General features: G+C 34.8%; 1 protein-coding gene and 1 pseudogene across 1 annotated transcript; one reads left to right on the forward strand and one right to left on the reverse strand.

Annotated features, from left to right (window-relative positions):
• Positions 1-8,905: 8,905 nt before the first annotated feature.
• Positions 8,906-78,553, reverse strand: Srfbp1 (serum response factor binding protein 1). Its single transcript, XM_026396195.2, has 8 exons — positions 78,407-78,553; positions 57,636-57,724; positions 56,819-56,891; positions 26,635-26,706; positions 19,702-19,783; positions 18,291-19,002; positions 10,024-10,064; positions 8,906-9,548 (listed from the first exon to the last, which is right to left on the reverse strand). Exons 1-8 carry the CDS (start codon positions 78,467-78,469, stop codon positions 9,364-9,366), a joined length of 1,317 nt encoding a protein of 438 aa, XP_026251980.1. The 5' UTR covers positions 78,470-78,553; the 3' UTR covers positions 8,906-9,363.
• A 56,498-nt stretch (positions 78,554-135,051) lies between these two features.
• LOC113188049 (phospholipase DDHD1 pseudogene) lies at positions 135,052-137,776 on the forward strand (annotated as a pseudogene).
• Positions 137,777-144,179: the final 6,403 nt, after the last annotated feature.

The raw sequence follows: 144,179 nt of genomic DNA on the forward strand, positions 1-144,179 counted from the left end.
CAGTTTGAAGTTCTATGATCTAGAAATGAGAGCATTCCTTTTATTTCAGTTTTGCTACTGGAAAAGAGTTACTTGTTCATTGTTCTTTGTAGTGTTGGATCCATTCTCTTCGGTTCCCATTATCACCCTAAGCCACATCTGAAATGAATGATGTGGAGAGCAATGTCTTTTGGTAGGCCTTTATAATTTTCATTACCAACTTCACTATTGAGCAAGTTTAGGAGCCCCAAATATATATTTTTTTATTTCTATGTGACGGCGGAATGCATTACAATTCTTGTTACACATATAGAGCACAAATTTTCCTATTTCTGGTTGTATACATAGTATATTCACACCAATTCATGTCTTCATACAGGTACTTTGGATAATAATGATCATCACATTCCACCATCATTTCTAACTCCATGCCCCCTTCCCTTCCCCTCCAACCCCTCTGCTCTACCTAGAGTTTATTTATTCCTCCCATGCTCCCTTTCCCTACTCCACTATGAATCAGCCTCCTTATACCAGAGAAAACATTCAGCATTTGGTTTTTGGGGATTGGCTAACTTCACTTAACATTATCTTCTCTAATTCCATCCATTTACCTGCAAATGCCATGTTCTTATTCTTTTTTATTGCTGAGATAATCCATGTGTATATATGCCACATTTTTTAATCCATTCAACTATTGAAGGGCATCTAGGTTGGATCCAGTTTAGCTATTGTGAATTGTGCTGGTATATGATGGAAAATTCAAAGGCTTCTGAAGTTCAGTCCTGCAGTTTCTTTGGTGTTACAAATAAGCAGATTGTTGTTGTTTGAGAGGCATCCTGTCAATTACATACACTTGTAGCAGCTCCCAAGGTTCTTTCCTAAATATCATTCTCAAGCTTGCCTTATTTCTTTCCTCTTTTTCCTCCACACCTTAAGGCTATTATATTTATGAGGAAATTTACATCCTTACTCCTATCTATACTGGCTGTAGGAGTCCTTTTTTGGAGAAGGGGAAAGTGATTTATTGAAGATGGGAACAGACTGAGAGAGGGAGAGAAAGAGGCAGAAAAGGAGGAAGAGCTGAAGCTGGAAGCCTTCAGGAAACTTTATGTACAATTTTTTATCATTTGGAACTATAGACGATAGGTTTTCCATCCTTTTGCTTTTTGTTTTACTTGTAGACCAGCAAATGATTGCCACAGTTCACCTCCTTTTAAAAAAAAAAATGATAAATGCAAACAATACAACCAATATCCCAATTTTTAATCTTTTCCCCTAGAGCTATTGGGTCAGGAGTTATGTGGTTCACTTCCCAAGTAATTACAAATGACCCCTTTGTTGTTTTGTCCCTGTATGACATGAATCTCCAGTTTCTAGCCCTGTATATTAACTTTCATTTGGACCCTAAATTATTTATGAGGTCTTCCTCCACCCCAAGCAGCATCATTCTTCCGGTGACAATTTCTGTATCAAAATGATTCTACTTGTGCTGCTTCCTAAAAATCTAAAAATTTCAGTGTCTTAATACAACAGATGTTCCTTTGATGGTCACTTAAGTCCACATTGCTTAAATGGAGAAAAGCATCTCACAGTTCTTCAGGCCGAGAGTTGTTCCTCCATTTTAAAAGTGGGGAGTGGCATCTACTGTCTTGCTGGGAGTTGGCACTCAGTTGAGGAATTGAAAAGATGTTATGGGCTAGACATGGAAGTGGTTTACTTAGATTTCTCCCACATTCTACTTGAGACCTATACAATTCTCGAGTCCCACGACCCAAACCTAATTTCAAGAGAGAATGGAAACAGATTAGTTGAGAATTAATTGGTTTGCCCATCTCTGCCAGGATGCACAAGAAGAAATAAATTCCACATGAATTAAAGACTTAAATGTAAACATAAACCTAGAGGAAAACACAGCATTGGAGGAAAATATAGTAGGATTATTTGGGCATGTCATGAATTTTACAGGGCATAAGAGTTTTCATAGATGCTGGCAGGAGACATGAGGTCCTGGATCAGAGACGAGGGATATTACTACGTATGGCAAAGACAATATCCAGAGTGTGATGCTTGTGCTAGTTCCTTATTGGATGGGGGATGGTAGTGGGTAAGACCACTCTAAGACTTAATGATTCACTAGAAACACTCAGAGGACTCAGAAAATGCTATTGTACTCACAGAATGGTTTCTACAGTGAACGGATATAGATTAAAATCACCATATGGAAAAGGTGCATGGAATGAATAGCAGGTGCAAGTTTCCATGTGTCCTCTCCCAGTGGAGTCCAATACACACATTCCCAGTTATGATGTAACAGTATGCATGAAATGTTGCTGATCTGGGAAACTCAGCTGAACTTTAATGCCCAGGGGGTCAATTACTTGAGTTTCCACTGCACAGACAGGGACTTATCATAAATTATGTTGTCAGATAAACCATCTCATGAAATTAGTATCAGATGAACCAAGGCCAACTTATACATACAAAAACATTTTTTATCAGGCAGAACAACAAGGGCTAGTCTGAAAGGTAGGCAAATCTTGGGAATGTGAACACTGAGTAAGCCTGATGGGTTAACCCTATATGCCCACATTCTCCAGTGTCCTTTCTCCAGAGGAAACCACAAAGGACCACAGTTGGATACCTGCATATGAAGTAGATTGCAGTGTAGAAATACCAAGTTTGACTGATTTTTGTCCTAGGGAGGTGTTACTCATCCCTCAAGGTTGGTCAGTACAAACACAACCCTGAGAAATAACCCAGATGAAGAGCTAACAGGGCTTTGCATTCTTGGCAGATTTAGGAAGAACAGAGGATGTTCAAGGCTATGGCAGAGTGCCTTTTCCAGGAAAGATACTCCCTTAAGAAGACATAAAGCACAGATGATAACACTGAAGTGAATTATGAATTTGATTATGTAAAACACTTTTAGAGCATAAAGGATAGTATAAAGATGAAAGCAGGTCAAGCAACATAGGAAGTTGGAAAGATTATTACTCCTACTCTAAAAACTCTAACTGGATAAATTACAAAATCATAATTTGTCTTTAATCCGAAGAGATGAGGTGGTGTTCACATTCCCAAGATTTGCCTACCTTTCAGACTAGCCCTTGTTGTTCTGCCTGATAAAAAATGTTTTTGTATGTATAAGTTGGCCTTGGTTCATCTGATACTAATTTCATGAGATGGTTTATCTGACAAAACAAAACAACAACAACAAAAAAAACACAGCAATCTAATGAAGTACAGATACCTCCAGTAAGTGACAAGATAATAACTGGCTCACACGTTAAAGAACACAGAAGGAAGATAGGATAGCCCTACGGCTAAACTTTTTGGTGAATTGCTACAGTTGAGTGTGAGCTAATTTGAGACTATAAAATCCTTATAATAAGGGAAGTTTCACATTCACTCCTAAGCTAATGGAGATAAGCCTATAGTGGACACTCAGGAGAAAGAAGACAGAGTTAAGGGAAAGTGTATTGGATAGTTTGTCTCTTAGATGTGTTCTATTGAGGAAATCTGGCTACTTCTACTAAAACACACTAAAACCAAAAATCAAAACATCAGATTATTAAGAAGAAATTGTTCTGGTACATGCAGTGAAGGGGAATTGAAAGCATTAATTCCTAATTGACCATATCACATAAATCCAGCCAAATATGGGTCTAACATATAACAAACTCCACTCCTGGTTCTGCACTTTGCTTTCTTTGTTCAATGAGACTTGAGGTTTGGGGTATATGAGTAACCAAAATACCTAAATAAGATCTACTTAGAGAAGGAAAAGTTTACTTTGGGCTCATGGTTTCAGAGATTCAGTACATGGTTGGCTGTCTCCATTTCTTTGGGCCCAAGGTGAGGCAGAACATCATGGTGGAAGTGGGTGGTGGAGGAAAACTCCTCAGTTCAAGGCAGTCAGGAAAGCTGAGAGCAAGGTGCTGGGGACAATATGTAAACCCCACAGGCATACCTCCAATGACCACTCCAGCTACACCCTACTTGCTCAAAGTTACCACCCAGTATAGCTGAACTTTAAAATCATTAGTCCATCAAATAGATTAACCCACTGCATAGGCTATAGCTCTCATAATCTAAACCTGATCTTTCTGGTGACACTTCGTATCTTAGCCATAGAGTATGCATGATGGCAAGAGGTGATACAAAATGTAAGCTGGGATAATTACAGTTAATCTGAGAAAATTGAAAACCAAGAAGAGGCCGAAAGTTGTATAACCACCCATGATTTAGAAGATATTGTAGAATCAGAATGAAATATGCACTGTAAAATAGACAGCAAAAAGTTTGGGCAGAATGGTGCTAATGACTTCCAAATAACCAATAGCTAGTTGATTGGTAGTGTATAATACAAAAAAACCCTAGAATTTGACCTGCTGGGACAAAAAGTTTAACTGATCCAATAGAACTTCCCTTGATGGTGCAGGCCTAAGAGAGGAGGGGGATGTTTTGCAAAATATACAAATTCCTCCGGAATCTACCCACTGAAAATAACCTTACGTCACAGGAAGGAAATCAAACACCATCACCCAGGAAGCAGGTGAAGATTCACTGTGCCCAGAGTATTAGTTAGGTTTTGTAACTGGAAGAGGAGTAAGAAACTTCTGAAAAAAAGACTCAAGGGAGGTTTAGCTGCCACAAAGAAAAGGGGCAGAATCGGTGAGAAGCTATGATCCAAAGATCCAGCCACAATTCTATATGTTTCAAAACTACAGAGAATGTTTTAAACACCAAGAGCTCAAAAAATTTTTAACATGAGTTCATTTCTGAGAAATCTGTTAGAAAACTAACTTCATCCAAACAAGACCAGGGATACTTTTCAGAAATTTAGAATTTAACACTCTCAATCACAAATCTAATATTAAAACCAAGGTGGTGACAGGGTAGAATAATATGTGATAATGTTCTGTCATGTTAAATTATTATGATGAAGTAAAAATAATGCAACTAAAAATTGGAAAATGGAGGTGTTAAAAGGAAAGCTGACAAAATACATTAACTAATATTTAGGCGACTAATAAAAAATGTCATTAAAAGTAGATAATTCAGATGCCAAATTTTGAAAAGAGGGGACTAAGGGCATTAAAAAAGGTACAAGCACAAAAACAACCATGAGAACAGAAATAGAAATCTTCCTATATACCAAATTAAAGATAAAATTTCAAAAAGGAAGCCCAACAAACACTTAGCCAGGAAGATAACAACTTCCCCTTAGCCTTCACATGTTGCTTGTGAAGCACCTTAAAGTCAGACAGCATCTGCTGAGCTCTTTCATGAGTTCAGCATCTTCTCAGCTCTTTCCTGAGTCTGTGCACAGTCCTATGAGTCTGCAGTCATCTCTCTGATTCCAAGGACTATGTCTGAATTGTCAAAGTACCAATAGATATTAATTTCCCAGATTTTTATACACACACATATAAATATATATGTGTATATATTTAGTTGTTGATAGACCTCTATTTTTTATTTATTTATATGCAGTGCTGAGAAACGAACCCAGTGCCTCACACATGCCAGGCAAATGTGCCACCGCCAAGCCACAGCCTCAGCACCCCCAGATTTCCTTTTAAGCTTTTTGGTTAACTTAGGTTTTACCTCAATTATTATCTACTGAGACAGAAGTTGATGTTGCACAATTGCCTCTAATTGTTTCTGAAAAGCTGTCTTAAGGAAAAGGGTTATCAATCTGAGCAAGCTTTGACTACTTCAAATAAGACAGCCTTGCAAGTGGTAGTCTTCCAGGACACAACCAAGCAGGTCAAAATAATGATAATTCTTAAGGAATGTGTCTTTGGAGAAATTCCAACTGTTTCTTCCCCTCTGGTATCTGCCTTTTTTTTTTTTTTTTTAAACTGATTCTGGGCTTTTATTTTCAAGGCCATAATGGAAGAAAGTAGGAAATAGAAATGTGACAAGGTAAGATACGGTTACAATCATTGTTTTTATAGAGAGATTCAGTCATTTTCCTGAATAAATACTCCTTGAATTGATGCAAGCCTTGGATTAATTTCTGAGTTCTGATCAAATAGTTTGGACAGTTTTCTTATTGCTTTTAAAGTGAGAAGAATTTTTGGATGTTCTTATTCTGCTATTCTGGCTGTTAATACTCCAGGTAACTGTCAAAAAGAGTTTTAAGATCAAGCTAGATGTGGCAGTACATGCCTGTAATCCCAGCTACTGGGGAGGTTAAGGAGGATAGATTGCAAATTTGAAGTAAATCTGGGTAATTTAGTAAGATTTTGTCTCAAAAATAAATAAAACTGGCTGAGGATGTAGCTAGTAGTATTATAGTGACCGACTAGCATGTATGAGGCCCTGGGTTCAATTTCCCAGGACCAAAAACCAAAACAAAACAAAACACCAATATGTTTTCAGGTTAAAGGAAAAACTCTAAATTCTGAACTTTGGCTAGTTGATTTCTCTTTTAAAGAGGAATCTGCTAGCAAGCAATTCTGAGATGGACTACTGTGTATTCAAGGGTTGAGTAAATATGTAAATATATTGCAGAAAATGAGAACTGGCTTTCTCACTGTGAGAGAAAGGACTTACATGTCAAAAGGACAGAGGTGATAGTTGACAAAACTCCCGTTAGCCAAATTAAGTACAATATGAGTAACAAAATAAATAATGAAGGACTTCTATTTCTTATTAACTATGGAAAAACACCAAATTAAAGATAAAATTTCAAAAAGGAAGCCCAACAAACACTTAGCCAGGAAGGTGACAACTTCCCCTTAGCCTTTCTATATTAAACTAGAAAACTATAAAATATACGAAAAAAATGTGTTTTAGACAATGGACAATGGGCAGCACGAGATAGCAGTTCTGAGAAGGAAAACAAATGAAACCAGTGCCACAAGTATATCAGCTCACTGTTTGAAGAGTTTCCAAACTACAGAGAAAAAAGAAAGAAACCCCAAAGAACTTGATGGCTTCACAGAATTGAAAAGAAGAGTTCAGGGTTTAGGTAGAACAATGTAATTGAAATTTATGAAGGCAAAGTATATTGCAGAAGAAGAAGATGCCAAGAAAGAGAGGATGTGCTCCTGATATCTCTAGAAGGGTCCCCTCAAGTAAGTGGTAGAAAACTGATTTGTGCAATGAATGTGAAGAATCCACCAAAGTCAGAAGAAAACAAACAAATAAACAAAGACATTAGAAGGAAGTGAGGAGAACAATCCCAGGAGCTTATAAAAAGCTAGGAATAGTTTTCTGTGTACTTATTAAACACAACAGAAACATTTCTTAATATACAAATTACCAGGGTAGAATTATTGAAAGGTAATGTCCCAAAATAAGTGGGGTCAAATGTGCCCCAGATTAGGGCTTCTCAACCTCAGCACTGCTAAAATTTTGAGCTGGAAAGTTCTACCTTTTATGTACTGTAGAAAGTTTAGCAGCATACGTGGCCTGTATCTATTAGATGTGGTATGTTCTCTTGCATCCCTACCCTCTGGTGACAACACAAACTATTTTCAGATGCTGCCAGATGTCCCCTAATGTCTGTTCTAGACCTACTCAAAAAGGACAAATGTGATTTTAAGTAACTTCACCACATTCCAGAAGAAAGATCCACAGTATTTTCCATGTAACAAAATCTAGCAGCCAACAAATGGAAAACTCTTCCCTCCAACTTTTCAGTTGGACCCTAATTCTTAGCTCCTTCCAATGGGGTAAGAAGTTTTGGGCAGACTTGGCAGTCTGGAAGATAGTGCTCTCAACCTCACAGTTTATAAAAACTACAGTAGGCAGGCACAAAGACATTTTTCTTTTACTTATTTTTTGTCATTCTAAAATTAAAATAAAAATTTAAAAGAAGTGAAATAATTTTTACACTCAATAAAGTAAAAAAAAAATTCTTACATGATGTCTTAAATTCCATTGTTCTAGTTACCTAAATTCTTAAGCTTTTAAAATTGGAAGACATTACTCTTGAGACAAATAATTCAGGCTAACCAGATGATCTTCCCTGTCATTAACAGCATTAACATGCAGGCAACATGGAATTTAGGCTTCAAGAAAATCTACCAAGCCAGGTGAGGTGGCACAAGCCTGTAATCCCAGTGACTTGGGAGGCTGAAACAAAAGGATTATAAGTTTGAGCACAACCTCAGCAACTTGGCAAGACCCTTAGCAATTTAACTTAGTGAGACCCTGCCTCTAAATAAAAAGGGCTAAGGATGTGGCTCAGTGGTAAAGTGCCCTTGGATTATATCCCCAGTACCAAAAAACCAAACTAAAACATTGAAGCATTGTTTAGTTAAATAATAACCTTTTATTTCTTTCAGAGTAGCAAAAAATGAAACATTTGAAGGAATATTTTAAACTATTTTCTTTTAAAATATCAGTACTGTAATGTACAAATTAGCCACTCTTAACTCTGCTCAGCCATAAGAAGAAATGCTCTTCCTTCTAGAATTTATTCTTATAAATTATAATCTACACCAGGTGGACGGAGCATGCTTATAATTCCAGCAGCTCGGGAGGCTGAGACAGAAGGACTGAGTTCAAAGCCAGCCTCAGCAATGATAGGCACTAAGCAACCCTGTGAGACCCTGTCTGTAAATAAAATACAAAATAGGACTGGGGATGTGGCTCAGTGGTTGACTGCCCCTGACTTCAATCTCTGGTACCAAAAAAGAAGAAGAAAAAAAAAAGCTTTTATAAAAGAGTAAATAAATAAATAGTATACATTCTTGATTTAATAGAAATATTTATATGAATATAAAAATGACCTTTGGTTTTGTTGCTACATTTAAACAATTTGCCTTAGTAACTAAAATATAACTTAAAAACCCCAAATTAATTCTGAAGAACTATTTTAGAACAGAAGTACATGACAAGTCATTAGTAATAAGTATAATAAAAAATTAATGTTTATTTATATAATTTATTTTTTGTACATCCATAATAAAGTAACTACTTTTGTTTTGCTCAAAAGAATAACTTCTAACAAAGGTAATCTATTTTAAATAACTAAGAGGTTCTCAAATTTTTCCATTACTATTTTAAATATACCCTGACATTTATTTTCATGACAAAAAAAACAAACAAAAAAAAGCTGAACCAGGGCAACATACTTCATGATATGAACAAATGAGAATCCTAACATTACTATAATTTCCAAATTCTTTTACAGAATAATCCAAGGAGTATTATTAAAAATTAATTTAAGTGTGCACTTGATTTCTGAAAGATATATATAAACATAAGTTGAACTCTCACTTAGCATTCTATGACCCCTTCAATAAGACTCACTTAGATATAATGTAAAATAAGTTATATTATTAAATTAAAAAAAAATTCCCCCCAGGGGGTGGGAAAGACAGGATAAAACTTTTAGATGGAAATTCCAAAAAGAAGCACCGATCAATCATCAAATGTAATTTTTTTCCCCTGAAACACAGCAATTTTAGACTGTTGTTCTTTACGCCTCCTGCTTGCTTCCCAAGAAGGATGAAGAGGCAGGTGTAACTGTTGTTTTGTATTTGAAGGTCCTTTTGGTACATTCTTTTTAAATAGATTCTCAGTCTGAGGTTTGTTTTCCAGAAAATCTTGGAAAAGAAAGCAAAAATAATAAAAAAAAATTATTTTTAAATAGCATACAGAAGAAACAGATTTTTTTCCTTTATTAAACCAATTTTTAAAGGAGAAATTTTGCTTTATTTGAAGACAATATTTCAAAATTAACTGAAGTCCAATTTGAAGTTAAAAATTTTCATATGAACAATTAATTTTGGAACATGGTTTCTAATCTTTGTAGATTGCTGTTTATTGAGTGTCTCCCAATAAATGCTGTGCTGTCTTATTTAAATAGAAACACAGTCTTGCTAACATGGAAGGCTAAAACATAACAACAACAAAAACCCAATAAAATTAAAAATTATATAATTATAAGATGTTCGGTTTCCATTTATGTGGGTGCATAAATTCATTGAGGCTAGTAAGCAATTATAATTTTTCATTCTTCAACTTTGGTAAAGCACTGCTCATTTCCATTTTGGAAGTCAAGTAGACATTGATACATACCTGGGGTGGTTTTGCTCTTTGGAGCTTGTTCTCTATAATCCCTAAAAAAAGAAACACATCATTATGATTTTTAAAAGATTTATTTAAAGGATTTATTTAAATCCTCATGAGGACAACATAGTAAAATGGATGATAAAACTTATGCATGGGATTATCATATTCAATCATCCCACAACAATCAATAAAAGAACCCAGGTTTTAGGTACATCAAAGGTTCGCAAGATTCCAACATAAATACAGATACATAAGGGATTTTTATGCTCTCTATCCTTATAGGCCCTTCAGTTTATAACTGAAAAATATTCTAGTCTGGTTATCTTGCCTCTACTCTTGGGGCTATTTAAAGAATTCCAAGTCTTATTACAGGGAGAAATAAAACAAATATAACAAAAATTAAGATTTATATTTTGGGGGAAGAGAGTGATATGTTATTTTCAAACAAGAAAAAAATATACATTTTTGAGGCAGGACTGGGGTGTAAGTAAATATTTTAATTATTTTCAAGGGTCCAAAAGTGGTTGTGTGTCTGTTCAATATTCTTACTTCTTTGTAAAATTTTTATATCACATTTTCCTAATCTATTAAAGAATAATCTCTAACCTATAAATATACAAAAATAGTTTACTGAAGATAATAGTTACTGAACAAAGTAGCTATTATTGAAGCTAACTGAACTTTAAAATGTGAAGATATACTCTATCAGGTTAGAAAGATAAATGAATTTATTGATTTTTAACAGAACAGTTGTGAAAAGCAGGGATGAAGAAGATCATCAAACAGAAAGCAGCTGGGGGCAACTGGTAGGGCAAGTGTTTCCCAACAGCACTACACAGTAAAATGAGTTTACAACGGCAGTCCTAGGCCTTCAAGAAAATCCACCAAGCCAGGTGAGGTGGCACATGCCTGTAATCCCAGTGACTTGGGAGGCTGAAACAAGAAGATTGCAAGTTTGAGCACAGCCTCAGCAACTTGGCAATGCCCTTAGCAACTTATTGAGACCCTGCCTCTAAATAAAAAATGAAAAGAGTTAAGGATGTGCCTCAGTGGTAAAGTACTCCTGAGTTAAATCTCCAGTACCAAAAAAAAAAAAAAAAAAAAAAAAAAAAACCCAGCAACAAACAACCCTCACCAAAAAAACCCCACAAACAACAAACCCCCCCCCCATATTCTTTTCAGAAAGTTCTATTTAAATAGAGAGAGAGATGTGCAACATTTTCAAAAGTTTTTCATGAAAGACTAACTTCAAGTTTCAAAATTTTGATAACTGAATGAATAACAAGTTAGGTAGGCATATTATTTGGCTATAATATCTCATTTAATTTTAATGATGAAGCTGGACAAATGTGGCATTGCCATGAGTGTATCTGTTTGTTACCCTATTATAAAAGCGAATCAAGTCTAAAAACAGGATGGATTGAACAAACTAAAATTATTCGTGGGAGGTGGTCTCTTCCCTCACTGTTATTTGATATTCATTATTATTTTTTAAGGTAAGGATTGGAATCCAGAAGATGGTGAAATAAAGGAAGATGTATCCCATGTTATGTCATGGCAGTAGATGTACAGCCTCTCAGCAAGGTCGCTGAAAGTGGGATTTCACTAAATTTTAATATTGTACACTCAAAGCCATTTAAAGGACTTATAAATTTGGGTACAATAAATAAAGAAGAAAGAGTTCATCAAAGATAACCAGCAGCTGCTAGTGCAATTTCCCAAGACTAGCAGGGGGGAATCAAAGTCTTGGTACAGAGAAACCTGAGATAAAAAATGTTGCCTAGTCTTAACTGATCCAGAGGCTGCACTGTACATTGATACTCGAAAAGCACGTTATGTATCTTAACTGGCCACAGTGAGATGAGGCAGAAGCCATCTGGGGTAAGTGTGGGGCTGCCATGACTACTGGACCAGGGAGATCAGGAAAAAAAACAAAAAAACTGCAGCCAGAATATCCTGGGAGGTGCCTATGGAGGGGCCTAGGCTGGGTGTAATAGAACATGAAACAGGCACAGAGTAGACTATATCTCGGGGGGATTCCATGTGGAAGGGCAAAAGGGAATCCAACTTGCTTTTCCTTTGTGTTGCTTAAGCAGGCTGATGCATTTGAGGGGTGATGGGGTGGGGTGGAGGGTCCTGTGGGCGGTGATGAATACATTCAAGGTCTAAGCCCAGGAAGACCATGCTCCTGGGAAGCAGTGAGTGAAGCATTGGCCCTCTGCCCCACGAGTGGATTTCTTGGGAGGCTTCTGAGAACCAGACCCAAAGAAGAGATCAGCTACTATCTAGCCCTAGGAGTAGGTTGGTTCAGTCTCTCTAAAGCAGGGACCACCCAACAAAGTCCTGAGGCCTGATTAGACCTCAGCCCCACCTGCTGGAACTCTTCTCACAGAATGCTGCAGAAGCAGAACCCTGGGAGTGCACCACTGTGAACTGGTCCAAATGGATAAAACTCCAAGTGTTAATACTTCCTAATCCATCCCACCTTAAACTGGTGAGAAGGGAAACTGAGTCTTGTATCAAACAGCTTCAATCTTTGTCCATTCCAACTAGCAGCAGCTCAAAGAGCAATGCAAAAACAGGAAGGGATTAAAATCCCCTAATCCTTGCTCTATCAGTACATAACTCAAGAAGAATTAGAAAGACTGGTGGATGTATGCAGTGACCACCCAGTCTGGTCAACTATATTGTCCACCTCAGTTGAGAAGGTTCCTTCATTTTAAAACATAAATAAAAAATTTCATATTATTTTTTAAATTCTTTCTGTGTATGTGTGAGTATATATGTGTGGGGAATTCTGGCTGTGCTGACTGCATAAGGAATATATAAACATACACTTATTTCTTTTTCTCTCATTTTTAAATGTAATTATTTTTCCTAGCATTATATTTTGAGGGTTTGGGTTTATTGGATTGTATATTTTTATTTGGTTTTGTATTATTTGCATTTGTTTATTTCTCTTTCTTCTCCTGTTAACTGCCAAATTCTTTTGTTCTCTCTTTCCCAATACACTGCTGCCTCTATTTTTCCCTTCCTTCCGTATAAACGTCAGTTCCTACATTTCTGAATTCTCTGTTCACTTTTGAAAATGTAGTCTTTACTAACTTCCTGACACATTTCCTTTTCCCCTAAATAACTATTATTTCTGCCATCTTTCAGAACTAATTGGTTTATTTAATTCCTGTGCCTATCATTAATGGTCATATAATCATTACTACTGTGAATGATATAGTTGATACCTGCTATTTGCTGTAAAGCCAGTTCTAGTTCATGGTTGTTACCATTATTCTTTAATGGTGGCAAATTTAACAATGTATTGTTTGTTGTTTGCAATGATTGGTACTACTGTTTATTTTGCCCCGCTCTTAGGTGTTGGGAACCTAATGGGACATTTAAAGTTCAAAGGTATAAAGACTGCTGTTGAACTAAACATTCTCTCACATTACCCCAATTCAAGTGAGGAGACAAAAAGCCTCAAACCAACAACAAAGATCCAAGGAGGAACAATCAGAGAGGAAACTCAGGTCCCAGCATTTGGAATCTATGCATACATCAAAAACACAGATAAATCTCAGAACAAATAAAATAATTACACACTGAAGAACATGCCCAAAGGAAGAGGTAAAGAAATTGCCTCAATCAATGCACCAGTCCAAGACTTCTGAAAACCTAAGAAAACAGGGAAACAAATCTTCCCTCAAATTTCATAATGCCCCAACAAAGGATCCCACTGATAATGAGGCAGACAAAGCCTACAGGCAGATTATAAAAAACTGATTATTGAAATGTTCAACAAATAAAAGAAGATCTAAGAAAGGAATTAGGAGAACAATTACAGAATATGAAAGACCATTTTAAAAAAGAAACAGAAACAGTAAAAAGAAACCAAGCAGAACTTCTAGAAATGAAAGTAAAAATTTGATTGAAGGCATCACTAACAGATGAGAAAACAGAACCTCAGCCCTTCTGAAGACAGAACTTCAAGACAGGGTATATGGTTTTGAGTAAAACAAAGGGAAAAAAGTTATAGAACATGACTAGAATATACAAGAACTTTGGGACAACTTTAAAAGACCAAACCTGAGACTCACTGGGATAGAAAAGAATATGGAGACAGAAACTGAAGGCACAAAGAACATTTTCAATGAGATAGTTACAGAAAATTTTTCCCATATCAGAAATAAGATAAACATTCACATAAAGGAGGCTTACAGGACTCCAAATAAGAAGCTTACCAAGACATATCATAATCAAAATGCCTAATACAGAAAATAAGGAAAGAATATTAAAAGCTGCAAGAGAGAAACACCAGGCCACATTTAGAGGCAAACCAATAAGCCTCACTTCCAATTTCATAGCTCAGATGCTAAAATCAAGGAGGGCATGGAATGAGATATTTCAAACCCTAAAAGGAAACAACTGCCAGCAAAGTTACTATACCAAGCAAAGCTCAGTTTCAAATTAAAAGGGGGAAATAAAAACTTTCCATGACAAGAATAAACTAAAAGAATTCATGAGTACCAATCCAACACTACAAAGAATACTTAGACAAACTGCAAAAAAGGACCTGAAAATCAATTTCCAAAGCTCCAAAACACAGAAAGTTCAATAGACAAATAATCCACTAAATGAGAATTAAAACAGGATAAAATATAGCAAAAAACCAACCAAACAAACAAACAAACAAAATGAAATAAAATCACAAACACAAATCTACACTAATGCTGAAAGTTCATGATTGCAACTCTCCAAATAAAAGACACAGGTAGGAGAATGGATCAGAAAACAAGATCTAACAATAACAATATGCTGTCTATAAGAGGCTCATCTTATAGGCAAAGACATCCATTTGCCTATAAGATGGCAAGGTACTAGGATGGCAACATATATTTCTTACATAAGGACCAAGAAAATAAGCAGGAATAGCTAGTCTCATAGGTGACAAAGTAGATTTCAGGCAAATATTAATTAGAAGAGACAAGAAGGCCTATATCCTAGTCCTAATCAAGAGAATAATCCAACAAGAAGATAATAGTACACATTTATGTCCCAAATGTCAACATACTCAATTACATGACATTAAATCTACAAAGACCCCAATACAATATTGGGTGATTTCAACACACCCATCACCAACAGACAGGTCATTAAAACATAAAAATAAATACAGATATCTCCAACCTAAACAATATAAATCAAATGGACCTAATGAACAGCTACATAATATACTACCCCAAAACAGCTGAATTCACCTTCTCAGCTGTACATGAAACTTTCTCCAAAATAGGTCACATCCTAGACCACAAAGCAAATCTTAGCAAAACAACAATAATCCCACGTATCCTATCAGATCATAATGAAATGAAGCAAGAGATCAACAGCAAGAAAAATAATAGAAACCACTTGGACACATGGAGATCAAACAACACTTATTTAAATGAAGACTAGATCAAAGAAGAAAGGAGACTAGAAATCAAAAATTCTCAGAAATGAATAAGTACATAGATACAATGTATCAAGATCTCTGGGACAGTAATGAAAGCAGCTCTAGGAGGAAAATTGATAGCACTGAGTGCTTACATTAAAAAAATTAGATCCCAAATAAGTAAGTTTATGGTCCACTTCAAGTCCTTAGAAAAGGAAGAACAAAGTAATTTCCAAACCAGGAAAAGGCAGGAAATAATTAAAACCAGAGTCAAAAATCAAATGAGTTGGTTCCTTAAAAATATAAATAAGATTGAGAAACTCTTAACCAAACTAACCTAAAGAAAGAGTGAGAAGAAGCAAATCAACAAAATCAGAGATGAAAACAGACTGTTTATCACCATAGACCCTTCTGAAATCCAAAGGATTATAAAAACCTATTTTGAAAATTTATACTACAATAAACTGGAAAATCTGGAAAGCACTGCCCAATTTCGAGACACATATGACCAGCCCAAATTGAATCAGAAGATATAGAAAATCTAAACAGACCAATATTAAATAATAAAATTCAAAGAGAAATTAAAAGCCTTCCAAAAAAGCAAAGCCCAGGACCTGATGGATTCTCAGCTCAGTTCTACCAAACCTTTACAGAAGACCTAACACAAGTCTTTCTCAAATTATTCCATGAAAATGGGAGAGAACACTCCCAAATACATTTAATGAAGCCATTATAACCCTGATACCAAAACTATACAAGATGCAACAGGAAAGAAAATTACAGATCAATGATGAACATAGATGCAAAATACTTAATAAAATATTAGCAAACTATATTCAAAAACACATCAAAAAGATAATACATCATGATCAAGTTGTTTTCATTCCAGGGATGCAAGGTTGGTTCAATATATGCAAATTAATAAATGTAATTCATCACTTAAACAAATTATGGACAAAAATCACATGATCATCTCAATAGAGGCAGAAAAAGGCCTCTGTATGGTCAAAGAGGTCATACTACCAAAAGCAATACACAGATTCACTGCAATCCCCATAATATTCTTCATGGGATTAGAACAAACAATTCTTAATTGGAAGAGTAAGAGAATCAGAGAAGCCTAAGCAATAATAAGCAAAAAAGCGAAGCAAGAGGCATCACAGTACTTGATGTGAAATTATACTACATAGCTGTTGTAACAAAAATCAGCATTGTAGTGGCATCAAAATAGACATGAAGAACAATGGAATAGAATAGAAGACAAAGAGACAAATACACATACTTTTAGCCATCTTTTAAAAAATGGTGCTGGGAAAACAGGATAGATGTATGTATAAAAATGAAAACAGACCCTCCCTCCCAAAAAACTCAAACTGAAATGGATGAAAAACTTAGGAATTCCACCAGAAACTTCACAACTGCTAGAAGAAAACAGAGTGATCAACACTTCATCATGTAGGTGCTGGTACTAACTTCCTTAAGATCTCCAAAGTGCAAGAAATAAAACCAAGAATCACTAAATGGGATGCCTTCAAATTAAAACATATTTGTACAGCAAAGGAAATGATTAAAAGAGCATGAGCGTGAAAAAAGAGCCTAGAGAATGGGGGAAAAAATCTTGGCCAGCTACCACTCCCATAGGGGACTAATAACCAGAATATACAGAACTCAGAAAAGTTAATGCCAAAAACCCAAATAACTCAACCAATAAATGGACAAAGAATTGAACAGAAACTTCTCAAAAGAAACACAAATGGACAACAAAATAAATGAAAAAATGTTTAACATCTACAGCAATCAGGAGAATGCAAATCAAAACTAATAAAATTTCATCTTATTGCAGTTCAGAATGTCAATGATCAAGAATAATAAGTGCTAGTGAGGTTGTGGGAAAAAGAAACATTTGTACATAGTTGGTGCAGATTAGCCTAACCACTCTGGAAAGCAGTATAGAGATTCCTCGAAAAACTAGGAACAGAATTACCATAAGGCCCAACTATCACACTTGGTATATTCCTAAAAGATCTAAAGTCAGCATACTACAGCTATACAGCCACCTCAATGTTTACAGATGCACAATAGCTAAATTATGGAATCAAACCAAATGCCCATTAATAGATGAATGAATTAAGAAATTGGGATATATGTGTACACAAACACACACACACACACACACACACACACACACACACACACACACACTATGGAGTTATACTTAGCCATCAAAAAGAATGAAATTACAGGGGCTTGTGGCTCAGAGGCAGAGTGCTTGCCTAGCATCCATGAGGCACTGGGCTCAATCCTCAGCACCACATAAAAATAAAATAATTTATTGGTGCACTAATCTGTGTCCACCTATAATTAAAAAATAAATATTAAAAAAAGAATGAAATTACAGTATTTGCTGGTAAATGGATAGAAGCAGAAAATATCATGCCAAGTGAAATAAGCCAAACTCAGAAACTCAACTGAATGTTTTCTCTCACATACGGAAGTTATGGCAAAACAAAGAGAAGGAGGAAGGAAGGATAGGCTAATACAAAGAACCAATCAAATACACTAATGGATGAGTGAAAGGAAGTCAAGTAGAGGAAGGAAAATGGGAGAGGGAAGGAGGGACAGGACAGAAAAGGGCGGTGGCTGGGTGTGTGTGTGTGTGCATGGCGGTGGCTGGGTGTGTGTGTGTGTGTGTGTGTGTGTGCATGCGTGTGCCATAAACTGATATCAATTTCCATGCATGTGTGAGTTTGTCAGGATGAACCCAACTACAATGTATAACTATAAAGTTCTAATTAAAAAATAAAAAATAAGTACTAATAATTATTTCAGAATAAAAAAATAACCTTACCTTCTAGAGCTTTTAGATTCAGACAAAGAATGAAAAAACACTGATTCTAACTTCCTGGCTTCTGTACTTGGCTTGTTTTTGTCATTTCTTACATTCAAATGGGTTTCATGAGTCTCTTCCTTGGGTAAAAATTGGAGGGGTTTTTGTTCCTTAGCTGAAGAATGGCAACTACTTTCTTTCCTTCGTGTCCGCCTGGCTTTCCCAATGAAAAAGTCATCACCGCTATCACTATCCTCGGACATGGAAGACTGTTTGTAGAACCTTTCTTCTGTGCTGTCATCAAAATAGACCTTTTCCTCTTCATGTAATTCTTCTTCGCTATCACTGTTACCATCAACTGAGCGATCAGGCACCTTCATTATTTTTGTTTGACTTAATGTTTTCATTTTTGTTTCAGCAGGTGTGTGCTCAGGTTGACAAAGGACTACAGAATCCTCTCCCAAAGGCTTTGACAGAGACTCTGTAATGTTTACTGCTTTGGATCCATGTTCTACCTTGGCTATTTTTTCCTTTGAATTATTTGTTGGTTTCTTTGCCTGTATTTTGGCTTCTTTCACTTTCTGCTCACTGGTGATAGTTTCTTCAGGCTGTAATTTCCTTGCATCATCATTTGAACACAAAGTGTCTTTATAATGATTTTCTTCTGAAGTATTCTTTGATGAGTCAACTTTGGTAGCATTTTGTCTTGCATCTTTAAAGGCTTGGACAGCAGCTGCAAGAAAAACAGTACATGACTTATTTCAGCATTGAAACATATAAAACATCACTGTTTTAGGACAGAAATTCTTAAATTATTTGGAAACATTTAAGAGGAAAACTTGAATTTATAATGAAATATTTAAAATGAGATAATTAACAAAAAAATCTTTTGATTTCTTAAAAATCTAACTCATGACAGGCTCAGATGCATCCATTTCTAAGCTGCCAAATAAAAGAAGAATCACCCTTTCTTCATATTTTGGAGTTACAAAGAACAGTAAAAATGTCACTGAATATAAATAAAGGAAAACGGCGACTTTAATTTCTGTGTTCATAATGCATTAAATACTTTCAACTGTGCTTTCAAACAAAAATAAATCTCATTTAACCTGTGGCAAAAGTATTTAATTCTCTATATTTTATAATGCATTTAAATATTATGTGAAATGGCTAAATCAAAAATATTATGAGTTTAATCAGCATTTAAAACAGCAAATATATTCAACTTGATCATGTATGTTATATTTAAATGCACTGAATATAATATACATAATATGTATATTATATTAAAATTTAAGAAAAAATAGATTTAGTTTTTCTTCAGAATCAGATACTTTTAATATTTGCAGGAACCTTCCACATTTTTAAATATTTGAAAGAAACTCATGCTTATATTATAAAATACTCAAGAGTTAAATCATTTCATTCATACCTTTAAGCACATCTATTTTTTTCTTCAGAAGAGGGTGTACTGCTAGTCTGGCAACTGCTCTTTCAGATGCTGTAGAATCTGGCTGCAAATTGAAAAAAAAACATATATGGGAATAAAATCACTGGCACCACTCAATATGAATAAAATCAAATCTTTTAAAATTAGGAAACAATTTAGTTAATAATCAATAGATAAGTTACCTATGCTAAAGGTACACATCATGCTGACAAAAAATGTTATTACTTTGGAACAATTAAAATAATAATGTAATCAATAGAAAGTACTATTTACTTATTATAATTATTATTTTTGGAACATGGACTATTCCAGATAAATATCTGGAAATGTAGATAACGCAACAAATATCTGAAAATTGAATAAATTTTGGAAACAATGTTTTCAGAATTATACTCCTCCATCAAATGTGAAATAGACACCTAGGAATTACCAAATATTATATATTCATATTTTGAAAGTCAGTATCACCACTGTATTCTTAGAATTTAAAACATTGCCTAATTTAAAGTCAACCTTGATAAAAATCTGATGATGACTGAATTTAAAAAGATCATATATATATTGTTGTTTTATTAATTTAGAAAATTCATACTATTGGTTAATTGCTTTAAATATCTTACGTGAACCAACAACTTCCAAATTTCTACCTCCAACTCTAACATGAGCTCAGATTCATATATTTAACTACCTACTTGATACATTTACTTGACATATCAAGACAAAACTCTTTGATTTTCTTTTCCAAATAAACCCCTTCTCCTATCGTTTCTGCCATCTTATTGAACTTTCTATTTTTCTGAGTGCTCAGCCCTAAAACTAAGGATTCTTTCACCATATTTCTTCTTCCCTCACATCTCACAATAAATTCTTTAGCAAATCTTGTGGCTCTATCTGCAAAATATATCCAGAACCAATCACCTCTCAACATTTTTGCTCTTTCTGCCTTTGACAGAATCACCAATATCTCAAGTGAACCAAGTTAATAAGCCCATATTGAATTGGTCTCCTTTGGATTTCGCTCTCATAGATAATGCTTAAGCCATTTCATTGCAAACTTCTCTACCTAGAATGTTCTACTCACAAATACATAAATGGCTGTTCATTTCATTGTATTCAGGTTCACGTTCCAAAGCCATCTCAACTAGCAAAATATTTTCCATCACTATTTACTTCACAGCACTTAACACTGTATGCCATTGCAAATATATTCATACCTACGAAACATGGTGTAGATCTGGTGACTTAACAGTGTCTACAAGAGCAGGTACTAAATAAACAATAAAGCCAGTGATTAAATTTCATCATTATGTGAAACTAGAGCTACAAGCCTCAAATGTCTTTGTCCTAAAGTTATCCTTCATTGTTTTAGCCAAATATGCTGGCTTTTCTCCCCCAGTGATATAAATATATGAACACCTAAACAAAAGCAGGATAATGGCAGTTTAAAGTTATGTTCTCTTTGGAGTACTTAGCTGAATAATGTTAAGTCAAAAAATAAGTTATTTAAATTTTATCTGGTGTCAATCCTGTGCTACGACAACCTGCTAATTGTCTCCTTGACTGAGGCTGAAGTGTCCCCACAAAATTCATGTCGACCTGGAAACTCAAAATGTGACCTTATTTGGTAAAAATATTTGCAAAGAAAATTAAAATGAGACTATAGTATAAAAAAACAGCTTTAGTGACAGCTGCTCTAAATCCAAGAAAGTTGAATCTTGTGTATCAAGGAAAAAAGGAAAAAACTTTTTAGCTTTTCAGTAAACATTAAGGTTTAAAATAAAAGCTCTGCTATAATAGACCTTTGTTGCCAAAGCCAATCAACATGTTAGAGAACTAAATGTGCATTCAGAATGGTGGCATTCTTTGAGATTTTTGCATTATAGAAACAGAAGAAGTGATATTCTGAGTAGAAGAAGTAAATTTAATCTCAGGATTAATCCCAGAAGATTTAAACATAAAAACAAGAACAACAACAACAACAACAAAAAACAATTAATGCTGATAAATGTTATACATTTCCCAGGAAATTACCCTTCACATTATAAGGGAAAAGAGGACACTCCAGGAAAAGCTTTTACATTTGACTGCTTATTTCAATGTATTTTCCCATTGAAACTAAGTTCACTTCAAAGATAATCTGTAATATTTGAATATCAGTGTCTTTAAAAAACAAGTAAGTTAGAAAGCACCTGTTCTCATTATGTAAATTAATCTCATACATTTTATATAAGAAATTCTAAGAATCCTAAAGAAATCTTAATTAAAATGTATTCATACCCAATTGTTCAAAAACTATTGCCACTCTCAAATCCCTGCTTTAACAAAGTGCTAACATCTTTGCTGAGCTGGGTATTTTTCTTTCTAGAGATAGCTATATCTTTTCATGGTAGTTATAAAAGCTATAGAATTGATTGTCTAGTGTAAACTTGGGGTATTATTTATTAATTATATTATTTTTAAATTTATTCAATTTTATTTCTCTGCCCCAGAAAATTGTCCCAGATGATAACTGTGATTTAGTAATATGATTTCAGTAAATTCTTTTTTTAAAACTGTCTCTACAGTAATATTTACAATTATATAATTATGTAAATGAAGGAGGGTTTTCTTCTAATTTCTTTTAAATGTTTCCCTCTATTATAGAATTATAATAATAATAGCATTAAAGTTAATACTCAAACATAATTTGTTTTCAGGATGCAACTTTGTGCAGGGGCTTATTTTGGGGAGAATATCAAATTAATAAAAAGGTAGAATGATTTGAAAAGAGGCATTGTGTTGTGTAATTCCAGAACTGCTACTCATGCTGTAGTCATCAAATTGGAACTGCACAGTCAAATGCAGCAGCAGTGAGTTCAGCGAACTAAGAACTTTGGGTCTGCAACTTCTGTTTGCATATAAAATTGAGCAGTTAAGAAGAACTCTGAATACCACAACCTATGTTGTACAGTCACGTGTAATTTTTGTTTTAAAAGCAAAAGAATAGTTCATAACCGCAAAGTTGTTGAAAGCCACAGCCGAAGGGGCCCCAGCAAACTTCCAGCTGCCGGCTGATGATTGGCTCACAGCGGCCCCAGCAACATCTAGCTGATTGGCTCCTCTGCGGTGATGCTCATTGAGCTGTTTCCCCGCCCTTTCAGACTGCCAGCTGATGATTGGCTCACAGCGGCCCCAGCAACATCTAGCTGATTGGCTCCTCTCCATCACTGGGCTGTTTCCCTGCCCTTTCAGACCACGGAGCTGCTCATTGGGGGACTTTTTTGGCTCCGCCCACATGACTCAGCCAATTGGCCTCAAGAGCAGGAGGATTGTGGGAGGTGGAGAGAGGCTTGTGGGGACCCGGTGGTGGGAGGTGGGGACCCGGTGGTGGGAGTTGGGCTCTGAGGGTTTTTCCTGAGGAGCTGTTTTGTTTGGGGTGTGTGGTTCTAAAAATAAAGTTAGTTTCTTTTGACAAGTGGCTCCTGATTGTGCCCAGCCAGACTGCGGCACAAAGCACTTATTATTGTAATAATAAGTACTTTAAATGAGGACATAAAACATTCTGATGCTGTATGTATTTTAGCTCATTAGCTAATAATTGAGGAAAATGTGGCTGCTACAGGAAAAGAAAAAGGTGTTAGCATAAGACTTCTTGTAATAACTCTAAACCTGAGAAAACATTTTGTGTCTCTGGTCTATAAATGGACAATCCATTTTACAATATGCGGTAGTACCCATGTCCTTAACATTGGCTAAAATTTCACTATTGCAAAGGTAGGAATATAATACTGCTTAAGAACAATGGGTTGAAAGTAAATGGCTTCTAGAGTTCTTTTAAGTTGTCAGCCTAGAAGGAAAAGGTCAAATTATGTTTGGGTATTAATTTATAATTATTTATTATATAAATTTATAATTAATATATATTATTATAACAAATTAAAACAATTAAAAATTATATAATAAATTAAAATAATGATAATTGAAGTTTTCACTGAATTGAAAATATTTAATCAAGGCATTCAGAAAAAACATCAGAATTCATTGTAGAGGATCAATCTATGTATCTATCTCTCCTCTGTATATATATTTAACTACTAGTTATTTTTATTTATTCATATTTGTATTTTTGGGAGCAGGAAAAACAGTGCAATTGGAAAAATTTCTTGACTTAAACATTAGTTTTTATAGATAGGAATGATTAAATTTTCTGTTATTAAAAGACCAATAAAATATTATATTATACACTTTCTAAAATGTTTTTATGTCTTAGAAATGTCAATTTCATAAATTATATAAATTATTTAGATAACCTTAAATTATTTCTAAGTAAAAAAGGTACAATTTTATATGTTTCTTAAATTTTATTCTTTTTTAAAAATATTTATTTTTTAGTTGTAGTTAGACACAATACCTTTATTTTATTTACTTTTTTGTGGTGCAGAGGATCAAACCCAGGGCCTCACATGTGCTAGGCTAGCACTCTAGGCTGAGTGAGCCACAACCCCAGCCCCTTTAATTTTATTTTTAAAAACTTGTTTTTAGAAAGCCCTTCATTGAAATTTTTGAAGCTCAAATTCTAACAAGAGCTAAAGGTCAAACATTTTATTCATCAATTGACTAACAATCCAGAACTCAAAATCTCAGGCTTCTTAATTCAGTCTAATATTCCTAACAATTTTATTTTTTTCTAAAAAGACTGAAGATAACTTTCATTTGTGACTCAATCCAAATGCTTTTTAACACTAAATTGTGTGTCAAGAATCTTTCAAATCTTTCTGGAAAGAAATGAAATATAAATATTTAAAAAAAAAACTAGTGAAGCAAGTAGATACATATTTCTTCTTTTGGCAGAGTTTTGTGTCTGCTGTATTGAGATAATGTCTGCCTGCATCTTGATTGCCACCAGGAACTCACAAGAATGAGTAGGGCAATCCATCTTCTTTCCTTTCTCACTACTTCCTTCTTTAGTTTTACTGAGCCATTATTACGTAAAGGCATTATCCTACATGTGAAGACACAAAATCCATCTTTTCAGGCTCACAATGTTGCTCTAATCTAAAAAGCTAAGAAAAATACCCAAATGTCTTACCCAAGGCAGAATATGATAAATTTCATTTGAGAGAGAGAAATGTTGTGGAAATAAATAAAAGGAACATAAATAAGAGTGATACACATTAAGTTTAAAAAAAAAATTTTTGAAACTTAGCAGGCTACTGAGTAGACTCTAAGAACAAAAAGTTTTTACACCTGCATGAAAGAAAACTTCATAATATTTGGAAGATGAAGGAAATCAGAGTTTTCCTTATTTAAAATGGACACAATGTTTGCTATGGAAAATTCTCAGGAAATTGTGGTTTTTACACACCTCCACAGTTTCTTCCATTTCAAATAAATTACATAAAAAAGTGGAAAACACCTCATTTTTTTAATGGAAAAATTTTATTTTGGCACATGGGTATTTATTGTGAGCACAAAAAGTATTTGGTATGCAACTTTGAAAATGTACCTCTGAATGTAAACAACAGTCTAAAAATATCTCCTATGTGTAAAATTAATCCTTGGAAATGTTGCAAACAACAAAGTGACTGCGGATTAACTGGCAGAGGTAAAACGCTAGTAAGAGTGCTTTTAATAATAAGGCAGGTCTATTTCAATTCCAGGTTTTATTTAAAGATATAAACAACAAATTAATGGTGAAAATATATTAAGTGCTAATTCATCTTCCTTGGATCCTATTTCCTGGAGTGGACTAATCTCTAAATTTAAAGATTTCACATCACAGAATGTATATGTCCTATAGACAACTAAGGAAGAACAATCACCTTAAAAGAAAGTAAAACAACAATGAAAAAACTTGAAAATGATGTTGAACTCATGTACTTATGAAGAATTCTAGATAAGCAGAGGCCAAGATGAGCCTTCCTCTAATAAGAAAAGAGCTTAAAAAAAAAAGGCTCTTTTAATAACCATAGGGAGACAATAATATGACAGGAAGAAATGAAGAAAATCAAGAGTACAAAGTATTGAAATGGAAAAGATTATTACTATGGATCTTGTCTTAGGAGATAGTGTTCTCTTTTAATTAAACATATGGTTGTATTTAAAACTAAGGCAGTAAATGAATTGGCTTAAAATACTGATGAACTGTAAGTAAAGTTTAAACCATCCAAATACATCTAGATTTTACTTAGTTTTAAGCTAAATATTTAATTCTTGGCATTACTTATTGTACATGGTGTTTATACAAATAATATAGTATAACTGATTAATTTATAATGTAAAATCAATAGGAGATAAAACGAAGTGTAGGTTAGAGCAAAAATCAAATTAAAAAATGAAAAGCAGAGAGAAAAAAATTCAATTAATACAAAATCTGTTCTCAAGGTGAACTGTCTAGTATAGGTATTTGCAAAGTTGGTAGAAAAAAAAGGAGAAATAGTAAGGAAGAAGCAAGAGTGACAAATCTAAACAGTAGTGACAAATCCAAATGGACAAAAGCACTGACTGTGCCACGTAATAGAGGAATAACCTTAATCAGCTCATTTAACTCGTTTTTGAGCTCCACTGTCCTCATTTGTAAAAAGAGGGAAAAATAAAAGCTTTACAAGGTGGGTGCAGAAATTACATAAGATATTCATGAAAATGATTTATAAATTTAAAAAAATAGATTCTTACTTGTAACTAATAGGTTAATAGAGTAATTATTCTACAAAACATGAAATGCTGTATTAAGGACTTTGCAAGTATGACATTACAGCAAAGTGAAACAGTTAAATTCCCTTAAAAATCCTTTCAGTGGTGATACTGAAACTCAGTGAGAAAGTCATCATATACTAATAGTTGATAGATCTTCTATTCAATGAATACATGACATGCGAAAGTAAGCATAAAATAAAAGAGCTTTTCATAAACAAATGCCATCCACTACAGATATACCTTCTTGCAGATTTTTTCAAAGTCAATATCATCGCCAAGAGCAGATTTAGTTACCATATCAGGTTTTAATTCCTGTTGAAGAATAAAAAAACAAAAATTTCAGTTAGGAGTTTACATTTAAACGACCATTGTTATGATTTAAATTTCTTCCCATGTCTTGATTTAAGAAAGTTGACATTAATTAAAATCTTAATTTTTAGAAAAGAATAACTTTTACCACAGTAAGAAATTATCTTGCTACTAAGGAAGTCACAAGAAAACAATTTTAAGAGTTAATTTTCTTAAGAACAATATGCAAAGCAAATAAGAATAGTATTTTAACTTCAGAAAATGTTACGTATTCCCTCAGTGACCTACTTCTTCCAGCTATATCCTACCTACCAAGAGTTACCACCCATTTCAATCATGCAAGTGAATTAATGAGCTGACTAGGATAAGGCTCTCATTAACCCAATCATTTTACCTCTAAAGTTTCTTTGTCTCATACATGAGCTTCTGAGGGACACCTCATATGTAAACCATAAAAGATGGGTTTAGAAAATACAAAATATATCATGCAATTAGGAACAATCAGGAAGCAAGTATTGAGAAGTTGTTCCAAAAAATTTAGACAAAGAAGAAAACAAGAAAAGAACACAAGACATGACTATATTATCTAGTACCAGATAAATACAGCAACTATTTATATAAAGGAAAAACTATAGGAAATCAAGAAATAGAAATACTACTAACAAGAGACTTTGATACATCACTTGTAGTTCAAGAAAGGTCATAATATAAAAAAAATCAATAACTTGACAGTTATGTTACATAATAATGTTTCCATCAATGATGGACTACACACATAATAATGATCCCAAAAGATTTTACTACTTAGCAGTGTCCCAACTATCTTTGTTTGTTTGCATTAAGTACATTCTAAGATGCTCTCATGATGACAAAATTTCCTAATGACCCACTTCTTGAACCATGTCCTCATAGTTAAGTACACATGACCATAATTAATAAGGTAGATCTGCATTATAAGGTAGATCTGACTTATGAATTTATTTAGAATATACTCTAATAACACAAATTAAATCTTCAAACGCATATGGAATATTCATAAAACTTTCAGTTAAAAAAACAAAAAACTAATAAAAAAATGGACAAGTGATCTGAATAGACATTTTTAAATAGAAGAGTTAACAAATGGCCAAACTTTAGGATTTGCAAATCAAAACCATAATGAGATATTACTGTCTCCCTAGTTAGGTCTGTTATGACTTAGATAGGAGGTGTCCCCCAAGAGCGAAAGTGTGAGACAGTCCAAGAAAGTTTAAAGGTGAAACTTTAAATGACTGAGTTATGAGAGCCTTAATGTAATGAGTACATTAATCCACTGATATGGATTAACTGGGCAGTTATTGTGGGCAATTAGCATGTGACTAGAAGAAGTAGGTCAATGGGAGCATGCCTGTGGGGTTTACATTTTATTCCTCATGAGCAAAACTCTCTCTTCCTGGTCATTATGTCCTGAGCTGCTTTCTTCTCCACATATTTTCACCCATGATGCTCTGCCTCACCTCAAACAGATCAGTCAAATCAGCCATCTATGGACTGAGACCTCTGAAAGTATGAGCACCAAATAACTATTCTCTCCTCTAAAATTGTTCTGAACAGGTCTTTTGGTCACAGCAATGAAAAAGTTGACTTTTATAGAATAAGGTTTATCATTAAGAAGGAAAAATATAATAAATGGTGGTGAAGATGTGGAGATGGGGGACTCTTATACAACCTTGGTGGAGACAAATTAGTACAGCTAATGAGTAAAACAGTTTGGAGATTCCTCAAAAAAAACAAACAGAACTATCATATAATCAAATAATCCAGTAATCCCATTACTGGGAATATCTCCAAAGGAAAAGCAATTGATATACTGAAGAGATGCCTATTCACCTACGTTTATTTCAACACTATGCACAATGACCAAACCCTGGAATCAACTAAGGTGTTCATCTACAGAAGAACAGATAGAAAATATGGCATTTTCTTTATGGAATATATTGCAGCAATAAAAAAAGAAATCTTATCATTTGTGGCAATAAGGATGAAACTAGAAGACATTAAATGAAACAGGCCAACCACAAAAAGTCAAATGCTGCATATACTCACCCACTCATGTATAAAAGTCAAAAAAGTTTATCTCAAAGAAGTTGAGAATAGAACAATGGTTACTAGAGACTGAGAAGAACAGTAAGAAGGGAGAATAGAATGAGGTTGGATAACAAGTACCAAAATATATTTAAAGACAGGAGGAATTAGCTCTAGTGTTCCATAGCACATCAGACAGAAGAAGCTTTTTAACAATTTATTCTATATTTTAAAATAATGAGTAGAGCTCAAAGGGGCCCAACATAGGGAAATCATAAAAATTTAAGAAGGAAATGCTAACTAACCTGATTTTATCATTAACATTATATGCATGTTACATTGACAAAGTCCTCCATAAATATGTCCAATAAAACAAAATAATTTTGAATTCATTGGACTAATTATTGGTAATACACAATGTCACAAGACCTGTGAAGGGTCTAAAACTTTACCAAATTTGCAATCTAACATGTTATCCTGGTAGTATCATGGATGTTGGTAGAAGACACACGATTTGTGGGTTAGAGACGAAAAGGCAGTTTAGTATTCATAGCAAATACATTTAAAATACATAGCAGGACCCAGAGTATCAGTGTATTTTAAAATCTCAATCCGTTCTTCTTTTTGTAAACACCTAAGCCCCCAGATACATGGTAGACATTAATTGCAACAAATTAACTCCATGCAATCAAAACTAAAGCAGCACTTTAGGAATATATTATTTCTATGATAGAATGTTAAGTGGAAAATATCTTCTTAGATTGAGGAAGGGAAAATTATCCTCTGTAGACATTAGTTTTGAGGCTTTCACAAACCAACATGAACTAATTACAAAAACTCTAAATACTTTTAGAACATAAATAACAATGTATTGGGCTGAACTGCTCCCCAGGATGCCTGCATCCGCATTCCAGAATCTGTGAAGAAATTACCTTAAATGGAGAAAGGGACTTTGTGATATAACTAAATTAAGAGATAATCAGATTATTATCCAGGTAAACCCAATATAGTCAAAAGTTTCCTTAAAAGAGGGAAATAGTAAGGTCAGAGAGAAAATACAAAATCAAAAGCAGAAATCTTGACAGGAGAGGGAAGGAAAAAAAGATATATCTGAAAATGTTGAGTTGCTGGTCTTAAAAAAATGGGTGAAGGAGACATGAGTCAAGAAATGCTTATGATCTTTAGAATCTGAAAAGGCAGGAAACAGATTCTCCCATACAGCCTACAGAAGAAATACATTCCAAAGTCACCTTGATTTCAAGACTTCTGACCTGTAGAACTATATGATAATAAACCTGTGTTGTTTTAAGCCATGAAATTTGTTTCTGCGGCACTAGTAAACTACTATGCATTATTCTACCAATCTTTATGTGATAAAATAAGTAATTTATCCTATACTTTTTGGATATGCACATCTACTACAAATCACAACAAAAAGTAGAAATCTAGTTTCATTCTTCTACATATGGATATCCAGTTTTCTCAGCACCATTTGTTAAAAAGGCTATCTTTTCGTGAATTTAAGCACCACTATAGAGTGTCAAATGACTGTATCTATATGGATTTGTCTGTTTCTTCTATTTTATTCCATAGGTCTTCATGTCTGTCTTGATGCCAATACCATGCTGTTTTTGTTACTACAGCTCTGTAGTATAATTGGAGACCAGTTACTGTTCTGCTATCATAATCATTATTTTTTGTTCAATATTGCCTTGGCTATTCTGGGTCTTTCATTTTTTTCATATAAAGCTTAGAACTGTTTTTTCTAGTTTCATGAAGAATGCTTTTGGTATTCTGATGGGTATTACACCGACTATGTGGATTGCTTTTAATAATATGGCAATTTTGACAATATTAATTCTGCCTTGAGATGTGACTTTAGTTATTTGGGATCTTTTATTTATTTATTTTTGTTAAGCATTAAACGCTATAAACTTTACTCTCAGAACTATCTTCATAGTGTCCTATAGATTTTGATATGTTGTCTCACTCATTTGTTTCTAGCAATTTTAAAAATTCTTTCCTGATTCCTTCTATGAACCATTCCTCATTCAAAAGTGTATTTTTCAATCGCTTGTATTAAAATGGTTTGATTTTTTATCTTATTAATTTCAAGTTTTATTCTATTATGAACTGAGAAGATGCAAGGGATTATAATGATTTCTTTGTATTTGCTAAGATTTGACTTCTATTCTAAGTAAAGGCCTGTTTTGGAGAAGGTTTCATATGCAGCTCAGAAGAATATGAATTTGATGATTGATTGACAAAACATATTGTAGATTTCTATTAGGTCCATTTCTATTTAGGTCTATAGTATTTTTTAAGTTTGAAAGTCTATTAGGTTTATGCCTGGATCACCCATCTGTTGGTGAGAGAGGTGAGCTCAAATCAGCCAGTATTATTGTATTGGGGTCTCAGTGTTTATACTAAGCAGGGTTTGTTTTATTTAAGTAGGTATTCAGCCATTTGGGGGATAAATATTTGCAATCCCTGTATCTTCTTGTTAGACAGTTCCCTTTACAAGTATAAAATGACTTTCTTTGTCTCTTATAATCAATTTTGGTTTAAAGTCTACTTTGTCATATATGAGAGTAGTTATTCCTTGTTTTTGTTTTCCATATGCATGGTGTATTTTTTTTTCCCATTCTTTCACCTTCAGCCTGTGAATGTCTTGGGGCTTGTAAGTATCTTATGAACAACGTTTATTTTTCAGTCCACTCTCTGAGTCTGTCTTTTAAATGAATAGTTGGGATCATTTGCATTCAGTGTTATTATAGAGGTGATTTTTATTTCCTGCCATTTTGACTTATTTCTAATGTTTAATTCAGACTTGATTCTTCCTTGCTCACTACTTTTTTAGTGAGTTCAAACATTCACTGGCTCTAATGTTTGTTTTTCATGTATTGTACATGTAATTTTAAGTATTTTTGGTAATGCATTCTGTATTTAGATTTTCATTTGATTTCCAAGGTTTGGATAATTTTCTGGTATTTCACTGCAAAGACCGTGCATTCCTTTTATTTGTACCTTGCTAACTTCTTCTAAGCCAATGATTCATAATTTCTTCATGTTGTCCCAGACTTCTTGAATATTTTGGTCAAGGTCTCTAATTTTTTTATTGTTGACTTTGTTTACAAGATTATATATCTGTTTCAAGCTTGAAATTCTGTCTTTTATGTGGTCTAATCTATTGGTGATGCTTTCAATTGAGTTTTTATTTTGATTTATTGAGTCTTTCATTTCCTGTATTTCTCTTTGGTTGTTTTTCAGAATCTCTATCACTTTCTCAAAGCATTCTTTCACTTCCTGTATTTTTCTCTGGTTTGTTTTTAAGATCCACTTTTAGTTCACTGATCATTTCAACTCTCAATAAAGTCTTTACCCAGCATTTCCTCTACTCAGGTGTCAATAGAGTCCGCTGTTGAAGTGGTCTGAGCTATTTGGGGTATTTTGTTCCTTGCTTTTCCATAATGTTTGTATTTATAGCCATCTGCTGGGAGGATCATCTCTCCTTTTACAAGGGACTTTTTAGTGAGTTACTTTCTTTTTTAAAGTACCCCAGGCTGAGCAAATAGGTACATGTCAAAACTCCCACTCATCTTGTACCTGCTGCACCACTTTGAGAGATTATATTAATCCCCATGAACTATACTCACATTATAACAAGGCCCAATATTAATAAGCCTTTGAAAAACCTTATAATGTTCTCCACAATTTCTTTAACAAAAGTATAAAATGGAAGTAATGTTCTCGTACAGACTGAGCAATTATGTATTAAGGTAGTAAAATTACTATTTAACTACATATAAGTTGAGGATGAAAAAAGAAGGAATAGACCAAAAGAATAAAAAGAGACAGAGACAGAGACAGAGAGAGAGAGAGAGAGAGAGAGAGAAGAAAAAATTATGCAAATCTGAAATAAGAAGGAGTAAGGAATGCAAATGGAAACTAGAAACAAGGAGAGCTAGTATAAACCTGGTCTAGGAAAGGAATGATTTAAATAAATGCTTTAAAATATTGTAAGAAATATTCAATCGGGTTGAGGATTACTATAGCAAATAAAAATACACTGATTTGATACGAAAGATAATATCTGTGAGATCAAAACTGACATTAAGGTTATTTATGATATTCCATGATGGGCGATTTGAAGTGGGGAAATTTTTTACTGGGTTTTCCCGGTTTGGATTTCATCAGGATTAAGAATCTTTAGAGGATGCCCATTGCTCCTCAGCTGTACATCAGCACTCTTCTGATACATTTTAAGGCAGCCCATCCACTCTTTGCTGTCTTTAGGCACCTATGAGATTTCTGGTAGGTCATAGTAGTTATAGGCCTAATTGCCTATAACTTACAGGTTTCTCCTTGTGACAAGCTAAAAGTCTTGTCTACCTTTCTGAAGAAAAGCTCTATGAACTCAGGGTTGTCAAATTCAGTGTGGGCTCCCCTGTGTATATTTCAGAGTGTGAGGGGTGTGGTAGTCAAAGGCAGAAATGTGGTGAGGCTGAAGGGACACTGGGTGGTCAGTGACAGGTGCAGTGCTGCTTGCATTGATTTGTAGTACACAGGCTGGTGGGCTTGAATCTGGGTATGTGGAATGGTGGCTGGTGTCTGTTGTGGTCACTAAGGTTCCCGAGAAAGCCACTGAAGTTGATAGCCAGCCCAAAGGCCTAAGTCTGCATGGTCAGTGGCCACAGTAACTGCTGCTCATTTTCTGTTGGATGTAGGGGCACAGGGTTCATGTCTGTTGCTGGCTGCTGTGAAATACAGATTACCAAGTTCCTTCTACTGGGCCTAGTTGGCAAGAGCCCATGTCTAAATGGTTGGCAGCTATCTGCAATTGTAAGGACTGTGTGTACAAGCCATCTATGGGTGGTCTGGTCACTATTGTGGCACTGAAGTCTCCACCCTGGCGGTTGCAGATACCAGCAATTTTATATTTGGCGGGTGGGTGGGTGTATGGCAGGTTGTCAGCCTATTTTTGCCTGCTCAGTCAGCCAACAACACTCCCTGGAAATGACTTGTTCTCATATCAGCTCCATTCCACTCCCAGTGTCTCTGGCTTGGCAAGGGGATTTCTTTAACTTCAGCCAGCAGATCCCTCTATAAGGGCTACTGGAATATCCCCTTTCAGAGGCATTCCATATGGCTTTGTTTCTAATCTGTAGATGGGTAGAAGCAGGACAGATTTAATTTCTTCTAGATAAGGCTAGCAAAGTGTGGTCTCAAATGGATTCCCTGCCTGGCACAATTTCTGGCAACAATTTGGGCTGAAACGTGCAATCTTCTTCATTGTATTTGTTTCTGCTATCCTGTTCTAACTTGTTTTTGTTTTTTTTTTTTTTTTCTTTCTAACTGATGTTAAAGAAGTAAGCTTCTGGGCTTTGCCTATCCCTCTTTCTTTCTGTTATCCCCCAACCTTGTCAAGGTTCAGGAAATTATTTTTTTTTATTTTGTGCTCCAATAACCAAATTCAATCTTCTTCATTGTATTTGTTTCTGCTATCCTGTTCTAACTTGTTGTTTTTTTTTTTTTTTTCTTTCTAACTGATGTTAAAGAAGTAAGCTTCTGGGCTTTGCCTATCCCTCTTTCTTTCTGTTATCCCCCAACCTTGTCAAGGTTCAAGAAATTATTTTTTTTTATTTTGTGCTCCAATAACCAAATTCCCAGGTCCTCAAAGTCTCAAGCTGTCCAATATGGAGTTTTAGGGCATTTACTCTGTAATCCTCCTCTCTGGTCAGCAGTTCTTTCACTGCTTTGACTCCAGGCTGTGGAGGAGTCAAGAATTGCTGCTAAGTTAGTTTCCTAAGGATAGTTTTAAAGTGAGAAGTTTTAAAACGACTATCTTTATTATTCTAGGCTTCAAGATGTTTCAATAGGTTATAATTTGGGCTAGAAATTTTATTTCATTCACATTAGAAGAACACAAATGCTCTTCAAATTGTTTATGAAGGTTGGTCATTACAGGAAAATTTAACAGGCTCTACCATATTATTGATATAAACTGTAGGGAATATCATGGGAATTGATTTTCTAAGATTTGAGGAAATTTTCAATTTTAAAAGAATGCCTGGGATGAAGAACAATTTCCTCTGACTGAGGCTATAGTACTTTACCTGACAATGTATCAACTCCCTTCGTTATAAATGAAGGGTTTCCTACAAAAGTATTGGAAAGCAGGTAAAATCTCAAGTTTTGTAGATAAAACTAAAAAAGCCCTAATTATTTAAAAAATAGACTCTGAAAGACGTGGTAGTTAGTTAGAGGCTTCTAGCATCTGTCTAATTTGTTTCTATTAGTTAAGCTTTTAAATTAGGATTACCTAATTTAAAAGTTAAAATAAACAACAATATTTTTTCTTTAAAGTTAACATGCTTAGAGTTAATATTCTGTTCACAAAACTGTAACAGGCTTTAGCTATCACATAATTCCAAGCAGGCCTGGGTTGTTCAAATTCTGTGCAAATTCTCTCTTCAGGATTGGCCTTTAGCCAGCTCCTGACAACTCATCTCTGAGTCCATGGGTTACAGGAGGCCTATCTGACTGAAGGAGTTTAATTAACAATGCATTTTAGGGGTGAATATGTCTTTGTTTTGGGAGGCTAGAGTATGACTGGCTGAGATCAATTGTATAGGAAATTAATTCATGCTTATGGGACTGGTTCCCAGTAAAAATCTTGGGCATGATGGCAACACATTGCACACATTGTCACATCACTGATGGGATTATGTCCACTTTGAGTCCACTGGGAGAAACCTCTGGTTTTTCATGGACTTTGCTCACATACTTTCCCCTTTTGCTGATTTTAATTTGTATCCTTTGCACAGTAATAAACTATGAGTATAAGAGTCTTTGCTGAGTCCTCTGAATACTAATGAATTACCAAATCTCAGAGTGATCTGTGAACTCACCACCCACACATTTTATACAAAAGAAAATCATGACGACAGAAAGTTGAAGAGATTCATTCAGATCATCACAGCAGGGGTAGGATAAGAATTTTGGTTTTTGCCATATCCTGTTGCCAGTGATAATCAGAAATTGCTTTAATTCCTTCTATTAATCTAATGTTATTCAAGTAATTTAATTCCTTCTTAATTAATCTAATGTTATTCAAGTTTCCCACACTAAAGATTGTCATCTACTAATAGCAAGATCCATCAGAATTTCAGTTCCCAATTCTACTATGTGCTAGATGCTAGTTTATTAATGTATAAAACAATCAATTTAATTAAAATTAAGTAGTCCATTTTTTTTGTTATTTGTTTATATCCATGTCTTCCTTCTGTCGACAGACATTTGTTTGAACATTCTAAAATACTCACTCAAAAATATATAACGGCCAGCGGCCTGCTGAGGGGTGGAGCTGCCCCAGCCCTCCATGCCTACAAGTTAGGCGGAACTCTGACCAGGGGCACATCAGGCCCAGCGGCCTGATGAGGGGCGGAGCTGCGACCTCCCTCCGTGACTGCAAGTTAGGCGGAACTCTGACCACCAGCACATCAGGCCCAGCAGCCTGCTGAGGGGCGGAGCCGCCCCCTCATTCCGTGACTGCAAGTTAGGCGGAACTCTGATCACTGGCACATCAGGCCCAGCAGCCTGCTGAGGAGCAGAGCCGCCCCCTCCCCCTGCACCTGCGAGGTATGCGGACCTGCAACCCACCGGCAGGTCAGGCCCAGCAACCTGCGGAGTGACAGAGCTGCCCCACGTGCCTGCAGGGTAGGCGGACCTGCGACCCATGAGCAGCGCAGGTCCAGCGGCCTGCTGAGGGGTAGGCCCACCCCCTCCCCCCGTGCCTGCAAGGTAGGCGGAACTGCGATCCACCAGCAGGTCAGGCCCAGGAACCTGTGGAGGGACAGAGCTGCCCCACACGCCTGCAGGATAGGCGGACCTGCGACCCACCAGCAGAACAGGTCCAACGGCCTGCTGAGGGGCAGGCTCACCCCCTCCCCCAGTGCATGCAAGGTAGGCGGAACTGTGACCAACAGCAGATCAGGCCAATTGGCCCTCTGAGGGGCGGAGCCGCCCCCTCCCCCCGCACCTGCAAGGTAGGCGGACCTGCGACCCACCGGCAGGTCAGGCCCAGCAACCTGCGGAAAGACAGATCTACCCCACATGCCTGCAAGGTAGGCGGATCTGCAACCCACCGGCAGGTCAGGCCCAGCAACCTGCGGAAAGACAGATCTACCCCACGTGCCTGCAAGGTAGGCGGACCTGCGACCCACCAGCAGAGCAGACCTAGCGGCCTGCCAGCGTGGTAGACAGATCACCCCAAATGGAGGAGGATCACAGCCACTACCTGCCCTGCAAGGGAGTTTTTTCAACTATACAAGAGCAATATAAATAAATAGAGGGAAAATTTCAAAAACACAACAGTTTTACCAAGCAGAAAAAAACGCGAGCAGTATGAAAAGACAAGGAAAGAAAGGACCACAAGCAATGCAGGTCAACTCAACTCTAGAAGACGTAATAGCTGCAACAGATGGAATGTCAGACAAAGAATTCAGGATATACATACTTCAGATGATCTGGAGTCTCAAGGAAGACATGAGACAGCAAAATCAGACAATGAAAGATCACTTTGACAATGAATTACATAAACAAATCCAAGAAACAAAAGATCAATTACACAGGGAGATAGAGGTAATAAAAAACATACAAATAGAAATCCTAGAAATGCAGGAAGCAATAAACCAACTTAAAAATTCAATTGAGAATACTACCAGCAGAGTAGAACACTTAGAAGATAGAACATCGCACAATGAAGACAAAGTATTTCAACTTGAAAACAACATAGACAGCTCAGCAAGACTGTTAAGAAACCACGAGCAGAACATCCAAGAAATATGGGATATCATAAAAAGACCAAACTTAAGGGTCATTGGGATACGGGAAGGCATAGAGGTCCAAATCAAAGGAATAAACAATCTATTCAATGAAATAATACGAGAAAACTTCCCAGACTTGAAGAATGAGACAGAATCCCAAATCCTAGAAGCCTACAGGACGCCGAACGTGCAAAACCATAAGAGATCCACACCTAGACACATTATAATGAAGATGCCCAACATACAGAATAAGGAGAGAATTTTAAAAGCTACAAGAGAAAGGAAGCAGATTACATTTAGGGGTAAACCAATCAGGATAACAGCTGATCTTTCAACACAGACTCTGAAAGCTAGAAGATCCTGGAATAACATATTTCAAACACTGAAAGAAAACGGGTTCCAACCAAGAATCGTGTATCCAGCGAAACTAAGCTTCAGGACGGAAGATGAAATTAAAACCTTCCACGATAAACAAAAGTTAAAAGAATTTACAGCTAGAAAACCATCTCTTCAAAAAATCCTTGGCAAAACATTAAAGGAAGAGGAAATGGAAAATAACAATGAAAACCAACAGTGGGAGGTAGGACAGTAAAGGGGGGAAAATAATCAAAGAGGAAAATAAATCAGATTTAGTAACATTAATAAAAAATATGGCTGGAAGAACAAACCATATCTCAATAATAACCCTAAATGTTAATGGCTTAAACTCACCAATTAAGAGACACAGGCTAGTTGAATGGATCACAAAACAAGACCCAACAATATGCTGCCTACAGGAGTCGCATTTGATAGGAAAAGATATACATAGACTGAAGGTGAAAGGTTGGGAAAAATCATATCACTCACATGGACTGTGGAAACAAGCAGGAGTGTCCATACTCATATCAAATAAAATAGATCTCAAGCCAAAGTTAAATAAAAAGGGATAAAGAGGGACAGTACATACTACTCAAGGGAACAATACACGAACAAGACATAACAATCATAAATATATATGCGCAAAACAATGGTGCTTCTATGTTCATCAAGCAAACTCTTCTCAAGTTCAAGAGTCTAATAGACCACCATACAATAATCATGGGAGACTTCAACATACCTCTCTCACCACAGGACAGATCTTCCAAACAAAAGTTGAATAAGGAAACTATAGAACTCAATAACACAATTAACAACCTAGCCTTAACTGACATATATAGAATATACCACCCAACATCAAGCAGTTACACTTTTTTCTCAGCAGCACATGGATCCTTCTCAAAAACAGATCATATATTATGTCACAGGGAAACTCTTAAACAATATAAAGGAGTAGAGATAATACCATGCATCTTATCTGATCATAATGGAATGAAACTGAAAATCAACGATAAAAGAAGGAAGGAAAAATCATGCATCACTTGGAGAATGAACAATAGGTTACTAAATGATCAATGGGTTTTAGAAGACATCAAGGAGGAAATTAAAAAATTCTTAGAGTTAAATGAGAACACAGACACAACATATCGGAATCTATGGGACACATTGAAAGCAGTTCTAAGAGGAAAATTCATTGCTTGGAATTCATTCCTTAAAAAAAGAAAAAAACAACAAATAAATGATCTCATACTTCATCTCAAAATCCTAGAAAAAGAAGAGCAAAACAACAGCAAAAGAAGTAGAAGGCAAGAAATAATTAAAATCAGAGCTGAAATTTACGAAATCGAAACAAAAGAAACAATTGAAAAAATTGACAAAACTAAAAGTTGGTTCTTTGAAAAAATAAATAAAATTGACAGACCCTTAGCCATGTTAACGAAGAGAAGAAGAGAGAGAACTCAAATTACTAGCATACAGGATGAAAGAGGCAATATCACAACAGACACTTCAGAAATACAGAACATAATCAGAAATTATTTTGAAGCCTTATACTCCAATAAAATAGAAGATAGTGAAGGCATCGATAAATTTCTTAAGTCATATAATCTGCCCAGATTGAGTCAGGAGGATATAGACAACCTAAATAGACCAATATCAATTGAGGAAATAGAAGAAACCATCAAAAGATTACCATCTAAGAAAAGCCCAGGACAGGATGGGTATACAGCAGAGTTTTACAAAACCTTTAAAGAGGAACTAATACCAATACTTTTCAAGCTATTTCAGGAAATAGAAAAAGAGGGAGAACTTCCAAATTCATTCTACGAGGCCAACATCACCCTGATTCCGAAACCAGACAAAGACACTTCAAAGAAAGAAAACTACAGACCAATATCTCTAATGAACCTAGATGCAAAAATCCTCAATAAAATTCTGGTGAATCGGATACAAAAACATATCAAAAAAATTGTGCACCATGATCAAGTAGGATTCATACCTGGTATGCAAGGCTGGTTCAATATACAGAAATCAATAAATGTTATTCACCACATCAATAGACTTAAAAATAAGAACCATATGATCATCTCGATAGATGCAGAAAAAGCATTCGACAAAGTACAGCATCCCTTTATGTTCAAAACTCTCGAAAAACTAGGGATAACAGGAGCATACCTCAACATTGTAAAAGCAATCTATGCTAAGCCTCAGGCTAGCATCATTCTGAATGGAGAAAAATTGAAGGCATTCCCTCTAAAATCTGGAACAAGACAGGGATGCCCTCTCTCACCGCTTCTGTTCAACATAGTTCTCGAAACACTGGCCAGAGCAATTAGACAGAGGAAAGAAATTAAAGGCATAAAAATAGGAAAAGAAGAACTTAAATTATCACTATTTGCAGATGACATGATTCTATACCTAGCAGACCCAAAAGGGTCTACAAAGAAACTATTAGAGCTAATAAATGAATTCAGCAAAGTGGCAGGATATAAAATCAACACGCATGAATCAAAGGCATTCCTGTATATCAGGGACAAATCCTCTGAAATGGAAATGAGGACAACTACTCCATTCACAATATCCTCAAAAAAAAATAAAATACTTGGGAATCAACCTAACAAAAGAGGTGAAAGACTTATTCAATGAAAACTACAGAACCCTAAAGAGAGATATAGAAGAAGACCTTAGAAGATGGAAAAATATACCCTGTTCATGGATAGGCAGAACTAACATCATCAAAATGGCGATATTACCAAAAGTTCTCTATAAGTTCAATGCAATGCCAATCAAAATCCCAACAGCATTTCTTGTAGAAATAGATAAAACAATCATGAAATTCATATGGAAAAATAAAAGACCCAGAATAGCAAAAACAATGCTAAGCAGGAAGTGTGAATCAGGCGGGATAGCGATACCAGACTTCAAACTATACTATAGAGCAACAGTAACAAAAACAGCATGGTACTGGTACCAAAACAGGCGGGTGGACCAATGGTACAGAATACAGGACACAGAAACCAATCCACAAAATTACAACTATCTTATATTTGATAAAGGGGCTAAAAGCATGCAATGGAGGAAGGATAGCATCTTCAACAAATGGTGCTGGGAAAACTGGAAATCCATATGCAACAAAATGAAATTGAATCCCTTTCTCTCACCATGCACAAAAGTTAACTCAAAATGGATCAAGGAGCTTGATATTAAATCAGAGACGCGGCATCTGATAGAAGAAAAAGTTGGCTATGAACTACATACTGTGGGGTCGGGCTCCAAATTCCTCAATAGGACACCCATAGCACAAGAGTTAACAACTAGAATCAACAAATGGGACTTACTCAAATTAAAAAGTTTTTTCTCAGCAAAAGAAACAATAAGAGAGGTAAACAGGGAGCCTACATCCTGGGAACAAATCTTACTCCTCACACTTCAGATAGAGCCCTAATATCCAGAGTATACAAAGAACTCAAAAAATTAGACAATAAGATAACAAATATCCCCATCAACAAATGGGCTAAGGACCTGAACAGACACGTCTCAGAGGAGGACATACAATCAATCAATAAGTACATGAAAAAATGCTCACCATCGCTAGCAGTCAGAGAAATGCAAATCAAAACCACCCTAAGATACCATCTCACTCCAGTAAGATTGGAAGCCATTAGGAAGTCCAACAACAACAAGTGCTGGAGAGGATGTGGGGAAAAGAGTACACTTGTTCATTGTTGGTGGGACTGCAAATTGGTGCAGCCAATTTGGAAAGCAGTATGGAGATTTCTTGGAAAGTTGGGAATGGAACCACCATTTGACCCAGCTATTCCCCTTCTTGGTCTATTCCCTAAAGACCTAATAAGAGCATGTTATAGGGACACTGCTACATCGATGTTCATAGCAGCACAATTCATGATAGCAAGATTGTGGAACCAGCCTAGATGCCCTTCAATAGATGAATGGATAAAAAAAAATGTGGCATTTATACACAATGAAGTATTACTCTGCATTAGGAAACGACAAAATCATAGAATTTGGAGGGAAATGGATGGCATTGGAGCAGATTATGCTAAGTGAAGCTAGCCAATATTTAAAAAACAAATGCCAAATGACTTCATTGATATAAGGGATGAGAGGTGGGAGGGAAAGGGAGAGAGAAGGGGAAATTGCATGAAAATGGAAGTTGATCCTCAGGGTTATACAAAATTACATATAAGAGGAAAGGAGGGTAAGAGAAGAATAATACAAGTGGAAGAAATGATTTACAGTAGAGGGGGTAGAGAGAGAAGAGAGGAGGGGAGGGGGGATAGTAGAGAATAGGATAGACAGCTGAATACATCAGACACTAGAATGGCAATATGTAAATCAATGGAAGGGTAACTGATGTGATACAGCAATTTGTATATGGGGTAAAAATGGGAGTTCATAACCCACTTGAATCAAACTGTGAAATATGATATATTAAGAACTGTGTAATGTTTTGAACTATCAACAATTAAAAAAAAAAAAAGAAGATTAAAGCTAGTCAACTTGCTCAAGGCCACTGGCCTAGTAAGTGCCAGAACCTGGATTCGAGCCCAGGTCTGTCTCACCCACAAGCCTGAAATCTTCCTCCTGAAGCAACATCCATAACCAAGAACTATTCATAAGTTCATCTAATACTCCTCAGCCCCTCATAGGTAATAGATGTTGGAGTAACAACACTGAGAAATCTGAACATCCAGTGCTCAGAAAAATTCACTACTGCATTTAGCATTCAAAACTTTCACTCTTCTACTCAGCTTACCAGAACTATTTAAAAGCTAGGACAAATAGCACCATGACCATTTAACTTGGAGTAAAAAGTTCTGAGAGACACTTAAAATAGTTCTCAGTATTGCAATAGCAACAGGAAGGCATTGGATACCCAGGAGAAACAGAAAATGACCTCAGCCTCAAAGATCAACCCAATTGTAGTACCTAGGCACTCCAACTTCAGCCTGTAGTTGGGCCACCTTGAAGATTTGTTAAAGCTTGGACTACTGGACTCCAATCACAGAGCACTGGATTCAGTCCTTCTACAGTGGAGCCTGAGAATTTGCATTCTTACAAATTCTCTGGTGCTCCTGGTCTTTGGACTGCACTTTGAAAATTCCTGTTATTTCCAAAACTCATCCCCAGGGTCCTTCCTCTCCAGAAGCAGGAGACAGGTTCCAAGAAAGAGGGCTTCTACACAGGACAAGCACAAGTAGCCAATACCTCCTTTTGCCAGCATCTTTCTTAGGACTTCTTAGGGCTTGCAAAGATCCAGGGGCCTCTTCCAATTGACAAGCTAACTTGAGCCTTTCTCATTGTACCAGCCATATGGGGAAGGAAAAGAAAAAAAAATGGAAAGAATATTCCAAAGAGAAAAACAAGTTCCAATCCCCTCCAAAGCACATTCCAAGCAGTAGAAATAAATGTTGACCTTCCTGCTCTTCCCCCCCGCCCCCCCCAAAAAAAGACTTCAAGAAGTAAAATTAGTAAGTAAAAGAAGAGGAGCTCTAGGAGGATCATGATCTAGAGGGAAGAATGGGGATCTTTGAAGATTCCTCATTACATCTTTTTGCTTGGTCAGTTGCTTTAAAATGATGTGCATAAACACACACAATCACATTACATATACTTTTAAATAAACAAAGAATTAAATTATTAAATTAAATAAACAGATTAAATCTGTCTGCAATCAAAAAAAATATATAACAGTATGGTGATTTTTCTGGTTCAGTGGGGAAGTATATGTTTCCAATTAAAACTATTTTGTACCATACTGTGGGACACATTGGACATTAAAAAAAGTAATAATGTTAACATTTTTAATTTCAAGGAGATCTTCAGGGTCTGGCTTTTAACTTAATAAAACATAAGAGATTTTTGTGTTTACAGCTAAATGCGATGTTTAGATTATGAGAAGTTAACTCCCACCACAAGAAAAAAGATGCTAAGTATGTATTGTACGTTTTTGGTATATTTGGAAATGAGTTAAATAATTTTTCTGAAATGACATGTGAGACAGATATTGACATCCCAATCTTTATGCTTTTCAAAAGACAGGCATTTCATTAAGGTTATTCTTCACTGACAACAAAAACCTTATTTACTAAATATTGTTCTACTCTTTGTTAAATCAGCTCTATTAGATGAAACTTTAAGTTATACTCTATTATCATACCACCAAGGGATTTTTCCATATAAGTATCTGTTTTCTTCTTACCCATTTCTGGGTATGCTCTCCTGTGGACAATGGCATCTCCACCTGTAATGGTTTGGATATAAGGTGTCCCCCAAAAGAATGAATATTCAGAGATGAAATGACTAGATCATGAAACTATAACTTAATCAGTTCACCTTAGCTGAATGGACTACAGGGATGGAAACTGCACAATGATGGGGCATTGCTACAGAAAGTAAGTCAATGGGGTCATGTCCAGGAAGGGCTTATTTCCCAGTGGCCCCTTTCCCTTGCCTTCTTTGCCTCCTGGCTGCCTTGAGTAGAACTCAGCTCCTTCTCCACATTCTTTTGTTATGAAGTTCTACCTCACCATGGGCCCATATTGACTAGGGGAATGAACCACAGAAACCATAAGCTAAAATAACTTTTTCCTTCTCTAAATTGTTCTTGTCAGGTGTTTTGGTCAATGATGAAAAGAAGAGTAACATACCACTGTCTGCAGCTCAGATTAGAGAACTCAGAATCATCTGATACTATAAGCCTCTTTATTATGATTCTGTAATACTCCCATTTCTTTTCTGTTTTGTTCAATTTGTTTCTTCCTTTAAATTTATCCTACTCCTACATTCAGAACTTATATTATGAATTGTATGGATTATAATAATTTAACTGGTTTTCTGTCTCCAGAACCAGGAACTTTAAATAAGTCAAAAACCTTCAGATTGACATTCAAAATCTTTCATTACTGGCCAAATGTATCTTTCTTTTTTTTTTTTAAATGTTATACTTGTTCTAGGAAACTTGTACTCCATGCATTCACAATTTTATGCAGAATCATATACTTTGTCATACAAAACCTAAGACATTTTTCTTGAGCCAAAACAAGGTGTTCTAGTCATGAGGTTGGCTCTGAGATGACTAAAAGTGTGTGACCATTTCTGGCAAAGTACAAGATTAAATTATACCAGGTAAAAATGTGTTTTTCTTTTAAGACTATAACACTCTAACTAAAATAATAATTTCAGTTTCTGGTCTAAAGTCACCATGAAATCTGGACAAGTAAGGATGAATAATAATACAGTGAATCTCCGAAAGATCTCTGTTCTGGATCTCTCTATGTTATCGAATAGTTTTGGAATAACTTTTCATAATGGCATTGAGGACAATGGCCATCTTAATATTTTTACCAATGCATTTAAATCTATTAAAAGAGTACAGAAATTCAAATTCTTAAAAAATGTATTCAAAGAGTGCTAATGCTAGGAATACTGATATTACATATTTTGTTTAATCACCACAGCAGAGAAATCAAAGCAAAGCTGGCACATGCCTGTAATTCCAGCGGCTCAGGAGTCTGAGGCAGAAGGATCACAAGGAATACTGGCAAATTCAAAGCTAGCCTCAGCAATTTAGCAAGGGCCTCAGCAACTTAGTAAGACCTTGTCTGAAAAATAAAAAAGAGCTGGGGATATGGCTCAGTGGGTAAGCACCACTGGGTTCAATTCCAGGTTTCTAACAAATCAACACACACACACACACAAACACACACACACACTGTTAATAATAGACTTAGTGCTACATATAAAGTAACTAGGGTAATCCGTGTTTAGTATTCTAATTTCTGTTTAGTTCTCAATGGAGGAAACAATTAAAAGATTTCCAATTTATTAGATGAGTTTTCTTAATTTGCATGAAATTCCCATTATGATATATACCCCTACACATGAATTCTCATTCCTATATCCCCCATATTACAACAGAATTACTACTTAGAGATTGGTGAAAATTATTATAATGATTCATTGTAGTTTTGAAGAATATGTGTGAGGGGACAGTAAGTGTTGCCTTTTTATCACATAAAGCTAAAGAAACTTAAAAACAAGAAGGCACAAGGTGTGTTGACTATCATAGGTGGGCAGAAATGAGGTTAAGAAATAGTTAGTCAGAATGAAAGCAGTCAACTGATGAAAGAGCCATTAATATTCATGAAGAACTAGACCCAGGTTGGCAAACAAAAGGGACTTAATTTAAGTTCTTGAACAGGAGAGTGATATAATAAAACAAAGTAAGTTTACTACTACGAAATTTTTACTGATGTCAAGTTTTTGCTGGCAGCCAGTTAAAGAATTACTAAATGTCTACAAATAGTACTGTCTCACTTTACTTCCAAGTTGAATTTCATGTCAGAAGTTGAGTCTTTATATTTTAAAAACTACACTTAATAATTTAAGTATAATTTATTTTCATCAATTTATGGAAATTACTATTTTGGTGGGCAAACCTAAAGGAATACTAGCATAATTCAATAGCACAAAAATTTGCTTTTCATTTAAAAATGGCAATTAATCAAGTATATACATAGCAAATAATTCTGTCAAGTCAAGCTTCAAAACCTTTTGGCTATGTAGTCCTCTCTCAACAGTAGAGATACCTTTTAGAAAACATGGGGAAATAATTTGTTTAATGCAAATGTTCAAACACGATAACACTTTCTTATGTCAAATAAAAAAATCGAAACCATTCTTGGCACAGAAAATTACTTATTTCTATAGTCGTTTTCAAAGAGATAGGTAGAGAAAATCAGATCTAGCCATTATATTAGTCTGAAGACTACACAGAGAACACCTGTGTATTCTAAAGAATAAACCATAATATACAGAGTCCCCCTACCCCTCAACTTTTATTCTGGAGAAACCCTTCTAACAAAATGGCTGGTATTGGGGAGAATAAGTTATTATTTTTGAAATAGAATCTAATTATTTTAAAGGGGTATAATTCTGTGGCAAATTTATAAAGAGTAAATAAAATACCTGAAACCCCTTTATTTTCACATGTCTTCTCAGGATAACATGTTAAGAATAAAAATAACAGGGGTCAAAAGAAAATATATATTATTTGGTATCATGCATTGTATCAACTGCAGGGAGGATAAAATTATAGCTTGATACAAACTTATAGCAGCCACATTTCTCCTAAAAAATTTTAACTACATATTTGCAAGCTTAGTTTTCCTTGTCCAACCCCAAAGATTTTAAAGAAAAAAGAAAACTCAACATCTTAAGTTTAATAATTACATAAGCTTATAGCACGTTTCTCCCTCCTCATTAAATCATCTAGAAACCCCATCAAAGGGCTAAAGAGAAATTACATTAGGTTACTGAGATAGTGTTTCTTTTTCTTTTTTTTTTTTAAATTTTAGTTGTCAATGGACCTTTATTTTATTTATTTATATGCGGTGCTGAGAATCGAACCCAATGCCTCACATATACTACGTAAGTGTCTGCCACTAAGCCATAACCCCAGTCTAATAGTGTTTCTTTATAATTTTGAATTCCAGGCTAAGATGCAGGAATATACTAAAAAGGATATAAAGATGTATTAAAAGTAGTAGTATTTAAGTGAAAGAACAAGAGACAGTTTTATAAAATCCACAAGAGCTCAGTCTGTTATTAATATAGAAATATTAATACATGAATGTTAATTAATTTTAATTAAAAATATTAATTAATATTTATATAGAAATTATATTGTTATTTAATATTTTTTTAAGAGAGAGGGGAGAGAATTTTTTTATATTTATTTTTTTTTTAGTTATTGGAGGACACAACATTTTTTTTTGTTTGTATGTGGTGCTGAGGATCGAACCTGGGCCGCACGCATGCCAGGCGAGCGCACTACCACTTGAGCCACATCCCCAGCCCTTTATTTAATATTATTATGTAAAATTATATATAAATTTTTTTAAATCCCATTTCCCCCTCAATACAATGGGGCCAATAGGAAACTTAAACTACCATGAAAATTAAGAGTTAATATATACAGTTCTAGTAAAGAGCTGGCATAGGAAAGAGGCTCAATAATTAATAATTAGAGCTCCTATTATGTTATTTATAGATGGTGCTCTAGATAAGACTAAGCTTCCTAGTATAATGAATAATAGAGAAGTCTGATATGTGAAGCCTTGTATAAAACAGTATCCTATCCTTGCTAACAAGCTGGAATCAAAGATCAAGGAAGTTCTCTTGACTAGGAATATTGTATCTGATTTGTGGTTAAACTGTCAAAACTTTTCTATGAAGGTTTCCTTGATTATTATTGGAAACATTCTCTTGCTCTTTTAAAAATTTCATAGCACCTATCATAACTTATGCTGGTCTAAAATTATGCAAACCAGACATCCCTTCTGTGATACAGTGAGCTTTTGCAGAGTAGGTATAATGAATCATATGACACACAGCTATAAAAAAAGAAAGGTTTAATAAATGTCTGCTCAGCATATGAAAAACATTTAAGTCAGAAGGTGGATCTATAGGCTATGGCTTCTTCTACTTATTTCACCTCCAAACTCTTTTCCTTTTAACCAGTCCTTCTACTCTGTCTTCAGCAGATAACACCAGATGATTACTTAAAATTCTTTTGTGTGTCCATATTCTCTAAATAGCTTTTAAAATGTAACTCCACCTACTATTTTCAGCTAATACTTCAGCTTTTTACTTCTTTCACTCCATATTCTAGCTATGCCATTAACAAAATGAAGAAATACATGCTCAGCACTTGCTTTAGGCTACAACTAGTACACTAAGCATTGAAATAAAAGATATTTTAAAGATTTGATGTTTTAAAAAATTTACAATGTGCTACATACTATAATGGAAATACAAGACACCAAATGACCTTCCAAATCAGGCCATGTACTTACAGATCTGTATGCCTTGTTTATGAAGTGTTCTGTTTAATCAGAAAGCACATTCCTAGGAACTTCATATTTATTCCAGTTCTGACTTGGTGCCCTCCAGCTCTGTGCAGTCCACCCAAAGGTGTAAGAAATAAAATCAACTGATCCCTTCTCTAGGTTCCAACATAGTAAAAAAATATTATTTTTTTGAATGCTTGTTTTTAATACAACAGTATGTTCTTTGAAAGAATAAATAGTTTAGAAGCATTTTTTAAAAGCTGTAGTTGGATTTTATTTATTGTAGTTGTATTTTATTTATTGATTTTTATGTGGTGCTGAGGCTCGAACCCAATGCCTCACACATGCTAGGTCAGCACTCTATCGCTAAGCCACAGCCCCTGCCCCTGAAAAAATAAATAGAAATGCACTCACCAATACAGTAGGCTTTAAATTAAAATGTACTGAACCTGTGTATATGATATGGAATTTATAATAAATGTTCTGTAAATTCCTAATCTTTCATTTGTACTTTTTATTTTTCTATTTTCAAATTCCATGACTAAATAGAAAATACATATAATCATTAATAAACTGTGATGCTATCTTAGATTATAATGAGCAGAACAACTATTATTCAATATGACCCACACTTCCAATTTCTATTTTAATATACTCAGTATCAAAAGAAATCAGGAAATTTGAAGTGAGGATTTCTCTTCCTATTCTACCCATATATAAAATGGATATACCATGTAGAGTCTGGCTAGATTATACAGAGGAAAAGGGGAGAATAAAAAAGACATGCAATTTTATTGGAAGTTGCTAAGAAGCATTAATCCTGAAAGCAATCATTTTCTTTTGAGTTATTTTTATTTTATAATTAGTACCAATCAGAGAAACAGAAAAACCAAAACTTCATATTAAAGAAAAAGTGAAATACTGAGTTTCTCTTGTTATCACAAATATTAATTTTAATACTGATATTATTTCTCACATATAGAAAAAACAAAAATACATGATTTTTTCCATTACAATAAAAATATAACAATGTGGGCTGGGGTTGTAGTTCAGTGGCTGAGCACTTGCCTAGCATGTGTGAGACACTGGGTTTGATTCTCAGCACTGCATATAAATAAATAAAAATAAAGTTCTATCAACAACTAAAAAAAAAATGTAAGATGTATTCAAGTTAATGAGTGTAAATGTTTGAAAATAATTTTCTACAATTAACCCAGAGTTGAGGTGACAAACAAAAATAAAACCCAGAACATTTTGTAAGACTTGATCTTATTCCTGCTTTTCTTTCCTTTAGAGCCCTTTGTCTCCCATTGTGTGTTTCCAACAAAATATGTTGTAATATTTACCTCTTTTTTCAAGCACCACATTATTTCATACTGGAATTATGATAGTAGTATTGGTTGTCCAAAAATTTTGAATAGTTAAGAACTGCCTTGGATACTTTCACAGTTATTAGGAAATATCCTGCCAAGGTTGCAAGTTCAAATTTCCAGAATTACAAAATTTAGAAAATCAAATCAAAACAACAAAAAAATTAAATACATTAAATAATAAAACTCATGTGACACTCCTTTCTTTTTTCCCTACTCTTAAATCATGCTTACATATTCAGTAGTTTTTGAATTAGGGTTTATCCAAATGAAGCAATTCAAGATTCAGTTCTTTGTTCAAAAAGTAGATGTGTTATCACTCAGTAAATGGTACCAGCATTCTCATCAGTTCTGCAAATAAATGCCTGAAACTTGTCCTTTGTTTTCAAGTAGGAGTAATGAGGTTCAAAACAGGATGGATAGCGTTTATCTTTGCCACATCTTCTCTTATTAACACAGAAGAGTATTTTAAGGCCACCACAGATTTATCTTTATATAAACTTGACCTACAACAAAAATCATGACTCTTTTAATATATTAAAAATGCAACACAAGGGTTTAAGGAATATGACCTATTCAAAACACTTAAACCTGTAGGAACCACATGCTAGACAGCAAACTGGGATTTCAATGTGATGATCTGTTTTTGAATGTTGTTGCATGAGTGTGAGAACAGTATACACTGATCTTTTAAAACACCACTAAGATTTCCTGTTTATCCTTTCAAAGGTCACAAGTAGAGTACAGAGGGCTATTAAACCAGAGCATCTTGCTCTACTTTAAGAAGCAAGGAAAAGTTCGGCCTTGTAAAAAATTAAATTAGAAATTACTTGCCTTAGGGCACTGGCTTAGGTGACTATAAAATGTAGAGAATTTTTAGTGTGCTGTTTCTGGTAGTTAACATTAAAAATATGAAAACAAAACCTTTCTTATGTACCATTAGTAACAGTTCAACAATATTCTACTTAAGTCTAGAGATGGAAAATAACCTCACCATTATAAAAATACCAACACAGTTAAAAAAATTTTGCATAAAAAGTCACTCAGTCAGCTAGACATGTAGCATCCACCATGTATCAGACACATTACCAGGTACTGGGACAATAAACTTGAGTAAAATAATTCATTATCTTAATAAGTTATAAGTTGTAGGAATGGCATGAAAGGAGACCACATAGCAGAAATATGAAGGGTTATGTAGAGTGGATGGTTAATAGTTCTTTTGGAGAGAGAGTGGAGGTGGAGAGAGAGTGGAGGTGCTGGAGAAAGTTTCCTAGAGCTAGATATGTGAAGAACTAGGTATTGAAGGATGAGTAAGTATTGTTTCTGGTGGGAGAGAAATATTATGTTTAAAAAAATCTGATAACGGTCAAGGAGACATGAAAGAGATTCCTATGACTGAGATTCCACATAGCTGGTATAAAAAGTATAGAGTAGGTAGAGGACAGAAAAGCAGCAGAGAGATAGCTAAAGCAGAGATTACAAAGGGCCTTGTATGCAAGGTGGGGGAAAACCCCATTTAGATTTGCATTTTAAGTAGAGTCACTGATTTTAGTACAGAACATGATTTGAAGAGGTGAGATGGGGCAGGAAGTTAAGAGTAAGAACCTGAATTAAGAAGCATTTTGTAGTATATATTTGTAAAAGTGGAAATGTTCAGTCAATAATTTTAACATATGTTGTTCTGTCTGAAAAAGGGTATATCCCTTTTAAAGCCCAGAAATGGTGAATAAGACTGCCTGTCCACACACCAACGTTTGTCCCAATAATAGGTATTCTGATTCATATGGATACAACAGTCATTAAATTTCATGATGTACATTCTTACAAATTATCCATAATCTAAGTTATCTACTTAGCAAGTGTCCCACAAAAAAGATAATCAGTAACTGTATCAAGACAAAAGCAAACAAAGGGAGAAAAAGGAAGTTAGAGAAAATGTGATGGATAAGGAGAACTAAATGAAAAGATTAAATAATCAAGCAGATGGAGACATTCTTACTGGAAACTATACTACCTTACCTTCATTATTTGTTACCTCTCAGTAAAACACTATCCTGAGCTGAAAATATTTATTCGGACCTTTAAAGTGACCAGTAGGTTTCAAGAAATTATTTATTACTAGTTTCCATAAAGAATTAGAGGGAAATGATCTAAGTAAAAAGGGCATAATTATGAAAGAAACTTAGGGGTCATACTACTGACTGTTATAGATCCTGTGGCTAGAAAGGGCCCTGATGTGGGTATGCTTGAAGAGTACAGAAAGTAAATGAAAAGCAAAAAAAAATATATATATATTAGTTTTCAGGTTACAGACCTGAAGGAAGAAAATATGACTCAGGAAACAACTTAAGGTTTAATTAAATTGTTTTACAGATAAGAAACAGGATTTGGGGGCTAAAAGGAAGAAAAGCATGCCTGACCTACTTAGAACATAGGAGCAACAATAAAAAGCACTTTAGTTATGTAAGCACAGTTCTGTAAAGCAACTCAGACCATACAGAAACTTCTACCTAACAAACTTATCAATCACCACAATCTAATAATAAGTAAATATTTTGAATAAAATGATAGTGTTAATTTTGAAAATACACCTAATTCATCACTCCCTTCCTGAAAGTTTCTTCACTGGTTTTCTAAATACCATACCCTTTTGGGTTCTTTGTCCTTCTCTGGCTACACTTTCTTAAGTTTCTTTTACTTAAACAACTTCATCTTCCTAAATATAAAATTTTAAATTGTTATGTCAGAACAAGAGACTAACAGATAATATGGTTAATTGCCCCCTACCTCCAATCCTGAAAACAACCATAAAACCTGGGCTTACAAAAACAAAGCTCTGCATGAAGGTACTAGAAAGTTAATGAAAGTAGACAGACTGATGAGAAATCCAAACTTAGCATGAAGTAGGTAGCAAGCTATGCATAACCCCAATCACTCTTTGCTTCACTTGTAACTTTTGATTGTTTATATCCTTGAAACTTTTAGTAAAGTTGAATTCTAAGTAAGATTTCTAACAAGTCTGATTTAATAACAGAATTCTTTGTAATGTCTAACAAATAAAAGATAAAAATGTCAAAATTAATGATACTTTTAATATGATTACTTTAGTAGTGCAAGTGAACTAAATGGTAATTGATACATATAATTAACAAAATACTTAAAAAAATGTATCTTTTACCCTATGAAGAATTTCATTTTAAGCACAGTGCGGGGGAAAAAAAACACCAAAAACAGAGTATATAAAATTACAGAAAGCAAAAAGAAAAAGGTCACTGATTTTTAAAAATGCATAACTTGAAATATCAGAAAAATCTAAATAATATGATTTTACATAAAACTTCTACCAATCACAACCTAAGGTATTTTTCTTATTTGTGATCCACTAATTACACCCCCTCAAAAAAGAAGCATGAGGCAGATTGATCTGAAAAGCTGATGGAAGTATAAAAGGAGGTTTTAATAATCAAGCTGAGCACATAAGATTAAAACAAAGGGAAAATAGTTTTAAAATAGAGACGTTAGGCAGCAGGCAGAACAGTCTCACAGAAGAATACACAAGTTCTCAATGTACAAGAATTCTCAACATAGGGAGAAGGAACAGACTCAGAATCTTAAAAAAAAAAAAAGATAAAGGTAACTGTGTAAGCTTAGTTATGAAGAATTAAAGGATCTGAAACATAATTCACATCTTTGGGCCTTTTTTTTTTTTTTTAAAGAAGGTATCATATCATGTCATTAAATTATCTCATCCAATCTTTAGGAGAGTGAGTCTAGATATTTTTCAGGAAATTCCCATCTTACTGATGCAGTAAGGTGGTTAACTCCCATTTGATCCTGGGAGAGTTACTTACTTTTTCTAAGCTTCGAATTCTTATTCTGTAAGAATAGTATAATAATGATATCTAACTCATGAGACAGAGAATGTAAAACACAATGTCATGTTAGACACATAATAAAAGCTTCGTAAATGCTACTTATTGCCTTTATTATTGAATAAGTGACTTCTTACACTGTTTGAAATGTCATTTTATGTTTTAATTTCAGCATCTACTTTTTCAACTAAATAACTTAGGGATTTGTAAGTGTTGATAAGCTAACTTTAGCTCTCAAAGAAAAAGAAACTGTTTCAGATGTCAGTTTTTATGTTGGTAACAAAGTTAAAAGTATGCATAATATTAGGCATCAAAGACTTGGGATTCATACATGATAGTCTATAAAATTAGAACCTATGATTTTATAGCATCATAAAGATCAGGTCATTCATTTTTTTCTTGGCTAGAAAAAACAAACTCCCATTTCTAAAAATATATTGGGTTTTCTTCATGAGGATGTCATCTTGTAACAAAATACCCTGTTATCATAGAAAGCAAGTATAGGACAGTATGTCATGAATAAGACTATAAAAATCTAGCCGTGTATAAGCCAAGAAAAAAATTTCTCTGGAAAAATGAGTAAGCAGAGGTTTTCCTGCAAATTTAATAGAGACTGTGAATTTAATGTTTTGTGACTATTTCTGTGATATTCACATAGAAAAACACTTCCTTAGAAAATTAAGAAGTGCCTTTCAATTAAGAAAAATTCTAAATGTATTTGCTTCTTTTAAAAAGACCAATTTTCTAAATGTACCATTCAGAATGAAATTTGACAAGAAAAGCAAACCTATAGTCTTTCTGGTGCTACTTTTATTCTGCTTTTTATATTTAAATTTAATTCAGTGTTCAGAGAGCATTACAAAATAAGCTGAAGTCAGATTAGCAAACCCAGACCACCCAACCCCCTGCCACAAGCTCAAGGAGTATACATACTATACATTTTATGTCTTTAAAGAACATACTGGCTATGAATTTAGCTTTCTATAGGGTCAACAAGTTCAGAGTGGTCTTACATCTGAGGGCAAAACAGAAAAACAACCTAAGATAGTGACATAAAAACCTTGTAAATAAATGAACTTTTAACACTGGGTGTGATTTCCTCTGCTGATGAAACTTAAGAATAACAAAAAACAAGCTTTACATAAAGATCAAGTAGGACAACTTTCCTTTCTAATAAACTAAATCAAATTAATTATTGAGACTTATAAAAGGGAAGTATTCTAATGATTAATGAGAAATCTTTTGTTCTCAAACTCTTCACACTCTGCATATAAACTTAATATTTATTGTTTTCTACCACAAAATAAAATCATATAGTAGATTAAAAACTGAGTAATTTAGGACTACAAAATGAAAGATACTACAGGGAAAAACTTAGGTAGGCAATATAATTTAGTAGCACCTTGTTTAAGAGAAAGTGGAAGACAGAGCTACTTTATCACATCCTATCTTAGCATTATCCTCAAAGTTAAAAATCTCCAAATATTTTTTTGTTTTAGGAGTACAAAAAAAAGGAAAAAAAAAAAAGGTGTACCAAAAAAAAAAAAAAAAAGGCTGAATGATTCACAAAGTGAAAATAAATAATTAGAAGTCAAATACAGTATCCCCCTGCCCCCAAATGACTACATAAAAGGGAATTATTACTTTGAGAAAGAAAAAAATATATCAAATGAATTACATGAATTTCCTGTAGGGAGTAAGGGGTAAATAATAGAAATAACCACATTCACACTGAAAAATACTTCCAAAACCTGTTTTTATTCAGATTAACTGGATAACTTTATCCTACGCAATACTTTACCATCCTTTTAAAAGGAAGAAAGGGTGAGAAGCTTTGATAATCTAGCTCAATTAAAATACTGTTAGAGAATTCTCTTGCTTTTATCTAACTCAAACTTGGAAGTCATACCAAATTATAACAGTAACATACATACAAAATTACCCTGTAATTAAGATAATTGCTAGTACCAAATGTTGTTTTTTAAGTTCTGCAATAAAACAGTCTCCCAGACATTTAATGGTATGTCATTTGGGAAATGAAAGTTTCTATAAATTAAGAGCATGAAGAAGACCTAAAAATTATTCTAGTGAAGAGTCTGGCTGAAAAAAAAAAAAGGAATCACGTTGGACTAACAGTAATTTTATTTTAAGTTACTACAGAACTGAATAAAATGCTGACAGTACCACATAAAAAATTTATTGAGTTGGCAAAAGGCAAGGCATTATGTCAGCCACCAATATCTCCATCCGCATTCCCAAAGACCATGAACATTTTTTTATATATATTTTTAAATATTTATTATTTATTTATTTATTTTTAGGTAAACACAAGATCTTTATTTTATTTTTATGTGGTGTTGAGGATTGAACCCAGTGCCTCGTGCATGCCAGGCGGGCACGCTACCACTTGAGCCACATCCCCAGCCCAGACCATGAACATTTTAATTCTAGAACTCAATTTAGATTATGTGCTTTAAGTGACACTAAAAATTAAGCCCTCACTCATGAGACATTATTAAGCATACATTAGTTTAGTTTGGTAGTTTTGACTTATATTAATCTAGCACTTTAAAAATTCAGGAAAAAAAACTTAGAAAACACAAGATTAAACATATAATTTTCTAAATGTTCTCACAAACAGACCCATATAAATAAGCCCTGAGGAATATTCAAATAAATTAATACTACACATATAGAAAATGTAGGTTGATAGGAGACACAGAAAAACACTTATATCCACAAGTCCTTACCTTCATGGCATGGATTTCTTCTAGTAATCGCTGTGCCCGTCTTTGGTTTTTTAATAGCGCATCTTCAGTACCCCTGCAAAAAATATAACTTGTAACCAGGGGAAGTATAAATTTTCATGATGTACCATAATGGAAAGTATTTTAATTTCTTTAAGAAAAGCATATTAAATCTCTAAATGACAAACACTCTATCATCTATTCTGCTACCTCTTCTTTCTCCCAACATATACCTGAATATTATAAACAAACTAAAGTATTTAAAACAGGCAAAAGAAGCATTGTCCTTGTGTTACATTAATGTTTGCCCATAAAATACTTTGTAACTAACATTAGTGATACAGAAAATACAAAATAGTCTCTTTTTAAAAAAAATTACATGGTATAACAGTAAGATAATAAATACTTCCAAGAGGAACAAAGGATTCCAAATTACTTAACATTCAAGAAAAAAGTGATATACAATCTTCATAACTACGGTATTTCTAGATTTTTAAAACTTTTTCAACTTCTTAAAATGACTTCTAATAACATAAAACACATAATAACTCTAAAGAATTCCATTCTGAAGTCTAAAAGGAGAATTAAAAAAAAATCAGAAGAATTCATCCTATGTCTTAAGCAAATATGGTCCAAATCACAGAAGGACATGCTGACACAACACATTCTATCTCAGTCATATCTCTACAAATAAAACAGTGATAAATGAGTAAGATATTGAATTATTTCTCTAGGTTTCACCCTCAAGTTTTGTAAACATCAAATAAAAACAAATTTTGACATTTTATTAGGCATAAGATCATCATTTCAAATGACTAACTTTTTTGATTTCAGTCTGCCAACACTCCTGACAAGTTTTCGGATAACCAAAACTCGGATTCTCTTCACTTCTTTTCTCATCTTCACAACCTTTGAGAAATAAAGTAAAAAAATTAAAAAGACCCTTAATCTGGAACAAACATACTTTAAATCTTAATATTATAAACTTTACCACTTTAACCAAATTTTTATCTAATTATATTCAAAGTTTGATAAATTCACATTTCTTCCATAAATAGTGAAGGAATAAATAAACAGTCTAAAAATGTGTGTGAGGGCTTAAGAGAACACAAGGTATGAATTTTTAAGAAGGCAGAATATTCTCAGAAATTACAATTTTAATATCATACTTATATCTTCTAGGGCTTGGAACAAAATAGATCATGAGTTCTCTGAGATCAGAGACTGTCATATTAATCATCTTTATATTCTTGTGGTTTAAAGCAAAACTAGAGAAAATCACATGTGAAATAAGCCAGACTCAGAAAGTGAAGGGTTGAGTATTTTCTCTCATAAAAAGAAACAACAACAACAACAAAAAAGAGATCTCATAAAAGCAGAAGGAAGACCAAAAGAGTAGAGTAAAAGTATTAAGCGGGAGGGAGGGAGGAGGATTACACAGGATAATACTGAGAAATCAAATCTACTAAATTATGAACTGTCCATGTATGAAAATATTGCCATGAATTCCATTTATATAGATATAATTATAATGCACTAATTAAAATCATGATAATAAGAATAAAAATAGAAGGGAGATTAGTAGATTAAACAGATCAGGGAGAGGAAATAGGAGAAGGAAAGGGAAACTATCAGGGGACAAGGCTGATCAAACTATGTGTATGTACAAATATGGCATAATGAATCCCACTACTGGGTATAATTATAATAAACCAATAAAAAAAATTTTAAATATGTAATACATAAAAAAATTAATGGTAGGAAATTGATTTAATAACTTTGAATTAGCAAAAGCAAACATGAAAATAATTTTATTTTAATATTTAGAAGGTATCTTTTGTTCTTATTCTTTAGTAATACATTATTTCAAACATAATTCTAAAAGAAATCCCCTAAACACAAAGGTATGTTTTGAGTAGGAAAATACATACACATAGAGATACATACTTTAAGTCATCCCAATAGAGCATGATAACAGAATGATAGTTCAAAGACATGAAATATTCTAGTCATGAAGAACGTTTTATAATAGTACAATATTCAGTATAGTAGCATGTTATTACTGAGTTTAAGAGTCACATCTATCCAGGGGGGTGGCGTATGCCTGTAATCCCAGCAGCTCAGGAGGCTGAGCAGCAAGAAAACTGGGAGTTCAAAGGCAGCCTCAACATCTTAGTGAGGTCCTTAGCAAGACCCTGTCTCAAAATAAAAAAGAAAAAGGGGATGATGCAGCTCAGTGAAGCACCCTCAGTTAAGCATACCCTAATACAAAAAAAAAAAAAAAGAGAGAGAGACAGAGACAGATACACAGAGAGAGAGAGAGAGTGTGTGTGTGTGTGACACACCCACACATCTTATAATTTCTCCTGAAATGGTCTTCCCTTTTTAAATTTTAGAACTACATAAAATTCAACTCCAGTATAGTCTTTGCTGTGATTCTTTTAATGACTTCTTCAGTTAAGCGATTACGTTCCCATCCCTAGGGTCCTTGTATACTTTATAGGTTCTGTTTATTAAATCATCCATCTCACTGTACTGTCAATATTTGCTCAGACAGATGTCTTTTTTCTAGACTATAAGTTCCCATTAGGCAGAAACCTTGCAATATAATATTTAAATACTGTTTTCTACCCCTTGCAAGAGTGCCTAAAATATTCAACTCCTCAAATTCTTCTTACAAAAATAACAAGATCAACATCACCCTGTTTTTTCAAGGCACTTGAATTTAGCTATGACACCTTTTCTTACTCTTCCAATTAATATCACCCCAGCTTTGGCCCCACTCCTTATCTTTGAAGATAATTGTAACCAACTCACAACTTCTTTCCATACTTTTTTGCCATTATTCCAAGTAACATACCAGATATTTTTCCTATCAGTATCACATCCTCATTTTTTGACCTTTCCTTTTCTCATGACCTAATCTATTCCACCTCAGCCACCTACTTGCATGGCCACTTCCAAAATCACTAATTCAGGTCACAATGTGATCAGAACTTTTGCTATTACTTTGTTTGTTCAACTCCACCTACCAGAACCATCTTGAATTTATTAGTACCACTGGTTCACAAACCCTTAAACTTTCTTTTCAATGATTAATCCTTTTTAATTTTTCTCCTTTATTATCCAATCTAGGTAAATGATCTACATACATTTGTCAATACCTTAAACTTTTGTTTCCCTGGCAAATAAATCTTGAATGAAAACAACATTCTGAGTTCTTCATGACCTCACATACACCATTCTATCTACCACAAATTTATCATAACTAACTTCAAATTGACCTTTATCTTTCCTACATAGGAAAGATACTATCTTTCCTAAGTAGGAAAGATCTCACTGATTTTTTTTTTCTGGTCAGTTCACTATAAAACTATTTTAAATATTTTCTATTTTAAACCTCTCTCCTAAAACCTCTGGTCTCTTTGCTCTCCTCTTTCAGAGAAAATAAACATCATTTGGAAATCATCATCTTTCTATTACTATGAATAAGCACTTACTTACATTACCACTCTCCTTTATTAGTCAAGTTACAATATAAGCCCAAAACATATCTGAGGTTAAACTTTTAGCTACTTCTGGAGACTATCCTCTTCTGTCCTCCTAGAACCTTTATACTAGGGATTATTGATCTACTCTAGCACTGCCATTCTTCTCCTCTCAGTGGATTTATATTCTAATGTTTTTTTTAAAGTTGACTGCATCATTTTCATCAAAAAAGAACTACTGAAGAACTGCCCCTTTAATAAGACAAAGAATTCTCAGTGCCTAGTTCACCAGGACCACCCTTTCTCTAATTGCTAGTAGAGTTAAGCTTCTAGGAAATGTCCAAACTCACCAACTCCATTTCTGAAAGCCACACAAGTTCAGTATGATATTTATTCTCCTCAGTCCGTTTAGGACACTTTCAAAAATCCTAAAATCCAACAGGAATTTTTTAGACTCCATTTCTCTTGAAATCTCAAAAGCATTTAATATTCTTGGCCACTTCCTCCTTCTTTGGAATATTCTCCTCTTGGTTTCCATGACAGAAATCTCTTCTGGTTTTCCTCCTTCCTGTCTAGCCATACCACCTTGGTCTTCTTTGAAGACTTAATCAGTTCTACCTAACTATGAAATGTTAATAACTTCAAGGGACAGTTCTAGACCAATTCTTTTTTTTTCATGCCATTAACATGTGATTCTACGTCTGAATATTGGTTTAATTTGCTACAAAGGTGATGCCAAAATCTTTATCTTCAGATATAATCTCCCCATTTAGCTCCAGACCCAAATGTGCAACTGGCTTGCTTGATACTTCTTTTTTGAGCATTCCCAAATCAGCTGAAATTCACAATGAAGCCCATGTCTTTATCCTTAACTGGATCCTTTCATGGTCTTTCATTATTTCAGAGATAGAAATCTCCCCTGCTTTTTTTTCCGGTACCAGGGATTGAACTCAGGGGCGCTCAACCACTGAGCCATATCCCTAGCCCTATTTTGTATTTTATTTAGAGACAGGGTCTCACTGAGTTACTTAATGACTCCCTTTTACTGAGGATGGCTTTGAACTCATGATCTTCCTGCCTTAGCCTTTCAAGCTGCTGGGATTATAGGCATGTACCATGGAGCCCAGCCAGGAAACCCTTTTAATGATAAACCTAAGGTTCATTATAGGTATCCTTCCCAAACTCTGCACAAAGAATCTACAATTAAGTCCTATTTATTTTATCTCCTAATGATCTTCCAAATTGTACCACCTTTTTGGTTTTTTCCATATTTGGCCTCTTGGCAATCTTATCTGAGTTACTGTACACCAATTCTTGCCCTTCTCCGGTCACTTATACATAATGTAGCCAGAATAAAATTAATTAACATAGATATGTCACACTTGAAATTCTCTTCAGTAGTTTCCAATTGATCTTAGCATGGACATAAGGGTATTCTTTTAGTTCCTTGTCCACATCATGCTCACATTACCACAAAGCTTTTACATCTACCCTTTCCTCAAGAGGAGGAAAGATCTCTTTCTAGATTAGTTTAACATCTGTTTATCATGATCTGTCCTAACATGTCATTTTTGAGGGCACTTTTCTGGCTCCCCTGAGAGGGTAAAAAATTCCCTATAACAGAACTTAGGAATACCCAGACCCCTAGAACTTATCATGACCCTTAATATTTTTCTTTTAATCTTATTATGTTTAATGTGTCTTCACCTCTCAGGTTATATATTCCATGAAAGTCAAGTATCTGGTTTAATTCAACAATGCATCTTAATACTTAAAATAGCGTGTGGCATATAATGTATGTTCAATAATATTTATTAAATAAAATACTCATCTGTCATTTACTGTTTCAAATACAAAATATATTAAAAGAACACAGTGTTAATCAGGCTTGCTTTCCCCTAAATATATGTGGGAAATGTTTTTTTCAAAGTTAGATCTATTTAGTTAAAAAAAAATCACATTTTACATAAATGAAAAGCATTTTAGACAAGGTTTAAATGAATCAGAGAAATGCTGCATTTCCTAAGGTGAACTACAAGAGTTTTTAATATTCTTTTTAAAAAATGTCATCTATAAAATAAATTAATAAGTGATAGTTATGTGTTAAAACATAGTAAAAAATGTTTCAAACTGCTGAATTTTGGAGGTGGTTAAGATGATGATATATCGTTTACTAACTACTGTTAACCAAACTCAGAAAACTGCAGTTGCAGAGTTGATCCTTGGTTACATTCCAGTCATGGGAAAGCTAGTCTCCAATTTTAAAATTCCAATTTAAGAAGTACTATGTTTGTCATTTCTAGATAAGGAAATTCTAAAAGCAATGAGAATGCTTAATATACGTAGTTTCATGCCAATACATCACAAAAAAATGTTTCCTAACCTCACTTTCTCAGTACTTGTATACTTGTAGAGAAATTTGCAAAGTTTAGTGTATAAGAAATAAGTATATTTACTTTATATAAAAAATGGAATCAAAGTTATTTCTTTCACAAGTGCCCACTCCAAATGCAGCTTTACTTTAGCAAAACTGATGAGTAATGGCCTTTTGAGTTAGGCTTTTAAAGCTTGCCAATTTATTTATCACCCAGGAACTATGAAGTTGGTTGACAGAACCCAGAAGTCAGCAGGCAGGCCTAGAACACCCAACCATGCCAGAAGGCCAGTACACTGCTTAAAAGCAGCACACTTGGCAAATTCTCTAGCCAAAAGCAAGCAGAGGTATCTGTTAGAATGATGAAAAAAATTATGGTGTTGTTTGGAAAGGAAAAAGGAATAAAATGAGCAAGGAGAAAATAGAGACATAGTGATGGAAGTGAAATATGCTGTAAAGAAAAAAAACAAAATCAAAGAAAAATGAAAGGTATTTAGAGAGAGACAAGGAAGAAAAAACCTGTAGGCTATCACCAAGACTGATAAATTGCACTGAGGAATGTCCAACAACAAGAGCATGCACTTTAGATAATCTATCAGATCAGAAGAAAATTACTTAAAACTTTCATTACAGAATGTACATTGCTAATGACGATATAGCACTTGGAACTTACGCATATAGATGCCCTGAGAGTTAACCTGGTAAAACCTAAAATTAGGGTAGCCTGGATCAATTTTTGGTTAAACAGTACAAAAATATGATCATAAACAAAGTGGAAACTTAATATGCCTGCTGGGAAATGACCACATGAGCAGAATAAAAAATCAATTAATCCAAGATGGCGGGCCAGAGGGAGGCAGTCGCTCCATGACCTGGGTCTCAACTAGTGGGAATACTACTGCTCTGAGAGTGATAGAGGACCCCTACACAGCTGCTCTCGCGCAGAAATCACCAGTGCTGTGCCCCCATGCAGGGCTCCAGATCTCAGCATTACAGCATGACTTAGGCTACAACGTCCACCTCCCGACTATTAGCCCACATAGGGCTGGCAAGGGCCTTAGCAGGATCACTGCATCAGCACCTGCACAGAACTCCCAGAGGCTGCTCCACTCCCTCACAGGACACACAGCCCCTACCCACTCACAGGAACGTTGCCACTCCCCTGTGGACCCCCATCTACAAACGTGGGACTCCTCTGGTTGCCTCCATCTTGTAATTCGGCAGCTCCTGCCATATTCCCCTATTGTATGGTAGTAGTCTGCCTGCACCTGGGGACATCCTACAAGCTCTGAAGATAGCCCAAAGCAGTAACACTGCACACAACAAAGCTCATGTCTGAACACACTGGACAATGCCATCAACTGACTCCCCACATCCAAACTGATACCCTGGCACTGGAAATGGCTCACCTCCATCTTTGGTCACCTTCCTCACCATCTTTGGTGGGGGCAGCTCCCAAGTTGAAACTCCAGCTGGCCAGGTTTCCAAATCCCCCTCTTCCCAAATACCCAGCACAGTGACTGCCCAAAACAAAACAGCTCTCGGTGGGACTGGTGCATAGTGCTACCAGGGTGCCACCCACGAGAGCCAGGTGAGAGAGGTCCTTTAATTGGGAACTAGCAAGGGAAAGGGAGAGGGTGCAACAGTTTGGAGGTAAGAGAGATACCAGGAACTGGGAAATATTCAGGCAAGATAAGGAGATAAGACTGGGCACTCAAGTCATATGAGCAGACCCAAAAAGTGACACTTGAGGTGCAGTCTCCCTACAGGGACTGGCAGGTGCTACACCTTACTTCCAGGTGCCCTGCACCAGGACTAATCTTCCCACCCTTGTTACCTTTACTAACCTTGAGGGTAGAGATAACAATAGACAATACACCTATTGGATAAGAAGGGAAGCAGGACAGATACTGATCTCCAATGCAAACAGTAACAATCCTGTTTTCTTCCTTTGAAATTTTTTTCCTTCTCTTTTTCTTCTCCCCTCTATTTTCCCTCCATCACATCTCCAACATAGGTGAAACCAAGTACTTTGCATGAATTAGGATTTGAGGACTGGGACATCTGAATAGCATATTATAGTTGTGTTGTATATGCTGTTTTTTTTTTCCTCTTCTTTCATTTTCCCTCTAATTTTTACTATTTTAACATCTTTTATTTCTTATTACATATATGTGTTTGTTTTATTTACTCTACTGTCTTCCAACATACTTGTCTACTCAAAATTACATCCTGTCTATTCTCCTGCTACTAACTCTCTTCATTAGATTTCTCTTTCACACTTCCTAAGATATACTAACTCTATATCTCACATCCTGCCTCCTCAGCATATCATCCTATACCTCACTCCCAGATATTATCCACCTTCAGAAACTGTAAACCCTTTTACAAACCTACTGATTATATTATAGATAATAATCAAATTCAACATTTCTGTACACTGTGACCAAATTGTAAATGTCTAAATAGCAATGAATTGTTTATAGGTGGCAATTGTTTATATTGGATCTGTTAACATTGTCCTTCCCCACAAAAGAGAGGTATTGGAACCCTACAGGAGCACTATAAGCCTATAGGGTAAAAATGATAATGCCTTGGATCCACAGCACTAGAAGGAAAGACATATGAGCAACATGAAAAGACAAGTGAAGAAAGTGCCCCAAACAAATCAAGATACCACATTATTAGAATCCATGGTTATCACAGCAAAAGAGATGATAGAGGAGTTCAGGATGTACATGATTAAAATGTTCTGTGAATTAAAGGATGATATAAGAGAGCAAATACAGGCAGCAAAAAATCATTTCAACAAAGAGCAACATAAACAAATACAAGAAGCAAAAGATTACTTCAGTAGGGAGATAGAGGTTCTTAAACAAACAAAAAATAAAAATCCTTGAAATGAAAGAAACAATTGAAGGCATCACCAATAGAGTAGACCACTCAGAAGACAGGACCTCAGACAATGAAGACAAAATATATAATCTTGAAAAGAATGTAGACCACACAGTGAAAACGGTAAAAAAAACCATGAGCAGAACATTCAAGAAATATGGGATAGCATAAAAAGACCACATTTAAGAGTTACTGGACTAGAGGAAAGGCATAGAGTTCCAAACCAAAAGAATGAACAGTCTATTAAAAAGAAAAAAATATCAGAAAACTTTCCAAACATAAAGAATGAATTGGAAAACCAAATTCAAGCACCTTTACAGGACACCAAATGTACAAAATCCCAACAGATCCACACCGAGGCACATTATAATGAAGCAGGAGGAAAATAATAACATTAAACAGAAACATGAGGTGGGAGGGAAAGGGAGAGAAAAGGGAAATTGCATGGAAATGGAAGGAGACCCTCATTGGTATACAAAATTACACATAAGAGATTGTGAGGGGAATGGGAAAAAAAAAAAAAAACAAGGAGAGAAATGAATTACAGTAGATGGGGTAGAGAGAGAAGATGGGAGGGGAGGGGGGATAGTAGAGGATAGGAAAGGTAGCAGAATACAACAGTTACTAATATGGCATTATGTAAAAATGTGGATGTGTAACCCCAATCTGTATTTGGGGTAAAAATGGGAATTCATAACCCATTTAAATTTAATGTATGAAATATGACATGTCAAGAGCTTTGTAATGTTTTGAACAACCAATAAAAAAAAAATTAAAAAAAAGAGAGAATATTAAAAGCCACAAGAAAAAGGAATCAGATTACATACAGGGGGAAACCAATTAGGGTAACTGCAGATCTTTTAACCCAGACCCTGAAAGCCAGAAGATCCTGGAACAACATCTATCAAGCTCTGAAAGAAAATGGATGCCAACTAACCATCTTCATCCAGCAAAATTAAACTTTAGATTTGATGATGAAATAAAAACCTTCCATGATAAACAAAAATTAAAAGAATTTACAGCTAGAAAACCAGCACTACAAAATACCCTTTGCAAAATATCCCATGAAGAGGAAATGAAAAACAACAATGAAAATCAGCAGAGGAAGGTATTATACTTAAAAAATAATAATAATAAAAGGAGAAACCAAGTCAAGTTAAATAACAAGAGTAAACAAAAATAGTGGGGAATACTAATCATGTCTCAATAATAACCTCGAATGTCAATGGCTTACACTCACCAATCAAAAGACATAGGTTAGCACGCTGGATTTAAAAAAAAAAGAACCAACAATATGATGCCTCCAGGAGACTCATGTGATAGGAAAACACATCCACTGACTGAAGGTGAAAGGCTGGGAAAAATCATAACACTCACATGCTGTGCAGAAGCAAACAGGGTTTTCATCCTCATATGAAATAAAGTAGACTTCAAGCTAAATTTAATCAAAAGGGATAAAGAAGGATATTTCATACTGCTCAAGGAAATCATACACCAACAAGACATAACAATTATAAATATTTATGCCCCAAAGAATGGAGCATCTATGTTCATCAAACAAATTCTACTCAAGTTCAACAGTCAAACTGACCACAACACAATATTCTTGGGTGACTTTAACACACCTCTCTCACTACTGGATGGATCTTCCAAACAAAAGCTGAACAAAGAAACTATAGGACTAAACAATACAATCAATAACTTAGACTTCAATGACATAGATAGAATATTTCATCCTTCAACAAGAAAATATGTTTTCTTCTCAGCAGCACATGGATTCTTCTCCAAAATAGACCATATGCCACAAAGAACTCTTAGCAAATATAAAAAAGTAGAGATACTACCCTGCATTTTAACAGATCATAATGGAATAAAATTAGAAATCAATGATAAATAAAAAAATAAAAGCTACTTAACACCTGCAGACTAAATAATATGCTACTGAATGAACAATGAGTTGCAAAAGACATCTAGGAGGAGATTTAAAAATTTTTAGAGGTGAATGAGAACACAGATACAACATATTGAAATCTCTGGGACACTATGAAGGTAGTACTAACAGGAGAGTTCATTGCATGGAGTTCATTTCTTAAAATAAGAAAAAGTCAACAAATTAATTACTTAACATTACATCTCAAAGTCCTAGAAAAAGAAAACAACATCAAAAGGAGTAGAAGGCGGAAAATAATTAAAATTGGAGCTAAAAATCAATGAAATTGAAACAAATGAAAAAATTGACAAAAAGTTGGTTCTTTGAAAACAATAAATAAGTTTGACAGGCCCTTACCTACGCTAACGAAGATAAGGAGAGATAAAACTCAAATTACTGACATGTGATGAAAAAGGTAATATCATGACAGACACTTCAGAAATACAGAAGATAATTAGAAATAATTCTGAAAACTTGTACTCCAATAAAATATTGAAGGCATTGACAAATTTCTTAAGTCATATGATTTGCCCAAATTGAATCAGTATGATATACACAATTTAAACAGACCAATATCAAGTGATGATATAGAAACCACCATCAGAAGCCTGCCAACCAAGAAAAGCCGTGGACTGGATGGATACACAACCAAGTTCTACAAGACCTTTAAAGAAGAACTAACACCAATACTCTTCAATTTAATTTCAGGAAATAGAAAAAGAGGGAGCACTTCCAAATCCATACCATGAGGCCAATATCACTATGATTCCAAAACCAGGCAAAAATACTTCAAAGAATGAAAACTTCAACCCTGAAAGCTAAAAGATGCTGGAAGAAGATCCATATCTCTAAAGAACATTCTCAGTAAAATTCTGGCAAATCAAATATAAAACATTATCAAAAAGATAGTGTACCATTATCAAGTAGTATTCATCTCAGGGATGCAAGGTTGGTTCAACACATGGAAATCAATAAATGTAATTTATCACATCAATAAACTCAAGGATAAGAATCATATGATCATCAAAAAGCATCCAACCAAATAAAGTACCCCTTCATGTTCAAAACACTAGAAAAATTAGGCATAACAGAAACATACTTCAACATAGTAAAGGTTATCTGTGCTAAGCCCCAGGCCAACATTCCCATTTTAAATGGAGAAAAATTGAAGGCACTCCTTCTAAAAACTGGAACAAGACAGGGATGCCCTCTTTTACCACTTCTATTTAACATAGTTCTTGAAACATTGCCAAGAGCAATTAGACAAAAGAAATTACAGGGACACAGATAGGAAAAGAATAACTCAAATTGGCACTATTTGTAGATGATATGATTCTATACCTAGAGGAACCAAAAAGTGCCACCAGAAAACTTCTAGAACTAGTAAATGAATTCAGCAAATTAGCAGGATATAAAATCAACACCATAAATCAAAGGCATTTCTGTATATCAGTGACAAATCCTCTGAGAGGGAAATGAGGAAAACTACCCCACAATAGCCTCAAAAAAATAAATAAATAAATAAATAAAATACTTGGGAATCAATTTAATGAAAGAGGTGAAAGACCTATACAATGAAAATTACAAAACCCTAAAGAAATTAAAGAAGACCTTAGAAGATGGAAAGATCTACCTTGCTCTTACATAGGCAGAATTAATATTGTCAAAATGACCATATTACAGCACTATACAGATTTAATGCACTATACAAATTTAATGAAAGTCCACTCAAAATCCCAATGACATTCCTCATAGAAATAGAAAAAGCAATCATAAAATTCATCTGGAAAAATAAGAGACAGAGAACAGCTAAAGCAATCTTTAGCAAAGAGAGTGAAGCAGATGGCATCTCAGTATAGCAAATCTTAAACTATACTACAGAGCAATATCAAAAACAGTATTGGCACCAAAACAAACTGGTAGACCAATGGTACAGAAAAGAGAACACAGAGATTAACCCACATAATTACAATCATCTTATACTAGATAAAGGAACCAAAAATATACATTGGAAAAAAGACACCCTCTTCAACAAATGGCGCTGGGAAAATTACAAATCCATATGCAACACAATGAAATTAAACCCCTATCTCTCACCATGCACAAAACTCAACCCAAAGTGGATCAAGGACCTAGGAATTAAACCAGAAAACCTGTGTGTAATAGAAGAAAAAGTAGGCCCCAATCTCCATCATGTGGGATTAGGCCCCAAGTTCCTTAAAAAGACTCTTCTGCCGCAAGAATTAAAATCAAGAATCAATAAATGGGATGGATTCAAACTCAAAAGATTCTTCTCAGAAAAAGAAACAATCAGTGAGGTGAACAGAGCGCATACATCTTGGGAGCAAATTTTTACCCCTCACACATCAGATAGAGCACTAACCTCTAGAAATATAAAAAAAATTAAAAGCTAAATATCAAAAACCCAAATAATCCAATCAATAAATAGGCCAGGGACCTGAGCAGACACTTCTCAGAAGATAATATACAGTCAATTAACAAATATAGCAAAAAAATGTTCATCATCTCTAGCAATTAGAGAAATGCAAATCAAAACTACTCTAAGATTTCATTTCACTCCATTCAGAATGGCAGCTATTAAGAATATAAACAATAAGTGTTATGGAGGATGTGGGGGAAAAGGCACACCATACATTGCTGGTGGGACTGTAAATTGGTGCAGTCAATATGGAAAGCAATATGGAGATTCGTTGGAAAACTGGAAATGGAACCACGGTTTGATCCAGCTATCCCTCTCCTTATTCTATACCCCAAAGACTTAAAAACAGCATACTACAGGGACACAATCAAGACATCAATGTTTATAGCAGAACAATTCACAATAGCTAAACAATGGAACCAACCTAGATGCCCTTAAGTAGATTAATGGATTAAAAAATGTGGTATATGTACACAATGGAGTATTACTGAGCAAAAAAAGAGAATATAATCATGGCATTTGCAGGTAAATGGATGGAGTTGGATAAGATAATACTAAGAGACCTTAGCCAATCCCAAAAACCCAAATGCCAAATGTTTTCTCTGATATTAGGAGGCTGATTCATAGTGGGGTAGGGAGGAGGACCATGAGAAGAATAAACAAACTCTAGATAGGGCAAAGGAGTTTGGGGGAAGGCAGGGGGCATGGGGTTAGAAATGATGGTGGGATGAGATGGACATCATTATCCAAAGTACATGTATGAAGACACAAATGGTGTGAATATACTGTACACAACCAGAGATATGAAAAATTGTGCTCTAATATGAACTGTAATATGAACTGTAATGCATTCTGCTGTCATATAACAAATTAGAATTAAAAATTAATTAATTTTTAATTAATTGACTTTTTAATTTAAAAAGTCAATTCAAAGTTGGGCATGGTGGTGCTTGCCTGTGATCCCAGTGATTTGGGAGGCTGACACATTAGGATTAAGATCCAAAGTTTGAGGTCTGCCTCACCAATTTAGGGAGATTCTGAATCATTAAAAAATAAATTAATTAATTAAAAGTCTGGGGATGTAGCTCAGAACCTGTGAGTTCAATCCCTGATACTAAAAGCAAAAATAAAAAGTCAATTGAAATGCAAGAAAAGGAACTATGAAGAGTCAAAACATGGCAATGCCGAACTCAAGGAAATTCCAAAGAATTCTTTGTTATGAGGCCTAAAAAAATACAATATGTCATGTAGTAACTCAATTAGTAGAATAGTTGCATCATGGCTTAACAATGAATCATGCACCAAAACCCCCTTCTGTAGTGTAGTTCTACACTTCAACAAGCACATCCAGCTGATGATGTTCTGTAGTCAGGAAAATAATGTTTTACAATGTATTACTATTTTCATTACATATTTTTTAAAAATAAATTAGCTTTCTCATTTACAGAGTCTCATAAGCTTAAGTTTACTGTAAATATGCTTTTGAGAGAATAAGTTTTAATTTTGGAGTGACAATGATATTGAGTTTCTAACATATGAAGTTGTCAGCAGATTGGTCCATATGCAAATTTAAGTCCTTTGCACTGTCTCTAGGCTTGCCATCTGCTAGCCAATCAACCGGTAAGTTTCTACTGGTGATATACTGACTACATTATGTATTTGGTTAACCTGTAATTTAACAAAATCTGAGTATAGCTATGTGTATTAGAATGCATTAAAATTTCTGGTTACCCATTACTCATGTATCAGACTGGCATTTTTTTTTAAATGGCAATGCATATTGTTTATGAGGTTGTGAGGAAATAGTCATTGTCATGCATTGCTGGTAGAAATGCAAACTATATTTTCCTCCTAATGGAAAATTTGGCAATACTTAGCAAAAATCCTACTTCTTTTAATCTATCTAGAAGACATACATCCAACTATAGGAAAAGGTTAGCAAGAGTTTTCACTGTGATATTCTTAAAAATGTTGCCCTAAGAGATAAAATATTATATAAAAGCATACAGCAAAATAGTATTTTAAGTTAATGCTAGAAATCTGCATGTATTGTCATGTAAAAACCATAAAAATAATGTGTTTTGTGAAAAAAGAAACTTACAGAATAATATACATGATACCAAATTTATGTAGTACAATTATCACATAAAGTTTGAAAGTACACAGTACTGTATACTAAGTACAGGTAACTGTTACAAAATTATAAAATGTATAGATCAAAACATACACCAAAAGAATAATAATTATTTCTCAAGTATAAAAGGTGAGTGGAATTAAACATTAAGACAGCTTAATACTAATAACTACTAAATTCAGCAATTGGATTATAAGGACATTTATTTTATTATTTTTCATGTTTAAAGTATTTCATGGTTAACACAATTTATTATAGTTTTAGGAAGAGGATTTTAATCTGGCCATTTGGACTGATAACATTGTTGAATTATACTTTTTATTTCTGATAAGCAAATATATATATATATATATATATATAAACTTAGTAATTGTAACTTAACCATTATTGAGCATGTACTGCCACCTAGCCAAATTTACCAGAATCATTTAACAATCAAGCACAATCTGATTCTCTTCTTATGGATAGACTCTCATTTACTATTTTAGAATAAATTTTTTAAAAGTACTATGTATCCAATTACAACATATGAGTTTTGTAACTTTAGAAAAACATATAAACAGGGTTCTTTAAATTTTTTCACAAACATTTTCTTTTTTGTCATTTTAATTTCTAAGTTCATATGCCTCCACTCACATTAAAGGGGTATATGTTCCAAGACCTGCAAAGGATTTGTGAAACTGTGGACAATATTTCTTCTACATGTAGCTACCTATGATAAGTTTGTATTCATTTTGATTTATAAATCAGACCCAGTAAGAGAATATGAAAATAACTAATAATAAAGTAGAACAATTATAACAACATGTAAAAATGTTGAACTTTATGGCTATTACTTAGTAAAACAAGGGTTATTTGAACACACCCAGTGTGATACTGTAACAATCTAATGACCAAAAGGGACACATGGGGTAGTATGTAGCCTAGGCAATTCAGCACAAAATTTCATCACTCTACTCATAACAGTTTGCAACTTTTTAAAACTTAGAAAGTATTTATTTCACGAATTTTACATTTAATATTTTCTGGTGTACGGTTGACCTCAGGCAATTTAAATCACAGCAAATAAAATCATTAATAAAAGTAAAATTACTATATGAAATGGCAAGGAATTTTCTAATGAGTATATTGGTAATTTTCTATCGAAGAATAAAATAATGACAGTTTTCTACAAAGGCCAGTGATACTCCTATGAAATTAAAATACTACACCAAATCATTTCACTGCCTAATTCTGAGATGGGCCAAAGAAACAGATGAATAGAATTAATCCCATCTAGCTTGCAAATTCTTTACTCATTAAATGCTATAGCACTGTTGTTTTCGATTGTGTATCCTTCCTTCTCTAGTTCTTAAGGGGAAAAAAAAGTCAACATTTAGAGTATTTTCCCCTCATTTGAACATTAAGTCGATATTAATTGTGCTGACGTGTTTTAATTTTTCCAACATATACTACCTGTAGATTAGTCCTATACTAGATGTTAGGGAAGTTGGTATAACAAAACAGTTAAATATTCTTTTTTTTAAATATATTTTTTAGTTGTCCATGGACCTTTATTTTATTTATTTATATGTGGTGCTGAAAATCGAACTCAGTGCCTCACACATGCTAGGCAAATGCTTTACCACTGAGCTACAACCACATCCCCATATATTCTCTTTTTGAAATCCATATAAAGTACTGAGGAAGATAAAACATTCAATAAATAATCATATTATACAGTACAAAGTGATGCTACAAAGTGATATAAAAAGATAAAAGTAAATTTTTACTTTTCCAGAATAAATGTATTTTAAGAATCTAGAGTGAATTATAAATTCAATTTTGTCCTTGAAATTTTTCATAACAATATAATTATTAAGAGTAGTTGACACTAGAAGTTAAAATATAATTAGTGCCTTTGCAGTAGGCTTTAATTTACATAAAAGACACTTGGGAAATTTAATGTATTATAAAATTAGTCTGTCACATAACTTTTTAAAAGAAAAAAATAGATTAAAAATTATGAAACAAGGATTCCTAAAAAACAAATCACAGCTATGATTACTAGTATATCCAAGATAAGAGATTTATAAGCCTTTCAACATTTGATAAAACCTTTGGATTCTTTTTCCCATAGAAACAACAAATTTACATATAGTTTCAGGTAGTTATAGACCCTTGGAAATACATCATAAAATTCCCAAGAGATATTAAGACTAATTCAACAAAATAGGCACTGGGGATATGATGATGACTAAGAATTTAAAGCCAGGTGGAAGGGATACAAAATCTTTAATAAAGACACACACACACACAAAGTATTGCACACACTGCAAAGAAATGGTGGTATGAGAAATTATAAAAGGGGTAAATGAAAACCAAGAACAATTTCCCTGCAAAAGAAATAAATGAAATAAGACTAATGAGAAGAAAAACAGTTTCAGATAAGACGATCAGCATGTGCAGAGAACCTGTAGAGGGGTATAAGAGGTAGCACAGAAAAGTCTGTGCAGTTAAAGTACAGATACTTCAAGGAAGAGGTATATAAGAGAAAGTGAATAGATTGCCTTTATTAAAAGCAACCTAGTGAGTTTTAAGCAAGGGAGTGGATGTGATGTGTTCTAAAGACAGCACTCAAACTGCAGTACGAGATCAGGCTATAAAGTCTGACAAGAGTCAAGTTAACTAGCTGTGGAAATAGTACAGTAATTCTGGTTGTAGACATAATCTGGATAAGGACAGCAGTTGTGATGGAAAAAAAATGAAAAGATTAGAATTAGTGAATTTGAGCTTTTTTTCCAAGTATATTTTGTTTCTTCTTCTTTTTGGTTTTTGCTTTGATGGGATACTGTTATAGCAAGAATTGCTTTGCCCCATTGATAGATATCCCCTGTCCAAATGGAGTGTCCTGTCAGATCTTAAAAAAGGAGACTATTCCTGTCCCCAAGTCATAAATTAACATTACTGGAACCTAATGCCACATCCTTTGTGACCAGCAGCCTCCATCCTCCGTGGGCAAAAGGGGATGAATAGCAGGATAGAGGCCAAGTTCTCTTTGCCCATTTTTCTACAGCCCAGATAGTTTTGGGGGGATATTTTTTCACCCCATCTTAGGGTTAGGGTCCTTGAACAAACAATTAGATGATCTGCAGTCGCAAATCTGCCTGGGACCAGCTGAAAAAAACAGTGCTAGCAGTGTTGCTTTAACCTTCTCTTCTGGTATCCTGCTATCCTCACACACCCACACACCGTCTGGCATCTTCAACTTAGTTCCTGATTGTTCAGATCCCTTATCATGCAACTGCATAAATGACTGTACATACAGAATCTCTTCCATATACTTTACCCCTGACAGACCAGCTTCAACTGCAAAATTATATAATAATCCAGAAAAAACATTCAAAATTTAGATTGTATTACAGTTAAACTTCTTTCTCTTAGATAGGCTTATACCTATAAGTGGCCCATTCAGCCAAGATCTCTTTTCTCTCTAGAGACTACTGGTAAGATCAACCCAGCATGGCCCATGTCTTAAAGGGCCAGCAGCAGATACAAAAAAACAAAAACAAAGACAAAAACAGAGAGACAGACAACTAGACAGGCTCTTCAAAATTTTAAATTGACCAGCCAAGATATTTCCCAAGAGACTACCTATAGAATCAATGAAGTATTGGGCATGTCTTAAAAGGGCCAGGAACATACCAACAACAACAACAACAACAACAAAAACAAACAACAACAACAAAAAAACCACCACCAAAACACAGACAACCAAAGGGAATTCCCAAACCCAAGGCCAAGAACCTAGGAGACATCAGAAGGGAGAAAATATCCCTAGGTTCTTGATTCCTGCTTAACCATGATCCCTAACATGAAATGGCATCACAGATGTTCCCACAAAGAGGAAGCAGAGGTGTGAAATCAAGGGTCTCTGCATGCATGGTGAGGGATTTACCAGATGGCCAAGGATGTCACAACTTTACTGAGTTCAGGTTACATTTTCTCAAAATGAACCAGGATGGAACAACCTGTACCATTCAGGGAGAGAAGGTGGGAGTTCCCTGAAACTCTTTTTTGCTTCAGAAGCTGCTGGGTTAGTGCCTCAGCCCCTCCCTTTAATAGCTCTTTTGGTTGGAACCTAAGGCAAATTCCCATCTCATAACTCTCTACAGTTGGCTCTCAACAAGTTTGCCAGTCAACTTGCATCCTTAGCATGGGAGTAGGGTTCCTTGGAAAGCCAGACCTGCCCAAGAAAGCTGGAACAGGGAATGCTCTTAGGTCCCACCTGGGGTGCCAAATTTGTTACTAAAAGCTCAGTTCTTGTTTCCATTGTCAATCCAATAAGGAGGAAACAGTTCTGAGAAAAAGGTGGTTCATTGATTTGCTAGCAAAGGAGAATCACAGGGGACTCCTGTCCCAGAGACTGTGATTCAAACATAATTTCTTTCTGGAGAAATTGCCCATTTTCTACGACAGTTTCTCTTAATTTCCATGAGCTGTTTTAGAGAAATAGCATTAGTTTTTTATCTGCCATATCTGGTGTATTTTTTTTCTAACTAGTTTTGCTCTTTTCTTTGATATGTTTTCCAGTTTTTATGTAATAAATCTATATAGTCATATGGCATAACTAAATTTTAATGGGCTATGTATATGATGGTGGTTTCATAAAATTATATTATTTACTGATAATGATATTATAGCTGTCTTAGTTTGTGACTCTATGTTCACAAAAGGACAAAATCACCTAATGACATTTCATAGAACTCTTCCTATCATTAAGCAATGCATGACTGCATTTGCTTTTTAAAGTTTTTCCTCGTTAATTTTAAATAACATCATCTCCACTTTTTTTCTGTCCTTTTTATCTTCTTCATATTGGAACACATTAAATTTTAGTGTGGGACACACATACTTCCTGATTGATAAATTCATTTAGTCATCCAGCATGCAGTCATAAAACATACATGTTGTAGAGAAAAAAAAAAAAAAAAATATATATATATATATATACACACACATAAAAGAAACAGGTGTTTCCAGAATAGAAATCATTCTGATTGCAAAAGGAATACACACCTCAATCTAAACTAAGTTTAATGATCAAATTTTAACTATTTTCAGGAGGCCTGGAAGTTAGCTAAATGAAAAATAGCCTTTTGCGCCTAGGATTCCCTGTCATTACCACTGTCACAGTCAAAACCTGACATGAAGCTAACTATTATTTCCTGTGAATTCCCAAGGCCATCTTAATGATTTGGGATTTTTACATCTCAATGGTAACCTACAGAAAATAGCCTACCAACTGTTTTCTACCACAAATCACTAGTTTCATTTACCCTCTTCAGTATATTCTATACTCTGCCTACTAAAATCAAGACTCAATCTGACAATAAAGCAAAAACATAATTTTAGTTTTATCTTCTACTTCATCCCACAAGTTCCTCAGTGAAGCCTTTTCTATCCCAGTAGGGTTTCCTAGTACCATCCTTTCCCAGCTTGTACTCGTCCCTCTGCCTGGAATGCTTTCTACCTTCAGTGCCTGCAATTCCTGTATAAGAGCCTCAAACATCAAGCACAGATATCACTATATGACTTCTTTCTTTGGAACTTTTCTGCTCTACTCATTTTGGGGGGACACTAATTATAAACTGTATCATAAGTGGATATTTCTTACGCATTTCTGCCTGATACGGGTTAACAGAAAATCTAAGGTATATTTTACACAACTCTGCAATCTGAACAGTGAATTGTCCTTAACAAATACATATCCACAGAATAAGGGGATAAAGACTACTTTTGCTGTATATAGCTGTGAGGTCCTCATTTGATTCTTGCTTTTCGAGCTCATTTTAAGTGGCAGACTTGATAACCAGGTGACATTAATGCATTATGGTGGAGGGGGTAGTGAGAACAAATGCAGGATCAGATTAAAGAACGAACAAGAGAAGGGAAATGGAGGATAGCCAAGTATAAATAACTCGTCCTTAAGGTTTGGCTGTAAATGGAATGGACAGAAAAATGACGAAGAAATAATGAACTAACCGTCCATGGTCTCATTAAATATCAGTAACTTTTTATGAAAAACCATCTTTCCCTTCATTTTCGACCGTAAATAAAAAGCAGGTAATGAGTACGGAGAGTTTATTAAGGATCAGGCATTGTGCTGACACTTCTAGAAATCGGGAAGGGGAGTTACTGGCGGCCATACATCGAGTTCCTGGAAACCCTCGTGGGTCATCAAGAGGCCGCATCCTTCACCCTGGTTACTTGCCCGTCGAAAAGACGCAGAATAGCTGGTTTTGAGAGCACCAATATTGGCCCCACTGGTTCTCAGCCCTCGGCGCTCACCTCGTTGTTGAGGTTCAGAGACCCCGGCGGCGCCATAGTAGTGGGTCCAGATGGAGAATCCATGGCTATCTGCACGTGAACTCCGCCGGTCACACCGCGGCTGCGTTGCTACGCCCCTCAACCTCAGGCTCTTCCGCCCTACGCTGTTCCGCGTCTCCCGGAGCTCACGACTAGAGAAAAGCGACGCGATGCAGGGCGGGGGAGGAGCAGAACTGAGGGAGAGCAACTTCCGGCTCGCAGTGTGACGCGGCGGAATTGCGTGTTTCTATGGAAACGGGGAGCGGGTGGGTAGCCTGAGGGAGTTCCACTCCTGAGGTTCCCCAAAGCGCTTGTTTTTCATGACCTTGCTTTGATTATGCCTCCTAGTACTTAATCAGAGGTCGTTAGTGCCTTGTTTTTTGTTTCCTAATGCATGTATGTGTGTGTGTGTGTGTGTGTGTGTGTGTGTGTGTGTGTGAAAGCTTTAGGTCAAGTAGTTGTGTGACCGAGTTTTTGCTCCGATTTTTTTTTTCAGCATATGTGAAGATTTATGCGCGCTGAACAAACACGTTTTATGAGAATCGCACAGCTTTTCATTCGCATGTTTCTGAGGCGTAGATATGTTATGAACATTCTCAGAGGTTTACATAAAAGCAAATTCAAGTAAACTGAACATTTGAAGCAAAGCCAGAATACAGATTTTCTACAGCCTGTGAGAATGTCCGTTTTGAAGTGTTGATCTCCAGGCAAAGAAAACATAATTGAGATTTTTAAGTCTGAATTAGATAATAGATAATTAGTTATTAACTATGAATTAGATAATTAGTTATTAATTAACATTTTAGTGTTGACAGTTAAAATGAGTCAAATCACTTTACATGACTTAGCATCAAAATCGTCACAGAAACCCAATGAGATAGGAATTGATGTTCTTATTTCACAGGTATGGAAACGGACCTTAGAGAAGACAAGTGTGTTGTTCAGTCATCTGCTGGAACGGTTTACTGCTACAAGACTTAAGGTACCACAACATAGTGTGTGGGGTCCAACGTAAAATGAAAATACAGAACCCTCATTCAAAAAGCTCAAAAATTGTTCTCCCACACTATCTGAACTATCATGCTGTTTATTTATGATTTAAAATGACCCTCAAGTGCAAGACTAAGTGAAGACCCTTAAAGATGCCGGAGATCCCTGCTCCAAGACTTGGACACTGTGCTCAAGCAAGGCTATGTGGGGACCTGGGAGCAGGAAGGTTGGGACTGGACAGGACAGTACATAACACAAAGAGTGAGAGCCCTTAGTATATGTTCCTTTTTTCCCCACTGGATTTCATTTACTAAACTGAAAGTCATAGATGTAATGATTAATTTCAAAATGATGACCAAAGCATGCTTAACCATGGCCCACATCTAAGCATTTGTCCATGTGACATAGTACTGTCCAGAGTCACTTCTCCTAATTCCTCTTGAATAGCTTAGACTTGTATTTGGATTTTATATTCTCATTTTTTTATGTGGCCTGGGCACAAATGTTTAACTGCTGAATTCCTGTTTGCATGAAAGCAGTTTTACTATATCATACACTGAATTTTGATTGTCTTTCTTTATTAAAGCTGAATTTCTGGTGTGTAGGAGCATTTTCAGCATCATGTGGGTAGTAGAAACATCACTTTTAAATACATGGAAAAAAATAATGAAGAGAAATGTAGAGCTTTAAGGAAATTATGTCTTCTATTTTGGGATAGCAATGTATTATGATCTTGTAATGCTTTGGAAGGTATATTTTAATATAAAATTCATCTGTAGATCTTAAAGGCTTTGTATCTAATTCTCATGACCATATCAACACCTCATTTCTCTAGCCACCAGAGCTTACTGAGGCTCAGTACTTTTTTTCTCCATTGCTTAGCCCATGCTCTCTCATTTGCATATTATGCTCCTCACAACCTACTTTTGTAAAAACCACTTTGGAGACCAGGCTAAATTCCTTCTATCCGTTTAAGAATTCTTTTCATAGCCTCCTCTAAAAAGTTAATTTTTCTCACCATCAATTTTTATAGTATTTATAATTGTCTACCTTAATTTGAAATTTCCTGTGAACTGTCATTTTTAAATATTAGAATTAAATACTCAGCAGTCTTAAATCCTCCATTTTTGCAGAGACTTTTCTTTTTCCATTTTCACAATATCCATGTAAAATTATTTGTTTCATATATATACCACTTCAAAATCAATACATCTTACTTTAATGCAACAATATAAAAATTGTTTGGTTTGTTTATAAAGGTGATTTTACTAACCTGCTCTCTTAAAGCTATGCACATTTCCTCCAGTAACAATAATAATTACTTAATGAGACTACAAATTTTTCTTGAAAACAACACATCAAACCTTCTCACCCTTTTATTCTTGAAAGGATGACTGGGCTCAATTAATTATATAAGGCTTATGAAATGACAAAGTTCTTATCATTAAAAGAAACTTGTTTGAGACCTTTTATTCTTTAGAACAGTGGTCCAATTAGTGGAACTAAGGCTCCACAAACGCATTCACTAGAGACTTACATTTTTCCACTTCTGGTTCTTCAAGAGCTTCTCAAATTCCTCTGTATTAGTCTGTTCGGGCTGGTATAAAAAAGTACCACAAATTAGGTAGTTTATACAACAGAAATTTAGTTTTTTACAGTTCTGGAGTCTAGAAATCCAAGATTAAGTAGCAACTCTAATAGGCATATAATGATATGATACTGTGGTTTTAATTTACATTTCCCTAATAACTAACAGTTAATTTCTGGTGAAGGATCTCTTCTTGACATACAGATGGCTGCCTTCTCTTTATGGTTATATCCTCACAAGGCTTTTCCCTCTGTGCACAAGTAGAGAGAGAAATCTCTAATATGTCTGCCTGTTCTTATAAAGACAACAATTCTGTTGGATTAGGATCCCACAACTATGAACTCATTTAAAATAATTCCATCATTAAAGACTTTATCTCCAAATCATGTCACATTGGGAGATAGGGCTTCAACATATGAATTTGAGTGGAGGCACAATTCAGTCTAATATACTTACATTTTTTGAGAATCCTTCCATATTACCTCAAAGAAAATAATTTTCTTCTCATTTTAATGCCTTATTGCTGCCATTTCTGTCATTTTTATTTCCATAAATAGTAGTCATCCATTAATGGATCACAACTAAACATGGTTGTTTATCAATCATAATAGAATTGAAAAATAGATTCATTTTTGAACAAGTGATTTGTCAAAATTGTGAAGGTAATTCAATGGGGAAAAGATTGTCTTTTCAATGAATTATGACTGAACAATTGAATATCTACGTGAAAAACAAAAAACTACCTTTGACTTGTACATCATGCCACATGAAAAAGCAATACAAGATGGTTCATACATGTAGGTTTGAAACCTAAAGTTCTAGAAGATAATGTTGGACAAAAACTTTGACTTTTGGTTATGCAAAGGTTTCTTGGATATATAAAATCAAAAGCAGAATCCATATAAAAATATATTGATAAATAGCACCTAATCAGTAATAAAACTTCTATCTCCCATTAGACAGTATTAAGAAAGTAAAAAAGAGAAACAATACATGGAGAGAGAATTTTTACAAATTGCATATTTTATAAAGGATTTTTATCTAGAATACACTAAGAAGCTCTAGAATCAATAAGGAAACAAACAATCCAATGAAAAAGCAAAACGATATTAGCAGATACTACACTTAAAAAGATATTTGGAGAGCTGAGTGTGATGGCACATGCCTGTATTCTTAGAAACTTGGGAGGCTGAAGTAGGAAGATCACAAGTTTGAGATCAGTCTCAACAACTTAGCGAGACCCTTAGCAACTTAGCAAATAAAAAGTAAAAAAAATAAAGGGCTGGAAATTTGTCTCAGTTGTTGAGTCCCTTGATTTAATCTCCAGTACCAATAAATAAATTAATTAACTAATTAAAAACAAAAGGTATGTGGATAGCAAATGAAAATATTCAAAACCATTAGTCATCAGAGAAGTGCAAATTACAAACATAGTATCATACCATTATATACCTAGTAGAGTATAAAATTAAGTCTTATCGTACCAAGAGCTAGCTAGGATATGAAGGACCTAGAACCCTCTTCTGTCACTAGTGGTGGGGTAAAGTGGTACAGCCATGTTAGAAATAGTCTGGCAAGTTTTTAAGAATTTATGCATCCACCAGCCATACGATGTAAGGTTTTTTTCTTCAATCAATAGAAAAATGGAATTAGGTATCCTTTCAAAGAATTGTGTATTAATCCTCAGAGCAACTTTATTTGGAGCAGTTAAAATATAAAAACAATCTAAAATTCCATTCAACAGGGATATACCATGGCACATGTGCAAGCATGAACACACACACAAAATACAACACCACTCGACAATAAAAAAGAATGATATGTACTGCAACATGGGTAAATTTTTAAAAAGTTATGCTAAGTGAGAGAATCCAGACAAAAAGAATATATACTGTTCCATTTCCAGCCCTTTATTTTTTTTACTTTTTATTTGCTAAGTTGCTAAGGGTCTCGCTAAGTTGTTGAGACTGATCTCAACATATTAAGTCTAGGAAATGCAAACTACTGTGAAGCAGGAAAAAAAAGATCAATGATTGTTTGAGGAAGTATAAGAGAATGGTTGGACATGTAGAAAGGAGAAATTACAAAGAATCCTGAAGAATCTTTTGAAGTGGATTAACATGTCCATGATTTTGTTTTTGGTAAGTGTATACATATGTCAAACATTAGTTTTGTGCAGCAACCTCATTAAAACTTAAATATTCCGACTATTAAATCAGCAGTTCTACTTTTAGCACAAAACTATACTAATACTGCTACAAGTCAATGATGTATATGTAAAACTATTATCTAAATGTAATAAAAAATAGATGAAATCTATCCATCTATGCAGAATGATCAGGTTAAGGACTTATTAAAAAGAATATTGACTCTTTGTTTACTGGAATGGATGAATTTGTGTATTTTTTAATAAATAAGTCAAGTGGAACTATACTGGAGTACGCTATTATGTGTGTTTGGAAGAAGAATATGTGATATGACATATTCTTCTTTCAAACAAATGTTATGACTCTACTTTTGTACAACCAGAGACATGAAAAATTGTGATCTATGTGTATAACATGATTTGAGTTGCATTCTACTGTCATATATAACAAATTAGAATAAACAAAAAAATAATATGTGTACACACAGATAGCACATTTACTTGCTTGTGTAGAATCTTTGTTATTTTGAGGGTAAATCAGTGGCTGTGGCATATGTGTGAAGTGCTTCTACCATGTTTCTTGTCTACTTTGAGTTTTGTGCTGTGTAATGCTACTTTTTTTCATCAGAATTTAAAACATATTATTGTGATTTTTGTTGCAACCATGAGTGAAATATGTTCTATTTTAACTTATTATTACCAGTACAGACAACTATGATTTTTTGGCATACTTGTTATTTTTTTCTAGTATTTTTCTTTGAGAGGAAGGGATTCTTTTTAAAATGTGCAGAAAGAAGTATCACCCAAAAGATAACCTCTATTTCTCAGTGTTTATGACACTTTATTTGTATTATTATTTTTGCTAGAACTTCCAGAACAATGTTAAAAACAATGTTTTCATGTTTGTTCTTGATGTGGCTGTAAATAAATTCAAAATGATACCATTTGAAATGATATTTGATATTTGTTATACTGAATAGTTTAGTCAGGAAGTTTTATTTTCTTAGATGTTTTCTCTGAGTAAATGGTTACTAAATCTTCTCATTTACATCTTCAAGTTTGATTGCTTCAATGAAGTTTTTTCCCTTTAAGGTATTTTCCCATAAATATTCTAATTCTATTGAAGCTGCTAGAAATTATGGACTTTTACCAAGAAAGTGGTTGTAACTCTACACCTTTCTCTTTTACTTGAATTTTTGGGTGAAAGAGAAGTTACTATTGATAATTCTGTCATTTTTCTTAAGCATATTCTTTACAGCTTTCAGTACTTGAACAGTTACTAGTAATTTAATTTACAACAGGTTACAATATGATAAAAGTATCTCTCTCATCCATATATCAGTCCAGTGGAATGAATTTTTCATCCTTATTGTGCACTTTCAATCCTCTATCCCCAGGGTGGCAGTGTTGTTTTGTGAATTGCACATTTGTCAGAAATTGTAAAGTGAAGAAAGCAACCCAAAAGATGGCATGTGATAGAGCATTTTCTGAATAAAAGGAAGGAAAATAGATGGCTCTTCCAGGTCTTATACTTCTTTAATGCTTAAGGTTCCAAATTTTAAATAACAAACCATAGTACAAATTTTAAGTGAAACACTATAGGACTTATTTCTAATTTGATTTTTTTATATTTATATTTGAGAATGCAACTAGCTAATATATTAGAAACAGGCAATTAGCAAGTGATTAAGCTAATAAATACTAAATCAATCTTCTAACCTTTTTTGCCTATACTTCATATTAATTTTAATGGAGGTAAATATATACTGATTAGGTATATTACTTTATACCATCTAGGAAACTTTAACACATTCTATTTTAGGGTTTGTAAATCTTAATATTGAAATAACCAAGCTGGGTGTAGTGACACACACTGTAATGGCAGTGGCTCTGGAGCTGAGGCAGGAGAATTGGGAGTTCGAAGACAGCCTTAACAACTTAGGCCCTAAGCAACCCAGGGAGACGGGGTCTGTAAATAAAATGTAAGAAACGCTGGGCATGTGGCTTAGTAGATAGGTACTCCTGGGTTCAATACCCTGTATCAAAAAAAAAAAAGAGAAAAGAAATAACTAGTTAGTGTCATATATTCATGTTTTATAAAGTTTGAAGTGATGAAAGTAACACTTAACATTTCAGAGTTTTGGCCAAGATCTTTGACTTTGGAATTAAATCGATATCAAATTCCAATTATAACTCTTCTTTCTAAATATATTTTTATAGTTATAGTTGGACACAGTACCTTTATTTTATTTATTTTTATGCGGTGGTAAGGATTGTATCCAGGGCTAGGTGAGCACTCTACTGCTGAGCCACAACCTCAGCCCTCCAATTTGAACTTATAATAGCTATACTCCCCTTAAGAAAATTATGTAGTTTCTCTATGCCAAGATTTATTTGTGAGAATGATAATTAATATTTTGTAATAATTAAATGAAAACACAGCAAATATCTTTTGATGAATATTTACCTCTTGGTAGTTTAAATTGTTAGTATTTTAATTTTTGTGTTTGATATTTATAGGCATGCTATATATGAGGAATTTGTGTCTTATGAATAACAAACATGCCTAAGGTCATGGAAATAATAAGAGAGGTGGTTCAAGTCTCTTGACATAAAATTATTGGTGGCAGTTCTATAACAGTGCTTTGATATGAATATATATGTTATGTCAATAATTTGTAATCACCATTCCATTCTTTACCATTTGCCTAATTATTTATTGATTATTCAACAATTAGTGAACCAGTGTACTTTATAAATCCCTTCATACATATGATTTATTTGCCAGATAACCAAGATAGGCTCATGATTATTTCAACAAAGCTTATAATTTAAAGCAAAGTTCAGAAAACATTTAAACTCAGTTCAGATTTATTTTTAATATAGTTATTTTCTTTGATTCATTTCAGTAAATATTTTTTAGCATTTGTTTTACAAAACTATGCTGGGTTCAATAGGATATAAAAAATGATAAAGACATTATTGAGTAATTCTAACACCGAAATAGATTGCACTAAAATGCTATAGTAGTATAAAGTACTAATGGAGTATTATAGAGGAATGAGAGAACAATTTGACTAGAAGGCTTCATAGAGGAGGCTGGATTTGAGTCTAGTCTTGAAGGAAGAGTAGCCCCTCAATAGCAAGCTTTGGAATAAGGATAAATTACTAGCAGGATAAATTAATTAAATAAAAAACAGGTAGTAAAAGTGTATCATACATAGAATAATGATTCTAAAGTAATCTAAAGATTCTAAAGGACTTTTCACAAATACTTAAATGTTTCCCAAAACATTGTTAGGCATAGAAACTAATTTTTAAATTTTTTCTTAAATATTTATTTCTCATATATTCCTACTAAAAATAGCAGTTCTCTTATTTATTGAAATTTTTGAAAAAAATGAATTCAATCTTTTTGTTAAAAACAAAATTCATGAATCTTATTAAAATGGCAGACATGTATCTCAAAGTACCTTGGAATTTATGGATTTGTAAATGACTAAGTAATCTTTAATGAATTTTTTGCTGCATTTTATTTAATCACCAAAGGTGAAAATTTGGGAGAGAATGAGCTGACAGTGTAAAAGCCTGTTCAGAAAAAAAAAATTAAATTTGAACCTGACCATCAAGGAACAAGAATTTTATAACAAATCTGTTGGACCAGCTGTCCATCTAAACCAAGAAAGAGAGGCAGGAAGGATAGCCTAGGAGCTAGCAGGTCACTGACCTATTCCTTGTGGGAATTCAGTGTTGTTTCTCTAGTCAGGAGTACAGTTAGAAAAACAATCTCTGCTATTTTGTTCAATTTCTAGTCATGCATTATCTACTTTGTCATTTTTCAGCTATTCAATGCTATACTGAGATAACTTTCCCTAACTCCACTGAAACTCTGCTTGTTAAAGTCACCAGTGACTATTTAGTTACAGAACTGGATTTTAGACTGTTCTAGGTACAAAATTATCATCTTGGTCATTTGCCAGGAATGAATAACATAAAAGTGTTGGTTGATCTAGTGACCCTCTTTCTCTTCTGCCTTTCCATGTGTCTCATTGTCTAATCTAGAAAGCTTGCCTGATAGTAGGGTGCCACATACTATACTTTTTCCATACCTAGTCTCTATTACATTGACATTATTGATTCTACAAAGAATTATCCAGCTCCACTGTCAGTAGGCACTAAGGTTCAAAATCCCTGACTTATGCTCATGTCTATAATAATAGTCTGTTCTATGCGAAAAAAATTCATGTTTTTTTCATAATACATTTTGTTGGTATAGAAGATGTATCATATAATTTACAAATAGTGCTAAAATATAATATTCTTTACTATGAATTTATAGAGCAAATTGATTCTCCTAGAATTCTTTCATTGATTTTTCCTAAGTTCTTAATTCCTATCCAAGATACAGTTTCAGCTGATGAATGAGTATACCACTGAAATATATATTATTTGATATTTTCATTTCTATTTATGAGTAAAAAACTGAAAATAATAAATATGTTGAAAATTTATTTGTTCCTAAATGATTTTAGCAATGATTTTATCTGATGTGGGGAATCACAAATCAATCAGAGTGATGCCAAATTGTTGAGAGAGCCTATGGTTAGGCTTCAATTAGATCAGCTATATTGATTTCCTGAGTGAACCAGTATAGAAAGAGCCAGGCTTCCAAATTTATGCTAAATTTAAGAAGGGATTGCAGAGCTGGAAACTGGAGGCAAAGGGAAGAATGTCTAAGGCTTCATAGGACCTAGTTTGAAGGGTGTAGGTATTCTTACTGTGGAAATAGACAGGGAAGTGTTCCCCTCATGAGCAAACTCCCAGGGGTAACTGGCACCCTGATTGCAATGCTCAGCAGTTTCCCTCTGAGGCTGTTGAGATAACTATGCTGTGTACTATCTGGTTTCCATAGTAACGTCCTTGGGTGTGAGAAGCTCTGTGTTTGTATTAACCTGCACTTTATCTCAGTTAGCTAACACTCAAGGTTAAAGGAATACTGGTTAGAGTGTAGTCAGGTGTGATGGGTAATATGTAACCTTTTTTGAGTTAATAAACTCAGCAGGAAAGAAGGAGCAGACACCACTTCTCCTTCACTTCTTCACTTCATTCATCTCCACTCCACCTCTGTCTGCCTACTTGTACCTTGTGTCTGTGTCTGTGTCTGTTCTTTTGTGAGCCTCCTCACAGGCTTTCTCCACAGGTGTTCCTTCACAGAGGGGGGCAGTTCAATGGTAAAGTCAAAGGGCCTAAAATAATTGGTTTAAAATGTTGGAGAATCCAGCTATTTAATAAGTGCCATTGAATCATTTACAAAAGACTAGAACAAAGGGAAGTTTTGCAAAGAAGAAATTCTAAAATTCTGCAGTGTTCCTTCTTAAATTATTCCTGAGCTGCCCTAATTAATTTCAGACTTTGTAGAGGTGGTTGGTTATTTATGTTTGATTATATCCTTTAAAATATTCTCTATAAATATGGCATTTGCTGGTAAATGGATGGAACCGAGACCATCATGCTAAGTAAAATAAGCCAATACCCCCCAAAACAGAAGCCCTATGTTTTCTCTGATATGTGGATACTCACTCAAAATAGACCAGGGGGAAAGGTGGGGAGTGAAGGATCACCAGATTGGACAAGAGGGAGTAAGGGGAAGGAGAGGGGATGTGATAGGGAAAGACAGTTGGATGAACCAGACATAACATTCCCATGTTCATATTTGAATACACGACCACTGTAACTCCATGTATGTGCAACCACAAGAATAAAAAATTATGCTACATATATGTATGATATGTCAAAATATACTGTCATATATAACTAAAAAGAACAAATAAAAATATTTGAAGTGGGGTAGCCTCTGGGGGTAGGGAACTGGATGCCTGAGTAACAGTGATTTTATTTTATTATATATGCTTATCTTTTATAATTTGAACCATGAGAATGTCTTGCTGACTCATCAAAAATAAAAGTATCAAAAATCTCTGAAAAAATGTATAAATAATGTTCTATATTTTTCCATTTTTAATTGGTTCATTATAGTTGTACATGCTGGTACATATTCTTTTTAATTTTTTTATTTTTAGTTATACATGACAGTAGAATGTATTTTGACATACATACATGTAGTATAACTTTTCATTCTTGTGGTTGTACATGACATGGAGTTATACTGGTCCTGTATTCATATATGAACATAGGAATGTTATGTCCCATTAATTCTATTATCTTTCTCATTCCCATTTCCTAACCCCATACCCCATGTCCAATCTGGTGAACTTCCATTTCTCCCTTCCTCCAACCTATTGTGACTCAACATCCACATATCAGAACATTTGGCCTCTGTTTTTTTTGGGGGGGATTGGCTTATTTCACTTAGCATGATAGTCTCTAATTCCATCCATTTGCCATCAAATGCCTTAATTTCGTTCTTCTTTATGGCATACACCACATTTTTTTATCCATTAATCTGTTAAAGGGCATATGGGTTGGTTCCATAGCTTAGCTATTATGAATTGAGCTGTTATAAACATTGATATGGCTGCATCATTGTAAGTATGCTGATTTTAAGTCCTTTGGGTATATGCTGAGGAGTAACATAAATGGGTCAAATGGTGAACCAATTCTAAGTTTTCTGAGGAATCTCTATATTGCTTTTCAGAGTGACTATACCACTTTGCAGTTCTATCAGAAATGTATGTGTACCTTTTGTCCCACATCCTTGCCAACATTTATTACTTATATTCTTGATAACTATTATTCTGACTGGAGTGAGATGAAATCTCAGTATAGTTTTAAATTTGCATTTCTCTAATTGCTAGTGATGTTGAACATTTTTCCATGTATGTGTTGATCAATTATATTTTTCCTTCTGTGAAGTATGTGTTCAATTCCTTTTTCCATTAATTGATTGGGTTACTTATTTTTTGGTGTTAAGTGTTTTGAGTTATATAAATAACTGTTATATAAATATCATGTAGATTAATTCTCTATCTGAGGTGCAGGTGGCAAAGTTTTTCTCCCATTCTGTAGGCTCTCTCTTTATGTTCTTGGTTGTTTCTTTTGGTGTGAAGAAGCTTTTTATTTGATACCATCTCATTTATTGATTCTTGATTTTACTTCTGGTGCTTTAGGAGTCTTTTTGAGGAATTCATCTCCTAAACCAACATGATGGAGATTTGGGCCTGCTTTTTCTTCTAGTAGGTACAGGGTCTCTGTTTTAATGTCTAGGTCCTTGGTCCACTTTGAACTCAGTTTTGTGCAGGGTAAGAGATAGAGTCTAATTTCATTTTGCTACATATGGGTTTCCAAGGCTATCTTTTCACCAATGTATGTTTATGTTGTATACTCTTATATGCACACAATATAAGAATATAATTTGGCCAATATAATTCTACAGTATTTCCCCTTTCTTTCTTCTTCTCCCTCCCCATTGCCCCATTCTATACTCTACTTATTTTCATGAGATTCCTCTACGGCCTTTCTTTTCCTTTTTCTTCCCTAGTTTGCACATGAGAGAAAACATATAACACTTGACCTGAATTTTATTTTTTTTAACTTAACATAATGTTCTCAAGTTCCATCCATGTTCCTGCAAATGACATAATTTCATTCTTATTTGTGACTGAATAAAATTAAATTCTGTATATATACCACATTTTATTTATTCTTTCATCTATTGATACCTAAGGTGGTTTCATAGTTTGGCTATTGTGAATTATGCTGTTATAACATGGGCATGCATGAATAGTATCCTGACTTTAATTCTTCAGGATAAGTACCAAAGAATAGTATAGCTGGGTAATATGGTGGTTCTATTCCTAGTCTTTTGAGGATCTTCCATATTGATTCCTGTAGTGGTTGTACTAATATATCTCCACCAATGGTGTAGAAGTGTTTCTTTTTTTCACATTATCTCCAGCAAAATGCTCTATATATTTTTAGCAGAATGAAAATCAGTTTTTTTTAAAGAGAGAGTGAGAGAGGAGAGAGAGAGAGAGAGAGAGAGAGAGAGAGAGAGAGAGAGAATTTTTTTTATTATTTTTTAGTTCTCGGCGGACACAACATCTTTGTTGATATGTGGTGCTGAGGATCGAACCCGGGGCCGAACGCATGCCAGGCAAGCGCGCTACCGCTTGAGCCACATCCCCAGCCCTGAAAATCAGTTTTAAATGGAGTTGATACAATATTTATTATTTGGTTGATATAGGGGACAATTTAATAATGCATAAATTAAGCAATCATAATTTTCTTGTAAGAAATCCTAGCTGGAAGGATAATAATTGCTTGATAACAGTATATATTTCTCATGACACCAAATTCCTTCTTTATTTTCAACATTAACGCAGCCCCATTAATACAGGCTTCAAGTGAACTGTAAGTGAATGAAGCTGCTAAAATTCCATCTTAGAATTGCCTTGATTATTAATATCTTGTCTATAGTTAAAAAATAATTATACATATTTTAGCATACATTCTGGCAATACTATAAAAAGACTAATAAATAAATTGCAACAAAATAAAATAAAAGGGATGCAAGGGAGGAATTGAATGAATAAGCCTCATTTCAGTGAAAATAGCAATGTTGAACAGGTGAAACAAAACTAAATAGAAATCATGAAAATTTTTTTTTTGTACTGGCGATTGAACTCAGCACTCAATTTCTGAGTCACATTTCCAACCCTATTTTGTATTTTATTTAAGTAAAGGGTCTTACTGAGTTGTGTGGCACCTTACTTTTGCTGAGGCTGGCTCTGAACTCATAATCCTCCTCCCTCAGCCTCCAGAGCCACTGGGATTAAAGGCATGTTCCACTGCACCCAGCTTAAAATATGTTTTGATTATATTTTACAGTGTAACATTAAATTGTTTTCATGTCCACCCATTCCAAATTTCTGTATCTAAGTAGTAGTAGGAAAAATTGACCATGAACTAGTTGAGATGAGAATCAATATCTATAATAATTTGGGGTCAGACAAAAGAAACTCAAAGCTAGATTTTTACATTTTAATTTTACATTATTTATAATAGAGATTTTTTTTGCAAGATATCTTCCCTAATTTGAAGAAACCTATTTTTCCCTTTGAAATAAGTGGAACATTATTTTTCAGTTTTTAGGGTGTGAACTTCTAATATCCATATTATCATATTTAACATGAGAAAACCTCATTATTACTCTTTTTGAATTTAGGAGTTAATATAAATGCTGTGGTTCCATATTCTTAGTGAAAAATTATCTCTACATAGGTCCACTAATCAGAGAAATTATTACCTCAAGGTATTAGAATATAATACCAAATATAAAAATGCAATTATGAAATAATTTGTAACTTTGAAAAAGGAAAATGTTTCCTATGATCATGTATATTTACTATATTTACTAGGGTTTGAGTCCATTTTTCTTTTGCTTTATATTGATATTTTCTTAATGGTATAGCTTCTAGTACCAAATCCAAAGAAATAAGGTTACCCCTGCTGGTAGAATAAAGGAACTGTGAGAGTCACTAGGTTTATGTATGTAAAAGTATTAGAATCACTTCTGCATGGGCTCTCTCTTGTCCAGTGAGGAGGTCCACGGAACAGAGTAAAGGACAGTGTGGCTGTGGAGTCACGAATCAAGACCTCCAGAGACCAAGCTGGAAGTAGATCTGATTTTATTGCGTAGTTATTTATATATATATATATATATATATATATATATATATAGAGAGAGAGAGAGAGAGAGAGAGAGAGAGAGAGAGACACGCACATGCACACACACTCAGGCAGTAGTAGTTAAGCAGATTATAGGCAGCTACCAAAACAATTTCTTGCCAACTGTCCTTGCAGCAACCAATCAAGGAGCAGCCATGGAGCAAGTGCTATGACTACAACACGTAGTTCTATGCCCAGGGCTGTGCCTATGGGGTGAGTGTTTTGCCACTCATGCATCTAGCACAAGGAGAGTAGTTTGTCACTCAGGTGCCCTTAATGTATGCCACCTATGCAGTACCCCATGCACTTGTCCCCACAACTTCAAGCTTTGTTGGACTCCACTCTGTTGTTATGCTAAAAGCTATGCTTCCAGTTTTGTGGATACCATGAATTACTAGGCTTTTACAATAGTAACCAGTTTATAATTATAGTGTTATAGCTCTTAAAAGTATTATTAAGTAAAAAAATATTGAAATAATAATCAAAACTACATTTTCCTAGATACTTTTACATTTCAGCTGATATTGAGTGTGTTACTTTTTTTTATGTGAGAAAGTAGTATAATATATTCCTGGTATAAATCTCTCTTGATTTCCATGCTTCTCTCCTCTTTTTTATTACTTTAATGTAATGTAGATAGGCAAGGAATGATCAGATTTTTGTTCAATATGTAATACTGCTAAAATGTATTTCATACCCCAATAATATAGAGTTTTACTAGACAAGTTTACACAGATATTCCTCCTCGTGTCATAAAGGCAATTTGCATTATCTCTCCTATTCTAAGCCCTCTCAATTCCTATTACTTCTGTAGTGATTGACTTCAAGATTATTCCACAAATCTGATAGTGATGCGAATTTTTCCCTTTTATCTCAGCTTTCACACCAATTACTGAAGACTTAGTCATATTTCCTAAACATATCTCATATCTCTTCAGGCCACTCTATCTCTCCTGTCATGTTTCTGTCTGAGCTGTTCATCATCTTTCACTTGCCCTTGGGATGATCTTGTTGGCTGGCCTTTCTGCTTATAAAATGGAACCCGGAAATTCCAGATAAATGCTATTATCAAGAGTAATTGTTGTATCATATGTGATCATATTACATTCCTTAAAGAATTCTTCAACAGTTTCCCACTACTTACAAGATAAATTTTAAACCCCTTTATTGTAACACCTTCCTTCACCATATAGCATCATCTATTCCCAGCCTTCCATTTTGTCTTATTTGAATTTATTTTTTAATTGATATATAGAAGATAAAAGTTGTACATATTAGGGCTGGGGTTGTAGCTCAGTGGTGGAGTGCTTGCCTCACATGTGTGAGGCAATGGGTTCAATCCTCAGCGCCCCACATAAAAATAAATAAATAAATAATAAGGGTATTGTGTCCATCTACAACTAAAAAAAAGTTGTACAGATTATTGTGATACCATGATATATGACATACATGTATACATTGGATAATGTTTAAATCAGTTTAAACATATTTATCTCCTTAAGCATTGGTCATTTCTTTATCATGAAACCTTTCAAAATCCTTGCTTCTAGCTTTCTAAAATGTACAGTACATTTTTGTTATGTATAGTTTCCTTACTGTGGAACAATATACCAGGTTTTCTTGCTCCTGTTACTTAGTACTCATCAATCATCCTTTCTTCATCTTTCCCTCATCCTTACATTTTATTCCTTAATGTTGAGAACCTACTAGTTGGAAAGCCCTTTCTCTGTCTGATAAATATTTACTCTTTGACCTGCTTCTGTCAAGATTCTCCTCTTTTCTTTCATCATTCAGACCTTTTTCACCCCATATGGTCTATGAGACCCCTGGGACTATTCTCATCAGAACTTTTATGTCTATTTATTTTATTTTTCACAGGAAGTCCAGGACTCTTATACATTTATAGCTTGTATATAACTGTATCTGACACCATTTTACACCTTTATGCCCAGTTTTGTTCCCTAAACTCTTCAAGTACACTCACAGGAATTTGTGATTTGTACTTAATCTATATCTTCAAACATTTTAATAAAAGCATTTCCATTATCTTTGTGCTCTAACCAAATGGAAGTACCCTTATCACGCTATTGTTCATATTGCTTTCTCAGAAAGTCACTATTTTTTCTCCCATGGTCCTTATGCTCCTGAGACTGGAATTAAAATAATTTCATTTTTGTTTCCTTGTTCTGTCAGCATTCTCCCTCTCTCCTTCTAAAAGTATCTGGCATTGAAGATTCTGACACCAGTTTCTGTCACTTCTTATTCTGTTTTTTTTTTTTTTTTTTTTTTGATGATGGTGCTGGGTATTGAACCCAGGGCTTTGTGCATGTTAGGCAAGCAGTCTATTAGCTGAGCTATTTCCCCAGCCCCCACTTCTTATTATTGATTCTTTTAATTGAACCATGGTCAGACTCTCAGCTCTTGAATATAAATGTCACTTATTTTTACTTTCTCTACTACAATAAGTATAAAATTTGATTATTTTAATATTCATATGGATTTAAGTAAAGAAACCTTACAGTTCCCTGGCTTGTTTTCTCAAGTCCTGAGTTTTCCTCCATATACTATATATTTTCACTCTCCAACAGCCAACTGATCTTCATATTTTTTCTTATTCATAATTTTGTTTTAAAATGTTTCCCAACATACATAAACATTTTTATAATTTTTAGAGATAAGCATATGTATATCTACCATATGGATTCTATCAGTATTTTCATTATATTTGCTATACTACATTATCTGTCCACTATCAAACCACCTACATTTCTATCTGTTGTCCATTTGTCTCTTTATCATCAATCCATCTTATCTTGAGTGCATTTCAAAGTAGATTCAGACATCAGTAAGCTTTTCCTTTTATATCTCTGAATGAACAAAATAAAGTACATGTGTTAATACTTGATCATAATAATAGTAATTCACTCTGATATATAAAAACATATAATTGTGTTTCATATCATTATAAGCTTTTATTTATATGTATAATTATATGAATATTATAATATGTATTCTCTCTGAGTATACACACACAACCCTACACACATATATATGTATATAACTATTTTGTATGCCTAACTTACCACTGGAGTATGGTCCTCATGAAGGTGTATACAATGCTCCACTTGTATTTGTATACCCAGTGGCTAGCCTAGGAGCTTGTAATAGAGAATAAATAAATGCTAATTGAATGAATGTGGGGATCTTCTCATAATAGCATTAATCTAGTTAATTCAGATTATAGAATCATTCCCACTAGATCACTCAAATCCAAAATTAATTTACTTCCACAAATCATAGAGAGAATAGTGTCAGGGTATCGTTATACTTAAATTGAGTTTATAGACAAGGCAGTCTTTTCCTGAGATCTTTTCTTATATTTTACTATATTCTAAAGAAGTTAAAAAAATTGGAATTTCCTACATAAGCAGAAAGCATAATGGTTAATTGCTTATTTAGAAGAGCAAAGACTATTTTGATAGTCACATTTATTTTCTATTATTGTTAAATATATAATATTATTATTATGTTCTATATATTACTTTAGCATGCTAAGAATAATCTTGGTTATAGTCTCTTAATACAAAATTACTTTTAGATGATGTTGTACCCTTGAACTTAGATAAACAAACTGTATTGTATATTGTAGAGAGATACCAATAAGGAATAAAATGTACATATCAAATCCTGTTAGGTTAAATGGATCAGATATTTAATAAACTGATGTGACCCAACATAGCTTTTAGACATGTGTGTTGATTTTCCCATGGTTGCCTATAGTATAAGTGGTATGGGTACCATCATGTTAATAAGAAAATTAGGACTGTGAAATATCCATTCTTCCAATGATATAATTGGATGTCTTATCCCTTCTGCTGATATTCAGTGTAGTTTCTGAACAGATACAAAGAAAGGAGATGCTTTAATGGAATGACACCATTCTAAACAAAAAGAATGTACAAATAGGAAACTTATATGATAACACCTTTTAAGACAGAAATGTGATCATTAACCATCTGTTTCATAATCAGCTTGTGAAGTACACCTGGTATTGCAATATTGCCTCTCCAAATTGTTTATACATGCATTTTAAAAACATAAAGTGAATATAATTAGTGTATGGATTGAGAGACTAAATGTCCAGATGGTTTCCTTCAGTATTTTTTCAGTTTCATCACTATATTTCTTAAGCTTTCTCAATAAGCATGTATAACTGTCATCATTAAAGAGTATGTTAATTAAATGAGAGTTCGAAGAACCCAGGTAAGTGGTGGTCATCAGTTTGGTTTTGTAAGTTAACTATAATTTCGTTGCTACTGAGTCATTCCTTTCTATTAAAATGAAAGAAAATGGAACATCACTAGAATTCTTATTTTAATCTTGAAGTATATAGTTTGCTCATTGAGGTAAAATAGCAAAGCTTAAACTGCTGAATTGATGTATAGCAGTCACTGGTTTCAGATAGGTAAAAATTTAGTCTATATTTAGAAGCATCCTTATTTTTTATTGTCATGGACATCTCCTGTCAGCATTTTTACTCCTTTTTGTCCTGCTATTTTTGTTTTTCTAAGGAGAGACAGACTGTTTCCATTGGACTCTTATAATAATACTTAAAACCAACATTTATATGTTTATTGTCTTATTGGTTGTTGTTGACAATATGGGCAGACATCCAGGATTCATAGTAGAGGTGTAATACTCTAGTATTCTAATAATTTTTGGAGAAATTTAGTGATATATATTAAAATGTTCAATGTTATACCTTTTGTTTATGTCAAGAACAACTTTGTTTCTAGATACACTTTATAAGGGTGTGTACACACACATATTCAGATATGTGTAGGTAATCTATCTGATTTGTTTTCAAATTGTGAAAAACTGTAAATAATTTTGCCCAAAAAAGGACAAGTTAAAAAGAATGTTTCTCTTATGCTCATCTTTTTTTATAAAAGGAACCAAAACTATATAATGCTTTTAATTGCCTAAATAAAAAATTTGCACTGATAGCAGGGAATTTTAATAGTCATCCCTAAGGATGGATTAGATTAATATCATAGCCTCAAATACTAGATTTTAATAGAATTGTATGAATTTACTATTCCCCAAATATATAATACATAAAATAACACAAAAATAATTCTCAAAATCCTTTTTTACACCTTGGAGTAAATCTTAACAAATATAAAAAATTGTTAACCTGGAGTAAAACACATTTTCTGATCACAATGTTATTATATGTCAATCGTCAAAAAAATCATACAACTAGAAAAATGCATCACTAAGTCTTTTGTGTTCAAAGGGAATTTTTTTATAAATATAAATTGTTCATGATTTGAATAATTGTACTTGCATCATTTATCAAAACATGTAGTTGTGGCTAAAGCAGAATGCTCAAAATGTTTATGACAAATATAAACAAGAAGTATTGAAGGAAAAATGAAATAGACTTTAACTCAGTAGACTAAAAATGAATGCAAGGAAATAGACTTCTACCCAAATTAGGAGGAATTTATAACTAAACTTTATTTAACAAAAAATATTTAAAATACAAATAAAGATCACAGAAGATTTCATTAGAAATTCTATTATTATTTCCTTGAAAATAATTAAAAGAATCTTTGATAATGATTGAGAATAAAGCAGAAAACACAAATAACTTCTTCAGTAGTCTATGTATGTAAATTAAAGATTAATATTAGGCAATATAGATACAGAGGTAATTCAAATTTATCTAAACACTTTATTACATCTAGACGAAATGGCAAATTTCTGTTCTTATGTAAATGTTCAAAATCATGTAAGAAGGAAAATGTATAGATTAATGAACTATTGATATGTATGGGAGAGTTCATCAGGATGGGAAGATATAATTAATCACTTTCCTTTACCTCAATAATTATTTAAAAAATGGTAAATAGAGATTTTAGGGTGTGGCTCAATGAAAAAGCGCTTAGTGTCTGTCTTAACATGTGTAAGGTTCTGGGTTGTATTCCCTGCCCTACAAAAAAAAAAAAAAATTGAATGAAAGGGAGAGATAAGGAAAAGATTTTTAAAATGGTAGAATAGAAAAAGTTGCTTTCCTGATTGTTCCATGGCATGAAACTGAGAATTCAAACATGAGTTTCTCAGCAAGATGAAAAGGGGGAAATTTCTGGGAATTAATTCTGGACATTCAAACCAGAGTGGGGACTTAGGTGATTTGCTATAACAAAATAAAGAAGAAACCCCAGTACTGCTACTGCAAGTAGTGGCACAGGCAGATGCAATCTCCTCTGTTCTAAAATAGTGCAGAGACACAGCAATCAAAGGAACCTGTATTTTTAGGAGGTGTGAGGGCTGTCTGCATATGGAGAGATCAGAGATCTGACACTGCCCGCCTAAGTTGAAAGTGTCATACACAATATTCTTAATAGAGAAAGAAGCCTCTTGTCTCCTGGCTGCCAGGGAAATCAGAGGAAGGAACCATTTTACAGCTCTAGCATGAAGGACTAGCTGCTGGGGGAATTGAATACTGACAACTGTGCCCAACTCGAATAAAGGTCTGGCAACTCACATTGCAATGCAGAGTTGTGCCTAACTGACTAGGAGAACAATCAAACATGGAAAGGAGTTTAAATAAGGAATACTGGTTGGGGAAACACACCCAGCTTCCCTCCTCCCCCTCTAGACCAGCTGCTTGAAAGATCAGCTGGGAGAGACAGGCCCAGCCAGGAATTTGAAAGAGAGGTGTAGGAAATGGTTGAATTTGATGTCTTAACCCAGGAATACAAATACAAAGTTCACAAGTGACTGAAGGGAACAAGGATTGGCCCCTCTACCAGAAAACTGAAACCCAGGGACTTTTCCTGGGGGACAGTCTCCCAGTGTTGTCCAACAAGCCAAAAAGTGCATTGATTTAAAATTTTAAATTGAGCAACTACATGGAAGAAAATGGAGGCTACCTCAGTCTAAATACTGCTCCCAGGAGTCCCACCTATAGGATTTCCCTTTCACACTCTAGCAATCCCACCTAACACACCTGAGAAACAAAGCTGAGAATCTTTTGAACTCCAATGGAAAATTTAAGTTAAATTCTTTAACTTTTCATTAAGATCCACTTTTTTTTGTTTTTTTTTCTTTCTGTCCAATTGTGACATGAATGGTTCAAGAACACTTATACATATTTATACCTGTTTCTTTTTTCAAAGTCCTAGCATTTTTTGAAGGTAGTTTTTTTTAAATCAATATTTTCAGGATTAGGATGTTTGATTAGACTATATCAGGTTTGTTCTTTTACATTTTTATTTTTTTACCAATTTGTAAATTTCTAATTTATACACTTTTTTCTCTCACTTATCTGTTTCTCTTGATTCTCTTTCTTTTCCTCTTCTAAAAGCCTATCTTTATTGTAATCTCATTTAGTCTTCCTTTATTTTTTACTTCTATTTTCTGTTCTCTTTCCTGATAATCATCACATTTTCCATCACTTTTTTTCTATACTTGCTCACCACTTAAAACTGTAAACATTTATGTAAACTTACTTTTTTTACATGGGCAATAATTGATAATATCATTTCTGTTTAATGTGCCAATTAACAGATGCCAAAGCAGAAATTATTGACGTAATGCTGTAAATTCTTTGCATTGGTTGTTATTATTGTCTGTCTCCCTCCAAACTATGATTTAGTGTAAAGTTTCAGGGACACTATAAGTTCACAGGGTAGAAATTCTGCTGCCTCAAAACCATACTGAAAAGTGGAAAGACCCACAAACACCATGAAAAAGTGAGGGAAGAAATCACCACCAACCAACCAAAATAATTCAATAACAGAATCCATCAACTCCAGAATAGAAGAAATTTCAGACAAATAGTTTAGAACATTCATAGTTAAATTGATCTGCAATGTAAAAGATGATGTAAGCAGTGCCTTTAGGGAAAATACAGGAAATGCACGATCACTTTAATAAAGGGAGATTCTGAAAAAAAAAAAACACTTGAAAAGAAAGAATCAATAAAACAAAAAATTCACTGGAAAGTATCAACAGCAGACTATATCAGAGAGTTTCAGCTAATGAAGACAAAATGATCTTGAAAATAAAGTTTGCCATGGAGAAAAGATGGTAAGAAACCATGAATAGAATTTCTGAGAAATATGGGGAAACATGAAGGCCAAACATCAGACTAAACAGAATGGATGAAGGCTCAAAGATACAAATGAAAGGAATGCACAATCTTGTTAAAGAAATAAAATCTGAACCTTGGAAAATCAAATACTAGAGGCATATAAGACTCAAAATATACAAAATTATAACAGACCCAAAACAAGACTATTAATATTATGAGGAGGCCAGAAAGCAAATGACAGGTTACATTTAGAAGGAAACTAATATGGATCACAGATGATCTCTCAACTCACTCAAAGAAGAAGGTTTTAAAGTAATATATACAAAGCTCTGAATGAAAATTGATACCAACAAAGAATACTATACCCAGAAAATTTAGGCTTCCGAATTGATGAGAAAATAAAAACCTTCCATGATAAAAGTTAAAAGATTTCACAACTAGAAAGCCTATACTACAAAGCATACTCAATAATATATTTCATGAAGAAGAAATGAAAAATAAAAGTGAAAAACAGTAAAAGAGAAAGTAACTCAAATTTAAAAACAAATAAAAATTACAGGAAATAAAACTCATATTTCAATAACATTGAATGTAAATGGCCTAAACTCATCAATCAAAAGACATAGGCTGGCAGATAGGATTAAAAACAAGGCCCGACAATATGCTATCTCCATGAGATTTACCTCATAAGCAAAGACATTCACAGACTGAAGTTGAAAGCATGGGAAAAAACATATTATTCACATGAATCTCGTAAACATGGGATTATAGCCTCATACCAGATAAAGTGGACTTCAAGCCAAAGTTAATCAAAAAAGATAGAGAAGGCAATTAAATACTGCTTAAGGGAATTATGCATCAATAAGATATAACAATTATAAACATTTATGCCCCAAAGAATGAGCATCTACATATGTCAAACAAAGGTCATCAATTTTAAGGATCAGACCCCCCCACAATAATACTGGGTGACATTAACACACCTCTGTCAGCACTGGATAGAACCTCTAAGCAAAAACTAAGAAACTATAGAACTAGAAACTACAATTGATATTTAAATTTAACAGACACATGTAAATATTTCATTCATCAATTACTGAATACAGTTTCTTTTCAGCAGTACATGGACTGTTTTCTAAATACAACATGCTAGGCCACAACACAACTCTTAGCAAATACAAAAAAAAATAAAGATAATCCCTTTCATTCTATTGAATCATAGTGGAATGAAGTTAGAAATCTGCCACAGTCCAGCTGGGCAAATAATCGGGAGGTGACAAGCAACTTGAAGGTTGAAGCAGGAACTGCTTTATTGCGGGGAAACTGAGTGGGAACTCAAGGTAGAGGGCACCCAAGGTAGCAGGAGCCGCTTTATTGCGGTACAGCAGAGGTATATATACCTTACTGATTACACACAGCTTGTCTCAATTAGAATCATCTAGATACAGTAGTCAGCCAATAAGGAATCCTCATTATCTCAATGGCTCGGTGGCGTTGCCTCACAAACCACTCCTCCTGGCAAATTGCCAGGCGCCATCTTGACTTCGTTGTGGCCCTCAACATCTCCCCCTTTTATTTAATTAAACAACAAGTATGTGGTTTAGGGACTGTGCCTGTTTTAGGTTGTCCAATACTACATATGGTCCTTACCCGTCATTGGATGGTCTGACCTCAAATAGTCAGCCTCCTGGCTTAGGTTGGTACCACTGTAATTGATCTTATCCGTCTTTGACTACCAGCCCAACATATATAGCCATACTTGTGGATAACGACCATAGTGGTTTTTACACAAACACCATAAATAACCTGCTATGAGCAGAAAGGAGGAGGATACAAAATATAACTATCCAAGCCAACTGATGGCTCCAAGTAAGAAGCCCTTAGAAAAATTGTACCACTGATGACACTGTCAGCAAAGATACCCTGGTACTATTACAATTATCCATAGATTAGTTCATAGTGCATATAAGTGATACATAGTCCAGGTAGTTCTGTAAGCAGCTTCTTGTGCTACTTGTTGAGTACTTATTGATGCAGCAGTTTGTACAGTTTGCTGTGATAGCCATTGCAGAAGCTGCAGTAGCAGCAGGAGAAACAGCAACAGCTATGATGATGGTAGCTGCAACTCTGAAGTCTCCTTTGGTTTTCAGTAATTTACATTTGAAATAGGCCTTAATGGTGCTCATTATTCATTAGCCTCCAGGTGTGGAAGAACCATTTGCAGATGTAAGGATAGCTAAACTGGAGTTCTGGATATCAGCTATTATGGATTTGAGCCAAATCATCTTCTTTTTGATCTATGTAAATCGCTTTAGTTAGTCTCTCTGGAATCCAAATTGGCTGCTGTTCTCCCTGAGGAAACACACAAACAGACCCCCCGACTCCAGAGAATCACTGGGTCAGGACCTTTAATGATAATAACTGTAAGCTGAAGCAGCTGTGGAGAAAGCTGTGAAATACCAAAGCATCTGAAGGTCAATGCTATCCACAGGAATAGTGAGTAGTCCCGTGGCAGCACTTGCAGCAAATAGGGAAAAACTGATGACTCATTAGTTATTGGCATTGGAATGGCCAAACTTCAGGGGCACCGGGCGTGTCCTCCGCCACTGCCACCACAGCCGCAGCGTCCCTGGGCAGCCCCAGACCGCCCCAGGGAGTGGACGGGGCTCAAACTGCCACGGGGCACAGGGAGCAAGAGCCTTGGAGACTGTGCCTCCCTGTCAGGTCCGGGCTTGGGCTCATGGCAGTGGCATCCTGCTTCCTGGGCAGGGGGGTGGGGAAGGGCCAGTGGCTGCCGTTGCCAGCTGGAAAGTCCCTGCTGCACCCATGACTGGCTGGTGCACGCAGCAGCCACACCACTTCATGCACCCTGTGGTGACGAAAAGAGATTAGTAGCAGCCTCCCTTGTAACCTCTTCCTTGATAGTCCTTCCTCCTCTGAACTTTCTTCCTCTTTCTGACTAGAGTTCCTGGGCTTTTATCAATGTATGCCCTAACTGTTCTTGGTTTTACTGGGGTGCCTCCTTCCTTTAGCAATTTTTTAACATCCTTTGGTTTGGTTCTTACTAACTTCTGATCCCATATTTCAGTAACAAAGACAATACAACACACCAAGACAAAACAAAACAAAAACACACCGTATCAATTTTTTCCATTTTCTTGAAATGGTCATTTGTCCTCTCGCCCTATCTGCTTCGTCAGGGGCGAGCAGGTTTCCTCCTGTCCTATCTATTTCTAGGGACGGGCAGCTTACCTTATCACTTACCCCCCGAGCGTCCTGGAGTTCCCCATATGGGACACCATTTGCCACAGTCCTGCTGGGCAAATAACCGGGAGGTGACAAGCAATTTGAAGGTTGAAGCAGAAACTGCTTTATTGTGGGGAAACTGAGTGGGAACTCAAGGTAGCAGGCACCCAAGGTAGCAGGAGCCGCTTTATTGCGGTACAGCAGAGGTATATATTCCTTACTGATTACAAACAGCTTGTCTCAATTAGCATCATCTAGATACAGTAGTCAGCCAATAAGAAATCCTCATCATCTTAATGGTTCGGTAGCATTGCCTCACAAACCACTCCTCCTGAAAAACTGCCAGATGCCATCTTGACTTGGTTGTGGCCCTCAACAGAAATCAATGATAAAATAAAACTAGGAGCAGAACACCTGGAGACTGAATAATACACTGTTAATTGACCAATGCATAGTTGAAGAAGTCAGGGATGAAATAAAAAAAAATTAGAGGTAAATGAGAATACTAACACAACAAATCAAAAACTCTGGAACACTATGAATGCAGTTTTAAGAGGAAAGTTGCTTGCATTGAGCACATTCTTTAAGAGAATAGAAAATCACCACATAAGTACCTAAACTTAACCTTAAATCCTTAGAAAAAGAAGAACAAATCAACACCAAAAGCAGTAGAAGGAAAAAATTAAAACGGAACTGAAATGAATGAAATTGAGACGAAAAAATAAATTTAAATTACCTAAACAAAAAGTTGGTTCTTTAAAAATAAATAAAATTGACAAGTCCTTAGCCAAGCTTATTAAGACAGAGAAATTTCAAATTTCTAAAATATGTTATGAAAAAGGAAATATCACCATGGACACTAATGAAATAGAGACAATAATCAGAAACTATTTTGAAACTCCAACAAAATAGAAAATCATGAAGACATCAACAAATTTCTAGAGATATCTGACCCACCAAAATCAAATCAGGAGGACATAAAAATTTGAACAGATCAATTTCAAGCATTGAAATTGAAGAAGCCATCAAAAGCCTAACAACAAAGAAAAGCCCAGGACCAGATTGATATTCTCAACTGAGTTCTACTAGACCTTCAAAAAATAAATTGCACAATTACTCCCCAGATTATTCCATAAAAGAGAGAAGGAGGGAACCCTTCCTAACTCATTCTATGAAGCTCGTATTACACCGATACAAAAAAAAAAAAAACAGGTAAAGAATCATCAACGAAAGAAAACTTTCAGACCAATATCCCTAATGAACAAATGCAAAACTTCTTAATTAAATACTTGCAAATTGCATACAAAGACATATTAAAAAGATAGTGCACCATGATCAAGTGGGGTTCATCCCATGGGTCCAATGTTTGTTTAACATACAGAAATCAATAAACATAATTCCATCACATCAACAGACTTAAAAGACAAGAATCACATGATTATTTCAATAGATGCAGACAAAGCATTTGACAAAGTTCAGCATCCATTCATGCTCAAAACACTAGAAAAACTAGGGTTAGTAGGAACATACTTCAACATTGTCAAAGCTAGACAAGTTAATCTCAAGGCCAACATCATTCTAATGAAGAAAAATTGAAAGCATTTCCTCTAAATACTGGAACAAGACAGGGATACCTTCCTTCACCAATTATATTCAATATAGTCCTTGAAACCCTGGCCAGAGCAATTAGACCAAAGAAAGAAATTAAAGGTATACAAATAGGAAAAGTGTTCAAACTACCAAAACAGATGTGAAGACCAATGGTAGAGAATTGAAGACACAGAGACAAACCCACATAAGCACAGTTTCTCATACTAGACAAATGTGCCATAAATGTACATTGGAGAAAAGATAGCCTCTTCAACAAATTGTGCTGGGAAAACTGGAAATCCACATGTAGCCAAATGAAATTAAACCCTTATTTTTCTCCCTGCAAAAAACTGAACTCAAAGTGGATCTAGGGCCTAGGCATTAGACCAGATACCCTTGTGTCTACTAGAAGAATATATAGGCCCAACTCTCTATCATGTCAACTTAAGAACCAACTTCTTCTTCAAGACTCCTAAAGTACAATTAGTAAAATCATCAATCAATAAATGAGGAGTCAGGGGTTGTGGCTCAGTGGTAGAGCACTTTCCTAGCACATATGAGGCACTGGGTTTGATTTTCAGTACCAAATAAAAAAATAAATAAATAAAAGAAAGATATTGTGTCCATCTAAAATTAAAAATATTTTTATGAAAAAGAATCATTAAATGGGACAGTTTCAAATATAAAGATTCTTCACAGCAAAGGAATCAATCAAGAACATGAAGAGAGAGCCTACAGGATGGAAAAAAATCTTTACTCCAATGCCTGAGATAGAGCATTAATTTCCAGGATATATAGAGAACTCAAAAAACTTAATACCAAAAAAACCACAAATAACCCCATCAATAAATGGGCTAAGGAACTGAAAAGACACTTCTCAGAATAAATAGAATGAGTTAACAAATATATGAAAAAATGTTCAACATCACTAGCTATTAGAGAAATGCAAATTAAAACTACACTGAGATTCCATCTCACTCCAGTCAGAATGGCAATTTTCAAGAGTACAAGCAACAATAAATGTTGTCAAGGATGTAGACAAAAAGGTATACTCATACATTACCTGTGCTACTGCAAATTGGTGCAACCACTCTGGAAAGCAGTATGGATATTCCTCAGGAAACTTGGAATGGGAACCACCATTTCACCTAGTTATCCCACTCCTTGGTTTACACCCAAAGGATTTAAAATCAGTATATTACAGTGACACACCCACATCAATGTCTATAGTAGCTCAATTCACAATAGTTAAGCTATGGAACCAACTATATGCCCTTCAACAGATGAATGAATTGAGAAAGTATGGTATATATACACAATGAAATATTACTCAGCCATAAAGAAGAATGAAATTAAGGTATTTATCAGTAAGTGGATGGAATTGGAGACTATCATGATAAGTGAAATAAGCCAATCCCAAGAAACCAAAGCTTGAATATTCTCTCTGATATATGAATGCTGCCACACAATGATGGGTGAGGGGGAGGAAAGAATACAAGTTAATTTGAGTAGACAAAGAGGAAGGAAGGGAACTGAGGGGGGTGGAATAGGAAAACAATAGAATGAATTGGACAGTATTTTTCTGTGTGCATATATGAATACATAACCTATGAAACTCCTTATCATGTAGTACTGCAAGAATGGTAACCTAATTAGAATAAGTTATACTCCATGTACATATAATATGTCAGAATATACCCTACTGTCATGTATATTTAAGGAAAACAAATTTTTTGAAGTATTGAATGAAGAAAAAAATAGAGTAGAAATATTTGTTTAACTCTGTGATAGAATTTATATATACATTTTCCTCAGTTAGAAACCAATACTTATTTTAGACTATTGCATAAGTATATAGGTAAATACATTGCGTACAAAAATTTTTAGATGGTTTCATATCAAAATAATACTAGTGGTTATTTCTAAAATGGGCAAGGATATTAGGATTGCCAGTGGTGTTTAAATTTTAAACATTATATATAAGATTATAGGTAGTACAAGATAAATTAGAGGTCTTAACTATAACTAAGAAGTTTATAATATATTGTTTTATTTCTTTGCAATGATATTATTTTTATAAGTAAGAAAATAGAAAAAAATTACTAAAAGTTACCAATTTCTCTCTAGTAAGGATATTTTATTAGAATATAGTGAAATCCTGAGTTCCTGCATTGTATTTTGCCAGTAGCAAATGTGGGGTATTTATTTTGTAAATTGGAATGGTTCTGGTGAAGCTAGGATTCTTGGCCACCATAATTATTGATATGGAGCTTGAAATTCCTTCAGGTTCTTCTAGGGAATTTTGTTAGGTATAAATGATATTTCACAATTTAAATATATGCCTTTCAGAACAATAGAAAGCTTTTGGAGAAAAAAAAACAAGTGACATTATGAAGATCATGTGCTGTTCCTTTTTAATACTAATTTCTAGCACTGGTTTTACTTTCAACAGTTAAAAGTTTAAGCAGAGAACTCCCAGAAATAATCAAGTTTGTGATTTTTATTGTGTACCTGCCCTCTTTGATATTAGAGTCTTGATTTACTTTTGATGTAGTCTATTTGACTTATACCCAGAACAAGTTGAATGCCAGTACCACTGACCCCACATCTGAACTCACCACCCAATTTTAAATTGTTCATTCAAAAAGTATTTGAGTTCCCACATTGTTTAACTCCCTTACTGTTTTAGAAAGTTTGACAACTTGTCAGTAACCTCAAATAAATAAATAAATAGATAGATAAATTCTTTAATAATGATGTTAGGAATTTAAGTATATGACATGTGAGTTGGCTAAAAAGATAGATACAATTTTTGAGAGCTGGAAGATATTAAAAAATAGAGCACAAATAAAAACACAAAAGTGAGATTTTCAAAGAAATTCAAAGAACAAAATAATTTTAAAAGACAACATTTTCTCAAAAACTATGTTAGGCACTATCCATAGATATTTTAATTTAATTCCCAAAGTAGTATATATGTTAGCTCAGTTCATGTTTTCTAAGTGCACAATTTTTTGCTTTTGCTCATAATTATAAATTGAGTTCCTGGTTAGGATTGGAGGTACTATATTTAGTGTATAACTAAGAGTCCTTAGAGGAAAGAAGTGGTAGAAAAGATTAAATATTTTTGTTACAACCAGTTTTTAATGGTTTTTATTACTAGCTAAAGAATTTAAGTTCTAATCTAGAGATTGTATGACTCACATCAGTACCATTATGTAATGTTGCCAAAGTAATAAGTAATTGAGGACCATAAGGGAAAGGCAATAGAGCTGTAGAAGGGAGAATAAAAGAGTCTCACTTAGGTGCTAAAATATCTAGTAATAATATGTCTTTGACATTTCATATTTGTCCTTAGGAACTACAAATATGTCCTGTAAAGCTATCTTAGTCAAGGAAACCTCTCCAGTTTTTCAGCAAATACAGGACAGTGATGAACTGTGGTAATATAACTTGACAGTGGTTTTTGTACTAAAAATTAGTTGTGACAGATTAACTACATGCTTTTTAAATATTTATTACATGTCTTTTTCTCACTTTAAAAAATGAACTTCTTATATGATACAAAGAGAATTAGACAATATAAATTATTTCAGAATCACTACAGAAATAACAACCCCATTTTGTTAATATTTCTGTACCTTAGCAAGGATGAAAAAGGGAAAATAATTAAAGATCAGGTATAATAATAATAGAGAACAATAATTTTATTCAGTAGTAAAAAATAATAATTATTATAGTTGTAATGAAATAGCATCATTTGTTTACTAAGTGCCAAATATTATTCTAAGCATATGTTTTAATTTGGGCACATAATCATAGACATTGGTATTACTTTTGGTCCATGTTTACATCTATAAACAAAAAAATAGTTAAAACAATGATTTAATTTAGAAAAGGTTCAGTGACTAAATTATGTGACTAAATGTAGTAAGTGAAAATTTTCAATGTGTCTTATTTATGGGCTCAATACTTTGTTGATTGGGAGTAAGAGGAAGAATGCTTATTTCTAGCTCAAATAGAGATAGATTTTCTTTTATTGAGAGTCAATTACATTAATTCCAAGTCACTATTAGTAATATTCATCTTTGGTTCTTAAGTGTATAACATAATTATTACTCAGGAGGAAGTACTTAGGCACATAATCAGTCTTTATTTTTTTTCTTCTTTTTCCTAATGCAACTTTACTTATTCAGGAATTGCCTGAATGGCAAATTTTTAAAATGTTTTGATATACTTCCACCTAAGTTTCATTTTCTACCTATCTAAAGAAGGTTATTTGGGAAACAAAATCAGAATTAAAGTTACCAGACAGTTTCAGGATCTCTTCTAAGTTACTGTGAGTTTTCTATCTACTATGTAGACAGCCTATATTTTCTTTGGTCATTTTTGTTCTTCATCATAATTAACCATGTTTTTCTAAAATCACTTTTCTGTTCTATGAGAATAAGAAAAATTTTTAAAGCAATTTAATATATAGATAACTAAACTCTCATTGTTTTCCCTTATAGACATTTTTGATCATGAAGAAATGTTATTATCACAATCATAATTTTGTATCTGTGTTCATTAGTGCCAAAAGAAGTACTTCTGTGAAATCACATTATGCCAAACTAATTGATTATGATCTAAAAATAATGAGTGAGTTATTATATATTGCCATATGACCAAGGAGTTTTATTTATTTATTTGCATTAGGAAAACCTGAAGTTAAGGAAACATTTTTTTTCTGGTCTCTGGAAAAAAAAGAGGCAGAGGATGATTGAATACTAATATGCCTAGAATATTATTATAGTAGAAATTATAAAATAGTTTCTTCCAATAAACTTATTTGAATGATAGTAACTCTCATTTGATACATATACCCGAACCAGGAAAAGAGAATACTATCCTAAATAAAGCCTTTGTGAATACCTCCTGGATGTTTCAGAACTCTTTTAAGAACTAGTTTTATACTTTTTTTCTTAAGAAGTGGAAATGCTACCTACTGTCTGTTTTCCAACAATTTGTATTTCAATTCAAACATATGAAGCCAAGCAGAAATTTCAGTATTCTTTCCTCATGTGCTCAATATTAAATGTTCTTGGCAAGTGTATCTATTATTGATTATTTAATATTGCTAAAGAGTTGGCATATAAGAAGATATCATATTTTCTGGTGTAGGAACATTATACTGAGAATTGCAATAGAATATATATATATATATAATCTCCAAGTACTGGCTCATTTCTGTGTCCTAGCATTATTTAAACTGCTGATCCTCAAGCTCCGTCCCACTGAAATTTCTACTTATCCTTCCTTTGGCTTCATATTTTAGGTTTGTATGGTTCTTTCTAACTCAATCAAATAATATGCTCAAGAAAGGACAAGGAGGCAGTATATTTTGAGGCTAGTAAAATTTAGTAGCAAAACTAGATATAGTTGTATTATTTGGCACAACTAGGCCAATTCTAATTATAAACATATGCAAAGTCTTTGATGATATGTTAGTTAATTGAACCAAACAATATATTAAATATTCAAGTGCAGTTTTAAACTAAAATTTTTATGTATAACGGAAGATAACTAAAGAAAAACTTTCAGGAAAATAGCAGACTCATTACTCTGGAAATCCTTCCAGGTTAAAATAACTTAAAATGCTAGATTACATATATTAAAAGGCTGCTACAAAAGAAAGTAATCAATATAGGATTAAAAGGGTAAGAAAAGAACAAAGATAATGAAAAATTACTAGACATTCAGAGTAAGTGGCCTTCTGAAATAATAAGAAAATGCCTAATTTATGGTATTTAAGAGAAACTAAAGGACTGGACATTGGTAAAACATAGAAAAATAATCATTAAATTTCCTACCTTTGATAGCTTCTAGCCTCAATCTAAATTGAAATATTTATAGTAGTAAAGACTACTAAAATTCTCTGGGTTCAGTGGCACACATATCTAATTTCAGAGTTTCAGAAGGCTGAGACAGAAAGATGCCATGTTCAAGGTCAGCCTCAGCAATCTAGTGAGTTCCTTAGCAATTCAGGGAGACCCTGTCTGAAAATAAAAAATAAGAGCTTTTTTTCCCAACTTTTTGAAATATGCAGTAATATGCAGTAAGTTATTGTTTTTTTTTATAGTCACTTGAATGGGCAATAGATACCAGAACTTGTTGCTCCTAATTATGACTTAAACAAAAAAGACTACTTAAAACTACTACATAAATATTTTTGCTAGTTTGCTATAAATGTGGTATTTAGAAGGATATCTATAATCTTAAATATCTACATTATAATGGAAGATAAAATTAATAAGCTAAGTATCTTAAGAAAAAGAATCAGAATAAGACCAATGGAAGTAAAAGGAAGAAACTAATAAGAAAATATGCAGAAGTGTAAAAGAAAATAGACAATAAATGCAGCCAAAAGTTAGTTCTTTGCAAGATTAAGAAACAGTACTGGTTAATACACAAGTAAAAGATAAAATATTGGACTAAATTCAGATTTCACAGTTTGAGGTAGTGAACTGGTTTATACAATACTAAATACAATTGGTAACATATTAATTAATTATTGCTGAGACATATTTTTGCCCCTACTAGAAATATACTAATAGTTCTTTAAATACTTCATTATTTAGGTTATTTAACCCTGAATTTTATTCCCATATTAATGAACATATAAGTTATGTTTCAAATATTCTTCCAAAATTTAAAATACTGTCATATTTGTAGACTGGAGACAGTAAACGTTTGGTTAGTAATTTTCTTCTAGTCTTACTCAAATTTGATCAATATGATTATATGAGCACATCTGTATATTATTGATGGCATTAACTCTTTGCGTTTTTCAAAAGAATTTGGTAAAACTCATATTCTGACAGTCTCAATAAATATTCTTCCCCAAAATTGAATTTTTTAAAACAGTATTTAAGTAAACATATATATAAATAATATAGTTAACTGAAAGCAAACTAAATATTTAACATATATAGATGTTGAAAAATCTTTTTTACAACCTGTACAGTTATAGAGCAATTATTTTTAAAAATATTTACAGTACAATATTAAATGAGCAAAGCAAGAGTATAAGCTTCCTAGGTCTCTTATACTTTAAATTATGTTTACATGTGTAAACAAGTTTAAATAGAACCCAAAGCAAAATATACAAAATTACTATGATATTTTCTCTGAGTTGTTAGATTGTGGGTAACTAGTTTCTTTTTTTAATGGATTTTTTTTTTTTAAAAAATAAATGACAACGGGATGCATTATAATTCTTATTACACATATACAGCACATTTTTTCATATATCTGGTTGTATATAAAGTATGTTGACACCAATTAGTGTCTTCATACATATACTTTGGATAATGATGTCTATCACATTCCACCATCCTTGCTAATTCCCTGCCCCCTCCCTTTCCCTCCCACCTCTCTGCCCTATCTAGAATTTATTTATTCCTCCCATGCTCCCCCTCCCTACCACACTATGAGTCAGCCTCTTTATATCAGAGAAAACATTTGGCATTTGTGGTTTTTTGGGGGATTGGCTAACTTCACTTAGTATTGTCTTCTCCAACGCCATCCATATACCTGCAAATGCCATGATTTTATTTTCTTTTATTGCTGAGTAAAATTCCATTGTGTATATATGCCACTCCAGTCAGAATGGCAGCTATTATGAAGACAAACAATAGTGTTGGCGAAGATATGGGGAAAAAGTACACTCATACATTGCTGGTGGGACTGCAAATTGGTGCAGCCAATATGGAAAGCAGTATGGAGATTCCTTGGAAATCTGGGAATGGAACCACCATTTGACCCAGCTATCCCTCTCCTCGGTCTATACCCAAAAGACTTAAAAACAGAATACTACTATCCCCTTTCATTGTTGTGCTTACGGAAAGATTGGTTGGGTAGAGCCAATGTGTTAGCTTTTGTTCACTGTGACAAATACCAGAGACAATCAATTTAAAGGAGGAATGATTTATTTTGGCTTATGGTTTCAGAGGTTTCAATCCATTGTCATTTGACTCTATTGTTGTGGATCTGTGGTGAGGAAGAGCATTACAGTGAAAGGATATGGTAGAACAGAGTTGCTAACCTCATGGCAGCCAGGAAACAAACAGACACAGAGGAAAAGAGATAGTGACAGAGAGATAAGCTATAATCTTGCAGGGCATGTCTGTAATGTCCTGTTTCCTCCAACTAGGTACCATCTCTTGAAATTTCCAACACTTCCCAATTATTTCATTAGCTATGTCACTTATCAATGTACCCATGAGATCAGAGTCCTCATGATTCAATCACTTCCCAGTAGTGAACCAGTTTTGGACATTGCTGCACTAGGAACATAGTCTTCAACATGTGAGCCTATGAGGGACATTCCAGACTGAAACCATAATGATCAACATATAAAAATAATGGAAAATAATAATAGCCCTATTAAGATAATCAGATATATCAGTTTTAGTAATCATACATTTGTTAATGCATTTTTAATAACAAACTGTTTTGAAAATATTACATTCCATTAGATAATGATCCAAGAGGTCTAAATTTAATTGCCATTTATCTTATTATCAGTTATTAGCTTTCTAAAGCAGAGACTTTTGTAGGCTACAGAAAACTATAGCCTACTTTATTTCTTTTCCACTGTTTTCCTAATCTTGTGGTAAATTCTGAATCCTGGCCTTCTGATAGGGATAAAAAGACAGAGAATCATTAATTTTCTGAAATGACCTCAGTTAGGAGGAAAATCAAAAACAGAATCTAAGACTCCTGCTACCTGTAGCTTTCTAGAACTGATTGCTTGCTTTTCAAGGAGAGGTTTGTAGTTTGACTAGAATTAAGTATAATGGAACTTAAAGGAGTCACTATTTATGGTATCTGGCATATTTGGAAACTTCGTAGAATTTCTCTTCTATGAGTGCTATCACATACTGAAGTGAAAATCTTGCCAACACAATCTCCTTGATGTGTGGTAGTTGTGATTGGAAATCTTGAATGTGTTCTTTTTAAAAATGCATACAGAATATGAATGTGATACGTAATCAGTAAAGTTTGGGTAAAAGTTTTATTAACTTAATATCCTAGTGAAAAATTGTGTAAATAAAGGAAATCAAGTATAACTTTTATGAAGAAGTTTTTATGTTGTTTTACAAACACACACACACACACACACACACACACACACACACACACACACATCAATACCACAAGCCTTTCAGGTGTTCCTGAACTAAAACTGTCTTCCACAAACAGAAGTTCTGCTGGACTTCCAGCCTCTTTCCTTTCCTCTGGGCCTATGCTGTCCAAATTTTACTCACTGTCAAGAAGTTTTTTGAAGATTATTGAGAGATACCTCTGTAGTGATTGTCTCAGGAAAAACAATGTTTTTATTCTTGCCTTTTTAAGGGGATTCTCTCTTTTTGGTATCCCATAAGACAGCCATCCTCTTTGCATTTTCATGAATCTTTCCTTTTTCATACTGAGGATAGGAAGGGTTTATTGACCAGGTGAATTGAAAACTGGGTATGTATAAAGTTGTAAGAAGATTCTGATTCCTTCAAATTCTATACTGGAGGTATCTCAGAGTTTCAAAACGAGGGAGTACCTTAAAAATGTTCATTCATTTCTAGGAAAGAAAATATTAAATGTAATGAATTATAGTGGCCATGTGTGTGGGCCTGTGGAATGGAGGTACATGCATTTGATATATTTCAGAGTTCTATGTGTAGCATGTGTGATCTGAGGTGTGTATATGGTAAACCTATGTGGAAAATGAGATGATGGTAGGTCTTATGGAATTACATGTATCTTCTGGTACCTACCAGGTTAATATTTCTAGTTCTACTAAGTGGGAATGGTGGTGGTGGTGGTGGTGGTGGTGGTGTGTATGTGTGCCTGTGCATGCATATGTATGTATATGAGTATTTTCATTATAAATATTTGTGTCTTCTCTGTTATGACAGTACATAGTACACATAAACAGGTGCAGGTCTATGGAGGACTTAAACATGATCACTCATGAACATTTGGGTGAGAATATCTGTATAAAAGTGATTTCTCTTCAGGACATGTGAGTTTTCTACTTTGGTCTTTCATTACATAATTAAATCAGGTTGTCTATGTGAGGGAATATGAAGTATTTATGGAATTATTGTGTAAAACTGTAAATCTAAGATGATTGTATATAAGAATGAGGGTATAAGGAATGCTAATAGAGAATGGGAATGATAGATGGAAAAAGATGATTGTGTGAGAGAATAAATAAAAGGTAGGAGTAATGGGGTCATAGTATAAAGAGCATAACTTGTGAGTGTGTGAGCTTGGGTTTTTGCCGTCTGAGAAGGACGTTATGACTAAATTCCCACACATGTCTTGTACTGTCCACTGTCTCACCAACAGCTGCTCCAGTGTTTTCACATGCAGGTTTGTGCTGAGGACCTTTGCCCTATTTAAAAAAAAAAAAAAAAAAAAAAAAAACAGTGATTGAACACAGGGGCCTTAAAAACTGAAAAACTGAACCACATTGCCAAATTTATTTATTTATTTATTTATATTTTTATTTGAGACAGGTTCTCACTACATGCTTAGGAACTTACAAAATTACTGAGGCTTTGAACTTGCAATCCTCTTTCCTTAGCCTCCCAAGTTGCAGGGATTACAGGCATATACCACCATGCCTAGCCTTTGCCTCATTCTGTATGTGTGTGTGTGTTTATTAGTTATACATGACAGTAGAATGCATTTTGACATATTATACATAAATGAAGTATAACTTCTCATTCTTCTGGTTGTACATGTTATAGAATGACATTGGTCATGTAATCATATATGAACATAGGATAGTAATGTCCAATTCATCCTATCTTTTCTATTCCCATTCCCTCTCCCTTTCCTTTATTCTCCTTTGTCTAATCTGAAGGACGTCTATTCTTCCCTACCCACCCCCTTACTGTGAGTTAGCATCTGCATAACAGAGAGAACATTTAGGCTTTGGTTTGGGAGGCTTGACTTATTTTACTTAGCATGATAGTCTCCAGTTCCATCAATTTACGAGTAAATAATTTCATTATTCTTTATGGCTGAGAAGTATTCCATTGTGTATATATACCACATTTTCTTTATCCATTCATCTGTTGAAGGGCACCTAGGTTGGTTCCATAGTTTAGCTGTTGTGAATTGAGCTGCTATAAACATTGATGTGGCTGCATCTCTGTAGTATGCTGATTTTTAAGTCTTTTGTGTATAAACAGAGGAGTGGGATAGTTGGGTCAAATGGTAGCTCCATTCCAAGTTTTTGAAGGAATCTTCATATTGCTTTACATAGTGGCTGTACCAATTTGCAGTCCTACCAACAATGTATGAGTGTACCTTTTCCCCCACATCCTCACCAATATTTATTATTGCTTGTATTCTTGATAATTGCCATTCTAACTGGAGTAAGATAAAATCTCAGTGTAGTTTTAATTTGCATTTAATTTGTCTAACAGCTAGAGATGTTGAACATTTTTTCATGTATTCGTTGACTATTTGTATTTCTTCATCTGTGAAATGCCTATTCAGTTTATTTGCCCATTTTTTAATTGGGTTATTTGTTTTTTGTGCTGCTAAGTTTTTTGAGTTCTTTATATATTGTGGAGATTAATGCTGTATCTGATGTGCAGGAGGCAAAGATTTTCTCCTGTTCCATAGGCTCTCTCTTTACATACTTGATTATTTCCTTTGCTGTGAAGAAGCTTTTTAGTTTGATTCCATCCTATTTGTTGATTACTGATTTTACTTTATGGGATTTAGGTGTCTTATTAGGGAAATTGGTTCCTAAGCCAATATGATGTAGATTTGGGCCTACTTTTTCCTCTATTAGGCATGGAGTCTCTGGTCTAATGCCTAAGACATATCAATAGACATAAAGTCAAGTATCACATGATTACCTCAAAAAATGCAGAAAAAGTATTTGGCAAAATACAGCATTCATTCATGTTCAAAAACTAGAAAAACTGGAATACTAGGAATATACCTCAACATTGTAAAAGCTATATATGCTAAACCCAAGGCCAACATCATTGTAAATTGAGAAAAATTGCAAGCATTCCCTCCAAAAACTGGACCAAGACAGGGACACCCTTTTTTTTTTTTTTTTTTGAGAGAGAGAGAGAGAAGAGAAGAGAAGAGAAGAGAGAGAGAATTTTTTAATATTTATTTTTCAGTTTTTGGTGGACACAACATCTTTATTTTATTTTTATGTGGTGCTGAGGATCCAACCCAGCGCCCCAAGCATGCTGGGTGAGTGCAATACCGCTTGAACCACATCCCCAGCCCCTAGGGATGCCCTCTTTCACCACTTCTATTCAACATGGTCCTTGAAATCCTAGCCCTAGAAATTAGACAAAAGAAAGAAATTAAAGAGATATGAATAGGAAAATAAGACCTCAAACTATTCCTATTTGCTGGTATGATTCTCTATTTAGAAGAATCAAAAAAAAAGCTCCACCAGAAAGTTTCTAGAACTCATACATGTATTCAGCAAAATACCAGGATATGAAATTAACACCTATAAATTAATTACATTCCTGTACATCATTGATGAATTTACTGAAAGAGAAGTTAGGAAACTATCCCATTCATAGTAGCCAAAAAGAAAAAAGAAAAAAAAGGAATCAATATAACAAAGGAGGTGAAAGACCTCTACAATGAAAACTACAGAACACTAGAGAGGGAAATTGAAGAAGACCTAAGAAGATGGAAAGCTCTTCCATGTTCTTGGATAGGCAGAATTAATATTGTCCAAATAGCCATATTACCAAAGACGCTATACAGGTTTAATGCAATTTCTGTTAAAATCCTAATGATGGTCTTATAGAAATAGAAAAAGCAGCCATGAAATTTGTTTGGAAAAATAAGAGATCCAAAATAGCCAAAGTAATCCTTAGTAAAAAAAAAAAAAAAAAAAAAAAAAAAAGTGAAGCAGGCTCTTGAGTCCTTGCTTCCAAGATGACCAAAAAAAGAAGGAATCCAGCTGCTCAGTGCCCGGCGCACGCCTTGCCAGGCACGAGCCTCTAGGAGTATTCTCCACAAGAACCCCCGCCCCGAGCCTGAGCAAGAAATCTGACTGCTAGACGCAGGCTCCAAATTCCTCAATAGGACACCCATAGCGCTAGAGTTAACAAATAGAATCAACAAATGGGACTTACTCAAACTAAAAAGTTTTTTCTCAGCAAAAGAAACAATAAGAGAGATAAACAGGGAGCCTACATCCTGGGAACAAATCTTTACTCCACACACTTCAGATAGAGCCCTAATAACCAGAATATACAAAGAACTCAAAAAATTAGACAATAAGATAACAAATAACCCAATCAATAAATGGGCCAAGGACCTGAACAGACACTTCTCAGAGGAGGACATACAATCAATCAACAAGTACATGAAAAAATGCTCACCATCGCTAGCAGTCAGAGAAATGCAAATCAAAACTACCCTAAGATACCATCTCACTCCAGTAAGACTGGCAGCCATTAGGAAGTCAAACAACAATAAGTGCTGGAGAGGATGCGGGGAAAAGGGCACTCTTGTTCATTGCTGGTGGGACTGCAAATTGGTGCAGCCAATTTGGAAAGCAGTATGGAGATTTCTCGGAAAGCTGGGAATGGAACCACCATTTGACCCAGCTATTCCCCTTCTTGGTCTATTCCCTAAAGCCCTAACAAGAGCATGCTACAGGGACACTGCTACATCGATGTTCATAGCAGCTCAATTCACGATAGCAAGACTGTGGAACCAGCCTAGATGCCCTTCAATAGATGAATGGATAAAAAAAAATGTGGCATTTATATACAATGGAGTATTATTCTGCATTAAAAAATGACAAAATCATAGAATTTGGAGGGAAATGGATGGCATTAGAGCAGATTATGCTAAGTGAAGCTAGTCAATCTTTAAAAAACAAATACCAAATGACTCCTTTGATATAAGGGGAGTTAACAAGGACAGGGTAGGGACGAAGAGCTTGAGAAGAATATTTACATTAAACAGGGATGAGAGGTGGGAGGGAAAGGGAGTGAGAAGGGAAATTGCATGGAAATGGAAGGCGATCCTCAGGGTTATACAAAATGTCATATAAGAGGAAAGGAGGGGTAAGACAAGATAATACAAATGGAAGAAATGATTTACAGTAGAAGGGGTAGAGAGAGAAAAGGGGAGGGGAGGGGAGGGGAGGGGAGGGGAGGGGGGATAGTAGAGAATAGGACAGACAGCAGAATACATCAGACACTAGAAAGGCAATATGTCAATCAATGGAAGGGTAACTGATGTGATACAGCAATTTGTATACGGGGTAAAAGCGGGAGTTCATAATCCACTTGAATCAAACCGTGTAATATGATGTATTAAGAACTATGTAATGTTATGAACGACCAATAAAAAAAAAGTTTGTTACATTTGAATCAAAGTTTAATTCTATTTAAGAATTATATATAAATATTATAAATGTTGACTAAATGAATATTTGAGGATAAAGGAAAATTACATTGTGATTTTTTTTTCTATATCATTGGAGTTAGTCTCATTTCGAGAAAATTTAAGAACATTCATGTGTTAGCTGATATTTTTATTGCTTGTTGTGTATGTATAATGAAAGTTCAGGTTTCTCTGTGAATAATTTATAAGGTCTATATAAAATTTTGTTCTCAGAAAAAAAAAGAAGGAATAGTGGTCATGCAAAATAGGGTCAAAGGCATGTGCAGCCTATTTGTTGCATGAACTGTGCCAGATGCATACACACACACACACACACACACACACAATGGAATATAACTCAGCAATAAAAGAGAATAAAATAATGGCATTTGCAGTTAAATGGATGGAGTTGGATTTTATAATGCTAAGTAAAGTTAATCAATCCCAAAAAAACAAATGCCGTATGTTTTCTCTGATATAAAGAGGCTGATTCATAGTGGGATAAGAAGGGGAAGAATGGGAGGAATAGACAACTCTAGATAGGGCAGAGGGTTGGGAGGGGATGGGAGGGGACATAGAGTTAGAAATAATGATGGAATGTGATGGTCATCATTATCCAAAGTACATGTGTGAAGACACGAATTGGTGTGAATATACTTTGTATACAACCAGAGATATGAAAAATTGTGCTCTCTCTATATATGTAATATGAATTGTAATGCATTCTACTGTCATATATAAATAAAAATAATAATAACAAAAGAAAAAAAGAGTCATCAAGAAAGAATTAGATTTGTAAGAGATCCGGTGGGTGAACCACTGGGGAAAGGTGAGGGGGGTCAGGAGCCTACAGACCATGATCCAAGTCTGATACTTGTGAAAAAACAAAGGAAAGAAGGAAGAGAGAAAGGAAGTAAGGGAGGGAGGAAGGGAGGGAAGGGGAGGGAAGGAAAGAGAAGGAAGGAGGGAGGGAGGGAGGGAGGGAGGCAGGAAGGAAGGAAATAAGGAAGAAGATCAGTGGATAGAAGAAAAAGATGGAGTGGGAAGGAGAAAAGATGAGAAAGGGGAGGAATTATGGAATAAACTTAACAAAATCATGTTAATATACCACATGGAATTTTACTTTTATATATATGTAAAAGTACCAATCAAAAATAAATTAATGAGGCTTGGGCTATATAGCTCAGCAGTAGAGCATTTGCCTCATACATACGAGGCACTGGGTTTGATCCTTAGCACCACATAGAAATAAATATTGTGCCCATCTACAACTAAAAAATAAATTTAAAAAATAAATTGACAAGCATAAGAAAGATAAGTACAAGAATGAGAATAGGGAGAGGGAAAATGGGGGAAATGGGGATTGAAGTCAAATTCAATGTATGTATGATTTTGTCAAAATGATGTGTAACTATAGTGCTATAATAAAAAAAATGAAACAAGAAAGTGACATAGGACTCCCCATTTTATTTTTATATAATTATTTATCTATTTTTTAAGATTGAATGAAAAAAATTTAAATTATAAATTATGTTGAAATAAAAATGATAAAATCAAAGAAATTTTACAATATACAAATTATCACTGGATTTAGTAGCACACTATATATTCCAATAGTTTTTAATATTAAAACTGTATATATTGTCAGGTAAATAAGAAAAAGTATATACCCTCACTAGAATCAGTATTGCATGTTATTAATATTAATGTAACTACTAAATCAATTTAAATTCTGAGTCAGGAGCAAATGGAATCCAAAGATCATGTTATTAAAGCATTTGGTACATGGTAGTTTTTCACTGTGTTCCAACTATCAATATACTTAGCTATAAGTTATCTGACATTTAGCCTATCAAGGAGTAGCTAACTATGCTATGGTGTGCTGATATGCTAGTGCAGTCTGAGTCACACTTTGCATTCATATGCTGCTGTACCAAATGTCAGGAATGTTACTGAGCTGACAATATGTTCAATACGCGATGCAAAGTACATGGTAAAAACATTTCATTTTGTTTTCTTTATTGTATTAGTGTATTCTAAGCACTTTTATGCCTTTAGATGAACACCAATTGAACAACTGTTTTTATTTAAAAATATTGCCATTTAATTATGACAGGGAAAAATTTATTGTCAGAATTTATAAAATACAGGACAATTGTTGCAATTATTCTGAAGTTTTGGGTTTCAGAAATTTGAAATAACTATAGTCTTTTGAAATTTTTTCAATAATTCTCAGTCTAAAGTTAAAAGTAGTAGAGTTTTCTTTACTAATTTGAATCAGATATCAACTTCCCAACCTCCCTTTCCTATTCCCAAATACCATGTAGCAAATTCAAATATGAGTTCAGTTATCAGGCAGATAAAAATAAGGAAACAAATCCTACTCTTCACAGTTCTGATCTGAAGCAGAAGATACACTATTTAAAGGCACTTGAGGAAGCACAGTTTATTGGATTATTCCAAGAATCAAATAAGATGCTGACATGTCATTAGAAAACACTTAGAAAATTTTTAAGTTCTACACAAATACAGTATGAATGAAAGTAACTGAACAAAATATGCTTTCTATAAAAATACAGCAAAAATACTAATGAGACAGGCACACACACAGAATTCCTCAAAAAGCCCTCATATACAGAGCAATGCAGGGTTAAAGAATCTATCCTTTGAAATTAAACAAACTGTTTTTATGAAAATTCTTTAAGGAGAATGCTTATAGTTGTGAGGTTAAAATTAAAGTTTCAAAGAAAAAGGAAAGAAAGAAGAAAGAATTGAAGAGGAAAGGAGGGAGATTGAGGAGAAAAGGAGAAAAAGGAGGAAGGAGAAAGAAAGGGAGAGATAAAGAAGGAAGATGATTCCATGATCAAATAAAATAAGTTTAGAAACTAAAATTAAACAGTTAAGATTTTTCAGGCTTTAATGTCCTAATATTTAAACCCATGATTACATAATAGAGGAATATAGTATGTAGCATTTTCAATTTTTTTTTAAAGAGAGAGTGAGAGAGAGAGAGAGAGAGAGAGAGAGAGAGAGAGAGAGAATTTTTAATATTTATTTTCTAGTTCTCGGCGGACACAACATCTTTTGTTGGTATGTGGTGCTGAGGATTGAACCTGGGCCGCACGCATGCTAGGCAAGCGCGCTACCGCTTGAGCCACATCCCCAGCCCTCAATTTTTTTAAGATTACTTTGAAAATGTGCCTGTAGTGATTTATTTAATCAAGCAATTCTGTGAAGCAAATTCTGTGACAGTAAATGCAATGGGTTCCTTAATACACAGGAACATCCATCAAACAGGAAAACTAATAACAGTGATGAACATTTATGAAGTGTTTCACAGATTACAAAACATTTCCACTTGCCCTTTGATTCTCAATCCACTTTTACAAAACAGTTTTTATATTGCATTTTCAGCTAAAGGAACAAATGCTAATACCATGCTATGTTTGTTATATAGCTCTGTCATATAATTTAAGGTCTGATGTTGTGATGCCTCCTGCTTCAGTTTTCTCTCTGAAGATTGCCTTGGCTATTCTGGGCCTCCTATTTTTCCAAAAGAATTTCATGACTGCTTTTTCTATCTCTATGAAGAATGTCATTGAATTTTTTTTCTGTTTTTTAAAAATGTTCTAATGAGTTATATATGACAGTAGATGCATTTTGACACATTGTACACATATAGAGCATAATTTCTCTTTCTTCTGGCTATACGTGGTGCTGAGTCACACCAGTAGTATAGAATAATGTCTCTCTCATTCTTCTGTCCTTCCCACCCCCACTGCCCCACCTCTCTCCTTCATCCTCTCTGCACAATCCAAAGTTTCTTCATTCTTTTCTACTCCCCAACTATGGATCATCAACCACTTATCAGAGAAAATATTGTGCCTTTGGTTTTGGGGGATTGGCTTATTTCACTTAGCATGATATTCTCTAGTTCCATCCATTTACTTGCAAATGCCATGATTTCATTCTTCTTTAAGGCTGAGTAATATTCCATTGTGTAAATGGACCACATTTTCTTTATCCATTTATCTGTTGAAGGGAATCTAGGTTGATTCCATAGTTTAGCTGTTGTGAATTGAGTTGCTATAAACATTGATGATCTCTTGTATAGCAGAATTAATATTGACAAAATGTCCATACTACCAAAATTGTTATACAGATTTAAGGCAATTTCTATTAAAATCCCAATAACATTCTTCCCAGAACTAGAAAAAGTAATTATGAAATTCATTTGGAAAAATAAAAGACCCAGAAGAGCCAAAGCAATCCTTAGCAAGAAGAGTGAAGCAGGCATCACAATCTAAGACCTTAACATATACTTCAGAGATATAGTAACAAAAACCAGCATGGCACTGGCACCAAAATAGAAATGTAGGCCAATTTTACAAAATAGAAGACAGAAAAAAAACCCAACACATAAATACAGTTATCTCATACTAGACAAAGGAACCAAAAATATACATTGGAGAAAATAGAGTCTATTCAACAAATGGTGCTGGGAAAACTGGGAATCCATATTAACAAAGTAAATTAAACCTCTGTTACTCTGCATAAAACTCAAAGTAGATATAGACTTAGGCACTAGAACAGAGACCCTGCACCTAATAGAAGTGTCGGCTTAGGATCTGATTTCCTTAACAAGACTCTTAAAGTGCAAGAAATAAAATTAAGAATCAATAAGTGGGATGGATTCAAATTAAAAACCTCTTCCCAGCAAAGGAAACAATCAATAATGTGAGCAGAGAGCCTACAGAATGGGAGAAAATCTTTACCACATGCTCCTCAGAGCACTAATCTCCAGGGTATATAGAGAACTCAAAAAACTTAACACCACAATACCAAATAAATCAATAAATGGGTTAAGGAATTGAACAGACACTTCATAGAAGAAATACAATCAGTCAGCAAATATGAAAAAAAATGTTCATCATCTTTAGCAATTAGATAAATGAAAATCAAAATTACTCTAAGATTTTATCTCATTCCAGTCAGAATGGCAATTATCAAGAGTATAAGCAATAATAAGTGTTGGTGAGTATGTGGGGGAAAATGAACATTCATACATTGCTTGTGAGACTGCAAATTGCTGAAACTACTATGGAAAGCAGTATGGAGATTCCACAGAAAACTTGGAATAAAACCATCATTTGACCCAGTTATTCCACTCCTTGGTTTATACCCAAAGGACTCAAAATCAGTCATTGGAATTTTAATAGGAATTGTATTATATCTGGATAGTGCCTTTGGTAGCAAAGCCATTTTGACAATATTAATTCTGTCTATCCAAGAATATGGGAGATATTTCCATCTTTTCAGGTCTTCTTCAATTTCTTTCTTTAGTGTTCTGTAGTTTTTATGTTGAGGGCTTTCACCTCTTTTGTTAGATTGATTGAGACTACTATCAATGAGATAGTTTTCTTAATTTCTATGTTAGTTGATTCATCATTGATGTATAGGAATGCAATTGATTTATGGGTGTTAATTTTATATCCTACTACTTTGCTGAGTTCATTTATGAGTTCTAGAAACTTTCTGTGGATTTGGGGTTTCTAAATATAGGATCATGTCATTCATGTCATCAGCAAATAAGATGATGTTTGAACTCTTATTTTCCTATCCATATCCCTTTTCTTTTGTCTAATTGCTTTGGCTAGGGTTTCAAGGACTATGTTGAATAAAGGGTGAAAGAGAGCATCTTGTTCCAGTTTTTAGAGGAAATGCTTTTAGTTTTTCTCCATTTACAATTATGTTGGCCTGGGGTTTAGCATATATAGCTTTTACAATATTAGCATATATAGCTTTTTACAATATTAAGGTATGTTCCTAGTATTCCTAGTTTTTGAGCATGAATGGATGCTATACTTTGTCAAATGCTTTTTCTGCATCTATTGAGGTAATCATATGATTCTTGTCTTTACAAATCTATTGATGTGATGACATGGAGGCCAATGGAACAGAATAGAACACACAGAGACAAACCCATATATATACAGTTATTTCATTCTACATAAGAGCACCAGAAACATACCTTAGAGTCTGTAAACAAGTCTGGATGGCGCCTGGCATTTTGCCAGAGGGAGTGGTTTGTGATGTAAGGCCAGTGAGCCATTAAGTGTGGAGATTCCTTATTGGTTGACTGATGTATCTAGATTATGCTAATTAAGATCAGCTGTGTAAAATGTATAAATACCTCTGTTGTCCTACAGTAAATGGCTCCCACTCCTGCTGTACATGAGTTGTTCATCCCCCCCCCCCCAGGGTTATTTTGCTGCAGCTGGACTGCGGCAGATGGTGGCCCGTTACTGGGAGCCCTGGGACACTTGGGGGTAAGTTACGAAAAAAAGCTGCCCGTCCATAGATAGGATGGGAGCAAATCTGCTCATCCCTAGATAGGGTGAGAGGAAATATGGCCATTTTGAGAAAATGGAGAAGATTGATACAGTATGTTTGTGGCTTGTTTTGTCTTGAAATGTTGTATTGTCTTTGTGACAAAAATATGGAAGGGGTGAGAAGTAAATTACTAAGGGAAGAAGGCACCCCAATGGAACTGTTAGACCAGGACGCAAGAAAAGACCACTGACTCCAATTAAAATCAAATTAAAGCAAGCTTATTATTTCGACCGGCCGGGCTGCCTCTCCCTCCCAAAACAGCGGGAACAAGACAGCCCCGAGGCTTCTTTGTGGCCCAGTTTTATAGCCCAAAAAGTTACACAAAGGGGGGGTTACAGATAACAACATTCTGAAGAGCATAACACAAGTTTACATTTTTGCTGGCCCCGGCATCAGAATTTATGGAGATCTTAGAGACTCAGAGAGGGTTGTTATCTGGCCAGGGAGGGCCAGAATTTATGAGGCGTCACTAAGGTTTAGGAAAGGGTTGTTATCTGGTCAGGGAAAACCGGACCTGGGTGAGTTCAGGGCACGGGCAGGCATTCCAATCAGCTTTACAACATCAACTAATGGCCAGGCCATACAGACATCCTGATATTTTTACAGAAAACAGAAATGAATCCTTCATAACTTGTGACAAGCTGGCTTCTAATCTAATGAGATAACTAGGCTAGGTATATCAGAACCAAGAATAGTTAGGGCATGTGTTGATAAAAGCCCAGGAACTCTAGTCAGAAAGAAAAAGAAAGTTCAAAAGAAAAAGGATTATCAGGAAAAAAGTTGCAGCAAAAGGCTATTACTGAATACTTTTCATTACCGGAGGGTGCATGAAGCGGCAAGGTGGCTGCCCAGTGTGGTGTGCGAGTGTGCGAGCTGGTCATGGCGCAGCAAGGTTTTTCCAAGCAGCGGCAGCCAGCTCTTCCCCACCCCCCTCCCGGGGAGTGGGATACCACTGCAAGAGCCCAAATCCAAACCTAACCCGGAGGCACAGTCTCGCAGGCTCTTGCTCCCTGTGCCCAATAGCAGTTTGAGTCCGGGACACTCCCCGGACTCTCCCGGAGGCCATCTGGGGCTGCCCAGGAAGCTAAGCCGGCAGAAGACGCTACTGGCGTCCCTGATGCTTGGTCATTTTCAATGCCAATAACTAAGCTACAATGGTTCTCCCACACCTGAAGGCTGATGAGTAATGAGCGCCATTAAGGCCTATTTCAAATGTAAAAAACCTTGAGATAATGTACTAAATTGTTCAGAAGGTTGTTTTCTTAGTGCCTGCTGGAATACTAGCATCATTGCGCAAGTTCCTGCCTTCGTCCCAGTGCCAGAGAGGACGAGGGTGAAAGAATTTCCAATGTTGCTGAAAACCGGACAAAACTTCGGCTGAGAACCGGACAAGACTTCGGATCAAGCTAGCTGCCCGTAGAACTTACCTGGACTATGATTTAAGCTAGCTGCCTGCAGAACTTACCTGGACTGTGATTTACCTGGATGTGGGGAGCCATCCTGACACGTGACTGGGCGACTCCCGGTTTGGGTCTGAGGCACTCTGGCTGTGTCGGAGCTTTCCCGGCCCTCTCCTGATGAGAGAACCCGTCCGTGTGGGGGTGTGACTGACCACTGACCCCAGAGGCCCAATCACTGACCCTGACCTTGGAGTGCGGCCCCCTCTCAACTTTCATTGGATGGAATTCTCCCCTGAATTTCTTGTTCCCCAATAAAAGGCTACTCCCTGGCGTGTTCACTCTCTCTCCTGCTAGCCCTGAGTAATCCTTGCTGCCCTGCTGGGCGGTTAGAGGTGGGAACCAGAGAGGGGAGCCATCTCGGACCTGGCAATAGAAATAAGGTAACTGAGTCTGTGTGTTTTATTTCGATCTCTGCTAGCTAACTTTTTTGCCAAGAACCTCATTAATGAAACCATTGCGCTGGCCGCATGGTGGACCTGAACTGTGAGTTAATCTATTGAGACACTGCTTTACCTGGACTGAGACAACAAACTATAATTTACAACAAATTGTAACTCGGTATCTTTGCAAACGGTGTCATTGCTGGTATAATTTTTCCAAGGGCTTCTTGCATGGAGCCATCAATTGGCTTGGTATTGTGGCATTTTGTATCCTCCCTTTCTGTTTGTAGCAGGTTATTTATGGTGTTTCTGTAAAAACCACTATGGTCGTTATTTAAATTAAACAAAAGGGGGAAATGTTAGAGTCTGTAAACAAGTCTGGATGGCACCTGGCATTTTGCCAGGGGGAGTGGTTTGTGAAGTAAGGCCAGCGAGCCATTAAGTGTGGAGATTCCTTATTGGTTGACTGATGTATCTAGTTTATGCTAATTAAGATAAGCTGTGTAAAATGTATAAATACCTCTGTTGTCCTACAATAAACGGCTTCCACTCCTGCTGTATCAATCTACACAAGTTGTTTGTCACCCCCTGGCACACATACAAAATATAGCTTTTTTTTTTTCAACAAGTGGTTCTGGGAAAACTGGAAATCCATATGTAGTACAATAAAACTAAACCCCCATCTCTCACCCTGCACAAAACTCAATTCAAAGTGGATCAAGGACCTAGGCATTAAACAGAGACCCTGGTTTAGAAGAAAAAGTAGGCCCAAATCTCCATCATGTCAGCTTAGGAACTGACTTCCTAAATGAGAGTCATAAAGAGCAAGAAGTAAAATCAAGAATCAATAAATGAGATGGTATCAAATAAAAAGCTTTTTCACAGCAAAGGAGACAATGAAGAACATGAAGAGAGCTGTGAATGGCAGCATACTCCTGTAAGCCCAGTGGCTTGGGAGGCTGAGGCAGGAGGATTGTGAGTTCAAAGCCAGTCTCAGAAACTTAGTGATGCACTTATCAACTCAGCAGGACCCTGTCTCTAAAAAAATTTTTTTAAAGGGTTGGGGATGTGGCTCAGTAGTTAAGCATCCCTGAGTTCAACCCCCAGTACCATAAAAACAAAAACAAAAAGCCACAAAGAGAGAACCTACAGAATGGGAGAAAATCTGCCACCTGCACCTCAAATAGAGTATCAATCTCCCTGATATATTAAAAACTCAAAAAAATTCAACATGCACAAAAAACAAGTAACTTCACCAATAAATTGACAAAGGAATTGAACAGGCACTTCACAGAAGTAACATATTAATGGTCAAAAAATATATGACAAAATTTTCAACATATCTAGCAATTAGAAAAATGCACATTAAAACTACACTGAGAATGACAACTATAAAGAATACAAGCAAAAATAAATGTTATTGAGGATGTGGGGACAAAGGTACACTTTCATACTTTGCTGGTGGGACTGAACAATTGGTACAGTCACTATGTAAAGTAGTATAGAGAATCCTCAGAAAACTTGGAAATGGAACCACCATTTGACCCAGTTATCCCACTCCTTGGTTTATGCCCAAAGAACTGAAAATCAGCATACTACAATGATGCAGCCACATATAGGAGTTTAGTTCACAACAGCTAAATGATGGAACCAACCTAGGTGCCTTCAACAGACAAATGGATAAAGAAAATGTGGTGTATATACAAAATGGAATATTAATGAAGAGCCTTAATGAAGAGTGAAATTATGGCATTTGCCATCTGTTTACTAATGGATAGAACTGGATACTATCATGCTAATTCACAAATAAGGCAGTGTGTTAAGAAGTTCTTTGGATTAGACAAAGGGGGGGATAAAGGGAAGGGGGGTAGTGGGAATAAGAAAAATAGTAGAATGAATTGGACATTACTATCCTATGTTCATAAGATTACACAACCAGTGTAATTCTACCTCACGTATAACCAGTAGAATGAGAAATTATACTTTCTCTCTCTCTCTCTCTCTCTCTCTCTCTCTCTCTCTATATATATATATATATATATATATATATATATATAAAATAGGTCAAAATACATTCTACTATCATGTATAATAAGAACAAATAAAATATCTAAAAAAATAAAATGGTGTTGATTTCTAAAACTGTGTTCTCTCTATCCCTCAGAAAAATATTATGAATATGCAGATTTTGGTAGAATAACTCATTTTGCTGTCACCTGCTTGAAAACTATGTATGACTTTTCTATGGTAAGAATGACCCAGCTATAATGGCAGCTTTGCACCCTGCAAACCCAGCCCCAGTCACAATGATTGCTGAGGTGTGTGTCTGTGACCTATGCTGGACTTATCAAAATCTTCTAGCTGCTTTCTGTGATAACCTCTCTTTTCTAGTTGCAACATTGTGAAGATATAAGCTTGGACTTACCAGTGGTCAAAGTTCAGCTGTGCAGAAATGACTCAATCCATTCAAAGGGGATGGGATATATAGAGAAAACAATACTCTAATAATTAGTTTAAGATTCTCTCTCTAATCCTATCTGAAAATATTTCTATCCTTACCATTTTTTGTTGAGTAGAGCAAAGTTCAGTTTCTTCCATATGGATATAAAGCCTCCCAACTAACACACCCTGAAGGTTGTTTTAATCCACTTGGCATTAAAAAAAATGCCATAGACTTAAAGCAATAGAAATTTTACTTCTCACAGTAAGCGGGGCTAGAAATCTAAGATCAAGATGCTGGAAGATTTCATGTCTAGTGAGAGCTTGTTTTCTCACAGAAGGAGATCATCTCAATGTAATGTCAAATTATGGAAATGAGATGAGAATTCTCTAGGGTCTCTTTTGTAAGATCAGTAAGTCCATTAGTGCAGGCTCCTCCCTCATGACCTAATCAATTCCCAAAGACCCCCACCCCTTAATGCCATCACCTTTGTGGTTAGACTTTCAGCATAATGGTTTTGGGGGGCAGGGAGAGGAGACATTCATCCATAGCAGAGATCCAGTAAAATGAACTAACTACAGTTAGGAAAAAGGGTAGAAACATATTCTTTGAGGTAAGCCATTTATACTAAAAATGTTTGGAACCATCTACTTGCTCCTGCTGGGATAGGTCTTGATGAACCTGGTGGCACATCTACTCCATAGCATAAATTATTTTTTTCTTGATTTACTTTTTAACTGGTACATTATGGTTATTCTTAAAAGTGGAATTTATTAATACAAGCCCATGATATAATTTGGTTAATTTATTTGTATCATTCCTTCCCTTTCCCATCCTACCTCCCTTCTCCTTTTTATACCTCCTCTACTCCACTATAGTCTCTACTATTTTCATGACATCACCTCTGTTTTAATTCCTTATTTCTCACTAGCTTTTGCATATAAGAGAAAATATTCCACTCTTGTCTTTATTTCACTTATCATGGTGTTCTTCATTACCATCCATTTACCAACACATGATATAATTTCATTCTGTTTTATGGCTAAGACTCTATTTTGTATGTGTAGCACATTTTCTCCATCCAATCAAGCATTGAGAGACAATTAGTGTGGTTACAGAAGTTGGATATTCTGAATTGTGCTTCTATAAAACACTGGTATGCATATATCACTATGCTATGCAGATTTTAGTTTTAGTTTTTTGGTTTTGTTTTTTTGGAAACCAAGGAGTGGGTCAGCTGGGTCATATGGTATCTCATACTTAACCTTTTGAATAATCTCCATACTGCTTTCCAAAGTGGTTGTACTAATTTGCAGTCATACCAATAATTTATAAGTGTGACTTTTTCATCACATCCTCATCAAAGAGCATAAATTCTTGGCCAGAGTAATCATTTAAAAGAATATTTTCTCAATTGAATTAATTTCAAAACATAGAAAGAAATATTTCCTTCATTCCCTCATTTTAATATCAAGTACTTATTGAAAAGTTACTTTGCAATAGATACAGTTCTTTTTACTCAGGATACTACAATGAGCATTTATATTTCAACTTCCAGATCACATTTATTATATTTTTTTGCCAATATTTGTCTATAGTCTACAGTTATCATGTCCAAAACAGTTTATACATTAAAAAGGAGACATTACCAAAAAGTGGAAATAATTCACAAACTATGGGAGTCAACAAGAGGTTCTAATTCTCAGGTTAGGTATGGGACTATCATATGACCCAGCTGACCTACTCCTTGATATCCAAAAGTTTCTTGAAGGTGAAGTTCATATTGAAGGGTGGAAGAAGACAGCTGCTGAGATTTTCTTAATGATTAGGAGCATGTTCAGGCTACCTTGTGTCTGAGAAGCAAGAGACAGAGCCCTACTAAGGGTGTCCAAAATGGAAAGCATATTAAAAGAATGATCTGGAGGAGTGTGCACTCAAGAAAATAAAGTAGAGCCAGGTAAGTAGCTAATAGCCGGGTTTACTACTAAAGAAATTAAAACTAACTATTGAGAATGGTGGCCTCCTGCTGAGAATAAACTGAAAACTTTCTATTAACTTGCCTCCTTGGGATTTCTCCACAGAACAATTCAGAAAACGATTTCCTGTTTATTTAATATCATAAGACTTGAAAAAATAAGCAAAAACATATAGAAGTTGAAAAGAAATTCTTCCTTAGTTCCTTAAAAGACCAGACAGGATATTATCATCTACCCTCAGGATCCACCCATGGCATACATCAGCATAGGTCACAAAAAGAGACAAGACTGTTAAAAAAAAAAAAAGTTTGGCATAGATATGAGGTTAAGAAGAACAATCAAAATGACTCAGTCTGGGTGTGAGTTTGGTATGAGCACTTAAAAATTCAATAAATCCTCTATTAGTTCTGTGGAATCAGCATTATTATGCCACCTCTGCAAGGAGTACTGGTTAAATTTCATGATTCCAGGAGGAGAAATGTCATTGTTATGCCTCCCGCACCCCTCTCCTGCAGAAATCTGTTTTAATTAAAGGTCTCTGGTGAATGTAGTTCTGTGGGTATTTTGTTGTTGTTGTTCTGAATAATTATTTAGGGTCACTTTACTGACCAGAACTTCAGCTCCTAATTCTACTGTGGTCTTAGAACCTATTGACCAATCTAAATTGATCCAGGACTCTGTTGGAGGGTGAAGCAGAAAGAATGCTGTCTAGATGTGAGAAGACTAGCAGGCTGCGAAGACTGCGAAGCATTTCAGGACCAAGGTGAGGATGCCAGCAGTACTCAAACTTGTCTCCCTGCATCTTGATGCCAAGGAGGTCTGGGAGAGATCCCAGAGGAAAGTGTGTCCAGCAGTACTCAAACTTGTCTCCCTGCATCTTGATGCCAAGGAGGTCTGGGAGAGATCCCAGAGGAAAGTGTGTCCGGCGCTGCAGCTAACAGCCCAGGGTTTCGGCTGTTGCCTCTCTCTACCCACTGGGGTGGGGGTGTCCTGTGAGCTGTGGACAGCTGCAAGAGGAGGTGCAGCAGGCTTCCTGCTAGCCTGTTTGCAGCCCAGTGCCCAGCCCCATATCTCTGGAGTTGATGACAGCACCACAGTGCAGATGCCAGGAGGATCACTGATTGCAGTTATCCCCCCGCCGCACAGGGAGGGTCCAAGATGTGGAGGTACCAGGGTGGGAAAGCAGCACCAGAGACAGGCCACGCAGCAGCTTCCCTTCACCGGCCTGTCCTGACCTGCCTCCCTTGCTCCCAAAGAACACCCCCCCACACACACACACACACTAGGAACCCCTATGTTCCCAAGGGACCGCCAGCAGCCTCCAAAACCAAGGTGAAGGAACAGATCAAGATCATCGTGGAGGATCTGGAAATTAGTCTTGGGAGACCTGCATAATGTTGCCAAAGGTGAGAGGCGCCAAGTCAGAGTCGATGTCCTTGATCTTCCTAGGGTTCTGGTTCCAGTTTTTGCTTGAGACCTCCAGATATCCAACTCCTGGTGAACTACAGAAAGATGCCTGCATATGCATCCTCCCCGCCTCTGGGGACTCCTGAGAATAGTTGTTTTTGCACTTTTTTTTTTTTTAAATCTGGAAGAATTCTAATTCTTTTATTGGCAATGCTATGCTTTTATCTTTTGACATAAACTAACAGTGACCTTTGGAACTTAAAAAAAGTGGCTGGATCATCATGTCAGTCCCATATGGAATTTATTTTTCTTTTGTACTTTTAAAATTGTAACTAAGGGAGAGAAAGCCTGGGAGGAATAGAGGAACTCTAGATAGGGCAGAGGGTGGGAGGAGATGGGAGAGGGCATGAGGTGATAAATGATAGTGGGATGTGATGGAATAATGTGGGAATTGGTGTGAATATACTTTGTATACAACCAGAGATATGAAAAATTGTGCTCTACATATGTAATAGCAATTGTAACACATTCCGCTGTCATATATAAATAAAAAATTATAACTATATTGTAAATTGTAACTAAAATGAATTTTTTAAATTATTTTTTATCTTTACATAAATTATTTACCAACATTAGACATTTGAAATTTAATTTTAAAGTTGCATTATTTGTAGATATCTGGAATTCAGTCATTTGAATTCATATAGTAAAGTTGATTTGAACATACATTAACTGCTTTAAACATTCAAATAATTAGTAATAAAACTCAAATTTATGGAATTACCCGGGCCGCGGGTCCCCGCGGAGCACTGAGCTTAATGGTCGGGGTAGCGGAGGCTGGGAGCTGGGCTCGAATGCCAGGTCGGCATTTGGGCAGCAGCGTCTTGCTGCTTCGAGCACCTGCCGGGCGGGGAGCCGGCGAAGGCAGCGTGCCCCTAACCCTGCTGCGCGGGGAGCCCGGGCTGCACTTGGCGCTGGTCGCCGAGGACCTCAACCACCTGGCGCAGGAGTCCTGCCTCAGTGACGAGAACTGTGATTTCAGCTCCGCCGAGAAGGGGTCCTCACTGCGCTACTACATTAAGGGCGAGAGCGGCGGCGGCGGCAGCTGCAGCACCTCGTCGCTGCCGCCGCCGCAGCAGCCGCCGCTGGTCGCGACGAACTCCGGGGGCAGTGGGGCTGCGGGAGGGGGTTCTGAGGAGAGGAAGCAAACAGGGCCCGGCGGCCCAGCAGCCCGACACCGCTACGAGGGGGTGACGGAGCTTGGCCCGGAGAAGGTTCGCTGGTTCTACAAGGAAGACAAGAAGACCTGGAAGCCCTTCATCGGCTACGATTCTCTCCGCATCGAGCTAGCTTTCCGGACCCTGCTGCAAGCCACTAGCGCTTGGCCCCAGGCCGAGGGCCCGGATAACCAGCATGTATGGAGCCCGGCTTCCCCGCTGGACCCGCCCTCTAGCTCCGGAGAGGAAGACGAGGAGGACCTCGCCTGCGGCTTCTGCTCCAGCGCGGCTGGGCATGAGCCCCAAATGAAGGAGCTGGTGAACATTGAGCCGGTTTGCGTGCGCCGTGGCCTCTATGAGGTGGATGTGACCCAAGGAAATTGCTACCCTGTGTACTGGAACCAGGCTGATAAAATACCAGTAATGCGTGGACAGTGGTTTATTGACGGTACTTGGCAGCCTCTAGAAGAAGAAGAAAGTAATTTAATTGAGCAAGAACATCTCAGATGTTTTAGGGGTCAGCAGATGCAGGGAAATTTTGATCTTGAAGTGTCAAAATCCTTAGATGGAAAAGATGTTGTCCACCACCTCCCTCCCTTCTCCCGCCCTTTTCTGTTCAAATGGAGAGAATATAAGGAGAGTACAGAGGCGGCAGGTCTTAAAAGAAAGCGCTCCCAAGCTATTTATAGTTTCAAATTGAGTCGAAACCACGTGGACTGGCATAGTATGGATGAAGTATATCTTTATAGTGATGCGATCACATCTAAAATTGCAAGAACAGTCACCCAAAAACTAGGATTTTCTAAAGCATCAAGTAGTGGGACCAGACTTCGTAGAGGTTATGTAGAAGAAGCCACAGTAGAAGACAAGCCATCACAGACTACCCACATTGTGTTTGTTGTGCATGGTATTGGACAGAAAATGGACCAAGGAAGAATTATCAAAAATACAGCCATGATGAGAGAGGCTGCAAGAAAAATAGAAGAAAGGCATTTTTCCAACTATGCAACACATGTCGAATTTCTGCCTGTTGAGTGGCGGTCAAAACTTACTCTTGATGGAGATACTGTTGATTCCATTACTCCTGACAAAGTACGGGGTTTAAGAGATTTGCTGAACAGCAGTGCAATGGACATAATGTATTATACTAGCCCCCTTTATAGGGATGAACTAGTTAAAGGCCTTCAGCAAGAGCTGAATCGATTATATTCCCTTTTCTGTTCTCGGAATCCAGACTTTGAAGAAAAAGGGGGTAAAGTCTCAATAGTGTCCCACTCCTTGGGATGTGTAATCACTTACGACATAATGACTGGCTGGAATCCAGTTCGACTCTATGAACAGTTGCTACAGAAGGAAGAAGAATTCCCTGATGAACAGTGGATGAGCTATGAAGAAAGACATCTTCTTGATGAACTCTATATAACAAAACGACGGCTGAGGGAAATAGAAGAACGGCTGCATGAATTGAAGGCAACGTCCGTAACACAAACACCTGCCTTAAAATTTAAGGTTGAGAATTTCTTCTGTATGGGATCCCCACTAGCTGTTTTTTTGGCATTGCGTGGCATCCGCCCAGGAAACACTGGAAGTCAAGACCATATTTTACCTAGAGAGATTTGTAATCGGTTGCTAAATATTTTTCATCCTACAGATCCAGTAGCTTATAGATTAGAGCCATTAACATTGAAACACTACAGCAACATTTCACCTGTCCAGATCCACTGGTACAATACTTCAAATCCTCTACCTTATGAGCATATGAAGCCAAATTTTCTCAACCCAGCAAAAGAACCTACCTTAATTTCAGAGAATGAAGGCATTTCAACCATACCAAACCCTATGACCTCACCAATCTTATCCTGCCGACACTATGGAGAATCTATAAGTAATATAGGCAAAGCAAGCATATTAGGGGCTGCTAGCATTGGAAAGGGGCTTGGAGGAATGCTGTTCTCAAGATTTGGGCATTCATCTGCATTCCAGCAATCAGAGACATCAAAAGACTCAATGGAAGATGAGAAGAAATCAGTTGCTTCTCCTCCTACCGCCGCAGCAACCCAGACTCTTCGACATAGCAGTTCTGGCTTTCTTGATTCTGCATTGGAATTAGATCACAGGATCGATTTTGAACTCAGAGAAGGCCTTGTGGAGAGCCGCTATTGGTCAGCTGTCACGTCACATACTGCCTACTGGTCATCCTTGGATGTTGCCCTCTTTCTTTTAACTTTCATGTACAAACACGAGCAGGATAATGATGCAAAACCCAATTTAGATCCAACCTGAACTCTTTAAGGACATTAATGATCCAAAACTGATTTTTTTTTCTGTTAAAATATGTGTGTCAAGATATGAAGATTTCAGGGTTAAGTATGTTCCAGTTTTGTTTGGGGCAAGAAATATTTGAATTTAAAAGCACTTTGTTTAAAAAAAACACATTTTCAGTTCTAAAGAAGTTACTTACAGCTCCATAATTTCGATTATGAATCTGACAGAACTCCCTGGAGAGAATCAAGCAAGATCTGGAAGTGAGGAAGGTTTGGGTGAACTGCATGTAAAGGTTATAAATTACAATCTAATTTCTCCAAACTATAAAATCATATTAATGGGTTGAATCTAATGTATTAACCAAAATATGTTATAAATCTAAAATGTTCAAGGTTCAATGTAGTCTGTGTAAAGATTACAGTGTGGGGTATATCATTGTTTTAAATTTCTATGAAATCTTCCATTTTCACAATTTCTTTGAAAGAAGAGAAACTAATGCTAAACAACAATATTTGATCTATTATATTTATAATTTATGACCTCTGACTAATTGTTTTATTTCAGTGAATGAAACATTACATTTTTTAATGTTTCCTTTGAATTAATTTAAGAACCACATTTAGTTTCTATAGTGTTAAGACTCTTTTTTTTCCCCCAGAATTCCATCTTTGTATTCTTCAGATGAACATATAGACACTGTGGCATACTTTTGATATTTTTTTCATTAAAAACTTGTGTTTCATAATAAATAAATAAATAAATAAAACTCAATCTAGTACTTAATCTTATCTAGTAAGAAGGACTGTTAATATCAGCATCTTTTTATGAATAATTTTTGTTATAATTATATAATTAGTTATAATTGAACTTTATATTAGAAAAACAGCATTTCTGGTTTTATTATATCCTCATAATTAAATAAAACCTCAAAAAACTTGAGTTTTCAGACTAATCTGTTTCATTTTGCCCTTACACAATAATGAAAAAGCTTTAATATAATTCAGTATATTTATTCAGCACCTACCATGTTTCAAGAATTATGCCATCTTTTTACTGTTACTAAGATGAATTGCTGTAGTGTATGGCCTCGGTGAGCTCAAAAGTTTAATTGGAGTGTTTATTCTGTTTTTCAAAATCAGCAGTATAAAAAGGCATCAATGCATTTAGCAGCCATTCTGCCTCTGGGCTTAGGGAGAGAAAGTAGACCCTTGAATAAGATCAGTACATGTTCACTTATAAACCAGTACTTTCCATGCATTTAGTAGCATGGTACTCCTTGGTAAAGCTTCAACAGGCCTAGAATATGAATTTATAATTTATCCAAGTCATCTTGATTAGCATAAATGGATCAATACCATATACAGGAGGTAAAATATCCAAATGTTATGACTAAATATTAGAGACTTCTGTGGAGGGTAGGTCCTTTACAAAAATGAAGCAAAGGAAGATTTTGAATCTGTCTTTGTGGTGTGAATAGTGTTTGAAGAGGTAGAAAAAAGGAATGAATAGAAAACAGCTGTGGAATAGCAGATTAACCCATGTTGCTTTTCTTGTACATTTAAAAAAAAACAAAAGAATAGTGGTGAAACTCTTTAAGTTTTAGGTATAAAATTACCATTTCTGGTGTAGCAGGCACTGATCCTTTTCCACTAAGAAACAGAAACAAAGCTATTGCGTTTTAATAATAGTTAAATAATCCAGCGTCTTTAGTAGTGATTTGCCTGTTCTTTGTTGAGAAACTCACTAGTAAGCTGTTTTTCATCAATTTTAGTGTTATTATGGAATCATAGATCACATTGTTTGGAGAGAGATTATAATATCTGAAAACAGCCTTATCTGAAATAAAAGTCATTGTTACTTTAGCTCAATTCTCCTTTAGGTTAGATTGTAACCTTAAAATTTTCTTGTCACATTTCATTTTACAACTTTAAGTAATAGGACTATTATATGAGTTGATAAAATATGAGTGTATGTATGTGTGTGTGTTTGTGTATATGTGTGTGTGTATGTGTGTGTGTGTATTACATACATATTATATATAATTTTTAAATGTGTGTGTGTGTGTATTTTAGAAAAACTTTGTAAGAAGACATGATTCTCATGGAGGACCTGTTAAGTCTGTCAGTGACCTAGAATCAGGAATTTGCCCCCGTGGGCATGGGTGTACAGATGTGTCAGCATTTTGGCTATGAACTAGAAATTACACATGAGTTTTCATGTACTGTCAGAAAACAAAACAATTTAAACTTACTAATTTTTGAAAACTCTGATGATCTACAGGAAATATCTGATTAAAGATTATCTACAAATATTTTTACTTTTAAATGTTGCTTCTTTTTAATGGATCATCCACTTTAAGTTCTGTGGTTTATTGCTCTGGGGAATTCAATAGTGTTTTTATTTCCAGACATATAAACTAATTATTAAATTAATTATAGAAAATAATCTCTGGAGTATTTTCCAAGTTCTGAAGTTTTGAATGAATGGAATTTAACAGTTCATTTAATAGTAGGAATAGCTGTACTTTTACTACTCTATACAAGTCTATCTTCCAAAACTGAATTATATTTAACAAATGCTAAAATTATATTTCTTTCTGAGAATGGAAAGATATGAGTATTCCAAAGGAATTAAATTTGCAGACCCAAAATTCAGTTAAAAATGTTAATATTATAGGAAAGAACTGGTATTGATGATATTTGTTATTCTTCCTTATAGTTTGCAGTTCATGTTTGAGGTTAAAGGTTTATGTCTAGAAAAACTGAAATAACTCAAATTATACACCTATGTTCAATGACCCAGTTATGATGATGTTTGGCACACTGTAAATAGATTTTAACAGATTACATATGGCATACTTGTCTGGAAAAAGCAAATTTGATGATTCATAACCGACTCTCTTCTGTTTTTCTACGATGAAAGATAGAATAACGTATTGGTATTATTTGCTCTTTTATAATATCAAATCTTAGCCTAAGATTTCAAACTGCATGGTTATTTGATGGAAAAATAGCACATTAAAATTTATTTTCAAATCAATTGCTTTCTAACATCATTGGTTCTTAATCACAACCCCCATCCCTACCACCCTTATCTTGGGTAGGTGAAAATAACTCTTAAGTGGAAAGTGATTGTCCCTTTAAAAATTTTTTTAGCTAGTTGCTTGAGGTCTAGTTCCATAATTTTCAGGATTTAAAGTCCTGGCTCTATGAAAACATTAAAAATAAATGCAGATGGCATAATCTGATGGTTTTATCCCAGGGGGCAACAATTTACTTCACTTAGAAGAGCCCTGGTGCATATAATCTCCAACTGGGACAGAAATGTGCATATGAAAATCTCTCTCTCTCTCTCTCTCTCACACACACACACATACACACACACACACACACACACACACACACACACACACACTTCTCTACTGTTCAAAACTGTTGAATGTTTGTGTGTTAAGGCCCACCCATTTTGCTGGGGTTTTTTTCTTAATATTTTGAATCAGGATACATCACTACATAGAGGGACAAAATGTTTCTGGAGCTCACTGTAAATAAAGTATATTTTCTTAAAACTTTTTCTATGTGGTATTAATTCATGAATTATGAAATATATATTGAATTCCTGATATGTGTGAGTCCTGTGTTGAAAACCCTAAAAGAGGCAAACATGAATAAGCTATAGGACTTGCTCTTTAAGAATGTCACCTCTCCTAGGGTGAACTTCCCAGCTTCAGGGAAGGGTTTTAGAGTTAAAGCAGTGTAGAATGTGTAAAGGGCCGTGCTATGTTGCACAATGCAAAGATAGAAGCAGCATTCATCTTACCACCTGTTTTAATTGATTTCTTAGAATGAATTCAAAACTTTGCTTAATAATATGTGTAATAACTCCTGTAGTACATTGTCATTTAGGGATGCGAAGGCAAGCCTTTCAAAGATATGTTGCTTTGTTATTCTATATTAGTGAAATCCTGTTACTATGTAATTTCAGTACATATTCTTAACACTAGAACCTACCTTTATAAAGCAAATCTGTCCTGGTGAGAATTTGTATTACCAAATAATGAGAATGCATTAGAAAACAATCAGCAGTTGCTGTTCATTTTAAAATTTGTTAAATCTTTAATGTTTTAGACATATTCTAACAACCGATCTTTCATAGGTGGATGATTTCTATAATTTGTTAATTTGAATAAGATGTAAAAAATTATGACAAAATTACTAAAAAAGGTAACTAGGCCTTTTACATTTCTATGACAATGATAACTGTACAGCTCAAATGTAATTAAATGAATATAACTGTAATTTTAAAGCCCAAATATCAGATATTTTATGCCTACTGAATTGCATGTAGAATACAATATTTGTACTTTCTCTGTATTGCAAAGATTGATTTAAAGATATTTTTATTACTATTATAGTTACACATAATTTGGGGACTCATTTTGACATATTCATAAATGCATATAACAGAATTTGCTCCATTTTGATCCCTAGTACTACTTCCTTCCTTTTCTTTCTCTCTTCTCCTGAACTTCTCTATTCTATTGGTCTACCTTCTATTAATTTATTTTAATTGATGTACTATAGTCATTCATAAAAGTGAAATTCATTGTGATATATTCATACATATGCATAGCAGAGTTTGGTAAATTTGATTCTGTAGCCCCTCCCCTTTCCCATTGTCCCTCCTCCCCCTCATTACATTTCTGCTACTCCATTGTTCTCCCTTTCATTTTCATTTCATTTTCAAATTCCTTATATCCTCTAGCTTATACACATACAGGGAAATTTTTGATCCTTGACTATCTTGAGTCTGTCAAATTTTACTTAAAATGATGTTGTTCTCCATTACCACCCATTTATCAGCAATAACATAACTTCATTCTCCCTTGTAGCTGAGTAAAACTCCATTGTGTATATATACCACATGTCCTCTATCCATTTGTCTACTGAGGGACAACTTGGTTGGTTCCATAACTTGGCCATTGTGAATTGTGCTGTGCTAAACATTGCTATGTATGTATCACTATAGTATTCTGATTTTTGGTTCTTTCATATAGCCCCTCCCTTTTCCCATTGTCCCTCTTGCCCCCTCATTACATTTCTGCTACTCTAGTGTTCTCCCTTTCATTTTCATAAGATAACCCCTCTCCCTTTTAAAATTCTTTATTTAAGGAGTGGGATAGCTCGGTTAGTTCCATTCCTAGTTTTTTGAAGAATCTCCACACTGTTTCCAAATTGGTTGTACTAATTTGCCATCCTAACAATAATGTCTGAGTGTATCTTTATCCCCACATTCTTGACAGCATTTATCATTATTTATATTCTTGATCATTGCCATTCTAACTGGAGTGAGCTGGAATCTCAATGTAGTTTTGATTTGCACTTCCCTGATTGCTAGAGATGTTGAACATTTTTTTTTCATGTATTTGTTGTCCATGTGCATTTCTTCTTTTGAAAAATGTCTGTTTAGTTCATTTTCCCATTTATTGATTGGGTTATTTGGTTTTTTTGTGTTAGACTTTTTGAGTTCTGTATCTACTCTGGATTTTAATCTCATTTTGGAAGAGTACCTGGCAAGATTTTTCTCCCATGTAGATTTTCTCTTCATTGCTTGTTTCCTTTGTTGTGCAGAAGATTTTTAATTTGAAGACATCCCACTTATTGATTTGTGGTTTTATTTCTTGAGCTTTAGGGTCTGCTTTTTGGTTCATTTTTTTTCTGTTTTGTTTAGTTTTTTAGGTTTTCGTTTTTGCTTTCTTTTAGATTCTTTATATTTTTATATTTACTTATTTTGTGCGCTGTTTGTTCTTTATGCTCTACTTTTCTTTTTATGGTTGGCCTGGTTTTACACATTTCTGTTTTATGGCAGCTATCTGTCTGTTTATATTTTCTTTGTCCCTAGATTCAGTTTGGTTGTCATTAATTACTAGAAATTTGTCAATATCTTCTCAGTTTTCCAACTTATTGGAATATAAATTTTCAAAATACAAGTTTTCAGCAATGTCTATGATGATATCTCTCTTTTCATCTCTGATTTTATTGTGTTGGATCTTTTCTATTTTGTTTTGCTAAGGGTTTATCAATCTTGCTTATCTTTTCGAAAACTAACTTTTGTTTCATTCATCCTTCCTGTTTTTTTAATTCTAAATTTCATTAATTTTGGTTTTAATTATTTCCTTCTTCTGATTTTGAAATTACTTTTTTCTTGCATTTCTAAGGCCTAAAGATGTAACTTTCAATTATTTATTTGAGATCCTCTGGCTTTTATTATGTAGTCATTCAATGCTATAAACTTTCCTCTTAGTACTGCCTGCATACTATCCCAGAAAATTTGATATTTTGTGTCTCAATTATCATTTAATTTTAGGAATATTTTGATTTCTCTCCTGTTTTCTTCTGTGATCTATTCCTCATTCAAAAGT

This window comes from Urocitellus parryii, chromosome 1 (assembly GCF_045843805.1).
Source record: "Urocitellus parryii isolate mUroPar1 chromosome 1, mUroPar1.hap1, whole genome shotgun sequence".
NCBI classification, from domain to species: Eukaryota; Metazoa; Chordata; class Mammalia; order Rodentia; family Sciuridae; genus Urocitellus; species Urocitellus parryii.

Coding starts and splice junctions, on each gene's coding strand:
- Srfbp1 (XM_026396195.2), bottom strand. CDS start 78,469: ATGGATTCTCCATCTGGACCCACTACTATGGCGCCGCCGGGGTCTCTG. Junction 57,725..78,406: donor CTCTGAACCTCAACAACGAG/GTGAGCGCCGAG, acceptor TATTTCTCAAAG/GTTGTGAAGATGAGAAAAGA. Junction 19,003..19,701: donor AAAAATAGATGTGCTTAAAG/GTATGAATGAAA, acceptor TTTTTCTTGCAG/CTGCTGTCCAAGCCTTTAAA.